Source organism: Gymnodraco acuticeps, unplaced genomic scaffold (assembly GCF_902827175.1).
Source record: "Gymnodraco acuticeps unplaced genomic scaffold, fGymAcu1.1, whole genome shotgun sequence".
NCBI lineage: Eukaryota > Metazoa > Chordata > Actinopteri > Perciformes > Bathydraconidae > Gymnodraco > Gymnodraco acuticeps.
In genome coordinates this window covers 2,094,722-2,238,900 of record NW_022992336.1, presented here as the reverse complement: position 1 = coordinate 2,238,900, position 144,179 = coordinate 2,094,722, and the positions used below count along the sequence as shown (strand labels likewise).

The following is a 144,179-nucleotide window of genomic DNA, read 5'->3' as shown; positions in this document are numbered from 1 at the left end:
GAAATAGCTGTGAGTTTATCGTAATATTTGCACCTATACCAGTCATGTTATTTCATCCAGTAGCCTAGTTAATCTTTCACCAGATAACCGTTGAAAATGGCTTTTATGATGTTCCGAGGGATTCGGCAGTTACCGCCAAGTAGGAAGAGGAGCGTACAGGAGACAACCGTTTAATTTCAGACTGTTATGTTGATGTGGGGAAATGGCAGTGCATACATTATTTGAGATACATTTCAAACTCTGACTTCATTTTAAGGACATGTCGGCCAGGGGTGTAGAGCTATTTGTTTAAGCATCGGATTGGCAAAACAGGAGAGTAAACCAGTCTGCCTTGATCTATGAATTCATGTCCGGACCGGGACTCTCACGGTATCTGCTGCCCGCAGCTGTTTTATAGAAGGAAAACCTCCTTCACTTCATGAAATGGCTGCAGCATCAGGAGGCAGCGGGACGTGTAACTCCGCCTCTGAGAAGTAAAGCACCAGCGGGTAAAGAGCTGTGCCTTTTTACGCACCGCCTTCGCTATGTTTACCTTCATCAGAACAGCTTAAGAGCAGTGGCGAGCCGTCAGGGCCCTCTAGGCCCTCTGTGAGGGCCTAAGATATTCTACAAAATAATATTTGAAAACATTAAAAAAAAAAACGTTTTTTTAAAAAATATATTATTTTTCATATCTTTTTTGTTGTTACATTTTTCATTAGTTTTACCAAAATAACTTGATTTAATTGTATTTAAAATAACATTTCCAAAGAAATAAATCCTTCGAATCTGCCTGTTCAGTTTCTGTTGGAATGTGAAGGGTTAAATGCCGTCTCTGCGAGTTATGTGAAGACGGGAGAGGCGAAGTCCCTCCCCTTCCGGGAGCCTCCACACACATACATTGAAGTCAATGGAGAGAGAAAGGTTATCTTTTGATCCCGTTTGAATTGTGCCACGAATGACACATATGATGTTTGTCAATTTAAAAGAACATTTTGCAAGTCAAAAAAATAAAAATGTGTCGTAAAACTGTGAAGTTACACATTTTTTTGTGTGAAACCGCTCAGTGAACTACAGGTCTCTGGTCTCGCACAATACGCGTCACCATCACAAAGACGGCCGTCACGTTAGCAAATGTCTTTCAGAATGAGGCGAAAAGTATAAAACGAGGTGAACATCACTACAAGTCTGGGCATGTTGAAAGCTGTACATACACGAAAGGGGAGTTAGTCGGTTCTGTAAGAGCAGCGGGACCGGCGTTACAAGGTTTCGGTGAGTAATATGAGTGCAATGTGTAACGTTAATGTCAGCTAGCTAACATTAGCTAACAAGGTACACTAACGTGTTTTGTTTTAGTAACTAGTTTTCTCCTTAAGAAATTCGTGGTCTCTGTGTATGCTGTGGATAACATTAGTGTTCACAAGAACAAGGTACACTCCCGTGTTTTGTTTTAGTTGCTCTTCAGATTGAAGTGGCCAGTTTTATATCGACTATACTCACTGTATGTGTGATCTCCTTTTTCTCGTTGTGTCATTTGAGTTTATTTGCTGTGTGTAGATTCAAGGATTTTGGTTATCTAGGCACAGCTGTGTGTGACTCCGTCTGGTACACTGGTATGTGTTTTCCTAATGTAGAGAGCATTAATTAATTAATAAACTACACACTGAGTCTAGATCCTGACCAAATCCTTTTTTATTGTTGATCAAATGTTTTTCAAAAATGTATTCATACACATTTAGAGAAATACAATGTACAATCACAACCAATACAATACAAATTACAAACAATACAGAAAAAACAAACAATAACAACAGACGAGAGGACAAAACTATGGAAAAATAAACCCTCCCACCCCCAGATCCGGACCATCCTTGTATTATTGCTCATTCAATCTATTATAGCATGCTAACAAATGGTACTTACTTTATTTGTACAGATCTGCATGGGAGACGATGGCGCGATGCAGAGCGCTGTCTGTGATTTTGTATGTGTGATGGGGTGTTATGCAGAGGGGAGGAAAACAGGACACAGCAGATTGGGATTGTGGTGGAGATGCTGAGCAGTTATTTAATTGTTGCATGTAATTATTATTATACTGCGTGTTTCTTAGTTATTCCATCTTTTGCTGTAACATGGATCTGTATGTAACTCTATATTTACTTGTTATCTACCACACTTCCTTCTACATCATACACCATCATTATACATGATGGTGTGTATATAGGATATATATATTTGTATACATATCTGTAAATTGTATAATTTTATTTAAATGTCTTTTTGATCTCTCTGTCTATAAACACAAACTGAGTAAGATTGACAATAAAGTTGACTTTGAAAAATATATATATTCTTTATGAAAATAGTTGACTGTTGTCAAATGAATTCAAATGAAACGTTGGACTGAACTACAACTACGCCTTTAAATCTCTATGGACTGTTTTTCAGTGGGATGGCAAGTTCCTATCTTTAAACATTTATTAGTTTTTTCTCAGAACAGATTTGATTTTCTGAAGTTAATTTAACTTTGGCGACCATGTAAGGTCATTATTAAAAGGTACAATCAATTTGTTTAGGGTTGACTAAAATAATGAAAAACATTTCATTTGGATAATTTACTGACCGAATAGGAAACTCAATGATGCTCTACTCACCTGTTCCCTTTTTATAAAGTGAAACAGTTGAAACGATAGATTTTAGTAAACTTAAAAACAACCTTCTCCAAAAGCTATCAAGGAATATACCGAATACTTGTTTTAGAACTTTATTACATATTTGTATATAAATAGTTTGAATGATCCATAATTTACAGAAGCTTGTGTTTACACTGACCTGTTACACATATATTAATGTCTTTGTAACTTCAGTAAACCACTACCTCACTAATTTCTTTCATTCATCACGGTTCAGTAAACTAAGTGATACATGAACCAGTTTAATCATTATAATAACGTAGGATTGCAACTCTTTGAAACTGTAGGTGGCTCTTAAAAGAGCCGTTGTGTTTGGGTGTGCTGGTCTCAGGTCAGTCTAAGCCCTCTCTCCGCGGATGCGGCGGGCCAGCTGGATGTCCTTGGGCATGATGGTGACCCTCTTTGCTTGGTTCATCTTACTGGGGGGCAGCTACATGGATGTCGGTGCAGTCCACAATCATTGCGCAGTTGAATGCAGAATGAATTTATTATTGACTCCGAATGAAGCACAACTTCATGTCATACAATACAATGACTTTATTTGTAATTGTGTACAAAAATATGAGCATTGATTAGCAAGCAGGACCTGCAGGAACAGAGAATGGTGATGGATGGAGCTGGGAAGAGAGAAGAATAAAGAAAACAGATCAACTTTATTATCGGATATTAAAAATTCAATTTCAAAACAAGTTGCCGCTCCTACAGTTTTCTAGTATGTAAAGATGATTTCACATGACCTATGCAAAATATCACACTCAATACATGTGTGTCTCTGGGGGGTGCATTGTGCCTTTGATGTATATAAATAATATACCATAACCAAATACTATTACGTACAGTGGAAATCAGGTTGCCAGAGCAGGTCAGTGTGCATGTTCCTCAACGTCTCAGCAGTTACAGGTGAGGTAAAGAAAATAAAAGAGAAAAAGGTCAGTAACAACACTTTAAAGTAACAACACTTTGAATAATTATCTCTTCTAACAATTTTCTCTCAATAAGCACACAACGACTGTCTTTCCAACAAACAGATTGTCATCACAATGAAACACGTCCAGAAGAATGTCATGCAAAGCTCCCTGCCTGCCTTCGACTCTCCCTGAACTGCTTCCTTCCCTGAGCGTCGGCGGCACGGGCAGGCTCCACGTTTTTCAGACTGTTGGCCGAGTTTCCAGACCTGTCGCTACCCACCTTCTCTGCGCTTACCACTAAGCATGGCGTGGAGCACCACGTCACTACCAAGGGGCCTCCTGTCTATGCCAGGGCCCGGCGGTTGAACCCTTCTAAGCTGGCTGTAGCGAGGGCGGAGTTCGCAACCATGGAGCGCCTGGGCATTGTCCGCCGCTCCGACAGTCCTTGGGCTTCCCCCCTGCACGTCGTCCCCAAACCGAACGGCGGGTTCCGCCCGTGCGGGGATTACCGCCGACTCAACGACGCCACTATGCCTGACCGCTATCCGGTGCCGCACATTCAGGACTTTTCGGCGCATCTGGCCGGTACGGGGGTGTTTTCCAAGGTGGACCGGGTGCCCATGCACCCTCTGGACATTCCCAAGACAGCAGTGATAACGCCTTTTGGACTTTTTGAGTTCCTGCGGATGCCTTTTGGACTCAAGAATGCTGCTCAGACGTTCCAGCGCCTGATGGATTCGGTACTGCGGGACCTGCCGTTTGTGTTTGTCTACCTCGACGACATACTCGTCGCCAGCGCTTCAGTGCAGGAGCACCTGTCCCACCTCCGAGCCCTTTTCACGCGGCTCAACGAACACGGATTAATCATCAATCCTGCAAAGTGCCAGTTCGGGGTGTCTGACATTGATTTCCTGGGGCACCGCGTCACCAAGGGCGGTGCGGCACCTCTGCCGGCGAAGGTGGAGGCTGTTGCGGCTTTTCCTCGCCCGCTCACAGCCCGGTCGCTCCGTGAGTTTCTGGGGATGGTGACCTTCTACCACCGTTTCATCGCCCGGGCCGCACACATCATGCGGCCGCTGTATGAAGCATTGAAGGGCAAGACCCCCGTCCAGGCGATCGACTGGACGGCAGAGGCGGACGTCGCTTTTGCTGAGGTCAAGACCGCGTTGGCTCAGGCGGCTTTGCTGGCACACCCATCATCTACGGCTCCCATCTACGGCTCCATCACCACGGACGCGTCGGACTACGCGGTCGGCGCGGTGAACGAGCAGTGGGTGGAGGGCGCTTGGCTGCCGCTCGCCTTTTTCAGCCGCCAGCTGACGCCCAGAGAACGCAGGTACAGCGCTTTTGACCGTGAGCTCCTGGGTCTTTATTTGGCCGTGCGGCACTTCCGTTTCATGCTGGAAGGCCGGGAGTTTACGGCGTTTGTCGACCACAAGCCACTCACTTTCGCCATGTCTAAAGTGGCGGAGCCTTGGTCGGCACGTCAGCAGCGGCAGCTTTCCTACATCTCTGAGTTCACCACAGACATTAAGCACGTGGCTGGCAAGTCGAACCTGTTTGCAGATTGCCTCTCCAGAGTCGTCATCGGAGCCGTCCAGTTGGGCCTGGACTATACTCGCATGGCGGCAGACCAGGTCACAGACCCCGGCGTCCAGCCTCTGAAGGTGGAGGGCGCGGGGCTGCGCTTGGAGGACGTGGTGTTCGGCGACGCAGGCGTTACCCTCCTGTGTGACGTCTCCACAGGCCTGTCGCGGCCAGTCGTTCCCGCCAGCTGGAGGCGCTCTGTGTTCGAGGTAGTGCACGGACTGTCACACCCCGGCGTTAAGCCTTTGGTGCGCTTGGTGGCAGCGAAGTTCATCTGGCATGGGCTGAAAAAGGACATGAGGACTTGTGCTGGTGAGTGCGTGGCTTGTCAGCGCGCTAAGGTGCACCACCACACGAAGGCCCCTTTGGAGCGTTTCCTGGTGCCTGAGAGGAGGTTTGACCACGTCAACATCGACCTGGTTGGTCCATTGCCCTCCTCTCAGGGCTTTTCCTACCTCCTCACCATAGTGGACAGGACGACCCGTTGGCCGGAGGCGGTCCCGCTCGTTTCGACGTCGGCCGCGGACGTTGCCCGGGCCTTCATTGCAACGTGGGTGTGTCGTTTTGGCACCCCGTCGGACATTTCCTCAGACAGGGGCTCTCAGTTCACGTCCGAACTCTGGAACGCCGTGGCAGGCGGTTTGGGGGTTAAGCTGCACAGGACTACCGCTTACCACCCTCAGGCTAACGGCCTCCATGGCCCACCATCATCTGTGTTACCCCGCGTACCACGGCGCCAGGCGGCGATCTGGGGCCACTAGGATGACTGACAGCTGCTCCTGCCTCACCCTATCCAGAAGGGGGGGGGGGGGTGGATAAGGTGCAGCGGTGGAAAGGCGTAAAGCAGCTTCCTTGGCCATGGTTCGTGTGCAAATGCGTCCACCCCCAAGGGCGGATTGTCCCACCGGGCCAGGGAGAACCACAGGGCACAGTGGCTGTTGCGCCGATTGGCGAACAGGTCCACCTCTGCTCTCCCGAACTGAGTCCAGAACTGCTTCACCACCTCCGGGTGAAGCCTCCACTCGTCTGGCAGGGGTCCGCCTCTTGACATGAGGTCGGCCCCCCCGGTCTCCCGTCCCGGGATGTGCAGGGCCCTTAGAGACAACACAATCTGTGAAACCCACAACCACAGGTTCTCTGCCGTGGTCAACAAGGCTATTGAGCGGACTCCGCCTTGCCTGTTGATGTACGCCACTGTGGTGCGGTTGTCGCTCCTCACTAGCACATGTTTGCCCTGTATTAAGGGTTTGAAGTGCTGTAGGACCAGCATCACTGCTTGCAGCTCCAGTAGGTTGCTGTGCCGAGCCTCTGTCAGAGGCCAGCAACCACCTAAAGCTCTCTCTAGGCACGTCCCCCCCCATCCTGTCACTGAAGCGTCTGTAAAGACTGTGATATAGGAGGTCACTTGCCCCAGTGGAGCTCCCCTCCGCAGATTCTCTGGGGACCCCCAGAATCGGAGGTTGCTCTCTACTGAGGGGGGGATGATCACCAGACGTCGTTTGTGTCTTGAGATCTAAACGAAGGCCGGTAAGCCACCCTCTGGTCCGAGTCCGAGTCCGAGTGGCACTACGGAGTGAGCAGCCGTCATGAGACCCAAAGTCTGCATGATGATCAAAGCTGTCACCGTCGCCCCCTGACACAGCCTGCAGACTGCCCGCAGCAGGGATGCCTGTCTGCTTTCTGTCAGGGTGGCACGTAGTCTGCCTGCATCGAGCATCACCCCCAGATATTCTACCTGCTGGTGAGGTATGGGGGAGCTCTTCTTCCAATTGAACGCAACTCTTTTTCAACCCAACTTGGTTAGGTGTATAGGATCAATTGGGCTGTGAAACATTGCCTGGCCATGACTATGAGGTCGCCCAGATAAAAGAACACCCTCATGTCATGGTCCCACAGCGGTTGCAGCGCCGTAGCATGCGTGGGGATAGGGAGTAGCCGAACGTCAGTCTGTTGTACTCGTAGGCTACCCCCTGGAAGGCAAAACGCAAATACTTTCTGTGTTTTGGAGCAATTTCGCCATGAAAGTAAGCGTTCTTCAGGTCGATGGTTGTGAACCAATCGCCTGGCTGCACCAGTCCCAGTAACTGTTTCATAGTTAACATATGGAACTTCTTGCATGCAATGTGCTGGTGCAGGCATTTGAAGATCCAGAATGGGCCTGCATTCTCCTGTGTTCTTGGGAACCAGGGAAGTACAGGGATTAGTTTCCCTTCTCTCTGACTTGAGAGTGCACATGCCAAGAGGAAACCTATCTCCTCCTGGGATGACAGATTTGCCTCTTTCATGACTCTGAACGGAGGAGGGATGCTGCAAAACTGGAGTGAATAACCCAGTCTCAGTGTCCTGTCCGTCCGCCCTGTTAATACACCACTGATTTTCCATTCCCCATAACATTGTGTTAGGGGATGTGCAATCAGCTGCGGAGCCACAGCTATGAGGCTGTGGTACTCTCTGGTGGCCCAGTCCGCCGTCAAACCCTCCATAAAAGGAAGTTTGACCCATGGGGAGCTAACACAGAAAGGGCCGTTTTTCTATAATGCAGTTTCCACTCAGAGAACAAAACGGCCGATTTTTCACTGAGGTCCCTGAACACACCACGGCACGCACAGGGAGAGCGCGTGCTCCGCCTTAATGCTGTTTTCTCCCAGAGAGAAAGAGGCATTAATCTGAACTTCTTTAATAATAATCCTTATATTTATTATAGCGCTTTATCAATGCTACTTTCAAAGCGCCTTTACAAATACACATTACAGATCATACATTCATGTAATGGTCATCTACTGTGGACAATACCCACAGGAGCAAATTCGGGTGAAGTGTCTTGCCCAAGGACTCAACGGCCTGACGCAGTGGGGCAGGAGTGGGTTTCGAACTGGAGTTCCCCAACGCCCCCTTGATCTGATGATCAAACGCACAGACCACTGCGCCACCCTGATATTGTCCATGAACGCACCGCGGCGCGCTCTCGGGTGGGGGGTGGGGGGGGGGGGGGGGGGGGGTCGTCATAATGCCGTCTCTTTGAAACGGACATTATGGGGGAATGTGGAGATAGATGACTCTGACTCTGGGATAAATGCACTCGTTTTCTACTGAATGCATTTTACACACACATATCACTCTAGAACTAGAGTTACACTACGTAACCCACTGTTCTTCTGCGGAGGTCCCTGAACGCACCGATCTCAACGAGACATTATTGGAAAATGTGGAATTGTGGAGAGAGATGACTCTTACTCTGGGATAAATGCCATAGTTTTTACTAAATGCATTTTTCACACACACACATCACTCTAGAACTAGGGTTACAATACGTAACCCACCGTTCATGCAACAGGGCCTCTTTTCGACTTCCTGTTGAAAGGAAACCTATCTCCTCCCAGGATGATAGATTTGACTCTCTATTGCCCCTGAAAGGAGGAGGGACGCTGTAAAGCTTGAGTGAGTAACCCAGTCTCAGTGTCCTGCCCCTCTACTCTGTCAGTACACAGCTTTTGTGGGGCTTCCATTCCCCACAAAACTGTGTTCAGGGGACATGCCAGCAGCTGTATTCTCTGGTGACCTACTCCGCTGCCAAACCTTTCCATAAGAAGGGAGTTTTGGCATGGGGGCTGACACAGAAAAGGGCCGATTTTCTACTGAGGTCCTTGTCCTAATGCCGTCTCTTTGAAACGGACATTATGGTGAAAAGTGGAAATGTGGAGAGAGATGACTCTTACTCTGGGATAAATGCAATCGTTTTCACTGAATGCGTTTCTCACACACACATCACTCTCTCTTGAACCCGCACAGTGTTTTGACAGCACTTCGGTTTATTCCACTCACGTGCACGCGCCCACCTGCTGGCTCCTATACTGGAGTTTACAGAGGAGGCGGGGAGTGTGGGACAGTGTTATTTCCTCTGGGGATGAGCCAGAAGCAGCCACGCTGCAACTACTCCTCACCCACGTAACCAAGGAGATCGATCCAAAGAGCCCTTCCGTAAACACGGGGGCTCCCGGCCCGGGAGATCAACAACATGGTCCTTTTGGAAAGTGCCATGCGGCGTGATCCCTCACCGGGATATCACACGGCAGACAACGGCGGCGGCCACGACCAAGCTACAAATAATCGCTCTGATCTGGTGAGGTGGGGGCATCTCCAGCAATAAGCGAGATGCCCAACACACCCGTGTTTATTTGCAGTCGCCTTGTCACGCGGTAGCGTCCCTGCCCAGCCTGCTGCCCGCTGGGAGCAGCTGCGCTCCGCCGCCATGGTCATCACCTAGGGCGGTGGACCTCCATGGACCGGACCCGGAAGTGCCCGACAACAGCAAACGGAGCCATCCGCCCCGCTGGAATAGCGACGTGAATGGCACCGCCTCGGCCATATCCTGGTCCCCCAAACACTCTAAGCAGAGGTGGTGGAGACCGGCACCCGCGATCAAACCAGGGCAGGTGCATGGCCGAGCTTCCAGTAATGGTGAGTCCATTTTTCCTTCTAATCTTCGTTCGTTTAACTCTTCGGTTGTCAGCTCGTCTGAAGAGAAAAAGGATAGTGGGCGGCGGGTGTAGCCGCCTTTATATACTGTGGGCCTGCGCGCGCATTCAGGTAGGCTCGCCCCGATTGGCCGGCTACGTTTACGAAAACTCAGTAGGTGAAAGCACGCACAGCATGATAGAGAGTAGTACCCAGAGTCCAGTAGAGGGCGGAGCCTGTGTGAAATATAACACAGCTCCAGCCAGATGTGCGACCACAGTGTCAGTCCCACGCTGTTTCAAGCTGAGCCAAAGTTTCCAATGAGGAGCTATTTTAGGAAGCAGTAGCAATCCCACAGGGGATAACAGGGATTTCCACTGTGACCTTCCAGGTGGGATTCAGGGAGTGAGGTCAAAGGGTCACCACCCACTGTCAGTGGGGCTCAGGGTCTGGAAACTTCTGGATCCCATGTGATGACTTGAACATCCTGAATTGTTAAAAGAGGATCCAGAGGAAGAGGCAACAGATGCAGATAGAAACTCTTTCAAGATGGGAATGTATTTCCAAAACAATTCAATCAATCAATCAATGTTTATTTATATAGCCCAATATCACAAATGTTACATTTGTCTCAGTGGACTTCACAGTTTGTACAGAATATCAGTATGACAATACGACACCCTCTGTCCTTAGACCCTCACATCGTACAAGGAAAAACTTCCGGAGAAAACCCACAGTTTAAAGGGAAAAATGGGAGAAACCTCAGGGAGAGCAACAGAGGAGGGATCCCTCTCCCAGGACGGACAGACGTGCAATAGATGCCGTGTGTAAATTGAAAAGAATACATTTGCAACATAGGTAGTCCAAATGTTTGGAAATGCATGTGTGTATAATAGGAAGATGAATCCACGAGGATATCCATCCAGGACCACAGCCACGATTCAAGATCCAGGGCTCGCGATGCAGGACACAGGACCGCAGGATCATCCATGACTCCGGATCCCAGCGTATATAGACACCAAAAAGAAAGACATTTGGGGAAGCTGGGTTAATTGGAACATGAGAGTACACAGGTATAGACAGAGAGAAGGAAGAAGTAAGATGTCCCCCGACAAACTAAGCCTATATCAGCAAAACTAGGGGCTGAATCTAATCAGCCCTAACTATAAGCTTTATCAAAAAGGAAGGTCTTAAGCGCACTCTTAAAAACAGATAGGGTGTCTTTATATAATTTTTTTTTTTTTAAATTAATTTTAAAAGTGAGTCCGTGGCCCGTGATGGCGGGTGTTATACATTAGATTGCATAATCGTTTTTCTTCATATTTTATGTATTTTTAATTGTTTGTTCAATACTAGAAAGGTAAAAGTCCCACAAATGAACTGTGATGGGATTTGTTTTCTCTCACCAGTGAAGGTAAATGTTGATTTTAAAGATGAGATTTGTTTGTTTGTGCAATGCACAAAGATCTCATGACCATTATTCTATTATGCATTTGTTCTCTAGTCGAAGCTCAGGTTTAACATTAATTATAACGGTGTTATAACGGTCTGTTTGCATTGACAAGATGTGCTATTCACGCGGCACACCTGATGGCGGGTGTTATAAAAGATATTCCATAATCGGTTTTCTCCATATTTTTAATGTATTTTTCATTGTTTGTTCAGTACTAAAAGGTCCAAGAAGTCCCACAATTGAATTTAATATTCATTTGACATGTTAACTATATCGTAAAGCGCTTCATGGGAGTAATTGTGGGATGATACATTTTCAAAGTATCACGATATGTATCGGTTGAGTATCGGTATCGTTCAGTGGTATCAGTATCGTAAAAAAGTCAACGATATGCATCCCTAGGGTCCCTTTTCCTAACTCTGGTTAGTACACGCAGTGGCGCCTCCAGAAATGTTTCATGGCCAAATGGGGCCACTGAAAATCTTGGGGTGGCCCACCAAAACCAATAATTTAATTGTTGTAAAAGTATAGACTTGATGAAAACAATGGCAAAGAGAATCACCTACTGATATACTTTGGTTTCTTATTTTACATTTTCTGATACTATTCATCTGAAGTGAATATAATACGGATAGTTAACATTTTACTTCAAACAACATTTAAAAGAACCTTGTTTTGTGTTATGTATACATGTGTTGGTGATTTATTGTTTTGTTTTTTATATATGCTAGTTGTTCTTTCCTTTTAAAAAGACAAATACATCCATCCATCCATCCATCTTCTCCCGCTTATCCGTGGTCGGGTCGCAGGGGTAGCAGTTCCAGCAGAGAGCCCCAAACTTTCTTTTCCCTGGCGACATCAACCAGCTCTGACTGGGGGATCCCAAGGCGCTCCCAGGCCAGCGAAGAGATATAATCCCTCCACCTGGTCCTAGGTCTACCCCTTGGTCTCTTCCCAGCTGGACGTGCCTGGAACACCTCCCTAGGGAGTCGCCCAGGTGGCATCCTAACTAGGTGCCCGAACCACCTCAACTGGCTCCTTTCGACGCGAAGGAGGAGCGGCTCAACTCCGAGTCCCTCCCTGATGACCGAACTTCTCACCTTATCCCTAAGGAAGACACCAGCCACCCTGCGGAGAAAACCCATCTCGGCCGCTTGTATCCGCGATCTCGTTCTTTCGGTCATGACCCATCCTTCATGACCATAGGTGAGGGTAGGAACGAAAATGGCCCGGTAGACAGAGAGCTTTGCCTTCTGGCTCAGCTCCCTTTTCGTCACAACGGTGCGGTAAAGCGACTGCAGTACCGCTCCCGCTGCTCCGATTCTCCGGCCCATCTCACGCTCCATTGTTCCCTCACTCGAGAACAAGACCCCGAGATACTTGAACTCCTTCACTTGGGGTAAGGACTCATTCCCTACTTGAAGTGGACAGTCCATCGGTTTCCTGCTGAGAACCATGGCCTCAGATTTGGAGGTGCTGATCCTCATCCCAGCCGCTTCACACTCGGTTGCGAACCGATCCAGTGAGTGCTGAAGGTCGCAGACCGATGAAGCCATTAGAACCACATCATCTGCAAAAAGCAGTGGTGCAATCCTTAGTCCACCGAACTGCAGACCCCCTCCCCCATGACTACGCCTCGAAATCCGATCCATGTATATTACAAACAGGATTGGTGACAAAGCGCAGCCCTGGCGGAGGCCAACCCTCACCGGAAATGGGTCCGACTTACTGCCGAGGACCCGGACACAGCTCTCGCTTTGGGAGTACAGAGATTGGATGGCCCTGAGTAGAGACCCCCTCACCCCATACTCCCGCAGCACCTCCCACAGTAACTCCCTGGGAACTCGGGTCATACGCCTTCTCCAAGTCTACAAAACACATGTAGACCGGATAAGCGTATTCCCAGGCCCCCTCCAGGATCCTTGCGAGAGTAAAAAGCTGATCCGTCGTTCCACGACCAGGACGGAATCTGCATTGTTCCTCCTCAATCTGAGGTTCGACAATCGGCCTGACCCTCCTTTCGAGTACCTTAGAGTAAACTTTCCCGGGGAGGCTGAGTAGTGTGATGCCTCTGTAATTGGCACACACCCTCTGATCCCCCTTTTTAAAAAGGGGGACCACCACCCCGGTCTGCCACTCCTTCAGTACTGTTTCCGACTTCCACGCAACGTTGATGAGACGTGTCAACCATGACAGTCCCTCAACACCCAGAGCCTTCAGCATTTCCGGGCGGATCTCATCCACCCCCGGGGCTTTGCCACTGTGGAGTTGTTTGACGACCTCAGTGACCTCCCCCCGGGAGATTGGTGTTGATCCCCCGTCATACTCCAGCTCTGCCTCTAACATAGAGGGTGGAGTTGTCGGGTTCAGGAGTTCCTCAAAGTGTTCCTTCCAACGCCCTAACACTCCATCAGTTGAGGTCAACAACGTCCCATCCTTACTGTACACAGCTTGGATGGTTCCCTGCTTCCCCCTCCTGAGGTGTCGGACAGTTTTCCAGAACAACTTTGGTGCCGCCCGAAAGTCCTTCTCCATGTCTTCTCCGAACTTCTCCCACACCCGCTGCTTTGCCTCGGCCACGGATGAGGCTGCTGCCCTTCGGGCCTGTCGGTACCTTGCAACTGCCTCAGGAGTCCCCCGGGATAACAAATCCCTGAAGGCCTCCTTCTTCAGTCGGACGGCTTCCCTGACCACCGGTGTCCACCAGGAGGTTCGAGGGTTACCGCCCCTTGAGGCACCTAGGACCTTGAGACCACAGCTCCCCGCCGCGGCTTCGGCAATAGAGGCTTTGAACACCGACCACTCTGGTTCAATGTCCCCAACCTCCACAGGAATGCCCGAAAAGCTCCGCCGGAGGTGTGAGTTGAAGGCCTCCTGAACTTGGGCCTCCTCCAGACGTTCCCAGTTCACCCGAACTACACGTTTGGGCTTACCAGGTCTATCCAGAGGCTTCCCCCGCCACTCGACCCAACTCACCACCAGATGGTGATCAGTTGACAACTCCGCCCCTCTCTTTACCCGAGTGTCCAAAACATACGGCCTCAGGTCCGATGATACGATAACGAAATCGATCATGGACCTTCTGCCTAGGGTGCTCTGGTACCACGTACACTTATGAGCATCCTTATGTTCGAACATGGTGTTTGTTATGGCCAATCCATGACTAGCACAGAAGTCCAGTAACAAACCACCACTCCGGTTCAGATCAGGGGGGCCGTTCCTCCCAATCACGCCCCTCCAAGTGTCTCCATCATTGCCCACATGTGCGTTGAAGTCTCCCAGCAAGATTAAAGAGTCCCCTTCAGGAGCCCCATACAGGACTCTTTCCAGGGTCTCCAAGAAGGCCGTATACTCTGAACTGCTGTTGGGTGCATAAGCACACACAACAGTCAGAGTTTTCCCCCCCATAACCCGCAGGCGTAGGGAGGCGACCCTCTCGTCCACTGGGGTAAACTCCAACAACGAAGCACCTAACCGGGGACTTGTGAGTATCCCCACACCCGCCCGGCGCCTCACACCTTGAGCAACTCCGGAGAAGAATAGAGTCCAACCCCTATCCAGAAGTAAGGTTCCAGAGCCGACGCTGTGCGTAGAGGTGAGCCCAACCAGATCCAACTGGTAACGCTCCACCTCCCGCACAAGCTCCGGCTCCTTCCCCCCCAGAGAGGTGACGTTCCAAGACAAATACAGCTTAATTTAAATAAGTTTCTTTATTGTAAAGCACAAAATGTTCAGCATGCTCAACACATACAATACACAACAGCAACACAAAATGTTCTTCAGTTATATTATGTCTCTAGGTTATAACTTGTTTTAGACTGAACAAAGCTGTTTGTGTCACACTGGGATCAAAGATGATTGACATGACTTTATTAAATCAAGTTTTAAAACATGACTATTTTATTTCAACAGGACCCAAAAACACAAGGGGTATAAAATGGTAACATACTGTGATTGAACACAACAACACCATCTATTATTGACCTTTATAGCAAACTCAAAACATTATAAATGATACAAAACACCACCTTTTAATATTAGACAGAAAATAGGTGACGAGACATATTTCTATTTTTTTTAGATTAGTCCACTGTGGTGAGAGTAATACATATAGCTTGTATTCCATTTGTTTTGAAAATGTATATTTATACTTTATAAACAAACTGGTTACCCTTTTTTAAAATTAGCTTACGGAACATTATGAAAACAAACTTGACTAATGGTCGGCTCATAACCTCAGAACACAGAAGAGGAACAACTGCATAGATTCTCGTTTCATTTTGAAGGATCTGCAGACCTAAAGTGTGTAGAAGACTTAAATGATTACAAAGGTCACAATCACATTAATAAAACTGTACTTAGGTTTTAGTTTAACTTTTACAAAACAGAGTTCCACATGTACTTTTTGTCAGTTTGATTTTTCGTTTTAAACAAAAGCCAAAAAACGGAAATACCAGCCTTTTTCCGTTTTTTATTTAAAACAAAAAAACGGGAAACCAAAGCCGTTTTTCCGTTGTTGTTGTCTGAATCAAAAACGGATTACAAGAAGACCTAATAAATAAAAACGGTCTGATTTTGGTTTTTGATAACAACTTCATTCAATGTTCCGTTTTGTATTGAAGAATGAAGAAAAGCAGTCCGCTGGACCGGAAGTTAAAGAACATATTTCAAAATAAAAGACACAAGGATATAATGGCAATGCTGTAAAAGACCCAGAAGTCTGACGATCCTTGGCCCCCATGCTGACGAGGATACGTTTATTTCTGCATTCACATGCAGATATGCGTTTATAGAGATTAATACAAGTATGCAAGCTCTGTGCATAACTTTATTCCTTGACTTCCGGTTTGTACTGTGTCGGCAAATCCAGTGTCAAGCTTGTCGCTGTGTGACAACCATTGAACAACGTCATGTTTGTTGCATACCTGCCAGATTTACCTGTGACAAATGTCAGCGATGTGAACAGAACTGTCACCCTACTTTCACCTGCACCCAGCAGCAAGCGGGAGAACAATATATCATACAGTCGACCCCTAAAACAGTTCACACAGTAATGGAACAGTTGTTAAGCATTATTTTGTCCAACTAGTCTCTACATTATGAATTTGATGTTTGTCTAAACTGCTAAGAAGCTGACAGCTGAGTTAGAACAGAAAGACATGCAGGACATAATCACTAGACACTCAAAAGAGGAATGTGTGTGTAAGGCTTACATGAACTTTGATTTAAACATTTGTAGAATACTAAGAGCTTTATTGAGTAGGTGTAACTGTATTAAGGGTTAAACTCATAACTTTATAACTTAATTGACTTAAAAGACAATAACACATCAGGAGGAAGCCAGTCTAGATTTCCTTTTGAGGGCCACCAGCTGCAGAGTTAACTAATTAAAGGGACGTTGCCCCACAGCTGTGAGAACTCAGCAATCAGGTGTCCATTTTAGGTAGCACTTTCCTGGAGCGTCAGACAGGCTAAGACTGGCAAAGACATTAGAGTCCTGTGGGAGTCACAAGGGAGGCAAAGAGGAGGCAAATCCTACTTTGATTGAGCTAAGTATCGCTGGTGTTTTATTTTATTTGGTTGTTTAGCCCCTCATGCTATAATCATGTGTATTTTCTCCATTCCTGTTCATGTCTCTTCTCGCAATTATCACTGGCCCCGTGTATCTCGTAATCGATATAACCGGCCTGCTCTCGTCTATCCCACATGCTCCACTGAGATCCAACATCTAGTATCAGGTGGCCCGTGGAATTGTCAGTCAGCTGTTCCTAAGGCTGACTTCATCTCTGGCTACGCCTCCCTGCAGTCTCTGGATTTCCTTGCTCTCACTGAGACCTGGATTACTCCATCCAACACATCCACCCCAGCAGCTCTCTCCACTGCATATTCCTTCTCCCATACACCCAGACCAACTGGCAGAGGAGGTGGCACTGGTCTCCTGCTCTCTCCCAAATGGAGCTTTTCCCTCTTCAAACTACCTAACTTCACTCCTTCCACCTTTGAATTCCATGCCGTCACAGTAACCCATCCTATACAGTTAACCATTGTTGTTCTCTACCGTCCACCAGGCGCCTTGGGGGACTTCTTGGAGGAATTAGATAATCTCCTCTCACACATCCCTGAAACTGGCCCTCCCGCTGTACTTCTCGGAGACTTCAACCTCCAGACAGGGAAGATAGACAAACTAACATCTCTGTTAACCGCCTTTGCTTTCTCACTGTCTCCGTCCCCACCGACTCATAAAGCTGGCAATGTCCTTGATCTCATATTCTCAAGGAACTGCGCTACTTCTAACCTCTCTGTAAACCCGCTCCACACATCCGATCACTTCTTCATTTCATTCTCTCTACCCCTTTCCAAACATAACAAACTAATCTCTTCTCATCCTGCACTTGTCCTCCGTAACCTTCGCTCCCTCTCCCCCTCTACCTTTGCCTCATCGGTGCTCTCAGCCCTCCCTTCCTCTGACTCGTTCCAACTCCTGCCTCCAAACTCTGCTGCAGAAACTCTCCTCTCTACTCTCTCATCCACTCTGGACTCTCTCTGTCCTCTCACATCTCGGCAGGCTCGTCAGTCCCCTCCTGCTCCCTGGCTAAATCATGCACTGCGTGCTAATAGAACCGTCCTTAGGGCAGCAGAGCGGAAACGGTGGAAATCCAAACACCGTGACGACCTCCTAACCTATCAGGCTCTCCTCTCCTCTTTCTCTGCTTCGATCTCTCAGGCAAAAAGCACTTTCTTTCAAGATAAGATCCAATCTTCCTATTCCAATCCTAAAAAACTATTTTCCATCTTCTCAAAAGGTTGATGATATTCGCTCTTCTTTTTCTGACTCACCTTTACTCACCGCTGGGTCACCACAGAGATGTTCACAAGTCTTTTTTTGCAAGTCCAAGTCAAGTCTCAAGTCTTTGATCACGAGTCCAAGTCAAGTTTCAAGTCTTTGTGGGGTGAGACTTGATCAAGTCTCAAGTCTTTGGTCACGAGTCCAAGTCAAGTCTCAAGTCTCTAAAAAATAAAAGTCTCATGTCTCTTCTGGTTGTAATAAGCCTTCTATTGTCTGCTGCTATCCAGTCTGTTAAGAATACTGCACAGCTATATCTAAGAAATTCAAAGCATTTACTGTATTATTATCACTCCTATATCTATTAGCATACAGTATCAGTACTGATTAGTTGTTTGTTATATGATCACTTTAAACAGGCTATTGCAATGCAATATGAGGACAAACATCACACTTTAGCTAAATGCAAACAACTTATAAGCAAAACACTTCAGAATCAGAAATCAGTATCACAAATACTTTATTAATCCCCCGCAGGGAAACTGTGTTAAAAGTACTTCAAAGTAAACATTTGTTCTGTGCCATTTTCAACTAAAAAACTATTGCTGCAATATTATCTGAAATATACTGAACTGGTGATATTAAAACATGACCTGTTCCAAAAGAGATATCTACCATTAACACCATTTACCAGCCAAATGCTGGTAAATCATGCAAGTGGCTGGTACTGTATGTTGCACGCACCAGCCAGAAATAACAATGGCAATCTATTGAGTGGCTGGTAAAATGTCAACATTCACTAGGCTAGCCATTTGGCCAGTGGACAAAAATGTTCAAATTTGACCTCTGCAACCGTATTGTTTAATTACACTGGGTCTCTAATTACATCTTTTAAGTCTACTATAAATAAACATATTCCTCTATCCTCTCACTCAAACCCAGTGTAATGGTAACCTGATAAACCTGTAACATTAACGTTACGTGGTCAACAATAAACCTGTAACCTGCCTATAAACCGACAGATGTATTTATGTATGTAACTATGTATTTTTCTACGTTTAACGTTAGCCAGTAGATGGTGGCAGCGGAACGTAATGATTAACGTTACCGACTTTTTTTATGTCATGTCAAGAGTTGGATGTCAACGCCACTCAACGCAAACAAGTGTGACAAGCAAACATTCACTCATCTTTTAAAATATTCAGTTACAAAGCTAGTAGCAAGCTAAGTTAACATTACATAGCTAATGCTGAGCTAAACATGTTTGCTAAGTTAACCGTCCATATGCGTTAATGTGACTGACCTCTCCGCGTGAGTTTTCAAGTGCCTGATGAAATTTGACGTTGTTGCACCAGCATCCTTGATTTTAATATTGCAGACTTTGCAGTGTGCGCTCCTTTTGTTGGTGCCGCCGGCGTTTTGTTCGAAGTTTTTATAGTTGAACCTAATTACAAGCGGTACAGCTGCAGGTGTGCCGCCGGTCGCCATGGTGTTACCATGATGTTAATGTTAAAGGTGGGGTAGGTAAGTTTGAGAAACGGCTCGAGATACACTTCTTGTTATATTCCATGGAATGCTCTTAACATCCCGATAGCCAGCCCGGCTAAAGTAACTGGATGGCCTACCTGCCTGTCAGCCTCCCATCGGGGCACAAACTTATCTCGTGCTCTCATTGGTCATGTGCGCGTTCGTGTGTGTTGGAGGAGGGGCTCTGTGAGGAAGTGGCAGATTTTCTCCGGTTGTGTATTTTCAAATTCTAGCGATCTCGAGCCGGTTTCTCAAACGTACCTACCCACCTTAATACGCCAAAAATAGAAAACACAATGATTGTTCACGAGTCCCAAAACACGAGTCCAAGTCGAGTCCGAAGTCTTTTGAGCAGGAGTCCAAGTCAAGTCTGAAGTCTCTGTGTGTGCGACTCGAGTCCGAGTCACAGACTCGAGTCCCCATCTCTGGGTCACCAGACCCTCCTTCCACCAACACACTAACCTCCTTTTCCCCTCTCTCTCCAAGTGAGGTTCTTACCCTCATTACCTCTGCCCGCCCTACCACCTGTCCTCTGGACCCTATCCCTTCAAACCTCCTTCAGACTATCGCTCCTGATATTCTACAGTTTCTCACCCATTTCATCAACACTTCTCTAACTTCTGGTCACTTTCCAACAGTCTCAAGGAGGCAAGAGTAAAACCCTCTCCTAAAGAAACCCACTCTCAACCCGTCTGATGTTATAAACTACAGACCTGTCTCTCTCCTCCCGTTCCTGTCTAAATCACTTGAACGCGCTGTCTTTAAACAACTCTCCTGTTATCTCAATCAGAACAACCTTCTGGATCCGCACCAGTCTGGTTTCAAGGCAGGTCACTCCACAGAAACTGCTCTCATTGCTGTCACGGAGGAACTGCACACTGCCAAAACTGCATCCCTCTCCTCTGTCATCATCCTGTTGGACCTGTCTGCTGCATTCGACACGGTGAATCATCAGATCCTCCTTCGCACTCTCCAAAAACTTGGAGTTTCAGGCTCTGCACTTTCCCTCCTCACCTCATACCTGAAAGACCGTACCTACAGGGTGACTTGGAGAGGGTCTGAGTCCGACCCTTGTCAATTAACTACAGGGGTCCCTCAGGGCTCTGTTCTTGGTCCCCTCCTCTTTTCCCTGTACACAAACTCGCTCGGATCAGTCATTAGCCCACATGGTTTTTCTTACCACTGCTACGCTGACGACACCCAATTAATTCTGTCCTTTCCCCGCTCAGAGACCCAGGTCGTCGCACGCATCTCTGCTTGTCTAGCTGACATCTCTCAGTGGATGTCTGCTCATCACCTCAAGCTCAACCTTGACAAGACTGAGCTGCTCTTCCTTCCGGGAAAAGATTGTCCCACTCTTGACCTAACAATCAACATCGGCACCTCAGTTGTTTCCCCGACTCAGACTGCAAGGAATCTGGGTGTGACCCTAGATAACAATCTGTCCTTCACTGCAAACATCGCTGCTACAACCCGTTGCTGCAGATACACGCTTTACAACATCAGGAAGATACATCCCCAGCTGACACAGGAAAGCGACTCAGGTTCTGGTCCAGGCTCTCGTCATCTCACGCCTAGACTACTGCAACTCCCTCCTGGCTGGTCTACCTGCATGTGCCATCCGACCTCTGCAGCTCATCCAGAATGCAGCGGCTCGTCTGGTCTTCAACCTTCCTAAATTTTCCCACACCACTCCGCTCCTCCGCTCCCTTCACTGGCTTCCGGTAACTGCTAGAATCCACTTCAAGACACTGGTACTTGCTTACCATGCTGCGAATGGATCTGGCCCTTCGTACATCCAGGACATGGTTAAACCGTACACCCCAGCGCGTGCACTACGCTCTGCATCAGCCAAACGACTCGCTGCACCCTCGCTGCGAGGGGGACCCAAGTTCCCATCGGCGAAAACACGTGGGTTTGCTGTCCTGGCTCCAGGATGGTGGAATGAGCTGCCCATTGACATCAGGACGGCAGATAGCTTGCACATCTTCCGGCGCAAACTGAAAACTCATCTCTTTCGACTCCACTTCGAGCGATAGAACTATTAACGAAGCACTTTTATACTAATAAAGGACTGACTTATCTAAAGCCAGTTGAGTAGCACTTGAAATGTTTGGCTCTATGAAACCTGATGTACTTATATGATTCTGTTTTCTTCAAGTTTGTATTTTGTTGGTCGAACGCACTTATTGTAAGTCGCTTTGGATAAAAGCGTCAGCTAAATGCAATGTAATGTAATGAACTGAATTGAAACACTGTCCATTAGTTGATTAATAAACAAGACATTCAAGTCAAAGTTTTAGGCATTTTCATTTGTAGCACGCTGTAAATATGGACTATGAATGAACACATGCAATGTGGAAACACACAAATAGGTTTATTCTCAATACTCATAACAGTATCAGACACAATGATTTTACTGAGAGTAAAGATGACATGAACATAGTTACTGTATGGTACTGAAGACAAAATACAGTATATTGCATTTACCTCTTCCTCTAACTCTCTCTCCAATATTGGCCTCCATTGTTGTGCACAACAAAGTGTTCAAGCTCAGGTTATAAGTGATATAATTTTAACATGTGCATTCTGGGTGCAGGGTTAGTAGGGCTAACCCATATCTGTTCAATAGATGAAAGGCAACTTGAGTTTAATAATTGTGCCAAAAGTACCAGTTTGTGTCTTGGTAATTGCACAAAGCTGTAATAGGCCACACATAATCACATTTTTCTAAAAACACAGCAGCAAAACCTATTTTATCCACCCAAAAATGAAGGCCCACCTGAAAAAAATTGCTATTTTTAGCATTAAATAATGTACACTTAAACTGATATAGCTTTTTTGGTGGAGAAAATGTTGCTTTTGCCCACGTCCTCAGCAGTACATGGCTCTGCTGTGCCGGGGCTCCTGTATGTTTCTCCACACGACTACTGTAGGTAGTACACTGATTATGGATATATACACCACATACTACCCCACTTCAAAAGACCAGAACTATCCAGTGTGTAGTTTTAGTATTTGAATTATAATGACATTATTCTCAGACTTGCCATAGTTCTTGGTTTGTACCACTGCTGCTCTGTACAGCTGAGTACTGGGGACCCACTGGGAGTCATGTGACTGGAGCAGGAGAGTAACACACGTCACACCTGCAGCCATGATGCTCCAGCTCAACGGGGGTCGAGTCTTTCAGCCCCACCTGTAAGAAGAGAAACTAAATAAATACGTATTCAGTTTGCTTTGTATTATTTATTTTAGGGTAACATTTTGATTTAATAACATTGTGCTATTTTAAGGAGTAAATAAGTCATATATTTTTTCCTAAATGTTTTCTATACTTACAACTTCTTATACATACTGATATGAATTGATTTACTTTTATACTATGAATGAAGAAAAATGACTCTTTAACAACAGAACAGGAACAAAACACAACTGTGACCTCTGTGCAGCACACACAGACCAGTCAGTCCATTTCTGGGGAGTAGCTACCTTGTGCTAGTTATATTAAAGTTGATGTTTTACTATTGGCTGTCTAACCTGTCTAAAATGAGCCGAATCCCCAGGAACATGTTGAACCAGACGGTAACTAAGACAGTAACAAATTGACATTACACACAGCAGTGATTAATAGTAGCCTACGCATTACACCAGCCCAGCGACATCAGCTAACGTTAGCTTAGCAAGCTAAACTAAGGCTTACTAGGATAGCCGCCAAAGTGTGTTTACAGACGAATTATACCTGAAGTCAAGCCAGCCTTTACTGTGCCCCGAGCCTGTTTTCCAGGTCTTCCAGCGTTTTTCTCGTTTTAATGCCATTGAACACACATTTTGATCAGAATAACAGCTAATCACCTCATACCTGAAAGACCGTACCTACAGGGTGACTTGGAGAGGGTCTGAGTCCGACCCTTGTCAATTAACTACGGGGGTCCCTCAGGGCTCTGTTCTTGGTCCCCTCCTCTTCTCCTTGTACACAAACTCGCTCGGATCAGTCATTAGCCCGCATGGTTTTTCTTACCACTGCTACGCTGACGACACCCAATTAATTCTGTCCTTTCCCCGCTCAGAGACCCAGGTCGTCGCACGCATCTCTGCTTGTCTAGCTGACATCTCTCAGTGGATGTCTGCTCACCACCTCAAGCTCAACCTTGACAAGACTGAGCTGCTCTTCCTCCCGGGAAAAGATTGTCCAACTCTTGACCTGACAATCAACATCGGCACCTCAGTTGTTTCCCCGACTCAGACTGCAAGGAATCTGGGTGTGACCCTAGATAACAACCTGTCCTTCACTGCAAACATCGCTGCTACAACCCGCTGCTGCAGATACACGCTTTACAACATCAGGAAGATACGTCCCCAGCTGACTCAGAAAGCGACTCAGGTTCTGGTCCAGGCTCTCGTCATCTCACGCCTAGACTACTGCAACTCCCTCCTGGCTGGTCTACCTGCATGTGCCATCCGACCTCTGCAGCTCATCCAGAATGCAGCGGCTCGTCTGGTTTTCAACCTTCCTAAATTCTCCCACACCACTCCGCTCCTCCGCTCCCTTCACTGGCTTCCGGTAACTGCTAGAATCCACTTCAAGACACTGGTACTTGCTTACCGTGCTGCGAATGGATCTGGCCCTTCCTACATCCAGGACATGGTTAAACCGTACACCCCAGCGCGTGCACTACGCTCTGCATCAGCCAAACGACTCGTTGCGCCCTCGCTGCGAGGAGGACCCAAGTTCCCATCGGCGAAAACACGTGGGTTTGCTATCCTGGCTCCAAGATGGTGGAATGAGCTCCCCATTGACATCAGGACGGCAGATAGCTTGCACATCTTCCGGCGCAAACTGAAAACTCATCTCTTTCGACTCCACTTCGAGCGTTAGAACGATTAACGAAGCACTTTTATACTAATAAAGGACTGGATTACCTAAAGCCAGTTGAGTAGCACTTGAAATGTTTGGCTCTATGAAACCTGATATACTTATATGATTCTGTTTTCTTCAAGGTTGTGTCTTCCTGGTCGAATGTACTTATTGTAAGTCGCTTTGGACAAAAGCGTCAGCTAAATGCAATGTAATGTAATGTAATGTAAAGGTAAGCATATTTTTTGCTACCTTTTGCTGCTTAACAGGAAACAAATGTATACGACTTACCTTCTAGAAGTCTGGTGGATTTTTGTCAACTCCAGTCCAGTCAGTAGAAAGAAACGTTTTGCTGCAACCTGCTGCTGTCTGTGCGAGTATCATAGTGCTGCACGCAAGTATCAGAGTGGTGCGCCGAGTATCAGAGTGTTACCATGGTGGGAGAGGGAGGGGCTGCAGTATGAGCGTTGGAAGCTCAAATCAAGCGACTCGCTGGCTGTGTATTTGTTGTTAAATATCAGATAAACTACTACGCATACCTGACTGGCGAGGCGGTGTGTGTGGTGGGGGGGCCAACAAAGATATCAGGGTGGCCCCCCCCTGCTGGCGCCACTGAGTACACGAGCTGTAGCATTTTGAATCAGCTGAAGCGACTTGACTGACTTCTTGTTATACCCTGATAATAAGGAGTTACAATAATCCAGCCTTGAAGTAACAAATGCATGGACTAGTTTCTCTGCATCGTTTTGAGGCAAGATATGCCTGATTTTTGCAATGTTATGTAGATGGAAGTAGGCGGTCCTTGAAATTGATATTATGTGGGCGTTAAAGGATAAATCTTGATCAAATATAACACCAAGATTCCTTACAGTCTCACTGGAGGCCAAATTAATGCCATCCATAGTTAGTATATCTTTAGATAATTTGTTTAGTAGATTCTTCGGGCCAAGTACAATAACTTCAGTTTTGGTCATGTTTAACATCAAAAAGTTTAAGGTCATCCACGTTTTTAAGTCCTTGAGGCAGTCTTGAATTTTATTTAGATGATTAATTTCATCAGGCTTGATTGATAAATATAGTTGAGTATCATCCGCATAACAATGAAAATTTACAGAATGATTCCTTATAATATTGCCTAACGGAAGCATATATAATGTGAACAAAATAGGTCAGAGCACTGAGCCCTGTGGAACTCCATGGCTAACTTTGGTTTGCGTGGAAGATTCATCGTTGACACGTACAAACTGAGAGCGTTCAGATAGATAGAACCTAAACCAGCCTAAAGCAGTTCCCTGTATGCCAACTAAGTGCTCTAGTCTTTGCAATAAGATATCATGGTTGATAGTATCAAATGCAGCACTGAGATTGAGCAAAACAAGAATAGAGACAAGTCCCTTGTCTGAGGCTATTAGAATGTCATTCGTGACTTTAACCAGAGCTGTCTCTGTGCTATGATGTGTTCTAAAGCCAGACTGAAAATCTTCAAATAAATCATTGTTTTTTAAGTAATCACACAACTGTTTTGTGACTGTTTTCTCAAGAATTTTTGAGAAAAATGGAAGATTAGAAATAGGTCTATAGTTGGCTAAAACCTCTGGATCGAGGTTGTGCTTTTTAAGAAGCGGTTTTATCACTGCTACTTTGAATGATTGTGGAACATAGCCTGATAATAAAGACATATTCGTAATATTTAATAAAGAAGTGCTAATTAATGGAAACACTTCCTTCAACAGCTTAGTTGGAATTGGGTCTAACATACACGTTGATGGTTTCGAAGAGAGAATCATTTAATTTAATTGTTCAAGGTTTATGGCTGAAAAGCATTCTAGTTTACTATCTAGTGTAATATTAGAACTTATGTTTCTGGGAGCTGTTGATAACACTATACTGGTCAAAGGCAAGAGGTCATTAATTTTGTTTCTAAGAGTAACAATTTTATCGTTAAAAAAGCACATCAAATCATTAATACTGAGTGCTATGGGAATAGAAGGCTCAATCGAGCTATGGCTTTCTGTCAGCCTGGCTACAGTGCTGAAAAAAATCTTGCATTATTCTTATTCTCATCTATTAATGAAGAGTAGTAGGCTGCTCTCGCTTTACGCAGTGCTTTCTTATATTCATTGAGAGTAATATGCCAAATTAAACGAGATTCTTCAAGTTTAGTGGAACGCCATATCCTTTCAAGTTGTCTCGACTTTTGCTTTATTTTGCGGGTTTCGGCATTATGCCATGGAGCTAATCTATCTTGTTTTATTTTCTTCTTTTTCAAAGGAGCAACAGAGTCTCATTTTATTCGCAGCGCATCTGTAGCACTATCAACAACATGATCAATTTGGGGTGGTGTACATTTTGTATAAGTTTCCTCCCTTACATGCAGACATGCTATCGAGTTAAGTATTGGTGGAATCTCTTCCTTAAATTTGGCTATAGCACTAACAGATAGGTTTCTTCTGCAGGAGCTTTGGACTAATGCTTTGTAGTCTAGTAACAGTACTTCAAAAGTTACTAAGAAATGGTCGGATAAAGCAGGATTATACGGTTCGACTAATAGTTGCTCAATTTCAATACCATAAGTCAGAACAAGGTCGAGAGTGTGATTATAGCAGTGGGTTGGTTTATTTACACTCTGACGAAAACCAACAGAATCTAATATAGAGTTAAATGCAACAGTAAGGCTATTTTTATCATCGTCAACATGAATATTGAAGTCACCTACGATAATTACTTTATCTGTTTTGTACCAAAGTTGATAAAAGCTCAGAGAATTCAGATAAGAATTCTGAATAAGGACATGGTGCACGGTACACTGTAACAAATAAGATTGGCTGCAAAGTTTTCCAGGTCGGATGCGTAAGACTAAAAACGAGACTTTCAAAGGAGGTATAATTTAATTTTGGTTTAGTATTGATAAGTAAACTTGAGTCAAAGATTGCAGCAACTCCACCTCCTCGGCCCACGCCTCGGGCAATATGAGTATTGATATGGCTGGGTGGAGTGGCCTCATTTATGCTGACATATTCTTCATGTCTCAACCAAGTTTCAGTGAGACAGCATATATCAATATTATAATCTGATATTAAATCATTTACCAATATTGCTTTAGATGCTAGAGATCTTATGTTTAAGAGACCACATTTAATATTCCTGTTTTGTTGCACTGTAGTAGTTGTTACATTTACTTTTATTAGGTTATAACTTATTATGTATGACACCTTTATTAGGTTTTACCTTAAATTGTCCTTGGGCAGACACACACACCGCTAATATTGGGTATTTTATTGGGTTCCTATGGATGACTGCCTAGGAGAGAGCGCAGAGAAGCGTGTAAGACTGCGACTCCACAATTGAATATAGGATATGTGAAAAGGGAAATCTATATTTGAATTGGTGATCTGTTTTGTTATCACCTCTATCATGTAGTTCATGTTTTAAGTTTGGTTTGTTTGTTTGAAAACTACCGGCCAAAATGTAATTCAACTTGTGTAAGGTTGAAGTATAGGCCGAGGAAGAACATATAACATTTGGAGCGTATCTGAATCCTTGGGCAAATACAGTCATTCTTTTTTTTTTACTTATTACTTGTTGTCTCTGTGTGCCTTCATAGTTTTAATTTTATAAGAGGGGGTAAACCTCCAGTGTTGATAAATGTAGAGCTGCCATATTGTTAGTGTTGGTTGACACGTACATTTTACTAACAAGAAACCCCAAATAACCATTTGGTACCATTTATAAACTAACAGTGTGTATTTTTAGCGCAATAATAAACAACAAAATCAAACAACATGAGACGCAAGTAGTGGGAGAAATCCCATTTCAACGTTTATACATAAATACTACATCCCAATTGATTTATTTATGTGAGTCCTATTCATTTATAATGCATGTTTCCCTGCTTTCTTCAATCGTACCCTTTTAAAATCTTAAGTAGTTATTTACCTTATCCAACCAATTTATTCTTATTATTTAAACACAAATCCCTATCTACTTCATTAGCCTAATTCATTGCATCCATGAAAGAATGGTTTATACTGTTGAATATAAAAAACATAATGAAAAAATAGATACAAAATATACACATTTATTGTCAAATGTTGAGTTTTTCATCATTATTATTCAGACATATACAGCAACAAGCAGTACGAAGCATAGTTCAAGTAGTAAAAAAACAATACCACGTTCCAATATATACAATTCATGTTTACATTGTTACTGATTAAAGCTGTGTATTTGATACACACTCAGTCAAACAAGCTATACAGCAAGTATTTACAAAACCTTTGACATAAAAAAAAACAGCTGTTGTTCATGTTCATACTTTTAACAAAAACTATTTTTAACCTAAATAACATACTTTTGCATTTACTGAGCATAGACCATAACCATTACATTTACCAATGGGGTAAGATTTCAGGCAAATGTTAAAAATGACACAAAGTCACTGCAGTGACCTCTCTTTCATAGGTTGAACCCTTGGTGTGGACTAAGTAAAAGCACACAGTCAAGTTATTTCAAAAATGTGTCCCATAGTTGAAAGATGGCAGTGCCGGTAAAAGGTAACAGCTTACTTTAAAATAATTTATTTTCTCCTCTTTCTTCCTTGTTTTTCGTATGTAAAAGTAATGGGATACCAGTAATTATACTATGGATATATTTTAGATTAAAGTGTCAAAGTGTCACTGTGGTTTCAGGCTCTTTGTCAAAAAAAGAAGTTTCCTGATTGGCCGACCTGACTCTCAGTCAAACAGTCAGGACACTCCCAACGTCTGCACTACCCTGTAACTGAACAACTTCATACTATCTTACCTCTCGAATAGAGGCTGTCTCCTCTAAGTAAGTAAGTGTGCCTAAAACTATTCAAATCCAACCGTAGTCTTTTGTCAATGGTTGGTAGTACTCCCCCTGATCTATGGAGAGCATAATTTCATCACAAGCTTTAAGTGCTTTGCTTTTAGCTTACAATAGTGAAGATAACACTTATGCTACACAACTAAATCCTTTCTCCAGGAACGGAGATCTTGAGCTCTCACCACAAAACAGGAAGTATGTTTATGACCATAATAAGCAGATACAATCTTAATTTCTGGATATTTCACAGAAAGTTTTGTTTTAACCTAAAATGTTAGAGTTAACACAACTCATGTTTTAAACAGAATATTGTTCAAGAGGGACATTTATGAGCGATAGCCGCTGTATCCCAGCTCTGTATGCTGCCACACAGCGTTGTCTCGGGGGCAGTGGCTGTGGCAGGCACAGGTCAGGACCACCATGACCGGTCTCCTGCTGGTTTTACGGTTGGCACACTGGAACTCCACCAGGGCGGTCTTGGTTCTGTGGGGGGTGCAGCAGCGGGCGTCTGTGCAGGTGCCACAGTAGCGAGGCTTGTAGGCCTGGACGCTGGTGCAGTTCTTATAGGAGAGGTGGACGGCTTTGTCGCTCCTCACCATCCTCTGACACTTACTGCCTCTCTGCATGGGGTAAAAGAAAGAGGTGAGTCCAAACAAAAAGCTTATGTCTCCTTCCACTGCTGTCTAATATAATATATAATATAAAGTCATGGCATGAAAAAACAAACCAAAAATACCTTTGGCGCAATAGGTGTCAGCTGGGTCTGGTCCTGCTGGTCGTCACATGGTCTGATCATACACAGCCGGCTCTGTTTCACCATCTCACACCGACTGTTCTTATTGGTGACCCTGGTGGACACCCCCATGCTGCAGGTTTGAGAGCAGGCCCCCCACTCTGTGGTCTGCTCAATGCAGTTCAGACTGGGGTCAAAACCGTCAAAGCTTACTGTGTCCTCCTGACGAAAGGCTGAGAAGCAAGAATAGGACATTCATGAAGTAGTTTGTATGGTTGAAAACTTTAAAGCAACCAGCAACAAATTCAAAAATATGAAACACTTAAAGATCCTTGATTGTATTCAACTGGTTGCAGGAGGATCACATTTCTGCTTCACATTCCAGACTTAAGCAACAACACTTTCTCTTTCCTCTGTGTTTCTGCCTCTTTTCTAAGCATTCACTTATTTTTCTCTTTCCTTCCTTGCTTAGTTCCTGCTCCCTTACCCTGATCAGGTCATAGAAATGTACATAACCTTTAAACCTTTTGTCTCACACTGCAGTGACACTAACGTCTAGAAAGGCATAGGGGACTGTATGGATCTATCTGTACATACGGTCTGTTTGCTCAGTCTCATCCCATCTCACGCTACAGTTTACTCACCGGCCATTGCGAAGCCTCCCAGGGCACTGGCTTCAACCTGGGGCTCGCACACCCACTTCTCGCAGCACTCTCCGGGCACCTGGACCCTGCGTGGCATTGGGCAGTCCGGCCCAGACAACATCACGTCCAAATTGCAGCGTGGCACACAGGCGATCTGCCCATCATGGCAAAAACACTGGTATTTACAGCTGGGGAAGAAGGTCTGGCCGTTCTGATAGACAGAACCATCCAAAACACAGACCTCTCCTTTATTAGCTGGAGGGAAGAGACACAATAGGCAAAAGTCAGTAACCACGTTTTTACTTACATTATGTAATGTGTAATGTGAGGGAATGTAATTGCTCACTCACCAGCACAGGTACCGGTTCTCTTGTGGACGTCTGTGCTGTAGTCACACTGCAGACCTTTGCGTGTGTCACAAGGATTCATGTCAGAGCAGAGCTGCCCTCTCTGACGGGCACACACCAGGCAGCAGACGCAGTCGTCCAGGATCAAAGGCACTCCGGGGGGGCACATGGGGGGCTCCTTAGGGCACTGGCACCTTCGAGGACACGTCTGGGACCAGACCAGTGTGAACACCTTGATAGGAAAGAAAATTAATTAGGGTTTTACATGTTGTTGAATGATGTTTTTTCTTGTCCAACCAAAATGACTTGCTCTTGACAATCGGGATTACATATTACATACACAAATGTGTTGCCATCCTATTTTTTGTTGGGATATTTGTTTTTTTACTCTTGTGAAAAAAAGGTGGCATTTGCAGAAAGGCACATAATGACTATAGTAAACTTTGATGTCAGTTGCTTTCTCAGTGACTAAGTTGAACTGTTGGTTAAAAAAGTTGCTAAAACAACCTTTTTCCAATTCATCACTCGAGAAAATTAAGGATATCATGATATAAGTGCACTCGATGGCAAAAAAAATAAATAAAGAAGTAACTTTGTCTTGATATCTTAAAGACATTTTTGTGTGAAAAATAATTCAGTCTACACAGAAAAAATAATTTGTTTAAAAAATATTTTCATTATTTTAAACCTCTTCACACCAAGAGTATCTTCTGATAGAATATAAAAACGCTATATATATACATATATAAAATCACTCAGTGAGTGCTGCAATGCCTACCTGTGCCGTAAAGAAGACAAAAAGAGCTTTCTCTGAGAGATTGGTCATCTTCTTGGTGAGTAGAGCAGGATCAAAAATATCTGCAGTCTAATAAGTATTAAGTTGTTTTAAGATTGAGTCCTTTGGTTCAGGGTTGAATCTTCCCTCCTCTCTGGCTGTGCTGTAGCAGAAGGTTGTGATCTCTTTGTCGTTCTGGCTCAGTCTTGGGAGAGGAGGGTCTTATATAGAGGAACTGTCCTGCTGGCACCATGACAACAAACAGGAAGGAATGTCGGAGAGATCACCCAGAGTGCTGGAGGGCGGCGAGACTCACATTTTATTGTGAGATCCTGTCAGAGAGGAAACACAACGAGGTTAATCAAATAATCTACAAACAAACGTAATATATACTTTACATGGTAGGCTTATTAAATGTTTACGTTATCATTGTAAATTAAGTATAAGTACATTTGTTAATCAGTAGATCTAATTTTCCTATGCGCACTTTACCATTTACGATTGAAGTAACCTTATTGGGGATTTCCTTTGCACTCCAGGATGTTCATTTAATAAGGTTTTGAGGCTCTCTTACTTTGGTCCCACTGACAGTGGGTGGTGACCTTTTGACCTCTCTTGCAGAACCCTACATAGGTCACAGTGGAAAACCATCTTATTCCCTGTACGATTGTTACGGCTTCCTAAAATAGCCACACAGTGGAAACTTTGGATCATCCGTAGCTTGGATCAGTGGGAGGGCTGACACTGCGCTCAACACATCTGGTCTGAGATGTTATGGTTTCTTCAGAGCAGAGGAACACGGCTGGACTTGGGGGTGAAGCTGAAACTACCTGTGTGTGTGTAAGATTTTACCCCAAGAGAGTTGGGGTGAGCTGTATAGTGAGTGTAGACATGCAACTGATGGTTATTTTCTTTTTTGATTAACTTGCCAATAACATTTTAGTAACATCTTATCTATAAAGTGTAAATGTGAAATAAAAATAGCTAAACATGAACAAATCACAAGGTGATATATTCGAATGTGTTTTCTTTCAGTACAAAAGAGAAAATAGGACATTTCCACATTTCAGAAGCTAAAAACAGCATTTTCTAGCATGTTTGCATGAGAAATTACTAATGATACATTGATTAAACTCAAACAAGGGGATTATTTTTGATTTATGATTATAAAAAGCTTTATTTTTCAATAGTTTCTGGATATTGTATGTTATATAAATATTCTAATAAAAAATACTGCTGTTTTTAGTTGAGAACTTTTTCCATCATGTTATGACCCAAAATCAATGCAGCATTTATTTACTGCACTAGACAAATAAGTCAAACATCTTTGGATTTAAGTGTTTCATATAAAACACTGTTTAAGGTTCCTGTGTTAACCTTATAGTTGTGTATAAGATTAGACTTCGGAGCATTATGAATGAATGGTCACATGTTTTTTTTTTACTACTAAGTACTGTACTCTTTAGATATTTATATTTCATGATGTGGGCAGTTGTATACTGTTTATGTCCACATTTTGGCACAAACCAAGTGATTTTCAAACAGTTTGCCAATAGAAGCTGAATAATATCACATTTTAAAAGAATAGTTCTGTATGCAGACTCCAACCTAGGTTTTTATTTTGTATTTGTTGTAAACATTTGCCAACAGCCTTAAATGTTTCCAATAAATACTACCTGGATAACATAACACTATCGACTTATTTACTGTATGACAGCTTGGCACAGTGTGGCAAAATGGGACATCCTCCAGGAATGACGTGGGAAGTCTGCATACGCACATTCATAGTATCTGTGAAATATTTCAACTGTTGAGAGGAACATATGGAAGTAAACAAGCAGGTGGAAAAAGATGGAGGAAAGTGAGGAAACCAGGCTGCTGGCCTCAAACTCAGAAAGATGGAGGAGGCAGATATAGAAAGATGAACAAACCGAAACGTTCCAGCTGGTGTTAATATCCCACTCGCAGTTTGTTTACTCACTAGATACCCTTCATCCTCCAGTGGTACGAAACGTTTCAGTACCACTTTAAATTGAGGATGGACACCGTCTTTGCTAAACAAAGACAGATCACACAGTAAAAGCTAGCTGTTGTCTGACTCTGCTGTAGGGCATCCAGATCTTTGCCAAGCGGGCAGGCCACACATTCAACGCCACCACTGAGAGCTCACCATGATCCGCTCAGTTTACACTGACAGTCCAACATCAGCAATGTTTTAGCAACACATCATACAGTAACATGTGGCCTACAGGCTGTGTGGTGCTTTATGACATCTTCTTTTGACACATAGGAATTTATTGAGAGAAAATAATTTTTAAAAAAGTTGACATGATGTGGTGCACATTTTCTTCTTCTGACATTATGTTGACAATATTCTGATCTTTTACACATATTTTGAGACAACAAATACATTTTGGGCCATTATTGATGAATTCAATACAGTGAAGAAAACTTGGTTAGTAATTTCCAGTTTATACCAGCACCGTGAGAATCCATTCATGATTCAATCCCTGCGAGTACAATAACACACAGGAGCAAATGAACTCAGATCAAGTGAAACATAGATGTGAAAGATTGATATTAATGATTTATTAAGTTATCATTTGAGATTTGTGCAGTGGTGTGATTCTAGCCATCTAGTGCTGAATGTGAAGAAGACTGAGGAGATGGTGTGGGGCCCAAAGGCAGTGGGTGACCTTAGCCCGGTGGTTATCCACAATGAACCCATAACTCAGGTCAGCTCCTATAAGTACCTTGGTGTCCATCTAGATAATACACTCAGCTGGAAGGCGCATGTTCAAGGTCTGTGCTCTAGACTTCAACAGCGATTGTACTTTCTGCGTCGACTCCGGGCTTTCGGAGTCGACCAGAAGTTCATGTTACTGTTTTATCATGCAGTGTTGGAGAGCATCATTAGGTATGGTATCACTGCTTGGTACGGTAACTTGACAGTGCAGTCAAAGTCACAGATCGCTCGCCTGGTACAGACGGCTATGAAAATTATGGGGGTTAAAAAACACCCATCTCTCCAAAACATATATGAGCAGTCCATTATCAGACAGGCAAACAAAATAGTGTCTGATCCCACCCACATACTCCACCCAGAATTCCAGCTCCTACCTTCTGGTAGAAGATTCAGGGTTCCCAAGAGCAGGCTGAATCGCTATAAGCACTCATTCCTACCAATGTCCGTTAAACTTCTTAACATTGACAGGAAGTGAAATGTAGTCGAAGTCAAATGTAATGAAATGTACTTTTTTTTAAATGTTGGCCATGAGGGTTGTGCAATAGGTCGCCATTGTCAGTATGTGCGTCTGCGTGTATTGTGTTTGTTCAAACGGTGTATGATTGATGATATGTGTATGTCTCTTAAATGTCCACTATGTTTGTATATTATGTACATGTATGCGGAACTGCTGGACGGAGCCCAGAACGAATTTCCTTACGGGGACAATAAAGTATATCGTATCGTATCGTATCGATTCAAAACAGCCAGGTACTCTTGGCCATCAAGCAACACTGTCTGAGATCTCTAGTGTAGTTTATCACTGAACTGATGACAATCCAATTGTATTCAAACAAAAGTTAGACTACTGAAGTCACTCAGCTTTGACATTCTGCAGTGCAAAACAGCAACATTCAGTACAGGAAAGCATCTGCGACAAGTCATATTTGCAACTAAACAGTTATGAAATATAGTGCAAATTTGGCAAAAAGGCTTAACTTCTATAGGAGATCTGGTTCTAAATTCTGACACATCCTCTGCACTGTGAATTCTGCAGAACCACATGTGAAGTGAATCAGTTTAAGCATCAGGAGTTGGAGTGTATTTGATCTGTGGGCTTTAAATGGAAACACAGACAAATAGCTTGAATAATTCCAGATGGCTATAATAACGTTTCCTTTATTCAAAATATTATCTTTTTGCAGATCATTACACATTGGCTTCTAGTCATTACTTAAAAACATATGATATCTACTGAAAGGAATTGTAATCACTGTTGATCTGACCCGGTTGTGCTAGACACAAAATGGAAATGTCACGTTAATGGGATATTCAACCAGTGAGACATTGCTGATGTTGGAGCTGCAAGGAGACAGTTTGTATTTCACTGGGAGTTTATTTCAGGCTGTGGTTGGGTTCAGAGAGAGTTTAGATATTTAGAAAAAAGGAGCTGGTCCTTCCTATTTCTCCCTGCTAGTCATCTCTTTACCTTAATTTCTATCATTCACATCATCATTTTACAATGCATTCTCCACATATTCAGTGATGAAATTGAGTGCTCCCCTTATTTTCAACTTGCAGTCAGGCAGTGGGTTTAACAGCTTGGGAGGCCACCGCAAATCTCTCACTCAGGGTTTATTTGCTGAATGCCACGATACATGAGCTGAGACAGACACCGGGACGGCAGATGTGTTTTGTGGTGGGTGGCAGTCGATTATGCAATATGGAAAATCTGCATTTTATGAGGATGTCAATGGCTTTATGCTCTGTTAGAACAGACAGATCTGATGGAAAGTGTGTGTCTAGAAGAGCAGGCTTTCTTTGGGAACTATTGGAGAATCATATATTAGTTTGTGGTGCTGTTGGATTGCATTTTTATCTCTGTTAAGATGGTTATTTTTGTACTTTATTTCAAATGTCTTGCTTTTTTATTTTCACTATGCATGAACAACTTATCTGTGCATATTTTGATCTATGTAGGAAGAACAGTACAGTTTTCGACACTTTAGCCATGAACTGTTTAAAAAAAGGAAAATAATGGTATACCCGTATTATAATATGGGTCATATTTTCTTATTGCAGATTCGTAAATGGGTTTCTTCATACAATTCAAAGGTGTTGCGTTAGACTTTTTTGAATGATATTACTCTATGATCATTATTAAAGCTCTCCTTTCTGTCTCCCAGTTACCTCAGATACAGATATTGTGCTGTATCGTCTGTGGAAACATTTAACAAAGTTAGAATAAGGGAAGTATTCTTCAAATACTTATTGGTACCAATGGTCTCAGGCTAAACTCCTCAGTTCCTCTTACCTTCTCTTACACCCTGTTGATCGCTCACAGCTTTTGTCACAGTTTGCAGCCATGGTGATGTTTGTTTGAACTTCTTCTCGGTTGAAGAAATGAACACATGGCTGCCACTTCGGGGAGAACTCTTACCAAAACAAACACAAATATTCAAATTTATGGCCACATGTTTATAGGTATTATTTTTAGCAGTGCATAGAGAACACCAAACACAGAACAAACCCAGGGAGGTCTGACTGGAGAGATGAAAAACAAATACTTTATCCTGGAAGGAGGATCAGATCGCAGCTTCATTTTGGACATTTGGTCTAATGTTTAAATAAAGATCAACGACAATCACTGGATTTGACTTGACCTAAATAAATATAAAAAATCTCATATTACTGTCATATTTAAGATTTGTAAGTGCTTCTTTCAAATAAAAGTAATGTTTATTTAAAATATTTGCCAGACCTCCATAGCCAATTTCTACATGTTGGCATGGAAATATCTTCCAGATGGTTTGCGTCGCTGGCCGTCGCAAGTTCAACCGCTGCTTCCTGGTGTGTGTGTGGAAATGGTTGTAAAACTAGAGTGTTTGTCAGTCAACCACATAGAAAGTCCAATTTGTAAAGAAAGTGACGCAGGTTAAGAGCCTTCAGGGCGTCACACTTAAAACACCACGTGTGTTACATTAAGCATTATTTACCCAACACCATTTTGGTCCCTTTTACTCAGTTCACATGTTGTGTTGAAGTGCAGTGTGACGTACATGCTCTTTATGATTGTGCAGATATTCCATTTCAAAGGAGTTGTTTATATCCTCGGCCCTAACTCTCACAAATTATTTCTCCTGTCTTGAGAAAGACTGAAATATTTTCCACTGCAAGCTTTCACTTTTCAGTTCTGAAATAAAAAATGTAATTACATCAAATCTGAATTACATACAAAATCATAATATATATTTTACATTTGTACTTTTTGCTGCAACAAAACATTTGAAAAAAGCAACATTTGCAATCTATTTATTTGTATTAAGCACACGTTTAAAAAAAGTTGAAAGCATATTTTTCCTGTGACCTTCTGTCGTAAAAGTCGATGAGGCGCTCGGCGAAAACCATGGCAACCAGTGAGCTGGCAGATCCATACATTGTGAATTATGTTTACAATTCAGCTTATGGTTCCCATGAACTGCATTTAGCACTGGCATTTTGGGAACAGGAATGTTAAGTTCACCTAGGAGAGGGACAGAAACTTAACCTTAAAGACCATCGGAGGGGAGACTTTTAATGGTTACAATTTACAACACCTTCCTTATTTGTTGTTTACTTAGTGAGAATACTCTGGAACAAGAGAAGAAAAGAGGAAGAGGAAAAACAAGCCGGGGAAAAAAGGGTATCAGCGTCCCTCTAAGATGCTACCTGGTGCCTGGCCTTTATACATTTAATAACATATTATTCGCAGATAAGCACATAAGCACATACAATATTCATGCTGCCAGCCACCTTTTCTTTAAACAGGTCTGAGTAAGGGCTGTGCCATGGTATCATACTCGCTTGCTGTTTAAAGATGACAAAACAGTTTAAGAACATGGACCAATTTGTGGAGGGCTTTCCGCCATCCTGTGAGTCAACAATAAAGGACAGTCAACACATTATTTTTAAGAAAAGGACACTCTTCTCAGGATGGAAGTTAACACACCTAGTGTGTAAACGTAAAAGCAGCATTATTGATTGATAAAAAGTACAAGCACAATAAGTTAACAACACTCTGTTTAACTTCCTGTTAATTCCAGAGTAGCCTACCAGTTCATTCATTCAACAATGCTTTTTTTAAGCAGCAAAAACGGGCATTTGATGCTACTGCATACATGTTCTAGATATTTACAGCAGTAGGGTAGACTACACATTCCTCAAATTGTGTTTTTTCACAATACCAATGTTCTTTATTATTCATGTGATTGAAATAAAACAAGGACTGCATCGATTCTTTTTGGCCACTAGAGGGCAGCATTGAGTAATGTGCACTTGTAATGATGCTCTCTGAAAGAGGGATGGTCTTTCTCTCTCTCTCTCTTTTTCTCCTTTTGATTAGCATGAACATTTCAAGCTAAAATGTTGCCAATGCACCAAATTCAATTGCATAGACCAAATCAGGCCGCAATGCAGACATGGTAACTTGTGCTTTTAAAGGTTGCACCTTTGATGTATTGATTTCCTTTACTCAACATGTCCTTTTGTTTGACCGTAGCTTCACCCTTAATTTGTCTTGATTTCGCATCAGGTGTGTCGTGTTCTTGGCTCTATTTAAAACAGATCACGGTCTAGAACTACAATGCCCGTGGAAGCTCTTGTTAATGTGACATCGACAGAACACCTTTTAGATAACTGCATGATAACTTGTTTAGGATGTCAGAGCAATGCTGTTTGACTGTGAGGTAACACTTTATTTAAGGCCACATCACTTTCAAACAAATGAAACAACAAGCTTAGATATTTTAAGTTAACAACCAGAAAGATATAACAACAGATTCAAGTAAACGCTAACAACATCTGTAAGTAAACAGTCTAAAGCGCTGAAAGGCCAAACATCTGCCTAATTCAACAAGAAATATAATAAAGAAATAGGACAATCATAGAAAACTGCCCACTTCTTTCCACTTTATCCACTTAGAAAATATTATTATAAGTATTGTTTTGCCAATGAAATTAAAAAATAAGTTATTGATTCTGCATTCAATAGCGTGCTACTTTGATGCTGGGAATGATCAGATAGTGGTCCACTCTTAATGAGGCCTGTGGAAGGTGGAGTAAAGCTTTCAGCCCAAATGGGGAGCTGTTTGTTTTTCAGCAGCTGTGTAGCCGCCGCTCTGCCCACACAAATACACACACAATCATAAGCCCTTCACTGTAAAGCACCATACACACACGCAAACACTTATGCAAGTGTATTTATTCATGCAGTGTATACTATCTAAAGTCTCTTATTGTTTGTCGTTTAATGTTTGTAGTTGTTCCTCTCTGTTTAATGAACACACAGACACACGCACAGATGGAGACAATATCAAACCACACACTCCAGCATTTTGGGACTCCAAGGACAATCAGGCGGTCTGAGGCTGGGTAAAGCTTTTAGGTCTGCACCATTAGCTCCCTTTTAGTGGCCGGGAGGGATCCATCTACTTAACCACGCTGCTTTTCATACTAAGACTTAACAAAGACTCGCCCTGTAGGCTGTTGTATCTCACAGGAGAAGTGTCACAGTGACCAGAGTAACAGTGTGACAGGGGGGGATGAAACGGTTCTGTTAGTTAACCTGTTCAGCTGTTTGGATTGACACACAGAATATCACATTTTCATGACCAGAAGCTTTGTTTGTCTTTTTCAGATGATTCAGTATGGTTCTTTTATCTAATGTTATACTTAATAATGAATTCATCTTAAAAACAACACTATTCATCAATTTCGGGTACTTGTTAATGTCTTCAAATATTTCCTGCAGTAATGTGCTATTTTATTTTGAAATGATTCTATTAAGTGTGCATAAAGAATGAGAAAGCTGGGGAACATAATTAATCCCTTGCATTCAGGCGACACATCCGTACAAGGTGATGACAATGCTTGAATGAATGCTTTTTATAAAAACCTTCACAAGTCAATAGCTATATGACGCTTGTAGAGTTGTAACACGTTATCAACACATGCAGACATAACAAGGCTTATTTCTAAATGTTTTAATGATACAACCTATGGATACAACTCAGATTTGTGATTCAATGATCATTTTAGGAATAACTCAACTACTTTATTTCATCTCAGATGAAAATGTTACATCCCTCAGAAAAAGTAAATAAGTAAAGTGATACATGTAATCCTTGTTGAAACAGACAAACCAACATGGTCAGCTTATGACATTGTTTTATTTCTTCTTCAGCGCAATCAATTAAAATCACAACCACATACTATATTTCAGCCTTCTGTGTCAGAGAAACATGCAAATGTCAAAACATCAGTAATTGCTAAAGAACTGCAGCACCACCCAACTGATTATTATAGCACATCTCACAGGACAGACAGTCAATTGGGAAAAAATAACAATTACATCTCATACCTTTCATTTTGGCCTGCAACATGCACAAAAAGCTGTTATTTAAAATCTTAGAAGATTTGCAGTAATTTAATTTATTTTTCATCACACAGTATCAAATCGTTTTTTGAACATAGTCAGATCAAATAACTCCTCTTTATGAATTCTGACCTTAAATAACCCAGTAATTAGACTGATACAAACAACACATTCTGCCATTAGCTATACAGAGTCAGTGTTTCATGATACAGCTCTCTAACTGAGTTTATGTTTGACTCCCAGACACAAAGCCAGCTCATTCATCTGGATCTTTCCGTCCTTGTTGACGTCACAGTGACGGAGCAGGACGCCTCGCAGCTTGTCCAGCTCAGGACCGGTGAGATTGGGCTGGAGTGGACAGAAGAGAGAGGAAGTGAGAGTGGAAAGGCTTTATACTTTTAGCAAACAATCTGCACTATGCCAGAGTGGATTCACATACTGTGTGCAATTTAGAGTTGTTATAAATAGAGCAGTTTTTGGCAGGAAACCGAAAAAAGACTAAGGTTTGACTCCAAATCTCTATGTGTGTAGAAAAGGGAACATTATCAGCAATTTGGGATACTTACATAGATATACAAGTATACATTACAACACATTTAATCGTAATGTCAGAAAACATCTTTGCAGAAACTGCAACACAGTGTCCTACCCTGACCAGGCCCATCATGTCTTTGACAAAGCCGTCCACCTCGGCACCTTCCAGCGCTCCTGTCTTACTCTGACCAGGAAAGAAAGAAAAGAGAAAAGACAGAAATTGAGGATTACTTCATCTAATTCACATCATGACATTATTCAGTCGGTCATTACTGTTCCTTTGCTGGCCGTAGGCCTACTCATTGGGTTTATTTGTGGGGCTGGAACACTTTCCTAGCTATATACATGTAAGAATCCTGGAGCGTTTGCATGCTTATCAGCTGCTCACATTACATTTATTCAAATAAACACAATCTGTAGAGAAAAAATGAATGATTGTAATCCTCCTCCTAACTGCAGTTGTGCACCACTTTTGCTTGAAAGAAGAGATGATGAGAAGTGATAAAAGTTAAATGGATTTGTATTAATGCTGTGGTTTTTACACAAAATGCCAACATTGACCCATTCACACGCATCGGGGCTGTGATGCGAGGCGCCTGCTTATCATCCCAACTAATGGGCATTCATACACTCTCAGGAAGTGCCTTCGGAAACCATTTGAGGTTATGTATCTATCACGCAGAGACTTCAGGGGAGGAGCCAGCTGTCTACTTTGATACCACAGCCTCTCCCCATGCGACCAAATATTAAATCTGTAATTTTCTGACCATTTTAAACCTCTTTTTGCAAAGCTTGAAAAAAGGGCCACTTGCTGTGCTGTTAAGTGCTTCGATAAATGCAGGTGTAAAACATAATTGACATGTGCTGAAAGTGACCATAGGACACTTCAAAGGTTTTCCAGAAATTAAAATAACGTGCAGGCAGAATAAATAGGTTTCACATAAGTCCTTCATACATGCACTACTGTTCTGTGAATGAATCTGAAAAGTTAAGTCGACCTCCCGGAGAGTGACTTGACAACATAATGAGTGCTTTATTCTATTATGTTTCATTATAGAGGAAAGGGAGCTACGTGGATTCACTGATGCCGTAACAAGTCTTCTTCTGCTCACATTATGCATATTTGAGAGTGCCAATTGGGGATGGAAAATGTTTCCTCAACATAGAATTTCCTTCCGGCTGTTTGAAGACCTTGCCCACATGCTCACATACTGCAGGAGAAACGTATGAAAGGGCAGTCATCATCTGTGTCCCACCAGTGTTTTCGTGTACTTACAACATCATAATGTTCAAAGATCTTCGTAAAGTCTCTCTTTCTCTCCTCTTTCCCGCAGGCCTTAGGAATAGAATAGAGGACTTGTGAGATTTGGAGAAATCAGATTATAATAACAGAACAAAATGTTTGAAATTGTCACAACATGATTAACTTGTGTTTTAATCTGATAAATAGTTCTGTCAAATTGTGATGCTTGATAATGACACTAAACTTGGAACTAAGACGATACTTATTCAATACTAATGAGATTAAAAATACGTATTCAATGGATTCCTAATAACTTAATTTTGATTTCATACCTATCGAGGGCAATTTACTGATTCAAGGTTTTAATTATTGGAACACATTTTAAAAGTACAAGGCTATTTATTATGATTTTACTTCTACTCCATTTGAACGTTCCTTCAGTAACACAACCTTTTTCTAAGTCATTGTGTTCTCTTAGTTTTCAGTTGGAGTGTGCTCTTTGACTGCTCTGTATGAAATGATGAGTCAACACATTTGCCCTTAATTTCAGTATAATGTGACAAATATAAAGAATACACTTACTTCCATTTGGAACTGGAGCAGGAAATTATCCTCTAAAGCCAAGATCCTAAATGAGGAAGAAAAACATCAAAGAAAACCATATAATCTTTTGAGGTGAAATTGTCAAAACAGTAATTTTTTATATTGTTAACATTTAGCAAAAATAATTTCACGCTATCTGACAGTAGTGTCATGCAACAAATATTCTATTATACAGTATTTGACAGACATCTTAACATTGGAGGGACTTTTTACTGTAAATCTTCTCCCTGCTGGCTGAAAAGTACCTGGCCAAGTCGTTCAAATCCAAAGAGCCATCCTTGTTTTTGTCAAAGATTTTCATCTGCAAGAGAAAAAAAAATGTAGTCCTACTGAGAAACATGACACAAATCTTCACTTATTATGTGATTTAACACTGAGGGAAGACCAACATCTTTTTATAAGTGTTTTAAAGTCTGGAACTGTGTTACTACCATTGTGTCCGTGTACTCCTCCAATTTATCAGATGACACTTCCTTTTGATGATTTTGAAAGAGATCTTTCAGGAAAGCCTGAAAACAAAAGATAATGGACAAACATCTCAGTGCAGGGGCGGCGCCAGGGGGGAGCTAGGGGGTGCTGAAGCACCCCCCAGGATTGCCAAAGCACCCCCTAAGCACCCCCAAGAAATATGTTTTTAATTATTATTATTATTTTTATTAAATTAAATTAGAAATATTATTGATTACATCAATGCATATGTGAAACAAACACATTTTTTTACCAAAAACATAAAGCCAACACAGGTGATATGATTAGGCCAATGGCCAGCACCCATTCGATTTTTGACCTACCCATAGGTTAAATTACTTTGTGACACTTGGGTGACTTCCTGTTAGCTAGAGCGCCAAATGATTTGCTAACAGCAAAGTGAAAAATTGATAGTTTTTTAGTCCTTAAACGTCCACGTGTGGACACTCAATCTAAACCAACTGAAAGCGAGAGGGATTCTGCACATAATAGGCCTCGTGAGTACAAGTAGCTTACTTCTGGGTCTCTGTGTTTCATTCAAGCCCTGCTCTCTCTCTCTGTGTGTGTGTGTGTGTGTGTGTGTGTGTGTGTGTGTGTGTGTGTGTGTGTGTGTGTGTGTGTGTGTGTGTGTGTCACGAGCCACTTTGTGTGCGTGCGTGCGCGAGCGAGCGAGAGAGCTCGCCTCGCGCACCAGTGGGTATCTACCGGAGATCGTTGTGGTTAGCATCTGGTGCTAGCTAGCCAAGCTAACGGATATAAGGAGCTTTTTCAACAACAAGGTGGAGGGAGAACTCTCTCCTGTCAGACGGAGAGTCTCAGGTAACCTCAGCTCAGAGATGGGGTCGTTACTAAAAAAAAGTAATATATTACACTACTTCGTTACTCTCTAGATAAAGTAACTCGTTACTTTACTCGCAGGGCCGGCCCGCCCCTACAGGCAGATCACGCAGACTGCGGCGCACCTACAGTGTAAGCGCGCCACAGTTGTGCCTCTGCGAGACTCCACTTGCACCCTCAATTACTATTGCATTAAGGAAGACATAACACAAGTCTTTCTTTTTATATGCTCTAAAATAGGCTACCAGCCACACAACAAGCTAACAGTCTGTGAAACGTAAAGACACTAATTAATGAAACCAGTTCAAGACGCATTATTCTTATCATTCTTTATGAGCGCATAACGGTAAGGTATCTAATTACTTATTTATTTAGTATTCCATAACTTAGTAACAGAGATGGTCAAACTAAAGTGGTAGAGACATGGCAGAATTCCTACAATGAAGCGGGACATTGAACTGTTCACCCGTGAGAGGGCGATCAACAAAAGAGAGCGAGCGGCCCCGTTGAGGGAGTTTACAGATGAAAAGACTCAGCCATGTTTATGCAGCACTGCACGTGGAGATGTGGTCTCGCAAATCGCGCAGATTACATAGGCCTACATGTATATAAACCGATATAAACCTGCGGCGGACACCCCTCTAGTCTGTCAGTGAGTGTGATTATTTTATAAAAGTAACGAAGTAACGCGTGTCGGGGCAATGCTAGTAACTGTAGTGTGGTTACTGAATTATAAAAGTAACGCGTTACACTACTCCGTTACCGACATAAGTAATATTATTACAGTGCCGCGTTACTTTGTAACGCGTTACACCCAACTCTGCCTCAGCTCAGGTGAAGTAAAGGACTCTCTCAGTGTTTAGATAGTTAACTTTAGTCTAGTTATCTCAGTGGGTCTCAAACGGTTTGTTTTAAAAGGGGAGTGATTTGTAAAATATCTATAAAGAAAAAGTAAAACCTGTTGACAGTTCTGTTTCGTATGGGTGTTGAGAGATGTATCCATAGATCTCTTAATGTTGCTCTCAAAGTGCACCAGACCAAAAAATCTTCCCGGGGGAGCATGCCCCCGGACCCCCCTAGAGGAGGTGAGGACCCTCCTAGAGGAGGTGAGGTCCGCTCACCACTTGTAAAAATAGCACTTTACCCCTGCCTATATGCCGTGAGCTGATTATCGAGCCTTCATTGTAACAGTCGCGGGTGCACTGTGTGTGTGTGTGTGTGTGTGTGTGTGTGTGTGTGTGTGTGTGTGTGTGTGTGTGTGTGTGTGTGTGGGGGGGGAGTGTTGCAGTAGAACATTCAACTGTAGCGCTGGTGCATTAATGGGAAACCCTAAATGTTTGAGCACCCTCTATGAAACGTCAAGCTACCCCACAGCACCCCCTAGAGAAAATCTCTGACGCCGCCACTGTCTCAGTGTATGAACAGGAAGTAGTTTCTAAGGGCTGCAGTCATTCTCTGCCAATGTGGTCACTAAAGTCGGTTCCTCATGCAGAAACAAACACGAGTAAGGGTTCTGCTTTTTGTTTGGCAATTTTACCTTGAGCTCCCGAGCTGATATGTAGCCGCTGCAGTCAACATCGTACTTTCTCCATATCTACAGTAGGCAGGAAAGGGAAATGAACAAATGCTTGCATTACATGTACAGTGGTGATAAATGGATATAAACTAGATATAAACTAGTCATCAATGATAGTTGTGTTATTTTAGTTCTTTCTATTGAGATACTAGCAAAAAAACGTTTTGTGCGATTGCTGACTAGAAAGCATTAAAGCTGAAACACGATCACACGTAGTTTTGTACACAAGAGTCTTCCAGTAAAAACAATAATCCGTCAATGACAAGCAAAAAGGGTGAGTTGCAGTCACTTCATTTATGTCTTGGGATCACTGGCATCAGGATACCTCTCCAGGTTTTGTGGTTTTAATGCTCCTGTATAATTCTCACTGGTCCTAAAGTTTTTCATTGACACAATGTAGTCCACATATTCCTAATAGTTACAAATATTGTTGGATGTGGCTCAACGCTTGATGTATTATCAGTATCACATCTAGAATGATGTTTGGTATAGTCTTTGAAACGTACCTTCATGAAGTCAACGCTATTATCCATAGCAGCTTCTCTGCGGAAAATTAACAGGAAGTTCTCATCTTCAGGGAGGATCATATTGGCCAACTGAAAAACAAGGAAGAGGTCAGAGCAGAGATCAGTGGTTGGACAATGCAATTCTGTCTAGCTCTCAATCTGGAAAAGTTATGTCCACTTTAGTCACAAGTGTACAGCAGTCACAGAAACTCTAGAACAGTTCAGGCTTATCCACACTGGTCTTATAACTTGATCAGATCAGGGGTCAGTTTTTATTAATGGATCCAATGAAACTATTTTACATTGTCTGTGTCAATACAGTTTGGGGGTTATCCTGAAAAGCTAAAGACACTGCCCAGAATACAGGAATATACTGTACTTTTTATTTACATTATCTTTATCGTATGAAGATGGTAGCCTCTTGATCTCTACAAACTAAACCACTGCAGGGCTAAATACGAAGAAGGACATGTAAGAATAAAAGATTTAGTGTCATTTGGATGTCCAACGCTACAGCAGCTCCTCCTGGCTCCGCTCCAGTTCATGATGCTCCTCTCTTGTCTGTCCTTTTTTAATAGTATCAGCATTCCATTAGCTGATTAAACTGGCCCCCATCTCCAATCTATATCACAGGCTGATACTGCGGCAATTTGCCTCATAGCGCAATGCACCAACATTGATGTTAACTTGATAGGAGCCAGTGTTCAATTAAATGTGTTAAAAAGAGAGCATGGTTAACAAATTAGGGGAGAAAAAGTTGGAAGGATATTTAGTTAGGCGAGTAGCTACTAAGAGGTTTGACCACACGGTTCCTGCATCAGTCAGATTGAATCACACATATATGGAAGATATATTTTCCGGCTTTCTCGAGTAAAAGCAAATGCACTTTGGTCTGTGGGTTAATGCATTACTGTAAGTGATTGGTCTAATGAATGTGTACATTCACTTTTTTAAAAGAGTAAAAGACAATGCATTGCTATTATGCCAAGAGCTGCACCAATTACTCAGAATTGAGTCTGAGGGAGCATTGTCATGAAAAAAGGGCCTTTTATTTCTGGGAAACAGCCGCAGCATGTTAAATTGTCCATCAAGTTGGAATTCATTAAATAAACTGCCAAATGAAAAAGACATTTGAGAATCAACAAAAATGATTACAAGCAGTAGTCCTATTTGAGTGTTCAAAAGGATCCATAGGTTGTTTCTTTTAATTATTTTACCTATTCAGATAAGATTACAGAAGTGCATTAATTACTATATAAATTCAGAAGATTGTTTGGTATTAAATCATCTGTGAACCTCTGCATACAATCATATTTAAAACGGTCTTCTCACTACAGGGTGGCTTATCAAGACTATCATCAATCCCCGGAAATACGTTTTCCCATCCTCAGCAATATGGTACCAGCTGCATCATTGTTATGGATACATTAGATCAACAGAAGATGAAGAGGAGATGGAAACAGGGAGGGGGAGTAGAGAAAGAGAAAGGGGTAAGTGAAATAGATGAGTTAGAGAAAGAAGGGGCAGAGGAGAGGAAGATACATGTAGAATAAAGAGGAAGTTAGCGTGAGATGGTTTTCAGTGTGCAGAGAGAAACCGAGAGATGTTGACCGTAAGCATAAAGGAGAACAAGTAAAAACACGAGTTAGCAATTTGAGATGAATAAATAGTATCATACCTCCTGAATCTGTAGTTTCCCATCAGCAGTGACATCATAGGCGGACATAAACCTTTGCTTCAGCTTCTGGACCATTTCTTCAGTCACTTTCTCCTGTGGACACACAATAGGTTTGGATGACACATCGATTTTTGCCCTAGGTCCACAATTCAACTGGACAGAGACATGATGATGATACAGTACATGATGGGGCAACGTGCTATAGTAAACACAGTTAATTGTACTAAAAAAGACTTGTTCCATAACATTGATTCCCTTTAGCCACATGTTTGAACTCTTGGAAAATAACAATATTAATGGTTAACAGTTAACTTGATGAGTCAGTTATTTTAAGCCATGTCACCATGGATACTATTTTAAACACTCATTCTTTTTTCTCTCATGTACTGCTTACTCAAGGCTTACTCTCTGTAAAGCACTCATGTAGCTCACTCAGTCTTTAAAGTGATAACTACAGATACATTAAATGAAAAAGCAAGAGTAGTTTGTTGCATGCTAATCTGGGTTAAGAATCACATTTCCTTTTCCTGTCAAGACCAGGCTCTCTGTTTTTCAACCACAGCTCAGAAAAGAAAGCACGAAGCAACTCAAGGCAAGATATTTTTCAGCCTTTGTAGTTACTTTGAAACATTTTTTAGAAGCTAATTGTCTAGTCTCTTTGGAAACCATCCATCACCGATCTGTAACTATAGAAACCTGTTGATCTGGGGTGCTGAAGTGTGAATCATGGATTCGTGCAGGGCAGAGCACACAGTCTGCAGACAGCCAGGTGCCAGATCCCTGCTCATTACAGAGACACCACTTTATCTTCAGCATCAGCTTTCTATCAGACTGCACCAGTAATCTCCTGTTGCTAAGCAGAAGTTTGAAAAGCACATATTAATATTTGACTTAATGCACACGATCAACGCAAGGTGCACTGCATAACAAACCCATGTGTTCAGGTTTATATTACAGAGTATCTCATGCAAATTCATCAAATTGCATTTGAGCAAATCATTTAAACTGTGGTAATACAAGAAGGTAAAATCTGCATAAATACAGAATATTTTGCCCCAGAGGAAGTTCAAAAAACATAATGATATAAAGGAACCATTTGGTAAATATCCCCCAATGGAGGAATAGAGTATAATAGAATGACTGCAGAATTACAAATACACAGCAGTACTTATCCTGGGGGCATTTATGATGGAGAGCAAACATTAGAGAGACATGTGGTCCGTGGTCTGTTTGTTTTAGTAAAACCCCATTAGTGTCCGAGGGAGTCCAATCACAAGCAAACACACACTGGAACATGGACTAATAGCTGTAGGGATATTTGGTTTCTATTATATCCGGTTGGGGACTTTTCCTTTGACAGTAGCCAGAGCTCTTTAATTGTGTTTTTCCTGACATCGTTACAGTCTGTCCAGATAACTGCATGAGCTTCAGCTGCCCGCACAGATCAGTGTGGCAGAGTCTGGGTGCAAAGTCAAATGCATTTCCAAGGAACTAATTTAAGATGTAATCTTGGCAAATGGTGTCTTATATTAAATGTTTAACCAAAACATAAGCAATTGGATTACCCTTTTATGCAGATCATTAGATTTAATTGCAACTTGAAAAACAATTGTTGAGTACTAGTAGATCAGGCACATGAACAAATAGGAAGATTAGCTAAGAAATAAAGCAACTGTATGTCTTAATTCTCCTTCTCAAGTACAGACATTATTCTGAATACTCAAACCAACATCCATGCATAATTCAAATGTAATTATATCACCTTTCTCACTTGGTTTGAACTAAGTGTAGAAAGAGTAAGTTGCTTTGACCCTATCGAGTTGCTGCCTTGTGATTGGGTGATGAGATATTGTTACGGTGAGTGAAGCAAGCAGGACCCAAATGCAGATAACGCTGAAAAAAGCCTTTATTTCAAGGATAAAATAAAAATAACTTGGACAAAACAGAACTCTCACCGGTGAACTCATTCACAAACAAAAGACGAACCAACACTGAACAGAGGAAGGGAAAAGACTACATACAGGGAGGGGTAATCACAAGACGAGAAACAGCTGGGCGGGGGAGGAGAAACACAAGGGCAACAGGTGAACACAATCAGACAATTAGACACACCAGGAAAACTAACGACAGGGGAAAGACACAGGAAGAAGGACCAGACAATATACAAGGAAGAAAACACCCAAAACAAGACATACAAAACGTGACATAACACAATAATCGTAACAGATATTTGCGTTATTAAGCTTTTGAACAGGTGTAGCTAATAAAGTGACTGGTGAGTAGATATATTGACACAGTAAAGTAGCATTTTCAAATACAAATTATATTGCGGTGCGTGTTGCATGCACAGTGCATGCAACACGCACCGCAATATAATTTGAGTGCATGATGCACTCTATTAAATGGCTGTCGTCACAATTCATGGATTAATTCATCCAAAGTGGTGAGTATTGACACAGTAAAGTAGCATTTTCAAATACAAATGATATTGCGGTGCGTGTTGCACTAAATGGCTGACGTCACAATTTATGGATTAATTCATCCAAAGTAGTCTCACCTGTGGACTCAGTTTCTTCATCATGTGACGGAAGAAGTCATCAAGCTCTTTGTCCTCAATGTAGCCATTATCTGTCAAATAAAAAACATTTGAAAGATCAAGTGAAGAGAGTCTGATTTCCCCCCCAAAAAAATCCCAAATTTCCCAATCAATAAAGTACTATCTTATCTTAAAAATACTGAGTAAAAACCATAGGTAAAAACGTATGAATTCACTTCGCCACCCGATCACTACACAATTATTTCCATATTCTAAGACTTGTTGCTCAATGTTCAGATTTGAGACATATACATTTATACTTTTTTCAAACAATTACATAGGGTTGTGCTCTCTTCAAATATAGTGCCAGAGGACATAGTTATTTTGCAATGTCAACATGCATTTTAACCACAAGAACTTCAATTACATCCCACAACTAGAACTCAAAGTAGTCATCACAGAGAAGGGTTGTCTGTCTAGTAACAGCAGAAGATGCATTTTAAAGTACTGTGCTATCTGTAGATGAAGAAAATGGATCAAAAAGTATGAACAGTTTAAATATCCTCACCATCTGCATCAAAGTGTTGCCAGATTTCCAGGAAACCAGCTGCATCCAGGTTATCAAAAGCAGTGTCCATGTTGATAAGAAAAGGCAAAGTAAGCTGTCAACTGAGGAGTGAGGTGACAAGTTGTGTTGCACTGCTTGGATGCTTGGCTGACATATGCTCTTTCTGACTTGTGAAAACCACACCTTCTCTGGGTGAGTGACAGAGAGAGAGAGGGTATACCGTAGGATTGTATTTGCCATCTGGTGGCTGTATTATTACACTGCAAAGCATCTTCAACAAATGTCATAAAAAGAGAATGCAGATTAAAAAGCTTGTAAAATTATTTTATTCAATATTATTTGCATGAAGAAATGTCCAACACCAGCAGAATGACTTAATGAAACATTGATCCGTAACAAAATGGAACAAATAACATATCCAGACTGATAAATAGCAAACATGTCATTTGCATTTTATTTTTCCAGCTCAAGGAAAACAGTCATTGTTTTGCATCATTTATTTTTTGAATCATAAAGAAAGAAACATTAAATTGATTACATGTCATAACAAATTAATACGTACACATAATTAATTTCTACATTTATCAACACAATGTACATGTGAAAGGAAAAACAAAGGATCAAGACATACATGGCCACTGTGTTTATTCCAAATAAGTTACAAACAAACCCCTAGTATAATAGTGTACTTAGTAGCAAAACAACATAGGATTTGCCGTGTTCACATAGGCGTGTGAATGCATCACAGTGTGTATATTACACATACGTATACACACTCCTACATGTATGAAAGCACATATATACAAACAGTACAACTCACATCATGCAGTCATACACACATATACTCAGGAGTCTGGACTCAATGTTACTTTTCACTTTCTCCACTCCATGCACCAACAGAAATGAAACTGATTCTCATTTTTCTGATTTGAATCTTTCACAAAACTTGACAGAAACACAGCCAGCTGCTTCTGAAATCCCAAACAGAGAGAAGAGGGTGTCCATGTTATTTTAGTACATACTGCAAAGTAGTTTTATTTTCTTCCCTGTGTCCTGGAACATCTTTCAAATTAAAATAGATTTTTGAGACAGACTTAAATGGAAGCAGTTGTTGACATCAGACACTATAATAACTATTTACAACAGTAACAGTGTTATTTCCCGATCCATGATGAGTGACAAAGAAACAGAATGTTATCATAATAAACCTACAAAAAAGACATCGATAGACACCATAGGTAAAGGTGCACCAGTAAGACCTTTGGCCCTGACTTTATTTAGACTCAAAATACAAGTTGTGCCCCTTTCACACTGCAAATGAAAAGCGATGTCAGGTGCACGTTCAGTATTAATGCTGGAGCACAGTTTGCCACACAACAACTAGATAGTCAAAAGTAAAGGTAATTCCAGTGTTTCATCCAAGTTGGATTCAAATATGTGATACAGGGGTATAATGCTGCATTCACATCATAATGGCAAAGTTGATTTGGTAAAAGTTTAAACATACTCTGCATTGGTAAAATAGCACTATAGCAATTTAATTGACAAGAGGAATCCACGTTTGTTAGTTTTTAAAGTATAATAGCAGAAAAAATCCAAGATTCTTATTTATAATTACGACTTGAATAATTCTGATATTTTTTGGGTAATGAAGGTAACTAAAAAAAGACATGTAAACAGCATGTTATAAAACAAATGTGAATGAATGTCCGTCCTAACCTGCGTATCCAACATTATTATAACTGCATTACTTTCATTTAAAGGTTACAATCCAATGCTAAGAGTCTAAACTGTACATTGATGTATACGTTGCCACACATCTCAGTTACCATTTTTTAAAGCTTTTCTCAATTAATGATAAGATGAATTCTTTGCACATATGGTTATTTTGGGGATCTGTTTGTTGACTACCTAGCAGTGTGAAAAGGGCATTTCTTGCACTTAAAAGACAAAGATGAGAGGAGTCTGCCTGAGACTTGTTGCTGAGGAACAAAGCAAATATGAACTGAATTGAAATCCCTGGATGTCAGGTTGGCAGTGTTTGAAGGCTGGAGTTCCCTCAGTGTCGCGCTTTTACACAAAGATCACACAAAATAGCTTCTGAAATGGAAAGCAAATGTCAGTGTTTTTTTGTGTTCCTCTTTTTGAATAAGATCTTTGCTTTCATTGGACCATCAGCACACCAGGGGAATGTAATGTACGTGTGAGGAATCAATCCGTCTTTTAAGAGCAATTCAGAGTCTCTATGACTGTGACAAACACTGGCACACCTCACTTTAAAAGTCTCATGTGAGTGTACCAGCAAACAATTAAGCTATTCGGTTTTGTTTACTTGACAAAAAACCCCACTACAGACATGTTTATGCTGGAACTCTGTATTGCACTTTAATGACAGGCGTCTACTAGACACACTTTCTTCCTTAACACAGAGAACAGTGTTAGTTAACAGTGCTGGAGCCGTATTGGTTGGTTTTTAGTGAAGTTAAAGTGTACTACAGTCCTCTCAAAGCAACACTTCATATGGTCACTCCAACTCTCCTACACAGAGACAGTATCCTTCAGGGAAGAGAACGGTGAGTCTCCTCTTAGTGACATGTAGATTAGCTGTTAGGCAAGCTACATCAAGTGTATATGTTGATTGATGATGGGCCGAGATTCTCAGCTGAACCTGTACTATCCTGGAAAATAAATGTCAAAGAATTGCATAATGGATTCAGTCACCTCTGAAGTCCGGAGAGAAGTAACTTGCACATACTGAAAAAAATAACATGTAGAAAAATCTATACAAATGCCATTGGGGCCTGGTCTGGTTGTATGTTGGAGTTCAAGTAGAGAACAGTGATCCTGGTGATGTTGTTACATGTGTCTGGTCCCTGGGAGACAAGCTAAAACAACAACATGTTTCATTATTAGTCAAAGACCATGAGTGTTTTCAATAAACACTTTCAATGTCTGTCTTTTGCACATAAAGTCTGCTGGTTCCTGAAGCATCTATTTTTTTCTTAGTGGTTTACAAAGGTTTTAGTATTTATTGGTTGTATATGCTCGGTCCCCCTAGGAAACATTTCTTAATATCCTGAAAACGTTACTTTCTGAAACATGAGATTTTATCTGAAAGCAAAGATAAGGAAGCTCTTAGGAGAATTAGCACAGTTTGGTTTAATAGGTGACATGTGATGGAACATTACCCCCAAGTGTTAATAATAATTGTTTTATCATAATTACCAAACTTTTTATTTGAAACTGTGTATTACCTGATATATTTCAGTAGGTCTTCCTGAAAACCAAACTAGATTTGTAATATAAATGAAAACATATCTTTAAGATTCCCACTTAGTTGCTTTTTAAAGGAAAACATGTCAGTCTTGTCAACGGATTTCTGTAGTTTTTTGTCTTACTTATATTAAAATAAAGTCTTTATCTGCCTCCTCCCCAGAGTCTGATGACTTATTGCCCGCTGCCTTGTCCTTGTCTTGTTTTGGACATTGGTCCTTCGTCTTGAAGGAGCCGTGATCCTCAGAGTTGACACGGAGACGGCCAGGTCGCTGAAGGGAGTCTGACACCGAGCCTTTCCTCACTGAAAGCAAGAGAAAGGTCAAGATGAACATGACAGACAGACTATCGACAATTTTCGAGCAAGAGAAAGGAAGGGGGAGAAGTGAAGAAGAGAGGGAATCTGGAAATTATGGATTATTTTTAGATAAAGCTTTTTTTAGTTACTGCTGCAGTCAGCTAATTTGCCATAGCTAGCCTAAAAGTCAGTTGAAACATAAAGTGAAGCAGGAAGGGATTTAAAGCACCTCAATCACACCTGCTTTTTAACATTGACCCAAATAGCAGACCCAGAGGGCTGAAAAGCAACCGAGACAAGACACATGCAGCCTACTCACTGTGTGTATAAATGGACATTGTTAAAACGGCCCCCTCCAGCTTTTAAGACTCTCTGGATTTATAACAATTTCAAAAGAAATTCTAATTTGGCGAAGAGTGGGAATTATGGCCATACACATGAATTAGATGTGTTTACCTCTGACAGGCCCCAGAGGGCGTCACTGATAACAAACACAGGAAGGAAGAAAGAGCAGAGAGAAGAAAGTCTAACCAAAGAGAGGATGTATATAAGAACATCAGAGGGAAGGGAGCAAAGACAGACAGATAAACATCCCCAAGCTGCCAGGCTTCTGTTACATAATAGATACAACTGCTGTCAGACCCTGACAGTGACATCAAGCATCCTCCTGTCTATCTAGGAACAATCTGCTCTGGGCAAAAGACAGTTTTCCAGTCAAAAAGAGAAAAGTATGTTTGTAAGAAGATGACATCTAGATGTTTTATCTATTATTAATTGCAATGCAGTTGAAATCTTTATTTTTTTCATTAACACCACTGCATGAATGGGCTACCTGGAGATAGTCAAAGATTTTGTGACCCACCATCCTGAGTGGTTTTGTTAGCAGAGCCTGCTGACTGCAGACCGGTCTGGCCTTCTTTCTCGTTCTCTGACACTGTCTTCTTCAGCGTGGAAGGAAGAACTGAGACCTTAGGAGACCCAGGCCCACTGCTTGGAAGATCTGAAATATCATCTGTAAGGAAAATTATAACAAAAAAATATTATCAATTTGTCATTCATCCATCCACATATTCTTGCAGGAAGATAAAAAAAGAATCACGATAGCAAAAATCCCCTCGGTGCGGCATTAGCTCAATGTCGTACCGATGCTCCTGCTGGTGCTGCTGGTCCTGGGCTTCTGTAGGATGGTGGGCCGGGCAGCCAGAGCAGGCTTTGCTCCCTGGGGGACCGGAGGTTTGGGACTGAATGGCCCCCCAGGGGAACTGGAGGAAGACGTAGCCTTGAGACGAGGGGCCCGGTCTGGCTTGTTCTCTGCACGGGGAGAGGTCTTCTCTGGAGAACCAGTCGGGGAATCAGGTTTATTATTAGAGCCACTGGAAGACCTGCTTTCTGAATTGGTTGGCTGGGGCTTGGCTACTGACACAAAAAACAACAACAAAGAAATAAGTCAATACAAAAATGATGTATAGATGGATTATTATGTTCTGTAAGAAACCAAACAGAAACACTTGAACAGCGCACTTCATTATCAAACTAGTGTTCCTGAATTTGAACAGATGCCTCAGAAAGAAGCATTCAAATAATTGAATTGGAACGGCTGTAGGTCCTCGTTAATTATTATTATTTAAAAAAATCTTTATTCCTTGTTTATCTCAACAGATGAAACAGCTTACCTGTAGCATTGCTTTCCGGCCTGTCAGGGCTGGAAGACTGGAGGAGACAAGACAACATATATAAATACTTTATGCATTAAGTCAGAACAGTAAAAACCATTATTATACTATTATTTTGTATTCAAAACGTATAACTTGATTTCATGAGATGAATCCTAGTAAGCACAAATATTGTAAAACATATTTAGACCAATCTCTTATTAAAAATACATTGGTTGCATTCAATGTCTACAATATTTGTAAGTTTAGTGCTTTGATTTGTAGCAGAGATACTAAATGTACAGGTAACACTGAAAAGCAACATCCAAACACAAGGGGGCGCCTTTGTGCCAGAAACGCTCAGGATATAACACACACACACACACACACACACACACACACACACACACACACACACACACACACACACACACACACACACACACACACACACACACACACACACACACACACACACACACACACACACACACACACACACACACACACACACACACACACACACACAACACACACACACACACACACACACACACACACACACACACACACACCTGGAAGCCAGCCAGCAACAAGCAGATGGCAGCTTTAGTGCCATTGATACAAGGTCAGAAAAAAACCCTAATGCTGCAAACACCATAACCCTCTTAGTGCACGCTCACACACACAGGGAACTTACACTGTAGTAACACAACACTCTTACAGATGCTAAAAGAAACTCGTATTTCAACGACAGACTCACAAATAGTACACAAAACATACAGTCATGGCCCTTACTAAACTCTGTGCATGTGTGTTATCTTACTTATTCCCCCCTTACTCTATTATTACCTCTCTTTAAAAGAAGGATGTGGGCATTTTAAATAGGTGACATTTTCCCATCACATTTATGTCCTGCTTTGCATATTAGCCTTCTTTCTCGTCTTTAATCTGTCCATGCCTCCATCTCTTCCACTCTGCACTTCCCTCATTTCACCTTGTCTTGTGGAAGAAAATCCTGGTTGTTTGTGTTTTAATGTCAACATGTTGACAGGCACAATGACTAGCCTGAAGATAAACACATGTCTCAGCATCTGTGCCTGTGTGTGTGTGTGGAGGTTTCCTTTTTGTGTGTTCTCCCAGCTGGAATCCACATTGAGTTTTGAATAGACAAGTCAAGGCTGAACACCTACAGCACTTTATTCCTTAAACCAAATCACATGTAATATCTCTCGATAGCTCAATGTCAAATCACTATCATAAAAGCTTAATCCTTATTTTTGTAGGGTTTCGGGGGAAGATTCACCATTCATATTCGTTTGACATTTTCAGAAATAGCCATAATCATCCATTTTTTTTATAGATATTATAACTTGATTCCACGGTCCTAACATTATTAATTCAAATGCTCAACGTTTTACTGTGATCTTTTGTATTATTATTTAAATATTTTATTCTATTTTGTCTTTATTTTTACCTTGTGTGAATCCTGCTTTTAACTCTGACCCCGTTGCTGCTATAAACGCCTGAATTTCCCCAAGGGGATAAATAAAGTTCCATCTTATCTTATCTTATTCCAACCTTACATTTTTCATGAATTTCTAAAAAGTTGACTATCATTTATTTTGTCATCTGCTGTTTGTGATGTTTAGAAACAACAGCCAAGCGCACTGTGTAACTGTTCCCTGATGCAGCAGACTCACACCACCTCACCTTGTAGGCTCTCCTCTCCTGCTTGGCCTTCATCTCTGCCAGGAGGCCACTGCCCATCATCTGCAGCGCCGGGTACCTCCGGCCCCCCTGAGGACTCCACCTGCCGTCTAAACACTCCCAGGGCTCGTCCATAGAGTCGGGCGTCCTCAGCTCCTCGGAGCGGTCGGAGCTGCTGCTGTAGTCTGTGGGCTGCGAGCGGCTGGAGGCGTCTCTGCAGGAAGACAGGAGTCAGTAGAGAATCAGACTTGTCCATTGAGACTAACTTAGTCAGTGGGGGATATTTGTTCTATACCTGGACCTTGGCTCAAGCGCAGGGCTCTTCAGTGCCACCTTCGGAGAGGACGGCTCCTCAGGGATAGTGGCTGGTGCCGAGGCTGAGGATGTCCCCGGGACTGCAGGGGTGGCCTGGTTTTTCTCTGACTTGTCTGATTTGTCAGATTTATCTGCTTTGTCAGATTTAGTGGAACGTTTGATAAGGTTGAGGAATCCACCTTTCTTCTTCTTCTCTCCATCTTGAGATTCTGAACCCTTGGAACGTCTGAGAGGAGACAGAACGAGACAAAATACTTCAGAGATGAGCACCATCATTTAAATGTCTTTAATGAAAAACTAGATTCACTACATATGGAAAACAATCAAGTCGCAGTTTACTCTTACTGTAAGTCTGTCCTAATGTGGTATATGTTATAATTAGAATATTCATTAATTTGGGTAAAAATTCAAATGAGTCCATCCTAGAGTCAGAGGAAAACTTTTGGAAAGAACAGATGGAAAACTTAAAAATACAGGTAAAGCATAAGCCTTACTTGGAATCCATCCTGGTGACTTTTGTAGAGAAGAACTCGTCGACACCCTCGTCCACCCTTCCCATGAGGCCATTCTGCTCCCCATCCTGAGATGGAGCGCTGTTGATTTGCTGAAAGAGGACATTGAAGACAATTATTCCATGTATGGACCATCTGAAACACAACATCTACTGTTTCCATGAGTATTTGGTGTTTAGTCCACGAATGTTTTGTTCTTCCTGTTACATTCTTTCCTGAAAGTAAATAAAATGTAACCTATTTCGGGGCTATTTATGTCTTAAAAGATGAACATATCAATGCAAAGAGGCAGAGCTTTACTCACGGGTATTTTGCTGGAATGCTTTTTCTTGTTCCGGCGGGGTCGTAGTTTGGTGAAGTGCTGCAGCTTTTTCTCCTCCTCAGACGGCAGCTCCACCATCCCTCCTGGCAGTCGGTGCTCCAGTTTGGGAAACATCTGAGATGGAGTTGTTGGAGTTTTAGAACTCTCCTCCACAAGGACAGGGACGTCCTCCAGGGCTCTGTCCAGGTCAAACTCCATCTCTGTGGGTTGGACGGTCATTAGGAGGTTTGTAAGAAGACATACATTAAATGTTAGTCACCAGGTCAAGTGGCAACAATATTGAGGTATGTCGTATAACATTTAAAATAAAAACAAACAAAACCAATGGAATGCTTACCAAAGGCACGAGACACCGGCCGAAGCATTCTGCTGTGGATGCTCTTCCTCTTGGTTTTAGGAGTCATCTGAAAGAGGTTAATAATATTTAACACAGATCTGTTAACAAAATATCAAAGCTAGCTATCTAGCTAGATTGTGTCCAGAGTTTATTTGTTTACTATACTTGATTATATAGAGTGCCAATTTGCACTAATATCAAACTTAATCCTAATAATTAATTATGAATAAACTCTGGACGGCATTATCTATTTTAATTGGTACATCTTATTATATTTATATACAACTTATTAAACTTTCACACACTGGTAGCATGTTAACAAAGTAGCACATGTTGTATATTATATTGTACTGTGATCCATATTTACAAGCTGGTGATGACAGGCATAGTGCATCAGTGGAGAGAAGCAATGTAGCCGAATGCATTAAGACAAATAAGCATTTTTCCAACATCAGTACTCGCCAATGTAAATTAATTTACAGAGTGAGGGAGTGAAGAAACATGGGTCCTTCTATACTAATGTTGTCGTTTTTTTAGCTTATCATAATTAAAATATATTGTACCATGAGACTGTCTGTGCTGTAGATAAAGCTACAGCACAGACAGCTGAAGAGCAGGCAAGCACAGTGATGAGAGACAGAAAAGAGAAAGAGCAGTAAGATGAAAAGAAAGTGGATTGAAAGGAGAGTGTAGAGCGGCAGTCCAGAGTTACTTACAGTGGTGCAGCACAAAATCTCCATGGAGCAAAGATGGAAAGAGAAGGAAGAACAGAGGAAAAGAAGAGCAGAGAAAGACAACACACAGTAAAGCCTGGTGAAGACAAAAACGAAAGAGATAGCTGGGGTACCGGCTCATTTAAAACAGGAGAAAGTAGAGATAGATAGGACAGGGAGGGATATAAGATGAAGAGAGGGGTAAAACTAGAGAAACAGACAGGACCAGAGACTAAAAGAACATGCAGCTTCCTGTTCAATGCAGCCTGTATTTAAACTCATACTACAAAATATCTACATTAAAATGAGGAAGAAAACAGAAGCAACCATTCCTCTTCTAAAGATACAGGAAATGTTCACAAAGGTTGAATAAACTTGAATAAACAGTGGTAGGTGAAGTTAATCTTAATTTCTTTCAAATATTTCACTCAGTGTCCTCCCTTCTTTCCTTCTTTCTAGTCCCGGAGAGTATACGTTACTACTACACGTACTGTATACATGTTAATGACAAGTTCTTTCCAATTTTCATTCTTCTATCACATAATGAAATCTGACAAGTATTTTGGAAATATGCTTTCATAGAGTACAAATGATATAACCTAAACAGCCAATTATTAAAGCAAACGTTGACTTGAGGAGGTTCTTTAAATGAATACCAAAATCCCTTCTCAATTGTCTTTAGCAAATTTTGATTTTCCTGAAGGACTTTTTTTAAGTAGATATTAAGCCAGGTGTAATTGCTTCTTTCATTCCTCTCATACAACTAAATGTGCGTTCAGGGCGCTTGGAAATACATATTTTTTGTAAATCAAGTTCCTTGAAAAACAATTGATAAATAATAAACACTGGACGGTTAAACACACATTTCCGCCCAATCCTACCATGCAGGTCTCCAGATCCTCCAGCCTCTCGCCCTCCAGAATCTCGGTCGATGCCCGTTTAGGAATCTTCTCCTCTGGGACGTCAAGATCAACAGACCCCTGCTGCATCAAAGGGCGACCTCGCCGCACCAGGTGGTCCGCCTGGGAGGAGAAAAGTGGAAGAAACAGGGAGAAGAAAGACCGAGAGAAGCAAACGTAGGATGAGTAACGTAGGGAGTTTCAGAGAGATTCAAACTTAATGAACATCAACAAAACTAAAATTGGAAAAGGTTAAATAAGTGTGGATGCAGCTGACAATTTGTAACAGCGAATATATTTTCAAATGAACAGTTATTGTTAATAATTCAATGAGCCATTTGAAAGCATTGTTGACTTTAATCTTACCAGAGTGAGTTGGGAAGTGGAAAGAGCTTCCAAAATCTCATCAACAATGCGATCAGACAGGAAGGACGCTAGACTCAGCTTCACCTCACTGACACAAAAAGAGAAGGAGAGTGATGGTGAGGTACTGCAGCAAACCACCTGTGAAATCCAGGTTTACATGTTCTCAATACTATTCAACACACCTGATCTTGTTGATGATATCCACGCCAGACTGCTCCAGGAGGGTTTTGGTGACAAAGCTTTTGGGTACGACCATCTTGGCTGAGCTGGCCTGCATTAGCTCTGGACGAAGAGTACTCCTCTTCATCACATGGGGACACAGAGACTCTGCTGCATCCACCATAGACTCCAACAGAGTCTGGAGGGCACAAAGATAACAGATTAATGTAGGTAAACGTGTGTATGATGTGTGTATGATGTGGGGTTTGATTTAAGTCAACTCCTGGCTGACAGATTGAGGAAATATCTCTATTTTATACCAGCAAGTAACTTATAACAAATTGTCACTTATGGAAACAGCCTTGGCTTTCTAGTTTAGATTTTATTTATATTTATTTATTTTATCTGAACATAGATTTAACCATTTTATTATTAAATCACTAAGTAACTAACATTTGTATATTAACTGATTTTATTTTTGGTGCATTGTGTAGCACTAGTAACTTAGATTTGTTTTAAAGTACTTTTTAAATCAAATGAGTTATTATTATAAACAATTACATAAAGTGATTTGAAGTCATTTCCTTTGCTTTAATGGCTGTATTCACTGCCTGTAGGTGGTGCATTTCTTTAGTTTTCCTTGTATTGATTACAAACAGACACTGTTAACCACAACTACTGTACATGATAGACTTTGAATTGTTTTCATTGTTAGAATGATATCCAAGGTACTGAGTCAAAAATAAAGTCACATTCAACAATTTTTACTTAAATCATTTTGTTGTGGCTACCTGCAGCTGTTGGTCCATGACACTGGTCACCTCCCCAGCCATAGACTCCAGTTTCTCCTGGATGGGTCCGGCTGAGGAGCTGTTCACCTCCTCTCTAGCAGCTGATCCTAGGTGGTACAGGTTAGGGAGCAGCTGAGGGTAACAGAGAGGACAACGAAGGAATTCAAAGGAATGTAGAAAAGCTAAGCATGTAGATAAAATAATTGAATTCACATGAATCAGCAAAGCCTATGTAAATGATGCATCTTCTCACCGTTTTAGAGTTCCTGGCATCTTTGATAAGGTTCTCGGCTGTCCTAACGTCCTCCAATATGACGTCTGTCTCAGAGTTTCTCAGAGAGTTCAGATGGTCCTGCACCTTCACACAGATTCTGTCAATCATCTGAAACAAAAGAAAGTTTGTTTTTGAAAGGCTTAAACATGTTCAATTAATGAATAACTACTTACTGTTAGGATACCATGTTAGTTCCTAATGAATAAACAAATTACCATAAAGTTCAATGAAACATATCTTCGTCCCCAAAAGAAAAAATCTCTTAATACCTCCTCTCTTAATACTAGACCAAATATACTATTGATCTTGTGCATAAAAAGTAAAAGTTCAGTTATTAATGTCCTATTTACAGTTTTTGTTACAGTCAGACCTACTAATTCAATAATCACCTGTTGTGTGGTGGTGGTCACGATGCCCTGCTGCAGCCGATAGGCCTGTTCCTGCAGGTACTTTCTGGTTTCATGGTTCCTGTACAGATAACTCTCAATCTGGGGGGGAAACACAACGCCACTGTCATGAATATACATCAAAGTGAAAATGATAAACAGTAACAGTTTTTCCCTAAAGCTGTTGCATAGAGACTTTAAAAGTCCTGTTCACAGGACAGCTGGGGAAACCAATGAGAAATGTAAACACACCTTTAGCAAGGCATCCTCTGTTTTCTCAGGGCTGGCCTTCAGAGCCTGCGAGGCATCGTTGATGGGGATGGGCATGAAACGAATTGTGAAGTTCCTGATGGACACACAGCCAGGGGAGAGGACATTATTATTCCACAGTTGGTTCACATTGAAGAGGAAGTGAAAGAAGCAAAGATTAGAGTAGGAACATTTAAATCACAATTTGTGGTTTTAATATTACTGACTGTAGAACAATAGTTAACCTACAGTACTGTAGTGAAATGCATCCACTTGTGGTATTTTAGAACACAATCATTTATAATTGAAGTAGTCAATATCTGAATACCTAATTCATTACTAGGATAACTTGCTGTCATTAAGGTTATTGAACCATGACATATACAGTAATTATATGCCAGGGTTCATTACCATTTTTAACAATAGTGTTCTTGTATGTGTGTGTGCAAGTGTGCATGCATGTGTGTACACGTGTGTATGTATGTATGTGTCTGTGTGTGGTAGCATTGCTTGGGGCCCAGCATTTCAGCTTCCGTCACATTGGTCTATTATAGAGCAATGAACTGGCACCATTAGCGAGGTTACTGATCTTGAAATAGAGGTCACTGCACATTATTAATATTCATATCATGATGAAAAGTAAAGCAGAAGGCACAGAGAGATGAAAATGATGGCATTTGAAGGCAAAGGAAAGGCAAGAGGCTGAGTCAAATGTTGATTTATTTTGACCTTAAACACACACTGATTCATCTTTACTCAGATATTCCTGGCTTCATGGCAAACAAGCACACAACGACGCACTACGCCAGGAAACATAGTTCTAAAGCAGGTTTGACTTCTATATGAACCCGACGGCTCTTTTCCCTCGACTCTTATAGTCAGATCTGGTGTGAACATGGCCTACAAATTACTCTCTCCAACACCTTAAACAATATTCCTTTGATTTGAAAACCGCATAATTACTGTTCTCTTGTTTTTTACCTTCCTCAGCAGCTCATCACATTCCCTGTATGTCCTTCTATTGTTTGTCTCCTTCCTGTCATCATCTCTCCTCTTCCTGTCTAAACACACCTCAAGGTTTCCTCCTGCTCAACCTAAAGCCAAATGACAACTGAGGTGCAACAACACATCCAATCCCTCAGCAGCTTTCATGTAGCACTCCAGTGTATGTGCTGTTAGATTAAAGGTATAAAAGTGCACTGTAGCCTTCACATGTTGTCAACAGACAGTGTTTATCATACTGGTATACATGTATACAGTTTACACAGATTCAGAAGGAGCTACTTACTTCTCCAGAGCGGCTGCTACATCCTGAAGCCCCTGAGGACTGGTGTTGTTCCTGTCCCAGATCACAGTCCTGCACAGACAAACACACGCTGTGACACAAGCAAAGAAGGAGCTAATCATTTCAGAGAGAAACCAACAACCACTGACAACGTAAAGGCAATAGGACAGTGTGAAAGTGCAGTCTCATGTTATGTCTTCTATTGTTTCCTATTCAGGTAATTATTCAAACATTAATGAACCATAAAAAAGCATAGATGGGTTTTAGCGGACACAGGGTAAAATATATGGCAAAATATATGTATATAACTGCACTGTTGTCCATTATCATTTTTATGTATGACGTTGTGGTTATATTGGAGTAAGCACTCATGCGGAAAGGCATTTATGTCATTTTTATTAGTTCACACTTAGTTTAACCTCTATTATTTAGTATTTAAAGACAATATAGTTTATTTAAGAAATGATTTGTCACCATTTGTTGTTTTAAGTAGACATAAGTGTTTTAAAATGCATTAAAGTCAATAACTTGGTGGTTAACCAAACGTGGATGCTGTTGTCTCAACAGTTCAGTGCAGTTGTAATTATATAAAATATATCTTAATAGAAACACATATATAATGTTGCATGATAAACAATAAAAAATGTGCATATATCTGGTAACAATAATATTATAGTGTGTTTTAAATGTCTATATAAATAAGGTTTGATTGAATGATGAAGTGTTAACGCTTAAAATGGGATGGTTTCAAAGTAAAGTGTTCCCATTTTATTTTTGTCAAGGTTAAATTATTATAAGTGGTGTCATGAATTCTCAGTCTAAAACATGTATTCAAAATCTAGAACCGCAGAAGAGCTAGTAAAAGATCAACTCTATTTGTTATACTTCTAATTGAAAATCATGTAATATAGCCTTTGACCCCTGAACATGTCCTCACCTGAGTTTGGAGTTGATCTGTAGCGCCTTGGCCAACATCTTGGCTCCCATGTCCCCCATGGCGTTCCCGCCGATGTCTAACCTGGTGAGAGAGGAGTTGCTGCCGAGGGCGTTCAGAACGATGGTCAGATCACTCTTCAGCCTCGAGTCCGCTAGAGACAGAGAGGTGAGGGGCTGGGGAGGGGAGGTGGGGTTGGGAGAGGAGAAGAAGAAACGGTGTTGAGTTTGTGACAGTTTTAGGAAAGCAAGACTGCAGTGTATCTTCACCTTACGGTTCAACGAGTTAGAGTTGTTGCAAATATATCAGTAATTATAAAACTCTGTTCCTAGAGTAGCTGGTGACTTAAAAGGGCAAACTCCAATGAAACATTTATCAGTTGATCAAGTGGACTTGCGTGAGACTTTGTTAAAATGTCAGACGCATTATCATTCAAAACAGGGCACTCCACAGGGCAAAATGAAAAATTCAGCTCTGGATCAAGTGGATTCTTTTGTGATGTGAGAGTGATGTGAGGGCTTACAAATGTCCAACTGCGCCCGTCTGTTCACCAGATTTGAGCTGCTTTATGATGCATGCCATTTACACAGCTGGAGACTCCTGGGGGCCATCTTCACAGAACATGCAGAGGCTGAAAGAAGCTACTCACTGCTTGATTTAAGAGAACCTACTAAAGATTCAGGGCTGCGCCAGGCCTAGATTTAGGGTCCAATTTTTATTCCAAGAGTAATGCACAAGGACTTTTAGCACCTAAAGATTGTAAGCTGAGGACTCCAACGTCACTAGGACCTGATCATCACCCCAACTCATCGACAAGTAAAACTTTTTATTTTTCAATTGACCTTTCAAGAATTAACCTCAATACATTTGTAATGTACCAGTTCAGCGGAAAAGGGCTCTGTCAGTGTTGCATTATAACATATTATTATTATAATTCATGCATCAACATGTACTGTAAACTGCCATTTATGCTGTAGATGGATGTGGTGTATTAACTGTCTGGTGGTTTAACTTATTGTCTAACAAAACATTATATTTCAAAGGCTCATTATACATTTTCAAATGTTCTATCTGAAAAGTAACTTGTAACCATGGCGGTTTAATAATGTATCATAGTAAGTAAGTTAGAAAAAGTACAAGTCTGTATAAAGTCATTTTTGAGAACTTCAGTGACTATATGGTTGGATGAAAAATGGTGATCTTAAAAAATAATTGCATTAACAAAATCCAGTGAGAAGAAAACATGGCCATAGTTCATATAAATCTAGAGAGGCAAAAGAATAAGTTGATCTTTAATGCAGCATTTATAGGCAGATTGTTTTGGCGAGCAATGCGTGTATGGAGGATCAGCAATAACATGGTTATTAAGGCAGACATTACTGTTTTATGTCTTGTCTAAAGATGCAGAGAGAATTATTTACGGCTTGAATGTGGTCCTGTGGGGCTCCGAGCAGACATTAAACATGCTAATTTAAATAGGTACAAGTTTATGGAGCACTCGCTGCGGTCGCTTATTCTTTCTCCAGTGATGTAGAGTAGAAACAACATATTTATCACCGTGTTTCTGCAAAGTTTCTAACTGCTTAACGAGAATACAAAATAAAAACAGGGGCAAACTAACAATGCCCTACTGTAACACAGAAAACAGGTACACCAATATAATTTGGTAGCAGTATATATAAAGAAAGGAGTATACAATGGCAACATCTGTATGTTGTTCTGCATAAAAAAGTAATTAAAATGGCTGAAGCTAATTACTTTCAGCAGCTCGGATTCTCAGCTTTTATTATAGACTACAATTATGAAATCATTACCCTGGCTGTGCATGCACAACTTTTTATTAAACCTAGTAAATGAGAAAATGTATCCCAAGAGCTGCAAATAAAAGCTGGCCTTACACCAGAGACAAATTAATCGCTTTAATGATTGGCTGTACAATGATGGACTGCTGTTAATATTCGGATGAAACTAATTTATTCTGCAGTGTTTATGCAGCAATAAAACAGTCTGTGTCTTGTCTACAATCCTTTGGTAGATGAGAGAGAAAGATGGGGCTCTTACTGAAACTCTAAAATAATCATAATTATTGTTTTCACACATTAGACATTAAGATTGGGCAGTTTTTCTTCTCAATGTGTCGTTAAATTGTTGCAGATTTTTTTCACTAGTTAAACACACCCTTCTACTTCTATCCAAAACGTGTAGAGCGGCAGGATGACGCAAGCACGCACATTAACACACAACAAATGCACAATTTATTTCCCTTGTCTATAGTATCCATGCACCATACTGTAACTTATTTGATCAATAATACCTTTTTTGGAGCTTTTTGTAAGCAACTACATTCATGCCACACTACCTTCCATTTCTTATTTATTCCTTTCTATCCACCCCTAATGAACATCCTTAGACCCTCTACCTCCAACATCAGTTTTTGGGCCTTTTTCAGTAAGCATCCATTACATTTTACCCTCCTCTGCTGCTCTTGTATGCCATCTGCACAGCCAGATAACCAGCTCATAAAAATATGCTTATCTTATAGTTCACATAATGACACCCACATACACTACAGGCACTGAGAGATCAATCCAGCACAGAGCAGCTCAATAGGAACATTAATCTAACACATCAGCCACTGTGGGAGACAAAATATTTGACAGCTCCCATGATGGAGAAAGATACAATGAGTGAGATGGATTTAGGGACAGAAAGTCAGAAAAGATAGCCAAAAGCTGGAGAAGATCCCTTTATTTCACTACAGGTTTTCTGAACAAAGGAAGAAAAAGTACAGCTTATCGGGAATTTTGGAATACATAAAGAAAATCTATTTTTGGACATTGATGGACACAGGGAGGACAAATTAAAGGATGAAGGGAGTGTTGACGCTAAGCTTTTAACTCTGGGTAGTTTTGGATTCTGAATTTAGACGGTGATCAGCATACTGTAATATGCAAGATAATGAAAAGTTATTGTATATTCAAGTTTAAATAATAGGGTCAAAATAATGAGAGATGCTTCTATAACTCGCTCTTCTTTGGTGGTTTTGGTGAAAAACCACATGGTTAAGGTTAAATGTGATACTTTATTGATCACAGTAGGGTGATTATATTAACACCACCCTGCGATGGAGGGGTCAGAGGTCAGTTGTAGAGCAGCTGGTGGAGATTCAGTGAATTGCTTCAGCTGGATGCTGCCTGAAACATAATTTGACACTGAGGCATCTGTTCGGACACCGTTTATCTTCAGTCCCAGACAAAAGCCAGACAGAGAAGGAAATTAAAAACACTCACCGACTCCTCTTCCTGAATCATGTGGACCAGGCTGTCCAGCACTGGACCAAGGTTTCTAAGAAATAGAGGAAAATAGACAGCGTGGACATGATAATTGGACTAAAGTGCACAGATTTTCTATATTTAATCTACATAATAAACATTTTCGAGATTATTTTGTGCAACATCTTGGAATAAAGCATACTCTCTGGTCCTCTTCACCATGTTATTTAACTAAGTGGACAACCATCCTCAGTAAGGATATATTCAGTGCACAGTACAGTAGGAGGGAACTTGTCCTGTATTCTTACTTGGACTTGATGTTGGTAAAGTTCTTCCCTAGAGACAGGTGTCTGATTGATCTGTTTTTAGCCAGCCACACCAGCAGAGTGGCCAAGTCCGAGTCCAGGCCTGGAGGTAGAGAAACAGGTTTAAAAGTAAGAAGGTCAACATTTAGTTAGTATGAGGTTAGGGTATAAAAGTTAACTTATTATATTGTACAATAAATAAAATACCATCATACCATTGTCAGAGATGTCTAGACTAGAGATGTTTGGGATCTCTGCAATACAACCTTCAAGGATCTGAGAACCTCCCGACCGCAACTGGGAAGACAGGAGGGAGAATTCTGAACAGTTTTACACACATCAAGTATGTTTGATACATTGGTAGAGTGTGCTTTTAGAGATGTGTCTGTTGTCTGTGTTTGTTTTTAGTGTCAGGATGGAACCCTTGTCTTTTTCTCTGCAAACAGAATCTACCTACGGGTACAAATAAATAACCTGAACCTGAACCTTTAAAACGAAAATGTGTGCGCCAGACTCAACATGCATTTAGTTTCTCAAACACCACTTAGAATAGAAACAGGCAGGAGGGACTTATGAAGAGGGTTTGGTGGTTAGATGACTAACATGCTGATGGTAAAAGACACAATAAATAAAAATATACATCATCCAGAATGAGATGGCCAAGCTTACATAAGCATTAGGGGAAAGAGAGCAGTGTGTCAGAGCCATGCCAACATTTACCAGCAACAAACCACACAGATGCTTAATGATCATCACCAATGACACACACATTTGCACAAACACACTCAACAGGAGTCACATTCACGGTGCTTATTTAGCATGCAGTCAGCCCACTCAGCCCAGATGTTATGCTGCTGCCACCAAACGCCTCATTAAGACCTCGAAAAAGGATGGAACGCATCATTTCCCCCGCATCTTCAGTTTGTGAAGATTTCTATGGGAATCTGGAATTGGATTTCCTGTGTAATTTGTATTCATGCGTTATCTTTAGCAATCCCATTGAATCGTCAGCAAGCTGCCTTTTTTGTTTCGAGCAGAGGAGGAGATGAAGGTGAGGTGCTGGTGTGTGAGACATGCATGTGTGTGTAAGAGTTTTGATGAAATAATTAGGGACAGAAACTAAAACCCTCCCTCCTGCAGGCCCCTTCTCATCTCTCCCCCACCACCCCCGCCTGCTGTCTGCCAAGTGTTCCATTACAGAGCCTTTTAACTGTGTCACCGTTCTGTCAAATGGTATTGGAGTGGCTCCTAAAAAGCTGATTTCATTCAATGAGTGTTAGCTTCAAACTATTAAAAGAAATACACACTTCAAACTTTAGCTGACAAAGGCAATTACACAAATGCTGCCAATACTATTAAAGTAAACGAATGAACAAAAACAATCAAGAATATTAACAATTGCCCCTTTGAAATCCACTGGCTGCAGTCTTTTGATCACTCAGGCTCACTGTATTTTACAGCAGTACAGTTTGGCTATGTTACCCAGTAATTGCATCACTGTGTGCATTAAATGTTACAACAGCTGTGGGATCTGCTGTAGGTCTACTCTATTCTGCACCGGATCTAACAAACCCCCTGATATGTCTCGGTGATAAATGTAAAACACGCTTATCCTTAATGAGAGGCTTGAAATTCACAGCTGTCATGAGCGAATGATCCCTCACAAGCAAGGTACACATTATAAGATATCTTGGCTTTAAATAAAATGATTTATGAGGGAAAATTACTGCACAATGTGTCTCTGTCAGTCTTACCTCACAGCAGCTGAGGTCTAGAGTCACTTCCTTTAGGTTCAGATTACTGGCCAGGCCAAGTAGGAGAGCTCTAAAATAAAAAAAATGTAGTTAAAAAATATTATAAAAAGATAGTAGATGTATCATTTTGACATTTGAGAAAAGGTCATTGAGTAACTAAATGTTACATAAAAGCATTAATATAGGCTTCCATGGTTGCTTTTTCACTGTCAATACCTGAAGTCCAAAACAAGATAATACAAGTTGTATCAAAACCCATTAAACTTTCATGTATTGCAGATAAAGCTGCAGGTGCTGTTCTCTGATATAGGCAGACAAGACAAGTTTATTTTTACCGTAACTGAAAGTTTAAAAATGCAAAGCTTTACATATGGATATAGGTAATAAAAGACAAGGAGGAACAACATGAACAGTCACAGAGAATCTGGGGCAGGAGCTCCTCAGACACATTAAATGTGAATGAATTGTTCTCTCACTTGAGGGCCTCTGGCGGCAGCTTGGTTCCTGACACGTTGATGGAGTTCAGACACACAGCGCTGCTGAAGAAATGCTTAAATGACGGTGGAACCTCTTTGCCTTTCCTACAGAAAGAAAAAGAAAGCAAGAATCAAAATAATGCAGATACAGTCATTTCTTAAAATACAAGATAATGCTATTCAGAAAGCTCTCTTGATCCAACAGTAGAAAAGGCACAAATGATAACCTGAAATTCGGGCATTGAGCTTAAAGTACTCTTGCCATATAGTAAAAACCTCAGACCCATTGTAGTTTTTATCTATTGTCTAAAAAACGGTTTAAACTCCACAAAATAAGGTCTTTAGAGGGTATAACTCAATCCCCCCTCCCATTCTCTCCTCCCCTCTACCCTTGATGAAGTCCTCAATTCCCTAGAGGCACACTGGTAACAGAGAGATAATGATGGGAAGAAAACCCCACCCACCACCCATCTGTCACACACACACACACACACACACACACACACACACACACACACACACACACACACACACACACACACACACACACACACACACACACACACACACACACACACACACACACACACACACACACACACACACACACACACACACACACACACACACACACACACACACACACACACACACACACACACACACACACACACACACACACACACACACACACACACACACACACACACACACACACACACATCAGGGGACATTACATTGACTTTCATGCATTTCCTGGAGACTTATCCTAACCTTAACCATAACCAACACATGCCTAACCCTAACCCTTACCCTAACCAAGTCTTCACCCTAAAATTAATGATTCCCCTCATGGGGACCTCCTCTTGTCTGTAATGGCACGTTGTCACCAGCAGGTGTCACACCATCATTCACACCAAATGTTTAACTAAAAGGAACTACTTTTACAATACTCCCTGTAATTTTTGAGAAATCTTGAGTATTTTTGAGAAATCTTGCAAACTGCAATCTTGATCAACAAACATTGTAAGCTACAAGCAACAAGTAATGACTCTCCTTTCCTCTTTGTCAGGTAACTGATACCGGCAAGATGGTTCTTACCTGTGAGGAAAGACGCTCTTTGAAACATTAAGAACAGAGAGGTGTTGGACCGAGCCTCGCAGCAGAGCCGAGCAAACCTGGAAAACACACAGAATATGTCACCATAACATATGAGCTGCACAAACTGTCCCAAGTGTTGTGCTATATATGAAAAGGGAAGAAATAATCAATTTGATTTGAACGTCGCAACTCCAAACCTGACATCTCCTGCAATTTGTTTTCATGTGTGAGAAAAAACTAAAACATCTGTCTCGCGATAATCTGCGTGTGTAAATGGTTTTATATCTGGCAGTACGTGAGAAACACAGAATAGGATTCAGGAGCTAATCAATATGTGCAGTGACAGTGTGACAGCTGGCTACATCTCAAACTCATCAATATGCTGCATTTGGCTCCCAGACCCACATCAATACATCACATACGGTATGCAGATCACTTCACAAGCAGCAAACGGCAACACAGATTGAGGGGGTGTATACAATTGGATTACATTCCCTGCAACACAGATATTATTGTCTGGCACTTCGTCTTACAATACAGCATCAAGAGGGACAACTCTAATTGCATGTTTATTTACATAAAGCAATTGGAGGTCCTCTTTAAAATAAATGTTTTATCCATTATTTACATGACTTTACCCAGTATCTTTTGATATGCAGGAATTGATTTCAGTGTGACTCACCTGGTCCAATAAGCAGTCAGTGTTGGAAAGATCAAGTGTTGCCAGGCTGTTGGGTTGGCCAAGGAAGTGGTAGAAATGCTAAATGTAGAGCAAAACATTACACACATTGTTACAAAGGAGACACCGAGGCCACTTTTCAGGAGAATATGTTAGCAGAAGTGTGTCTGACAATCTGATTTGCCTTCTACACTGTATGCAGCTTTCGTGGAATTCAATAAAAAGGCATTTTATTTTCTCTTTTATTCTCTTACTGTTTGAGTGTATTCTATAACTTTTCTGCCGTGATATATATTTTTTGAATTTGGTCTGTTTATAACCCTGTTTTTGTACCTGACTATTTATTGGCAATACACAGTAACTCGCTGTAGCCTCGCTGTCATCTGTTGCCTGAGACTATTGTTAAATTTATTTTATTGTATAGGCTAGTAGAGGCTACATTTCAAGTCCTTGTGCTAAGCTTGGCTAACCCCCAAGCTTCTTATTTACAGACAGTAGAGAGGTATTTAGTTGTCTTTCTTAGCAACTCTGCAACAATCACTGTTCTTTTAAAACATCTTGAAGTTTAAATGGCAGACTTTTACATGTAAATTATGTATAAACCCTCCCCTGCACCGAATTTCGGCGCAAATGTTGTTTTTTCTTTGAAATCCACGTTTTTTTTTAACATTCACTTACTGTGATATGTGTGATTGTGTCTGTTAGACTGGATTCAGATGAGCCGCTGCTCTTCTACAGTGACATGCTAACTGATTTATAACTGCTTGAAAAGGACTCGACACAACTGCAACTTTGTCCTGCTTCAATCAATTAAGCGTTATTGCTACTAGCAGTAAAATGGATTAGAAACCGTGTGTATGTTTGTACCTGCATGTCGTCTCCTCGGAGGACGTTTCCTGAGAGGTCCAGATGGACCAGGCTGCTGGGGATGGACGGGTTGGCGCTCAGTGACTGGCAAAGGCTGTTCACCCCTACACACACCACCCACCACCCACCCACACCACACACACACACACACACACACACACACACACACACACACACACACACACACACACACACACACACACACACACACACACACACACACACACACACACACACACACACACACACACACACACACACACACACACACACACACACACACACACACACACACACACACACACACACACACACACACACACACACACACACACACACACCACACACACACACACACACACACACACACACACACCACTACACACACACACACACACACACACACACACACACACACACCACACACACACACACACACACACCCACACACACACACACACACACACACACAACACACACACACACACACACACACACACACACACACACCCACACAACACACACACACACACAATTTGATGTTTTGACAGCACATTGAAGGAAATAGCAGAGGAAATGAGCAGTGGGTGAAGACAGGAAAGAAAAGGATCAGAATGTAGAGTGAATACATGGAAAGTGAAAAGAGTATGCAATGTTCTCATGGTTGTGTAAATGTTAAGCCTAAATCAGTGTCACGCTATGTTGAGGGTCATATTTGTATATGCCACAAGGAAATGTATCCAAATAAACTCTTTAATATTTAACATTTATCTGACATCAATCTCATAAAGTGCTGCTATCATCCAAATGATTAGGATATGTTTAAGAGACAGACAATCTGTGTGAATGCATGGATTTCAATTGAATAGTGTGCGTAATATCGACAATCTGGGCGTACAACTGCTGACTCGCATTACGTTTGTCACATGGCTGACACACTGAACTAGCAGTAAATCATTGCATGACTGTCAAGTGACTGACATGACAAGGGTAGACAGCTTAATGAAAAAGGAAAAAGGAGAGAAATAACAGATGATAAAGAGACAAAATATTCAACAAATTGTAGTTATATTTAACTGGTCAATGATGGTCCTGCTTCAGCAAACCGACATTATTTAGATCTTCTCTTTTTGCTCTGAGCATTGAAGGCTTTTACAGTTTGGATTAGGGATGGTGCCTTTAACTAGACGAGCAGGGCTCAGTTTAAGCAGCGCAGCACACTCACAAACCCTACGCTGTGAAATATGATAGCTCTTTATCGATTTCCTGAGAGCAGAGCATGTTTACAGAGGGTCCCTAAAGATGGAACCTTTCACATTTACTTCGGATGAGAACCAAAACCTGCAAGTGATTGCAGACAATCAATCAAAAAAATGTACAAGAACGACTACGAGTGCCCCACATTTTTTTTTACAGAAGAACAATCAACCCATTTAAAGCATTTCATCAAAGGCCATTACTGAAGAAGGATTTTTCCATCATGGCGAGATGTTCGGACTTAATTGATTGAAGGAAAGTGGTCTAGTAAGCAGCATTTATGCAAATGAAAACATGCAACACTCACACATTACAAATACATCCTTTCATCTTGCTCCCTCTCACTCAGTGTTAATAGGGCACTAATTAGGTGCTAATAGCATCCCTGCACTAGGTGTGATCAGATTAGTGAAAGATGTGAATTGCATCGGATCATAGGGGAGCAGTCAACTAAAGCCAGCTGATTACAATGCAATATTTATACATGTTTTTTTGGTATGTTCAATTAATCCAAACAAGACCATTTTAAAATCATCCAGCTATCTAAAGAACTGAATAAAAAACACCTACCTTTGGGTGATAGTGAGGTTTTGGAGAAGTTTAAATGCTTGAGCCCCATACGAAGTTTGGCAAACTGAGCACCCAGGGAGGAGATACCTACAGGAAGAGAGAGGAAACAGATTATAGTTATAGTGGCTTGTGATCCGACAAAAAGGTACACCTTCTTTAAAAACACACGTTTAAATGTCTAAGAAGGTAAAATGACTAAAATGATATAGTAGGTTGGGTTTTTTTGTTGGCTAAGAACACATTCAACAAATTATTATGCTAAATGTAACATGATAACAAATAAGACAGAGATTGGTAACTCTCAATCTGTGGTTGACTGAATATTTGGTGGAATATATGTTTAATTCATGTGTCCTCGATTGACTGAGAAATCTTAGGAAAAAGAGGATGAAATATTAAACCTGTTGCACTCAATGCAATGTCACAAATCAACCTTAAATGTCATACTCTGTATTATGTTGTATAATGTTGCATTCTTAAGCTAAATCTGACTCTGCTTTATGCATTAAATATTTCTCTTTGGCGCGTTACCCTTCTCTACATTTAGAACAGAGCAGTTTCTAACACAGTACAGTGGATAGTATAATAGATGAGTACATTATACTGCATTAGAGCAGATAGCCTACCTCTGTCCTCCAGTGGGTTGTTGGCAAGATTAATGGTGGTGAGTCCTGAGCTGGGGTTGTGGGCCAGGGCAGCTGCTAGCTTCTGGGCAAAATCACTGCAGAGCGGGAAAGAGCATGTCCATTAGGTGTTTATGACCTATTTATTTATAAATGATTATTATTATGTTATATATAATTTATTTATCAAACGTTTGACGGCATAAATATCCCTCTCTTGCCATGGAAGATGTGAATATGGAAGTTATTTGAACTGACACAGGAGGAAAAGCACTTACTGAACTTACTTACTGCTACTTTGCTAAGTTTAACATTTCAAATCTTGTAAATTAGTATTGTATTTTGTCATACTTGAGAGAGCTCTGCCATTACTTTTCTACATTATGAGTTAACTGACCTTGTGTATAATTAGAGGATTTAATAGTTTTTATAATCTCACGTTTTGAGTCCTGCATTGTCCAGAACCAACTCTTCCAGCCGACTGGAACGAGTCACTACCCGAAGAATCTGCTCACACACATCTGCAGACTGAAGACACACACACACAAAACGAAATAAATGTTGTGCATATACTTTACTCTAGCTTTTGTGATAATGCTCGATACAAATGAAAAGTAAGGGTGAAATGAAAGGTAGGACATATAATGTTACATATAATGAGTCTCACACTGAGCAATAAAGTATATCTTAGCTCAAGGATCTGTTAATCAGAAGCATACCAAATGAACTAATTAACCAAACCAGCTTCTAGGCTTATGAAGCAGTTTTATCTAGAACAGCAAAGCCTGGATGGACAATGTCAAGGTGAGAGAAAACACAGAAATGTACTTTTGGGAACCATAATTCCCGCAAGTGTTGTTGTGCAGAATGCTGTGAAACTACTCCGAAAAGCTTTTTATTTATGCTAATTAAAGAAACAGCATACGAGTGGATCCTGTCTCTTTTGCTTACAGACCGTTTATGCGTGACAAGGAGGACACTGTGGACTTTAGACACTGTAGAGGGAGAAAAGTTGTTTCGCAGGACAGAGAGTCGAGGGAGCAAAGGCACTCATATTTAGACGAAATGAAAAATTCAACAGTTTGCGCCACACCTAAATGTTCACTGACCCAGTTCACTGTGCGCTGTGTCATACTCAAACTTAAAGACAAATACTGTGTGCCTTTCTGCAGTATCTCTATTTATTGACGTTACTTATCTTCACTGATTACCAACACAAACATTAAAAGGTCCCATGGCATGGCCATTTCTACTAGAATAGATTTACATTGTTCAATGTTCCTAAATCACATTGGTTTCTCATACAGCATCTCTGTATAGTATGTGTATAGTCTCTGTCCTACACGCCTTGTTGGAGCTTGTACCCCCCCCCCCCTCCCTATGAGCCCAGTGTGCTCTGATTGGTCAGCTCGCCCACTCTGTTCTGATGAGTCCACCACCGTTACAGCGGAACATAAGTGATTATGTGTTACAATGGCGTTAGCACCCAGAAAATGACACCAGTAATGACAAACAGATGAGAATGCTGCGTGTGGTCTGGGTGCCGTGTTGGCGGGACGTTGCGGGCTCGCTGCTCCGCCCTTTGAGGCTCGAGGAGCGGACAGTGTGAGCTTTTTTTATTACTGGTGTCGTTTCCTGGTTGCTGCGTGGGGTCTGCGAGACAGCGAGACACCGCGGACCTCAGCCTGAGCACACGCACCCACAGCCAGGCTGAGTGAGTGTGTGTGTGTGCGGAAATCCGCGGAGCCGCGGCTGAGAAAAGATAAGGCTGAGTGAGTGAGTGAGTGAGTGTGTGTGTGTATGTGTGTGTGTGTGTGTGTGTGTGTGTGTGTGTGTGTGTGTGTGTGTGTGTGTGTGTGTGTGTGTGTGTGTGTGTGTGTGTGTGTGTGTGTGTGTGTGCTCAGGCTGAGTTCCACTGTGTCTCGCTGTCTCGCAGACCCCACGCATAGTGACGTATAGTTACGTCACTATACTCGTTATGTCACTGTACTCAGGAAGAAAAAAATGGAAAAATAAAAATCTCCAACGAGGCGTTCTGGGGCAGCATGGACAGGTCTTTTCTGTGTTAGAGTTTTACTCGCTACAGGGTGTACTTTGAGAGTTTGTGACTTTGCAGACCGTTTACATGCAGAAAAAGCTACATAACACACAAGGGGACGGGTAATAACCAGAAAAGCATGTCATGGGACCTTTAAGCAAGATGGAAATAGAACTGTACTGGACCCTTGTCTGGTTGTGACTCTTTGTAATTGACATTCATGCTATAGGGGCAGCCAGGCGCCTCAGTGTGGCCAAAACACTGGACACATTGTCTTACACTGTTATCTACAGTGAGGGGGAGAGAAAACGAGAGAGGGGATGGAGAGAAAAAGAAAGAGAGAGATGGAAGAAAGGGACTGTTGTTCACATGTTTATTCTGTGAAACTGTGAGTATTACAGAAGTGGAATAAGAATAATGGAGGGCAGCGAGGGATGACACATAACACAGAAAAAGGACATATGAGGGTAGTATGGGATGAAATGAAGAAAAAGAGGGGAGAGAGCTGTCAGTTGAGCAGTAGCAGAGGGAGATAGGCAGCATACAAAGGAGGCTGTATTTTCACAACAAAACAGTTGTGGATGGCACAGTGACAGCATGTGCACACAACATTTTCCAGCCATTAAATAAGAGCCGTATCATGCAGTGCTTCTGACCCTACGTCCTGCTGAAATACACCACACGCGTTCACACATGAACATGCTCACACGCTGTGCGATCATGAGGTAATCAGGAGGAGAGTCCTTTCATCACTGCCCTCCTCTCCTCTTCTTCACCTCCTCTCTCACTTTCAGCTCAGCATCTTAATTAGACCACAAGACAAACAGCCTGATTGAACTGAGGATGAGCAGCATAATCCCTCGCTGTGTGTGTGACAGTGTTTGTGAGGACATGTTTGAGATTGTTTATCTACTTGATTTAGATGGTTGGACTGTATTTTACGCTCAAGGCTTCTGCGCTTAATGTTTCATATCTCTTCCTCACTCACTTTCTATTTTATTTTTCATCCTGATTTTGATCCATATACTTTTATTTTAGATACTCCCGAGTGCTCACAGTCAAAAATAGACAATATTTCAGGCTCAGTGTTGCCCTTGAGTTGAACTTTACCATGCCAGTGGATTTAGCAGGAACACCCAGTGATTTACTGCTAGAGATGACGTACTTTTTTCCAAGCTGGAGATGTGTTGTTCCTCTTCAGTCCATTTCCAGGTCTGGCTTCTCTCTAGAACTGATCTCTCTTTCCTGATACTTGCTGACTCACATCCTTATTCACCTTGCACCTCACCCATTCACCCTGTCCACTGGCCTTTATGTATCTGTCTCACTGATCTGTTTCCATTGGCACAGGATCAAAGACAACTCACGCTCCAGAGCACATCATTGCATCCCTGGATTCATTGTTATCACTGTATTAACATGCATACATAAAACAAGGGGAACATAGAACAAAGTTTCCAAAGAAACCAAAGACATTTTTTGTTTTGCATCAAACAGTAACCAAATAAGAAGACAAAAGCTGTCCCTTTGAATGACAAAAAAAACATAACCAATGTCCAAAACAGAACAAGTGGTATCTATGGCTGGATACACTACTTTGCATAAACCTGCACTGACACCTTCCAAACACAAAAACCTTAGGGTCCATTATAATACACAGTAATCTGGGATAGAAAGGGCACACGTTGGCACATGTGCCTGTGTGAGTATTTGAGCATAAATATGCACATGGCACGGTAGGAGGCAGGATTTAAAATTCAATACAAAAGGAATTGTCTGTTACGGAGAAGTGAGATAATTGTTTGGACTGAGGAAGCTGCGTGTGTTAATTGCTGAGACTGATGGAAGCGTCGAGACGGAGGGTTGGTAATGGAGTGCTGCAGGGGGGCAACAGCCTGAGACATCGAGTCCCTTTGTCTCGTTAGGATTAGGACATTGGACTGATCCTCAGTCAACAGACAGGAGGGAACAAAGGGAAAATATTCTGTATAGGCAGATACTCTCAGGCTGCAGCCACACGAGGACAAAAACGGTCGTTTGCGTTACTGTTTAGTGTCATATAGACCATTCGGCCACACGAGGACGACGGCATACGGCACTAAACGACTGAGGAAACGATAACGGGTCCCAAGGTGGATAGAACGGCATACGCAACGCTCTGGGAGGTCAAACAGCTCCGTGTGTGCGCCCTATACGATCATTTTCTGATAATGATTGCGCAATAGCCCCGCCTCTCCCCACCTCCGCGTACCCCGCGCCATTGCTGATGTGTTTCGCCACCAACAACAACAACAATGGCGGATCGCAGAGTTGCTATCGTGCTCCGGACGCTACTGACCATGCTACAGTTCTTTGTGCAACATCTACAGCAGACTTGCACATCCGGGGGGGATCTTACTCGCTGCTTTTGTGGATATGTACTGCAGCTTCAGCGATCATTTTCTGATAATGATTGCGCAATAGCCCCGCCTCTCCCCACCTCTGCTGCTCACCCCCGCGTCAAAGTAAACTGCACACTGAATTCAGATTATTTATCTTTCTCTCGATATGGACATAAACGCGAGTGAAGTCTAATCTGACAGGACGGAGACACCTCTCAAACTACCTAAACTAGTTATAAATATGTTTATTTTTACTGTCGGCCGGGTCACTCATTACTGGATCAGCTGCTGCATGAAACAGACACTGACGCTGTCCGAAGAGAGGGTGGAAAAAGAGAGGCTCCGTGTATTTGTATTATTATATTATATAGAGTCGTTATTCATTTGTTTTAAAGCTCAATAAATAACAAAGAAGACATTTGACCGGCACTTTTATAATTTTGTCGGAAGATTTCAACTTTAATTCACGTTGACTGGCGAAAAACTCTGCCCGGTTCCCTCGGCCCCCACCGCGGAGAATAAACAGAAGGGCAACCATGACAACCATGCTTCTTCGCTGCTTTTGTGGAGGAAGTTACAGTGCCACGTACAGGCTCCTGCATATGTACTGCAGCTTCTCCAGCGGTTGGAGCTAAACGGAGCGGTCTCGTGTGGACAGACACTATCCGGATAACTATTGCGTGTGGACGGAAGCTTGTTTGCGATTGCGTTTGCGTTAATCCTATGCGTTTAGCCGTTTTCGTCCTCGTGTGGCCGGGGTCTCAGATACAGAGTCAGGTACAAGGTTGAGTGAGAGACATGAAGTGTAGTAAACAGACAGTGTCGATATATTTTAAAAATTATAATGATAAAATACAATATTTGTTCTATATTTATTATATTTATATAGTATAATAATGATATAGAAAAAGTAGGGATATGTAATAAACAATAAGCAATAGCAACATATATAAAGCTTTTCCAAAAACTTGTAACAGGATCCATCCTTCAACCAATTCTCTTCAAAACTAGATTTATAAATGTTGACCTTTAGTTTCATGCCAGTTTATAACTACTATGACACAGTTATAACAATGTTAACTTATTTTGATCTTTCTTTGAGTATATATCTCCAATACTTTGGTTTAATAAATACAAGCTAAACTAATTTCCATCCCATCAGCCTCAGCTGTACTATCTTTTTAGTGCTTGTTAACACATGTTATCGTTCTATTAGGCTCAACTATAATGACGAGAATGGTTGGCACCGAGCAATACAGAAAGATAAGCAGTGAAAACATGAGCATGTACAGTAAGCATGGTCATTGTTAGCTCGTTAGCATGCAGCTCAGTTCAGCCTCACAGAGCTGCTAGCATGTCTGAAGAGTCTTGTTTAAACAGTGATTCTCCACATATTGCTCAAATAAGCTGGTGTTAGCCTTAGTTTATCACTTGAGACATTATGATAGATGGACAGATACTGACAAAGCTTTGTCAAAGCCCTCATCCTACTTTTTATGTCATGAGGAAAAATGCAACAGTAGGCATTAGTGCAGTAGGAGCATTCAAATAACGATAACCAGAGAGGAGTAGCATGAAGCCCCAATCATGGAGTTTGTTGTGTAACACAACAAACATGACAGAGGATCCGCAATTGCCTGGCCCTTAATGGCTAGCTTTCGCAAGACTATAATAACTAGGCTACGTTTTGTAGCACAGATATGATTAGTGAGCAAACCTGAGAAGGATTTTAACAAAAAGGGGTACTAACCAGTTTGTAATCCTTGGTGGAGAGCTTAGTAAACCACTGGTTAAACTCCAGGACTGCTATTATAGCGACCAGATCCCTGGGGAGGAGCATACAGGAACGAAAGAAAAGGTCATAGCTTCAACTTAAAATTGTTCTTCATTCGTAGCTGCTGACTTCAGTACATTTATATATTAAAAGTAAATCATGTGACACTTGCAATACCTTTCTTAGCTTTTCGTTGTATGTTTATACCAACAACATTCTTTGTTTCTGTGCCAACACTCACCGGTTCTCCAGATGGCTGAAGTCCTGCAGGTTAAGTTCCCTGGTGTCTTGTGTCAAATAGATGGTGTCCACATCCTGGGAAGCAATCAGTTAACCAGAGTGTTAACAAACATGTCTGCTAAATGTATTTCAATATACATTTATACTGTATATGACACAGAGCAGTAGAAACATAACAAAAGACTCAACCTGACTATATTTATTTCATTTTGGACAAGAAGGAGCAAGAGCATGAGAAAGACCTTGGGAAATAAAAAGATATGAAGGAAACTGGTACTTTATTCATATACAGTTGTCTTTCATATTTATATATAGTCTTTTATCTTCATCAAAGAGCTTTATGCAGTTTCTTTCAGCTATGTGCAGCTATTCTCCAGCCTTGAAACACAGTTGAACCAGGATCTGCTGTGCCACTGCACAAAATAATGCAAATGATACTGACCCACTGTACTTCTTCTTTGTACGGCAGCCCCAACCAGTCACATACACATCTGTACATCTGAGAAAACCCACCTAGAGAAAAGGATACACAACATTTACGACAGAAACATTTGGATGAGAATGTCCATATTGCCAAAGACCTGTTTTCAAGAGCTTATGGTGCAAACGGCATGCAATTTGAAACTTCAATTTATTTCAACACAAAGGACAATTGCGTTAATAAACTATGTAAAACTACAACACTGTTGATGTAAACTCATTGTAAACTGACTGTACCATCACAACTCACACACATTACATGTTACTAAAGCATTGCCATAAGGAAGCACACAGTAAAACACACAGACCACAGGGTCCGGGCTCGGCCGGCTTGTTGTTCTCCCACAGAGTCTGCAGAGAGGTCAGCCTGTCCGGAGGCTCCATGGTGAGCTTCTTCATAACTTTACTGAGAAGAGAAGAGAGATTAAACAGAATTTAGCCATCCCATTTCTACATTTCAACAAATGTTAATGCTGGTGAAATGTTCAAAAGCTCTTAATCCCTTTAAAAGCAGCTTGAGGCTACTTTCTCACAGTCTTACTCGTAACAGGCATTTTGAAAGCAAACGTGCTGAATACTCCAATACTAAATTTGATTTAACTAGACCACACAATTAATGTCAAATAAAATCGTATCAAATATGACGCTCCAAAATACAAACATCAGCCTCATGCTAAAGTCAAACACCTTCTTCTGTTCGCAAGACCAGGTTTAAAAGTGTATGGTTTTACATCTGTGACCATTTCTGCATTTATATTCATGCTTCCTGTTCACAAGATAACTTATTAAATAAAGTTCACATCCACATAACACTAGATGCATGACTTTTTGGACATGTATGCACTGAGACTGAACCACAGCAACATTTAGAGTGAAATGTTTCCGTCTGTTGCACCAGGTTTAACTCCAGGAGCGTTTTTTGTTTTTAGGAAATATTTAGAAAAGCCACAAAGTATAACATGCAAAACCTAAAAGTACGAGTGCACAAACTCACACGAATCTCTAACCATGACTGGTGCATTGAAATACATTCAGAATAAAAACAGCTAAACTGTTATGCAGTACATGTTAACTCACCTAGGTGGAAGGCCGGGACATATCCTGAGCAGACAGTTTCCTATGTGAGCGACCACCTCATTGACCTCCTCTGTAGACAGCAGCTTCAGAGAGAAGGAGCCACGCTCGTACTCTATGAAAAGCTAAAAGGAGACATCATTAATTAGTGATGCACAGAGGCATGCATGGTTTCACCCGAACCTGCTTCAACCACAGTTATACTTATTTAGATCAAAAAAGGGTTAGTCATCCTTCTTTCTTTACTATGTTCCATCCACTGGCTTTGAAAAATAAATCTACCACTTTTTTGTCCATCTACTCCACTGATCCTACCCACTAATAATATCATTCATAAGAAATAAACCATCTCCATCTATCCACTCAACCAAAATGTACATCCCACATCTTTGTCCTAAGTTAACGTAAAGATTTAATGACATTTACCAAGACTGCATAACCACATCAGCGCTCTCTCAATTATGCAAATGCTGATGTAAGGCGATACATGCCTCCTCTATAGGCCACAATTAACATAATCCTTGCTGATGCTTATTCAACATGGGAGACCATCAGTCAAGATATTAAAAGGACTGACATCTCTCCAGAAGAGCGGGAGAGAGGTTCAGCTGCAGGGGCGGTAAGTGACGGATTATCATATTTTGTAGGTAGATCCTGCTGACTGACAGCTGGCCGGCACTGGTTAAAAATTCAAATGCAAGATCTTCCCAGATGGGAAACATCTTTTGAGGATACAGTCTGTCTCTTACATTAATCAGTTTTATTGATTATTCTAGCATATTTTGCTTTCCATTATTTTAGTGTAGTTCACTGTCTGTCCACTACAGTTCAGTTCAAATCCAGGCTGAAGACTTTTCTTTTTGTCACTGCTTTTAATTGAACTATTCATATCTTAGACTGCACTGTAACTTTTATCCATGTATTTTTTTCTTTTAATGTTTCTTATATTAGCTTTTCTTTTTAATGACTGATTTTAAATGCCATTTTCTTAATGTTTTTAATTTTTTGTAAAGCACTTTGAATTGCCTTGTGTTGAAAAGTGCTATATAAATAAACTTGCCTTGCCTTACAGTTATTTGTACCAGCGTTGCTCTTAAAATGTAGAAGTTTGGTACCTAAATCCACTAACATCCCTCCTGCTCAGGTTTCACTTAGCAAGACACTAAAGTATCTCACATTGGATATTATATATATTGTTATTTGGTGCACTCAGTATCATGGACAATGTTTTGGTGGTCATATTGTGTACCTGTGTAGGCTTGTTACAAGCAATCCCCTGGACCTCCAGGTAATTAAAGCAGTGTTCCACCTACAAAAAAGCACAGAAATCACCATTAGAAAGCTTGCACACTGTCAGATATACAGTAGGCATGACCTGGTAACATCCTAAGCTAAAGGAATAATGCAATATTCAATGATTATCTGAGTTACTGTTTATTACAGAACATAAGGTATGTTACCACACTGTCTCCGACCTACTTTGAACAAAAGGCAGCTTTTAACAACATTCACGATAAAACATTTATTTAAAACTGCAAATATATGTTTACATTCAGAAAATGTAAAACAGTAGTTGAATTAGCAGAAATTGAATGAATGTGCAAGTGTGGCATCCATGTGAATGTGTGAGACCATTCAGTATGTATACTTCATCTTTGAGAGTAATCGTGCCTAATAATAACATCAGCCAAGTGAAGTTGACTGTCTGTCTGGGGAATGCTGTCTGTAAATATGTCTGTTCTATAATGAGACGATATGGATGCAGTTGTTTCTTCTTGCTCCTGTGCAGACTACTTCATCACTGACTCAAACATTTACATTTTATTTCAGGGCAGCAATAGAAATATTGTTAGATAGAAATTCAAACTAAGGTTCGGTAATAAGATAGTCACCTAATTGTTGAAATAAATCAGTGTTCAACCCGTTATTTTCTCTCAGCAAGCTGAATTAATAAAAAATGCAGCCACTCTGGGATACACTGTTCATTTGCTAAGCATTTGTTCTTAATTGATGGCAGATAAATACGGAGAGGACACACCTTGAGCATTCTCTTTTCTCTTCAGCTTGCCTTCCGAATTGTTTGAATCTACAAGCAGTTGATTTCAGCTTTGATACGAAATGAAAAAAAAAAAAAAAAAAAAAGCAGCTGTCTGCCTTTCCATCCCTAAAAAGGAGAGGAACAGATCTCCTTTAATGAGAGTGGGTGAATTTGTGAATACAAATGCCTCCCACTGTATACGGAGCAGACAGTTCCCTACACTCCCTCTCCATCTCTCTCTCCTATTCTCAAACACAGACGTGGTGCCGTGCCGGAGGGCAGGCCAGCGAGCGAGGCCAGACTATTCCAGGTGGGCTCAGTGTTCCTGAGGCTTGGCTGGGAGATGAGAGGGGGGAGAGGATACAGACTGTATGCCTACTGTCTGAATACAGTATGCAGTGTGTGTTTATTTTACAGCACTGCTTGTGGTTCCTATCTCATGCTCAGTCTACAAGCTAGAAAATACTCCATATGCGAACATGCACACACATAAGCATTAATTTGTATTTAGTTACTTACTCGTGTGGAAATGAGTCTATTAGACTAAAACACAGTTCAAAAGAAATCCAAGCTCGTTCAGATAAAACCAAAAAAAAGACATTTAGAATTTAGCAAAGCAAAGGGCCAAAAGAAAACGATGGATTGATTCAAAAATGTTTTAGTGATGTTTAAAGCAGACTATGTTTCTTTATCTGAGAGACCATAGCTTACAGTATGGTGGCTAATGTTAGCAAGCTAAGAGAAGGTCAAATGCTTGGAGCTCTTTCAAGAATATCTATGTGCCACACTATTTGGGCAAATTGTTCACACATTGTGTAATATGCTAGTAAATGATGCTGTAAATGTGTTCTAGGTCACATTGGGATGTTTTTTGTGTTACATTTTTACAGTAGAGTTAAAAAATGGCATTGCAGAACTTTTTTATTTATTTCTGACATGCAGGATAGTACTGATTATAATAGTTAATAATCTATCAAAAGTGTATTACCTATGTTTCATAACCTACTAACCCAGGTATAATGGGAAAGTCAAGTTAACAGACCTTGCATGTCTATTCAATGTGCAGACACCAGGTACAGTATACAAGCTGGCACAGTAGTACATTCACAAGTTCAGGACTCTACTATTATATACTGTATAATATAACTATTTTGCTCTGTTTTAGAATACACAGGGTCAATCAGTTCACTTTACAGAGCAAGGGCTGGTATGATATTCCACTGAATTGAGCGCCAGATAATCATAAGTGAGCACTGATGAATATGAAATCCAGCCAATGGCTAGACTTCACGCTGGGAGGTGTAGGGAGGAACCAAATGTTAGTGATTGCATTGTTCACTCAGTCGTTTACAGTCCGTCTGTCATTTTATCACAACCTCTTCACTTTAGTTTTTTCTGTATTTTCATGGAAAACACAAGTTAAGTATGTTCATGCATGATTTTTCATGTACAGGAATTTAACTGTAGATGTTGGGATTTATAAACATTAACCAGGACGTGAGATTTGTCAGGTTTTATGGGATGGTCTGCATTATGTTATCAATTGCTATGTAATGTTGTCTGCGTTGTCCAGCCTGATCTTTTGTTTTAAAAACTCACAAATGTCTGAGATAAAGCAGAGAGAGATAAAGACGGGGTATACAGGTATGTGGAAAATACAGCAACAAGAGGCTACAGAAAAAAAGAGTCAGGGGAGAGAGAGAGAGAGCATGTGGGCATGTCTGGGAGGAGGCACTGACAGACTGTAAGGCCCTGCAGCCTCTCAAGGGGAGCCAACCATCAATTGGAGGTGCACAAAGGAAACCTTGGGGAGAAGTGAATGAGAGGGCTATAGGGGGAATTTCTACTACTAAGAAAGTTACACAGAAAAGTGTTAAACTAAGGGTTTACTGCCACTGCAATGTATTTACTGGCCTTGAGCTTAGAAGATTAAACTGTTTTTGCTTGACTGTCTCAAATTGTAATGATTGTGTGCATTGCTTGAATTTCACTTAACAGAATGTATGTGGTTTGTCTTGTGTGTCATGTTTTGCATTTTGTTTATGTATGTCTGTAAGTTGTTGCTATTGTCGGGACCCTCTTGAAAACGAGATGGTGCATCTCAAGGGGTTTATCCCAATGAATAAATGTCTATATATAAGAGCAGTACTGACGAAATCCACTCCAACTGATTGCAGGGTTTCCCACACATAGACTATACTTGGGCGGGCCGCCCAGGTATATTAACGGCCGCCCAAGTATATTTCGCGACCCATTTAGTTTTATTTTTTTTTTTTTATAAAACATTTTTTTAATATTTTTTTTTTGTATTCGTTCGTGACCACGACGCCATCTGCGATCAATTAACTTGTAGACAATGATCCCTCGCTCCCTTGCTCTGATCTCGCCTCCTTCTGGCCTGTTAAGTAAACTGCCTCACACAGGGTGACTGGCTGTCCACATGATGTGGCCTGCCGACATGGCCACTGTCATACAGACCATAAATCAAAGCCCTTGATTGGTCTCTGTGTGTCATTCAAGCTTCAAGGGATAACCTCAGCTCAGGTGAGGTAAAGGACTCTCTGAGTGTTTAGATAGTTAACTTAGTCTAAGTTCTCAGTGGGTCTCAAACGGTGTGGTCACCATTTATGTAAACACATATTTCCATTTGAGAGGGTAGTGATTGGTCTAATGGATAGTGAGGTGGGCTGAAGATCGGAAGGCTGTGAGTTCAAATCCCGCCAGGAACACCACCACTAGTGTGCCCTTGAGTAAGGCACTTAGCCCTTAGTTACTCCAGGGAGAATGTCCCTGTAATCGGTCATTATAAGTCGCTTTGGATAAAAGCGAAATGAAATTAATGTGATTAGTAAAATATGCATGAATAAATAAATAAAAAGTTAACTAGGTGAAAAAAGGTAAGATACACTTTTAAAACTTGTTGAGAGAAAACTAGTCTTTGCTGCTGCCTCAAAGAGGAGCAGGGGGGAGAGGAGGGAGAGGGGGGAGAGGAGGGAGACAGGAGAGGCTGATTCAGGAGCACAGACACACTCGCAACTATAAATGAACCAAAACTAAATTAATAAACAAGTTTCAGTGTTTTTTTCATATTGGATATGGTAGGTTATTGGTTATGGCCTTGATTTTATGATTATTGAAATGTATACAGTTCTGTTAAATATAGGTGTTTCCATAGATCTAGTCTCTTTATTTTCCCCTCAAAATGCACCAGATTGATGCATTTAACTCCAAAATAAAAAATAAAATCTTACCGGGGGGGCATGCCCCTGGACCCCCCTAGAGGATTTGAGGTCGACCCCCACTAAAAATCACATGGATAGGTTCCTAAATACATTAATAAATACATTTATTTTTTTAAATAGTAACCCATTTCCATATGTTCATGTGTGGGTAGTAGATTTAAACTATAGGGCTATCATTATGGGCCCTGCCTGTACCTGTACCTGTTCGCTCTGCCATCGCGTGAAGGGTCTGCTAACAAGCGACCAACAGAAAGGTTAATGTTGTTGCACGTCACCTCAACCCCCCCCCCGCTACCACCACCCCCCAAAGTATATTTCAGATCTGTGGGAAACACTGGCAGTTAATGGACCAGCACCAGAGGCATTCCCATACACACAGGCGTTGGAGCTGTTCTTCATGAAATCCCAGAAGGATGAAGTGCTCTGACAAACAGTGCCATCTTTGCGCAAAATTATTATACCGCAATGAAAAGTCAATACATAATGTTGTTAAAACTTTTCTTTTTTTTTCGCGCACCCCCCCCCCCCCCTTGCCACCACCTGCCCAAGTATATTTAATATCTGTGGGAAACACTGGATTGTTCTCGTGTGTGTTTAGACGCAACTCTGGGATTCCAGACAGAGCATAAACTCAAATGGTTAAAAGCATCAACAGCCATTATAATCTAAGCTGAGATTCAACAAAACTGATTTAGCAGTAAACTAGTAAACTGAATATACAGAGGATGTATACAGTCAATAGCTCGTGTGTTGGAACAATGAGCAGAGGCTAATCTTCATTTACAGTTGACTTATCTCCACTGTAATATAGATTTTACATTACAAAAATCAATACCAAGGAGAAATACTATACCAGTCAGCTTTTTTTATCAATCAATCAATCAATGTTTATTTATATAGCCCAAAATCACAAATGTTACATTTGTCTCAGTGGACTTTACAGTTTGTACAAAATATCAGTATGACAATACGACACCCTCTGTCCTTAGAAGGATGTTATGTATGTTGTTGTGTGCTGCAAGACACTCACACAACATTTGCAATACTGGTAATGGGAAGATCTGAAAAATAACATGTTTTTTTTATTAAAACCTTTACATTTTGGAATTTTGTTGCAGAAAACAAGCCATTTTAAACATTATATTTGTAATGGTCTTTTAAACACAGATAAAGATGAATTAATAATGTAAATAATCTATTAAAGTGGATTTAAGACAGTGTAGGTTATCCCTGCTGACCTTTGGCACAGTGATGAGAGGGGGAAGGAAACCAGATAGATAAAAGGGGAAAAACACAGAGCGAGAGACAGGGATGAAGAGAAGAGGAAGTAATTTGGTTTGTTGGAAAAGCAGCAGAAAATGAGAGGGAGAAAGCTTGACGAATGGCTTAAAGAAAGAAGGAGAGCAGAGGTGATCTGATGTTGTAATCTCATCTGGCTAAGCAGAGCCAGGGAAGAAAGGGGTAGAGATTTTACGTTTTTTTTCTGAACAGAGGAATTCTGCTTTTATTGTGGAACAACAACTCAGAGACAGACATACTGTAGCTACTTCATGCCTCATCACCTTAAGTGAATATATTCAACCTTAAAAAGGGCCTCTTGCTTCTACCAAATTAAATTCACACGATGCACCTTCAAAATGTTCCATAACAAAATGCTGCAGCAAGATAAAAGTACAACAAAGAAGTAAATACAATTAGAGACAGACTTCTCGAACAGTACTGAAGAAGCGAGGAGCGTTGTTGAGCAGGTGTGTAATCCCTTCAACGCACAGATAGAAAACAGATGCAGAGGCAGCTAAATCAACAGATCCTGAACCTGCAGCTCATAACACTGGAAACATCTGATGTCAGGTGAAATGGGGTCAGCTTGAATATTCTTTATGGCCTCTTCTACCCAGAGTAATACCATAAATCAGTTTTCAAGCTACTAATCAATCACCTAAACTGCATCGTATTGACTAGAAGACAAACAGCTTTTTGAAGGGAAGTTGTTAAGTATTTCCTGGACCTGTTACAAGAGATGATGTGATGTTATCACGTGGCTTTGGAAAAATACTGTGAAATACTACTCTTTCCTACCAGGAGGACTGGTTTGCAGTCTGTTTTCATATACAGTCCCAGCGCAGTTTCCTTTTGTGAATGTGTGCTTTTGGTTTTTGTGTAAAATGATGTCGACATGATGTATGTGACATTTTATAGCTGCACTGCTGCACATTCAAATGAATGAGAGGTTTTACATTGTTACATAATTAAGATATATATATAATATACTTATTTATATAAATAGTTATCAACGCAATAAACCGTATTTAATTGTGTCTTAATTTACATTATTTGATTTCATATTCTGTTCTTGTACATATCATATTCTATTGTATGTATGTATATAGACTTTTTGCACTACTTTTTATTTTGTATTTTATTATATACGTTGGATTGTTGGAGGAGCTCAGGTCATAAGATTTCCATTGCCATTTCTAGACTGTAGCCTTGTGCATATGACAATAAAACCTTTGAATCTTGAATATTGAAAAATAATTGTGATATTTTGGAAATCTTTCAAATAACTACTAAGCACATTTTGAGGGCAAATTGTTTTGTGTATAATAAACTTTCAAGTCCCTTTTTATATCCACTTTAGTGTTGTCACGATACCAACATTTTGGTTTCGATACCAAGTCAAGAATTGCGATTCCGATTATTTTTCGATACTTTTCTTAAAAAAAGGGAAACAGTCTTAAATGTAATTATTGTGCTTTATTTCACACCAGAACCATAATAAACTTTTAAACAATGAGAACAATAAATAAAATAAATTACAATAATTCGTATTAAATCAAATTAATACATTTCTTACAGACAGGCCTCGTGGTGTCCGTAGGCTTGCCCTCACTGTCAGAGATATAGCTCAAATACGTCCACATTTAGCTTCTGGCGTCTTTTTTGTCAACAAGCCGAGGCGCAGCGGCAGTTGCACTCCCACTTGCAGCCATGTTTCTCGCTTTCTCACATGCTCTGGCAGCTAGCGCGTGCACGAGAGAGGGGAGGGACTTAGAGCGTGCTTGAGAGGGGAGGGACTGCAGGCACGGCTGCAGAGCAGGGAGTGGAAGCAGAGCGCTGAACACTCTTATTAAAACAGCGCTTTCTCATCGGAGTACTTTTCCCCGTCATTCTTAAAGTACCGATACTAATGAAACGGAGGAATCGTAACGTTTTTAACGGCAGGGTATCGCGGTACCTTTCAAGTATCGATACACCGTGCAACACTAATCCACTTATCTAGTTTGAGAAGACGTTGAAAAAGAGTTTGATAAACTATTCAAATTATGTAGTTGACCTAAAAGTGAAGACATATTTTAAAGATATTTACTCATCTGACATCATGCAGTATTTTGATTTGGAATTAATTTATTGTTGCTGCTCTTACCTTTGCTGGAATGCGTGCTGTCAAGAGGTAGGCTCGGTGGGATGCAAGGGCCTGACAAGAGAGGGAGAACAGAGAGAATAATGAGTATGTAGCTGTAAACACTCTGACCAACACGCATAGGGAAATGACAAAGAGCGCAGAGCTAGCCTGTTGACTCATCCAGAAAAAAGGCGTGTGACTGCAACACATTTCAGTCAGTATGGAAAGACACAAAATACATGACAATGAAAATAAATTATGTTCTCTAAAAAAAACGTATAAACAGACAGTGACATTTACAGAAGTGCCTGCTCTAAAGGAAGCCATGTTGCCATTGTTTTCATTGAACCACTCCAAATGAGTTGGCAATTACAGGTCAGTATGTGTGATCTTATTTGTGTCTTTCTGTCTGCTGAGCAACCTGTGAACCGGCTGCCACTGTTACATTAATTAGAACACATGGTGAGGACTTAGCTGAAGAGGCATTACTGGAATGCATAATCTTGACCTTCCTATCCAGACGAGCAGCCTTAAAGGGCCTTACATCTGGTTCACTGAGAATGCCATTAAATGTGATACTGTTAGAGATGATAGATGTGGTAACACTAGTCTCTGGTAGTCAGTATATTAGAAAACATTGTTGCAAATCTATCTTATCGTTACGTATACAGTCTACGATAGAAATATGTGGTAAAGATTTGCGCCCTACACAATGTGCCATTACACTGGACTTTCAAAAATGTTAACACTATCATCTACCCTCTTGACCAAAAACATCCCGGTTGTTAAAAAAGGAATGGGACACTATCATCACAGCTAAAACCTCAATACTCTCGTAGCAAGTCATGTCTTTTATCATTTATTTCACTCTGCACTGACAGCATACTGGAATTAAACTGTATGTCATATGCTAAATGTCACCACTGTACGGCCCTCATGATAATCTACTTACACCTGTTGGTTTTGTGTAAAAGTCTCAAAGGAAGTGAAAATGTCAGGGGATGAAAGAGGGAACATAACAAGGATGAAAGGAAGAAAGAAGAAAAGCTGGTTTAGAGGGGATACAACATACAAAAAGAGGTGTGTAAGGGCAAGGAAGGGAGTAAAGCAGGGGTGTCAAATTCAAGGCCCGTGGGCCAAATCCGGCCCGCGACTTAATTCAATGTGGCCCGCAAGAGCATGCAAAGAATATAATAAGTTTATTATACGGTTACACGCCACTTTACAGGAGCACGTTGCCCATAAACTACATGTCCCACAATGCATCTTGTTTTGTGACATGCGCACTGAAGAGACTTGCAATTATTTGCCCTGGACTTCTGCTTTCAGACGTAGTTAATGATGAAGTTATTACCCTATCCGATAATAATCCAATGCACAGGAAGTTATGTATTATAATACATTATTTTATATATATTAAATATATATATGTATATTTATAAAGTCTTAAAGTCACAACCGGCCCTTTGAGTGCAACCATAATGCTGATGTGGCCCGCGATGAAATTGAGTTTGACACCCCTGGAGTAAAGGAATAAAATAGTCTGAGAGCACACCATAAGAAACAAGTTCAAGTAAAACAAAGTCCAGGATGAAGGGCAACAAGGAAAGGGAAAATAACTGAAGAGAGAAAACAGGATTAAGGAAAGTCTTGAAACTGTCACAATCTTTTTGAAAATGCAAAGAAAATAGAAAGGATGACAGTGTGTCCCAGCCCTCTGCGGCTCAGCTCCACAGGCAGGGTTGTGAGGTTTGATGTGATGGAGGCAGGCCTGTGTGCCCAAAGATAACCTCTCCTGAAGAGCACCAGTCTCCACTGCTACCATCAACTCTCACCATGTCTCATTTCTGTGCAGCAGCTCTAGTTAAAATACTCTGCATGCAGATATACTGGTTATGGAATTGTTTCAGTTAAAAAAAGATGGATTACTATTAGATAATCTTAAATTAAGGTCTTATTTTTATATAGGTTTGGCCATCAGTGTTCACAACATTGGATTCCCTGATCATTTAGAAAAGGGTTATTTTTAACCTATACCAGAGAAAATGTCAGAATGTCACAATCTTTGGTGCAAAGATAACAAATAAAAAATAAAAGTTGGAATGGCCCTAAACTGTATCATCATCTGACTCCCTATTACTTGCCCTGTTGGACCTCATTATCAATGTCACTTCAGCAATCACTTTGGTGCAATCAAAGTTATGGTACTCAAAATAAGTTCCAAAATGTAATTATATTATACTGTAGTATTGTCAACAAAGCAACAGTCTTCAGTCTCTCAGACGTTGTGGGAATAAAGAGTTTGGCTGCCTAGACATCAAAGATAGGGAACAGACATCCGTGACACAAAAAAACCCTTCTATCTTCCGTAGACAGGAGGCCTGGTTGTGTGTGTCGGACAGCAGAAAGTCATAGTTTTATTTATTAATAATACATTAAAAAAGCACCAGGTTTTATCAAAGGACTTCTGAACATCAGAGGGGTTACCCGGAGTGAAATAGCTGCAGTCACAACAATGACCAAGAACCGCTGACTGTACCAACTGACCACTGAGGCTTCATCTTTACTGTCCAGTCTAGAGAGTGTGGTAAATAATTTCATACTTAGTCAACTATTGCATTAAAGGACATGTTTATGACTTCCTTACAAATTGAATTCAGTGCACTTAATGGCTTGTTCAACCTGTATTAATACTGATTCATGTTGGGTTTCCTTCAGTTTTTCACCCTCCCCCTGTATATGCATGGCTGCCCCTCTGCACTTTGCCAGGACTCTCTCCATCTGCTCTTTCAAATGGACACAGCCATATCACCCTCCTGTTTCATGTCAGAGTGGAGTTCACATTTCACAAACTCGTGAAATATAATGTTGAGTTTCTTAATTGAGCTTTACTAAAGCTGTCTGTTATGTTGTTAACTGGAGCTGTGCATTCACCTTGTGTTGTATAAGACTTTTGAAATATTTTTCTTAATGTTGATATCGTCCCATAAGGGAAGGGTGTTTTTCTCTCTCTCTCTGCTGTGACTTAAGTTGACTTAAAGCCTTGAGCCATCCCATCAGCAACTGATTTCTCAGCGACCATCATCCCGCCTTCAGTTCCACTCAGCCAACCAGATGGCAGCAGCATTGGAGCATGTCCACAAGACCAGAGAGCATCTGCTGTCACGCTCTCTCTCTCTCTCTGACTCTGACTCTGACTCTGACTCTGACTCTGACACACACACACACACACACACACACACACACACACACACACACACACACACACACACACACACACACACACACACACACACACACACACACACACACACACACACACACACACACACACACACACACACACACACACACACACACACACACACACACACCACACACACACACACACACACACACACACACACACACACACACACACACACACACACACACACACACACACACACACACACACACACACCACACACACACACACACACACACACACACACACACACACACACACACACACACACACACACACACACACACACACACACACACACACACACACACACACACACACACACACACACACACACACACACACACACACACACACACACACAGTATTACCATTCCCAGATTATCTTTTTTCCTGTCAAATTGTCAACCCCACATACCCCCCCTCCAACACACATGTGCACACTCACACACTTTGAGTTACTATGGTAACAGCTAGCCCATACTTCACACACACATTTGTGAATACATATTCACACATACACACAGTGCTAGACCCTCACACATGAAAGAAGCTCGCTGCAGAGCCAAGTCTTGCTTGAGAATGTCAATGAGTTTTTACCCCGTAAACCAGATTCACGCTGGCCTACAGTTAAGCTTCCTCCCTGTAGGAAGCAAAACAGAGCAGTGTTTCATCTCATTCAGCTGTGGCAGCATTGCAGGAAATCTACCCCCACCAGAAAAATGCTTTTATTCATCCATCATGTCTTGGGGTGTATTCACACTATTACACCACAATTTGTTTCGGTGAGAGCAATATCATTCAAAACCCTGACGGTACCAAAAAACATTATAAAAAAATTCTACCTAAAGGGTTAAGCGGTTTAGTGATCCATCACAAAATAATACACACTCATACTGGTTTAATTCAAGTTTTCACATTTACTGGTTCTAGTTTCATAAATGGAATTATTTGCTAATCTTGGACTGTGGACTTAACAAAACAAACAATTGTTGGCAAAATGATCTTTGGCTCTGGGAAACTGTGAGGGTAATTTCCAATCATATCTTGACATTTAAAAATAAACAAAGCAGTGAAAAAAAACCCCAGACACAATTACATTCCTCCCTACACCGCTGCTGACACAGACTCTTTATTGCATAGCTAATGCCAGTAGATCCTGCATGCGCATTTGTGTCTGTGCGCAACATTAATGAGTCATGATGTGCTGGCTGCAAACCGAAACTGTCTACACAGCAGAGCAGGATGAGAGTATTTTTAGGAACATGCAAAAAAAAAAGAGAGAGAAAGAGAGAGAGGGAGATCGGGCATTGAGGACAGCATGTGGGAGACGGAGCGTGAGAGAGTGAGAGAAGCAGAGGCGGATGAAGGGCAAAGAGTGAAATTACTTAATAGATTCTAAGTGCTGTTATGCTGATAAGGAGCCCAGATTTAAATCCAATCAGAGAAGCAGATATTTAATGAAGGGAAGTGTTTAAAAGCCGTTTCATCTCGGTTTAAACCAATGCTGCTAGGATGACCCCATCTTAGCATTTGAGAAATCAATCAGCTGCTCACCATGCATTCATTCATCTTCTCCTGCACTTCTTTCCTCTTCCCTCCCATTATCTCTTAATGTCCTCATCCTTCTTTAGCCACATCCTTTCTTGCGGGATTATAAACAATCACCTTAAAACATACTTACACTATATTATATAACAGGTTATAAATGGTAAAAAGGGCCATGATGTGCATTTGTTGTTGTCTACAATGTGAGACTTTATGCTGTGGAATGTATGACTATTGGATAATCAAACCATCTCTGCACAGTAAAATCCATTCTGTGAAAGAAATGAAAGCATCAGCGACTGCAGCATGAAGAAGTGAATACTGTAAAAGAGACTCACACAACATTACAGATTGTAAAGGTAACATGAAATGGTTTTCTCTCTTATTTCTCTTTCCATACTACATTTGTGTTACTCTTCCCTTGTTTACACAATACATGAATATGCATAGGCTTGTGTGGTGCGTGGGTGAATGAATTCAATAGAGGAGGCTGGTGTGTATCTTGAGACATGGAGCAGAAAAAAAAAAAACACACCATCCTGCTTTTATCTATGATAATCAGGGATGGTGTAACTCAGTGTAAGAGAGGAGCAAGACTCTCCTGGCTGTTTTTCAACAGGCTAACATACTGTACAGCAGCAAGTATACAAGGCAGACATACAGTAGAGTATCATTAGCAAGGTAGACCTCTTTACAAGTCCATGCATTTGAGGTGAGATTTATCCTCATCAGGCTTTCTTTCAAACTGTATTTATTTATTGGTGTTGCAAGAGTAACAACTTCAAGATTGAGGAAAACTGTTTGGTTTTGCAAATGCACATCTTGTAAACCACCATAACACCATTAAAGACATAAAGGGTGCTTCAAAGAGCTTTATTTTTTTAAATGGGACCTTCCATTCATTCTTTTTTGTCATGTTGTTTTTCGACAATGGCTTCTTGAAATTCAACATTGGGCTGCTGTAGGTGATGTTGTTCTCTCTCTATAAGGTTTTGTTTTGGTCTCTATTTTGAAAAGTAATTTATGCCTGTCTGGTTTCTCGTCAGTTTCAGGATCCATTTCCAATTTGGTCCAACATGTTGGATGCGTAAAGACCTCTAATGTAGAGACAGTTCTTGAAAAGCCATGTATTTACAGTATATATTAAAGGTATTGTATAAAATAGTACCATATAAGTTAGTGTTTTTTCTATAAAGTCTAACATGAATAACATGTTGCATTCAGTTTTAAATAACATCTAGCAGTCTCCCAACTGTACCCTACATATGGCCATCGAATCTGTTGAATCATCCTGAGAAGGACCCTGAGCACAATTCAAAACTTTAATCCTCTTAGCCGCAGAGGAAGCATTCTCTTCTATTTTCCTGCAATATGCCTGCAGTGGGAATTAGCTCCAAAGCCAAAGAGATAATCTTAGATGATAGAGGGGCACAACTGAGAATGAACCACAATCATGCGACACAGGAGAGATCCTGGTGGGATTTCCTCTGAGGCCAACTCAATCAGGTTCAAGAAAAAAAAATCATTTGTTTTACAATACATTGATTCTCCTGCTGCCAAGACTATCTGCTGGCAGTGCAGCTTAGGTCTGGTCCTGTAATGTCTGCAGACTCTCACTGCGCCAAAACCACAGTATAATGCGAGTAAGTAATACTCTTTTTTTACTACAGCATGGTTCAGAGATGGAACAGCTAACATGATGTACTGTCTGGTCTTAGGATATGATAGTCTGAACCCCTCCATATCACACTACTAACCTGACACAACATCCACCAGATAGTGTGGTGGTCTGTCTACAGTCTCCTTAAGGCCAGACAACACACAAATACTTTTTCAATGGTTTATAGGATTTTATGAGAAAAAAGAACAAAGAAATTGGCAGTTATTGCTATGGCACCACAATAGATTCATTATTCAAAAAATGTCCAGGAACAAGACCCCCAACAGCCAAGCTGTTTTTCATTTTCTCATGATACATTCCTCTTTTTTTCAAATAATGAATATCCCATTTTGAAGCAAATCATTCTCAGCAGTGCAAATCCTCCCCACAGCGCGCCAGCAGCCATGGAGAGATTTAAGAGACATCAATTCTCTTTTATCACTGCCCTGCTCATCATTTTGTGTTTTACTGCTGAGGAGATGAGCATGGCAGGGAACAAAGGGGGCTGACAGTGGTACTTCCTGAACACATCTGATTGGCCAGCCTCATCAGACCACAGCTGCAGCAAGCTGAGGCATGAATACATGTGTGGTCTCTGATTATGTTACATTTCATGCTGTACTTTTAATTTATTTGTCATTATTGCTACAGTTCCTTGTCTTGTTTTCAGTCAGAATCAAAGTGTGAGTGAATATGCACAATGTGTTGAATAATAAACGAGACATATGTATGGCAAACCGTTACAGCAATAAAATGTGCCTTCGGTTGTGGCAGGGAAAACAAAATCCTTTTTACTGAATTGGGTCAAATCAATAACCGTTATTCATAGCATGTAACTGTATGCATTATCTCTGCATGCTGCCTGTGTATCAATGCCTCACTAACAACCCCCAAATGTGACTCACTGTGAGGCTGACCAAGCATTCAAAGGGCCGGGCAGAGGGATTAAATGATTGTGCTTTCAAATTCGGATTACAGTCGAGTTTGGCAGGACTCCCTCTAACACTGGATGGATATCAGATTTTTTTGAAACTGGACCTGGTGGGATTGATAGGGGCGTGTACCCAGAACTGAGTCAGCCTGCAGGGCGTCCTAAAAGAACCCTGTGTGTGTATTTAGGTTACAGAGATAAGGACAAAATCGTGTGTGTGTGTGTGTGTGTGTTAGGGCTGCACGATTTTGGGGGAAAAAAATCCAATTGCAATTTTTCTGACAAATATTGCGATTGCGATTCGCGATATTTGTTTTTAAGCGACCCAACGGAAGTTTATTGTAAAATGCGGCCATATCTCCGGAAGGTCGCATCAACATGCTCTAGCACCCCGCAGCCCGAGCTACGAGTGAAAGAACAAAACTTACATGAAACTTCCGTTGGGTTGCTTTAAAGTCAAGCTTCAGTTTAAAGTGGACCTATCATGCTATATTGGAAAAATATATTGTAGGACCATACCTATACAAAACATGTCTGTGAAGTTTTTTGCTTAAAATCCCAAACAGATCACCCATTGTTGTCATGCCTCATACTGCTCATACCCCTCTTTTGCAGCCCTGTTAGAGAAACGTGGATTTTGGGTCCTTAGCTTAAAAAAAAAAAAAAGAGGAGGCGGAGCCTGATGATGCCTGAGGAGGCCTGATCAGAATTCTACCGGAGATAAAGTTAAATTCTGCTGTGATAAAACGCCATCCTGTTCTAAACCACATCAAAGATTATTTCTGAAACAGTATGGAGCTCAAATGCTTTTTCTCTTGCGGGTTTACCACAAGGTTCCTTGTGAGTTCCTTTTTTTATCTCCTGCTTTTTAAACACATGTGCTCTCCAGTACAGGTTAGCTCTGAGTGTTAGCGAGGCTTGCTAATGTAAACAAAGACGAGATTACGTCCCAAAACACCTCAGGCATTGTTTCTGATAGCAACTTTCTGTGGGTCCGCTGCCGATTTCACGTCATATCGGCAGCAAATCTGTATCCGCTTGTTGTACACCCGTTTTTAAAAGATTTGGGTACGGAGGAAAAGGGAGAGGGTTTTATTTTTCTGATGCTGCGTGAGTTCCCCGACGCACCGGGGACACATATTTATGTATAAAAGACATCAGTGCATTTTGCATGATAGGTCCCCTTTAAGATTCACCCTGTAATAAATGTAAAACATGTGATGGAGCCTTACTAACCTGACTCAGATGGTTTGTTTCACCAAACCATCTAGGAAAGCTCCATTGGAAGCCATTTGGAAAGGGCAGGCACTTTCAAAAATACTTGACAGGTGATTGGATCAATCTGTCTATCACCTTCTATCATGGGCCACTTCTGATTGGTTAACAATGGCTGGTACATGTGGAGCACAGCACTTCTGATTGGTGTGGATGACTGACACACAAGAAGAATAACAAATAAAAATAAAAAAATAAAAAATCGCAGGCTTTGCGATTTCATAATAAAAAATAAGCCCTAGTGTGTGCGTGTGTATGTAAGTATGCGATGGAGAGCCAAGGTTTCTGGGTAAAAAGGATATTGCTGCAGACCACAGGGATGAAAAGCCATAAACAGAAAGGAGCAGAGGTTATTATTTTTACAAGTCAAAGAAAAATACAAGTGGAAACCCTCCTCAATGTGAAGTGCTTTGTCAGGGAGGGAGACGTACACAGGTATGACAGAGAGAAAGAAAGAAGAAAGGCATGACAGAGACAAAGGCAGAGCAGGGAGAGGGAGTGGGGGGGGGGTTCGTTTGCGGCTGGTGTTGGCATTACCCGTGGTTTCCCTCTGGAGTGGGTAGATAACATCAGCCGGCACTAATAACGCACACACAAACACACGCAGTGCTGAACACTGATTTTGATGATAAAAACACAATTAGTGTGGTTTAGATCTTGAATGGTAATTCCTCAAAAGCAATACAAGGTCCTCTCTTGATTAGATTTATACAATTAAGTAAAAGTGATCAAATACACATGAAGAGGATTTAAACGTAACACTGGGTTAAAAAGGAAAACAGAGAAACCTTTTATTGGATGCATTATGCTTGACAGGAAAAACAAGATTTATCCCAAATCAAGCACAGAAGGGGACATATCTATGACAACAACTAAAGCTACTTGAATTAAGATTATAACATGAATAAATAAATGCTTTAATAACTTCTGAGGTTATGATTAAAACAATAAGAGGAGAACACACTGCTTGTGTGTTCAAAACAATGTGTTATATTTCATTGAGTCAGGGTCAGAAACATCAATACCCAGTTCAACATATTGCTGGTCTGTCAAAATCCACACCCATGATGAGGACACACACTGACACACATGATTGCGCACAAAGTACAGAACACACTGACCTGTAAAAGGTGTATTTTCCTTACAAAAGGTCTGTTATATATACAGTGGGGCAAAAAAGTATATAGTCAGCCACCAATTGTGCAAGTTCTCCCACTTGAAAAGATGAGAGGCCTGTAATTTTCATCCTAGGTACACTTCAACTATGAGAGACAAAATGAGAATCAAGAAAATCACATTGTTCATCCCTCACATTATTTGCTAATTATGGTGGAAAATAAGTATTTGGTCAATAACAAAAGTTAATCTCAATACTTTGTTATATACCCTTTGTTGGCAATGACAGAGGTCAAACGTTTTCTGTAAGTCTTCACAAGGTTTTCACACACTGTTGCTGGTATTTTGGCCCATTCCTCCATGCAGATCTCCTCTAGAGCAGTGATGTTTTGGGGCTGTCGCTGGGCAACACAGACTTTCAACTCCCTCCAAAGATTTTCTATGGGGTTGAGATCTGGAGACTGGCTAGGCCACTCCAGGACCTTGAAATGCTTCTTACGAAGCCACTCCTTCGTTGCCCGGGCGGTGTGTTTGGGATCATTGTCATGCTGAAAGACCCAGCCACGTTTCATCTTCAATGCCCTTGCTGATGGAAGGAGGTTGTCACTCAAAATCTCACGATACATGGCCCCATTCGTTCTTTCCTTTACACGGATCAGTCGTCCTGGTCCCTTTGCAGAAAAACAGCCCCAAAGCATGATGTTTCCACCCCCATGTTTCACAGTAGGTATGGTGTTCTTTGGATGCAACTCAGCATTCTTTCTCCTCCAAACACGTCTAGTTGAGTTTTTACCAAAAAGTTCTATTTTGCTTTCATCTGACCATAAGACATTCTCCCAATCCTCTTCTGGATCATCTAAATGCTCTCTAGCAAACTTCAGACGGGCCTGGACATGTACTGGCTTAAGCAGGGGGACACATCTGGCACTGCAGGATTTGAGTCCCTGGCGGCGTAGTGTGTTACTGATGGTAGCCTTTGTTACTTTGGTCCCAGCTCTCTGCAGGTCATTGACTAGGTCCCCCCGTGTGGTTCTGGGATTTTTGCTCACCGTTCTTGTGATCATTTTGACCCCACGGGGTGAGATCTTGCGTGGAGCCCCAGATCGAGGGAGATTATCAGTGGTCTTGTATGTCTTCCATTTTCTAATAATTGCTCCCACAGTTGATTTCTTCACACCAAGCTGCTTACCTATTGCAGATTCAGTCTTCCCAGCCTGGTGCAGGTCTACAATTTTGTTTCTGGTGTCCTTTGACAGCTCTTTGGTCTTGGCCATAGTGGAGTTTGGAGTGTGACTGTTTGCCATTAATACAGTTAACGAGTGGAGGACAGAGGAGGCTCTTAAAGAAGAAGTTACAGGTCTGTGAGAGCCAGACATCTTGTTTGTTTGTAGGTGACCAAATACTTATTTTACCGAGGAATTTACTAATTCATTCATTAAAAATCCTACAATGTGATTTCCTGGATTATTTCCCCCCATTCTGTCTCTCATAGTTGAAGTGTACCTAGGATGAAAATTACAGGCCTCTCTCATCTTTTTAAGTGGGAGAACTTGCACAATTGGTGGCTGACTAAATACTTTTTTGCCCCACTGTATATAGGATTTGAACCCACTAATAACCCACTGAATACTGTATGTATGACAACAATTAAACAAAAACAATAACAATAATAAGAAAAAACATCAAATAGAACAATGAAGGAAAGGGTATAATGTTAGCAGTTTGCAGAAGGCAACGATAAAAACAGTATCGCAACATCAACCACAAGGACACCATTAAAACTAACCATGCGGCAAAGGCATAAGAGAGAGGTGGTAGAGAGGTCAGTGCAGTTGTTCTGATAAAAAATAGCTGCATGAGTGCTGGCAAATGCCTATGACTAGGCCCAACTCGGCCCTTGAAGGCAGAGCCAAACTGTCCGACATCATACACATACTTCCTTTCTACTCTGATCTGCATTGATCTGTATTAATCTGGTTTAATTCTTAAAATTAAAGCCTCTCTGGAAAAGATTAACTATGCATGTAGTCTTATTTATTTTTGTATCACTCAGGGGTCAGTGTTTGGACAGAAAACATCACATTGATTAGGCCCGATTGTTTTTGTGGCCATTTACTATGACAAAGTGCACAAATGTCATTGTAATCCGATCAATGCTGGCTGTTGTCTGCGACCTACAAACTCCATTTAATTACATCCAACAAGAGCAGACTGACACTGCACCAAAGAGGCCATTACACAATAAACACCCAACAGCCACTTTTCCTTCAGTCTGACCAAACACGAGATACGGGACCAGCCCTACCACTTCAGCATGTTCACATGGTGCAAACATTTGCAGATTTAGAACAAAACTCAAGCTTACACATTATTCGTTGTCATGAAAATAAGAAGTGGTCAAAAAGAGCTCTATGAAGTCACCAAAACCCATGTGCCATATTTGATCCTGCATTTTTACAGACATATAAGTCAGTATAAGATTATAACAATTAAACCTATCGAGCCAAAGACCTGAGGCTGGGTCAATTATATTACTGAGACTGTCTGAGTGACAATGACCCTGACCTTTGAGATAATGAAGATGAATGAATGTGGGCGGGGCTAGCATGGAGCCAGGCTATGTGGCTGGTTAATATCTCTCCAGGGAGGCTTTTTTAGCACATTGTGGACTGGAAACATGCTAAGCCTTACTATAAAAAGAACTGCCATTCAGGTCAGTGGATACCATAACAACACAGAATAAAAGAGATAGATACAAAGACTCTAAACATGTTCAACCTTAGCCCCCATATGGTTTCCTTCTCTATAACTGCAGGGAGGTTATGCTGCTACATGGTCTGATGCTTTGCAGTTAAGAGCTGAAAGGCAGTCCTAGGAAGTACAGTCTTTGTCCACTGCACAAGACAACACACAAAAACACACTGGCAACACACTCCACACAAAATCCCTCCTAATTAACCAACTCATTCAGCTGAGCCCTTTTCAGAAACCAAAGCACTCAGAAAGAGGCTGAAATAACTGTGTGATAGTGAATATGCTGAGCATGCTAAAATTAGACTCCCTGACTCCCCTGTAAACTAGCATCTGCATTCAGCCTACACAGTAAGGCAGCCATGGATGGATTGGTCACAGTATGATACAGCAAATCAGACTCAAGATGAGAGGCATTGCTTTTAAGTGTTTTTAGGTTCTTCAATCCTGTTTAAATGCATGAAAATAGAGCACGTTGCTTTGTTTAAGCAGAAGTAAAGATGTGAATCTAATGAGGTAATTTCATACTGAGGGTAGTAAATGTTTAAATATATCACATTTTTGGTTTGTCTAAGGCAGGAAACAAGTCACCCTTGATATCTCACAGCTGGATTTAACTATACTTGACACTGTCGCCTGTAAACATGGAGGTGGATACAATCCTCACCAGGCCAACTGTGATCTCTCTCTGTTGGCGTGTGTATGTTTCCCCTCCCACGCTGAGGGTTAGGGGGGCTGGAAGCTCTAAATAAATTGTGCAAAGGCGTTATTGCAGTTAAAAGGAAAAGAGTGATCCAAAAATGACATCTAAAAGCACTGCAAATAAATTACTAGTATTAAGGATTTAGTCTTCAGAAGTTATTTTTAGTTGGATTTTAAATTAATTAGATGATTAATTTTACAGCTATTTTTATCCTTCATTAATTGTTGAGGTTATTTTTTATTTAAACATGAAATGATGTGAGCTTCTCAAATGCTAGCATTTGTTGATAGTATGTATTTTATATTATTACTTATTTAATATGTTTGACTGTCCCCTCACTGGGTACACTTTCTTCAATTATTTAGATGTTGAGAAAAAAACAGATAATAATTGTGTCACGATGCATCCTTTTTTTTTGAGTATGATGAACTATTTTTGTCTTCTGGTGGTTTCAAATGTCTAGTCCATTTTTCACAACACAAATCATTAAAGACCACACTATAGAGGAGCATACTTATTCCCTCAGCAGGAATGGTGACCCGTTTGACACATTCATTCTGCTTGGTCGGTTCTGAAAGTTGCCCCTATTATGTTAATAATCACTACAGCATTGCATGTTAGAAAACAGAGAACCTCAAAGCAAATTAACTAATTAATAGACAGAGCTTTTATGCTACAAACAATTATAAAAGTTCAAACTCTGGCTGAACCTTGAATAAAAAGGACAAAGAACAGCATTTCTGTGTTCACTCATCCAAAGGGTCAGACAGATATAATGTTTCACAACCTCAAAAATGAGAGCAAAACTAAAAATGCGAATGATGTCAGACTCTGCTCTGACCACACCACACATCCCAAAATACAAACACCCACAATTGGGGAAAAGTTAGGGATAGAGATTTACCATGTCACCAGACACTTAAAAGCCCCACAACAGAGAAACACAATGATGTTTGCTCCTGACAGAATGAAGACAATAATGTGTTCAACTCTTCGTTAAAAGGGGTGAAATAGACTCTCACAGTATACTATAAAAATACTGACAATGCGTTCAATTCGTCTTTAAAAACAAGTGAATGTCCTGCAGCAGGATAGATAAACAACATATCAGATCCATGCTTAAAGATTGTATCTGTGACAGACTTACTGTTGCAAACACAAGAGTCACATGGTATAACAATGAACAGCACTCAACCCCCTGTATACTTACTGTAAGTCTAAGGATTGTTGTTCCTTTTAATACTACGTAATATTACACTATTATGGAGGAATATCACACTAACTATCATATTAATAGAAATACTAAATAATCTCCATCTTTAAAAATTGCTTCCCAGCACTTCACTCTTAGATCATTATTCTGTGTTCCTTGGAAAATATGTAGAGACCAACCAACCAGGCTTCACAATAAATGAGTTTAAGTGTTTCAGAGCTTTCAAAGCTATTTTTTTAAACTTTTCTGTAAATAAAGTAGCAACTCTATGAAAGAACTTCAACAGCCAACAGCAAAGACTAAATAACAAAGTCTGTTATCAAAGGGAATATAAAATGTGGAGAATACTTGCTCAGGAAGAGCTTTTATCACCGCCATCAAAAGATACCAGTGCAGGCTCCCATGAGAGGACATTACAGGTGATCCTCAGGGAGCACAGAACTGGGTCGCTTCCATTTTCTCACTGGCCCTAATGACAGACCTCAGGGTTAATGAAAAGCAGGGAATGGTGGCGGGAAAGAAAATGGTAGGCTTTGGTCTGTTCTCAGATATAAGCACGGGTTCTTAAACATTTTCCACCTTGGAGGAATAACAATACATTTAGTCTCCCTGAGGAGACCAGAATTAGCAAGACACATTAGTGTTGCTAACAAACATAAAAGGCTGCAATGAACCTGCAATGTAATACAATTAGTAAGGCTTCCTTTCATTTGCTCAAAACACTGTTTCACTTTATAATGGCCAAACTGTCTGTTGTTTTACTATAAGCAGAGTCATCTTAGCACAAGGTGAAACTTTGAGGAATGTGACAGGGAAAAATAGAGACAGGTTAGTACATTTACAGTTTTAAAAAAGCCCTATTGCAGACAATTTTATATATACCCATTACAGATTTAATTTTACAAATTGTGTGATGTGATGTTGAAAAATGTGTGGTGAAGACATTCAAGGTCAAAATCCAAACAAACCGAGGAAGAGAAGTGAAAATAAGTATAGTGCGTGCAAAAAGATAAACTTAATGGGGTTAGAAGGTGAAACTTAACTTCTTGAGGACAAAGAAAGAAACATTTAGAGAGCTACTATGAGACTGACACACAATATTTCCCCAGTTAGTTAGCTACAAGCTGTTTCTTTGTAAATAAATGACTTATTATCGGACCATGTTTTAGCTTCGAAGTTGAAAATGGCTAAGTCCATCATTGTTTGTGACACAAGACATCTTTGTGTAAAATATTATGTAGTGTTATAATGTGACGCACAGTCAGGTTCTCTATCACCAATGGTACAAGTAAACAATTGTTATAGGGAATGTGTTATGCAGACAAAATGTGTAAACGCTGACATCCTCGAGTCAAATATTGGCTCTACCTTTTTCATGACATTAAAAAGCCAAGCGCAAACTAGATTAAAATCTGTGCAACTCTCGATCATTAAGATCATTGTGTTGGTGTGTAGCAGCTTTGTGCTGGGTTAGTGTCCCTCCCACATACAAAGCAAACAATGAGAGGCAATAAAGCAAATCACCATTAGAGACAGTCTCTGGCTAGGACAACAAACACACACCCATACATTTTCTTTTATTCACAACAGGAGATCATGAGGAAGTTTGACACCACTCCAACCCAACAATGTTGTGGTTTTTAAATGAGAGCCAAGGATCTGTGAATGAGCTGCACTGCTACATGACGAATGGCAGGACATCAGAGAGCACTAAATCTATGGGTCTGAAAAAAAGTCAAGCTGCTTGCCTTATGAAATTTAGATTTATTATTGGAAATCCTATTTGCCTGTAAAAACTTTAATTGTGGTACTATGTTAAAATCGTTTTTCCAAAATGTTTGCCGTGTCACTGATGAGTTTGTAGCACAACTCAACTGCCCTGTACAGAACGTCTCCTTACTCATTTCCCTCTCTACTTCCTCGGGGTGTGTTTGATGGACTGATGTTATTATCTCTACCACCTTCATCCCTCCGTCTTCAAAGGCGGAAGATGACTGTATCTATCAGGCTTTAATGTGCTTAAGAGACGCCTCGGGCACTGTAGTGCTCCACTCCCCGTCTGAGCGAAGCTCCGCAGGAAAAAGGGGACAGCCTTGTGTGTACAGAGATGAAATAACCATATTCCTCCCATCATTGTCGATGTTTACACTGAACATAGATGCCCTGAATTGTCTGAAATAAATCTAACTCTGTACTGTATGTGGATGCAGTAAGCTGACAAGGGAAGTTCAATAAATGTCAATGAAAACATCAAATCTGGACTGTAAATCACAATGTGAGGTATGTGCTCATTTGGATTGATTTATACTGGGAAATACCATGTAACACTGGAAAAGGCATGTGAATGTGTTACTGTGTGAATGTGATCAGGGCTTCCCCGAAATAAAGAGAACTGCTTATAATAAACTTCCCCCTGAATAAATAAAGTTTAAAAAAGGCATTTTCAAGTTCATGCCATGTTTGATGTCTCTCTGAAACACTTCCTGTAATATCGGTCTTTTGAAGTCTTTTTTTTTCGCAGAAAAACAACAGTGGTTTATTTGTTCAGTCCGCTCAAGCAGAGCGTTATTACAAACTCACCGAGTCATTCTCATGCCCTGCGTCTGGATGAAATACCAGAACCACTCCACTGGAATTCCTCGATTCCCCGTACTGACTCCCACTGCTTTGCATTGTTTTGTGTGCATGTGTGTGTCTGCTGTATGCGCACACCACTATAGCCTCTGTTTCCAGCTCCCACATGATGACATTGTTGTCATAGCCACGTCAAGAGAGCGAGCCGCAGACGAGCAAACCGAGCACTTGACTGGATTCAATTCTAAGTAATATGCAGTTGTTGTGCTGCCTTGTGTTGGCAGATCACAAAAGAACAAATAAGTTATAACACATGTTAATTGTAAAAACATTGTTTTAACAAACAACAAAACACATCCATTCTTGTGCAACACTTTAGGATTAGCTTACAACGAAGAAGACTACAAATCAATATGGTCAACTCTCAAAGTTGGTAAAGGGTAACTTAACTTGTTATTTTAATTGTGGCCCTTTTTGCCATGTTTGAAAGATCCCAAAAGTTAGTCTCAATACAGTAGCTAATCTAGGGGGCATCTTTCTCATGATTTTAAAATTGTATTTAGGGAGAAGTTGTATGTAAAAATCAAGTTTGTAGTATTATATAAACGCTTTAGGAGGCTCATGATACTTCCCCTTGTAGGATGTTATCCCGGAGTCTCATTTTACATACACATAGTCATATTGACGTTAATAAAATGTAAAGAAAATAAGGCAATATTCCTCTTAGTCAAGATTGTGTAACACTATACTGGAGTAAATTTGATTGTGTTGAATATTATAAGTGGATAATATTATACAAGAACAAATTGAACTTCAAATGAGTGTTTCTCTCCATGTTCATGATGTGATGTAACATTGTAACACTGATGGCTTTAGATTCTTACATATACTGACAAGTGTGATTTTCTTCTTTTCATAGAAACCCACTTTCTCCTGCTGCTTCCCACTTTAGCCTGCTCACAGAATATTTAGCAGAGTACAAGAGAGGTGAAGGTTAAGCTCATCTTCTAAGTTATCTTGCACGGGGTGTGGACACAAGTGTGGCTGATAACACACAATATCAAATCCTAAAGCAGACATGTTGGCTGTGCAGGTCTATTCCCAAAGCTATTCAAAGTTTCTTCACCATCATTTCTATTTCTACTCCACACAGAGCTGTATAACTAAAAGCTTCTCAGTCCACTGAGAGCTGTATAACTAAACGGCTTCTGCGATTTCCACCCACAGCCACACATATTTAACGTGGTGTGTGCATTGACTCACAGCAACTGAAAGCTTTGTGATTCAACCATCAAACGTTATGGACTTTGCTCGAATACTGATTTACCGAAGAAACTCTTCTGTCTTAACTATCAGCCCTTCATCCGGTTCAAGCCCCGAAAGAGTCAATATGCATTTTTAATGATCTACCAGGTTCTTAATTATTTATCCTTCAGTGAATTTGCTGCCCGCTGACCATTAATGGTCTGAGCTTCTATTTCCACCTGACCAATAGATGACATTGAGGCTGATGGAGAAACAGAGGTGTGACTGATAAATGAAATACCTCAATGTATACCTTAGATGTTGATTTAGAGCGACTTTTCATTGATGTTGACAAATATTTAAAGGGAGGTGCCCATGGAGAGACATGAGGCAGATACTATGTGAAGTAAAACAGACAGGTAAGTGTGCATTTTAAAATCCAAATTGCCTGATTTCTTGTAAAGTAACCAGGTTTTTAGATTCAGTGTCACTTACATTACAAGGGATATCCTTATCTCTGATATCTGTAGAAAAATATTTTCTTTTTCTTTTTTAAACGCAAATCTTTAGAAATGTTGAGAGAATCAGTACAGTACGTCCTGAGAAGTTTTCTTTCCCATCAAAGAACTCCATTGAGAGTTGTCTGTGCATCCTTAGTTCCTTTTAAACAGGGATGACTGACAATAGCTAGTTCAGCATTGTTTTAATGGGGGCAATTTGATTAAAAACTAAATAAATATAGGCCAAACAAACAGGGGCACAACTTAGTTTACATTTGAGTCTAAATTCATCAAACTGCTATAGATCATTAGTCGTTCAGATCGTATGGCAACACTTTCTTGTACAATTTGCAACGGAGGCTTAATATATTGGCCCACATACAGAAAGCGCCACAGAGGAAATAACCCAAATACTAGGAGGCATGTTGGCAATCACTCACAAAACCTTCTTATAAATGAAAAAATATGAAACAGGAAAAAAAGCTCACTGATGATGATGCTGGTTCCGAGAATGTGAAGAAAAGATAACAATGCTTTTTGAAAACCTTCTATAACAACATAAAAACAATGCCCAGTCCTCAGACTAAATGAAAACGGAGCTTATAGAGTGTTTATTCTTTTTCTCACTATCTCTCTAACTTAAAAATTGTATGAAATTAAACTCAAAATCAAAGTATAGCTGAGTGATGCTTAATGTGACTGAAATAATGATCTCCTTTCAAGTGCTCAATAAAAAAGAGAGAGATGAAAAGAGCAAGGTTTTGATGTTCTTAAATGCAATCTGTACATTCCAAGAGCAGGAACATGGGGAGAAATAGACAGACACAGATGTCCCCTTAATGAAGAAGAAGCTTGAAAGCAGCAGCAGTTGACTCACCAAGACTCTGTTCTCCGTCTTGTCTCCTTTGATCTCCAGTTTGACTCTCCTCCTCAGTGACAGCTTCACCTTCCTCCCCACTGCATCCCTCACACTCTCTACACAGGGAAGACGAGAGAGCAGATAACGTAATGAGAGACTCACATTTGGAAATACTTGCATACCTGTGCATTGAATTAGAAGTAAAAGAAAAAAACTGCGAAGAGGTTTATCTAAAAAAAAAAATGTATTTGCCTTTGTTAGCTCCTAAAAAGTACGTTTACAACCCTAACTCTAACTGGTTTATTGATCAGAACTGGGTCAGACACCTCTCCATACTTCTCACTCCTCTGCCACACAGGGGCTGGTTTAGTCTGTGAACATGTGTCTGAGAGGGATTCTGTGTGTGTGCGTCTGTGCTGGCTTCCTCGCCTACAGGCTTCCACAAACCATCATCTGATCAAAGTGAAACTAATAATAAGGCAAAGCGCAAATCTGCCATCCTTTCTAAACAATCTCCATGGAAAATGTCCTGCTTAAGCATTTCCTAAAATACAGTCTTACTGCAGACACCTAATGAAATGAAATGCTTTAATGAGACCAGATAGTTTTCAAACCAGGAAAAAAAAAACTCCAGACTCTCATATATCATTTTTAAAAATTAATTCCATGTTCTGCTCATATATTACAACGGTGACAGGAGTGGGCATTTACTAGCCGGCTGTCTGGTGGTTTGCATAAGACAGTTAAGGCATGTAAATGTGGTCACACTGGCATGAATTTCAGTAGGGACTCGTGTGGAAGGTGGGGAAATGGAAGACCTATGACCTTGTAAAAAACTCAAACAAACAATTTACAAGCCCATAAAATCAGTCTCTCATTTATTGACCCACAGCTAACCCAAAATTGTTCATTGATGTGATGAGATCACAAATCAGATTTGTGGTGTTCATCTCTAGAGAGTTGCAATTGGAAAACCTTTTGGAGATGTTTAGGATATAAACAACAGTGTTAGACTATGGTAGTGAAAACAATACAGGATAAAAAACAGAAGAAACAATTGTTCATAATGTAACAACATTTCTATTGTTAGTGATTTATTATTTATGCGAATAAATCATAAACTTATTTTAGGATCTTTCATTTAATGCCGTCTAAAAACTGCTTAATTGTGAGCAGATTCAATAACATACACCTCACCAAATTGTCCATGAGCTGTGCTTTGCTATGCTTCGTCCCCTTCTTAAATTCAACTTCCTTTTCCTCAAAGGTCTGTCCCACAAACAGATGACACAGTAACCCTGTTTTGACACAGCAGGACAGCCCTAGCTGCTAGAACTTCAACTGAACACCTGAAGGCATCGCTTTGCCTGATCACTCAAGGGTAACAGGTTTACCAGACATCATTCAAACATATTTGAAGGTTGTTTCTCCCTTTGTCTTCTGCTTTCATAAGTGTTTGAATGCATGTCAGTAAAATATTGTCTCGGCATTAGGGGTGTAACGGTACACGTACCCGTACCGAAATTATTCGGTACGGGCCCTTCGGTTCGGTACAGGTGTGTACCGAAGTGTACCGAACGAATATAACGTTGAACGTAAAAAATTGAGAACGTGAACAACTTCTTGGAAGTAATCTCAGGTGCTGCGTCGCAGCATTCAGAGTAATTTGCTCACATTGGGTTCAACGCGTCATAGAGCGAGCAAGTCATTTAATTGGATGAGAGGCATACTATGAGAGCTGGTCAGAGGGATGCGTTCTCTGTAGTCAGTAATTTGAGGAACTGTCGAAATGGCGAACGCAGATAAAGTTGAGCTCGAAAATCCTCCAGCATCATTGAAGTCTCCGGTTTGGGAACATTTTGGTTTTGCAGTTACGAACAAGGATGACGGACAAAGACAGGTGGACCGAACCAAAGCTGTTTGTCGGCATTGTTCAACTAACATTGGTTACGCGGCTGGCAATACATCACACTCATTTGAAAAGGCATCACCCGAACGTGACTATCACCGGTACCAAAAGAAAAAAGACTGAAGTGCAAACCCAACTCCCGCTAGCATGTAAGCCTCCACCACTCGCAACAAGTTCAGACCGAGCCAAAGCTATTACAAACGCCAAATATCCTTATGTTGCCATGTTAGCAAAGCGCTACCTGGCTGTATCTGCTACCTCTGTCCCTAGAGAGGGTTTTCTCCACAGCAGGAGACATTGTTAGTGCCAGCAGATCTGCCCTTTCGGCAAGCAATGTGGACAAGTTCATTTTTCTTTAAAACAACATGAAAATACAATGACAAGCAAGTCATAATGTCAAGCTGGCTGCTTAGGAACTAGTACAGTACAGTTCAAATACAGATTATTTCAGTTCATCGAAATGCTGCACCTTAATGTTTATTTTATTATATGTTGTATTTATTTGAGTGAATACATTATTCACAGTTTAATAATAATAATAAATATATATATATATATATGTTTTGTTTTGTGAAAAAAAATTATGCTGTACCGAAAACGTACCGAACCGAACCGTGACCAAAAAACCGAGGTACGTACCGAACCGAAATGTTTGTGAACCGTTACACCCCTACTCGGCATACAAACACAGTTTCTGAAGGTTAGATCCTCTAAATGTTCTGTAACTCAGTCTATGGTGTTTATTTCTGCAGCATCACTCTGAAATGCGTTGCAGATACTGGATGCCAACAGTGATTTTGAATGCTGCTGAATCACCGGCACCAGCATATGTTTCAAACAATGGCTGGTTACATACTCATCCAGACAACCCCACATGGTATGCGATACATGACCATGACATACTGAATTCCTAAGTGGGCTGTTAAGTGTGCAGTGTTAGGAAAATTGGTGAAGCTAGAATCAGGAAAAGTCTTGAACTTTCTCACTCTATGTTGAGTGGATGTCGGAAATCTGTGTTTCTAGTCCTGGATAAAGTGAGAAAAAACAAAGAATGTTTCCCCATCTATACAGGAATTCAGTATGTCAGCAGACTAACCATATTATATAAAACTGAAGCATTGTTATTTATGGGAAAGGTGAATAAAATGATGAATCAGACATGTGGAATGTTTCCATCGATAATGTTTACTGGATAAAATGATATTAAGCTACATAACCGTCAAAAATGTATGTTAAATCCTAAGCAAAAGGACACGATGTTGTCCTCCAGCTTCTGTAAGATAACTATTGTAGGTGCTGAAAAAACAGACTGGATGACAAAAAAAACATGATAGTTGGGTGAGAGTACAGGGATACAAAACGTATAAATAATCAAATGCATGTATCACCAACTGAATAGATGACATAGCATTTTCCACCAAGCCTTATCTACATTCTGCACTATGTATTTCTCTTTAAGAAATATATGGAGCCAGATGAACATTGTATGCTTGTGAGAGAGGGAGAAAAAAAGCTTGTGCTTGTCCAACATTGCACTGAGGTGTCAACAACTGAACTACTTGCCAAACAAAGAGACCCTGAGCTTGAGCCAAACAGTCAGCAGGATTCTAAAAGGTAAGTCCACAATCAGAACAAATAAAGCATAAGAAACCTGGCAGACTTTAGCCAAGAGGACAGACCACTAAGGCTAAAGTATTTGAGAGTGGACCAAGGTTACTGTGGAAATAAACGTGCAACTTATGTGGTAAAACCAGCTGGCCACTCACATATAAACTATTTAGCTTTTCTTCCAAATATAGGCTCCACACTGCATCAACAGTACATCCACCTCGATCAACAACAGCTCAGCTGCATGTTTACACAGCTTCAAGCTATACTGCAGCCAAACATAATGGATTAGTGTATAAAGTAAGATTTTGACTCTTTATGAAATGCTTTTTTAATCACAACGTATATTTTGGCAAGATACTTAACGTTAAAATATAGCGTTGCTATTGTGTCTCAGCCACAGTAAGTCTCTGGCTGTTCTGTATGAATGGGATATATTATATTGCATCAGTTCAGTAAGGACAGTACAGGAGTACACATGCACACTGTGAGTCAGGAATATGAGAAAGGCAGTATCAGGGATTGTTGCAGCCTGGACACATGGCTACTACAAATGATCAATTCTTACCCAGAAGCTCTTTGGGGACCTCTGACACTTCCTCGCTCATTTTGCTGAAGATAATAATCCCAAAACAACGAAGAGCGTTCAGTCAACACATGGAGAATACTCCAATTCTGAGGAAACAAGGAGCGAGAGACAGAAGTGTCAGGTGCTGCCCGCCGGTGCAGTTCTCCCGGTTACATGCTCCTCTCGTCTCGCGGTGTCCGGACAATGTAATCGCGTTTATCCCGGCGCATGTCCTCTCGGTTTAAACAGGGTTCACGGGTTGTATGTTGGAGAAAGAGTCAGTCCGCTAAGGTCCCTTTAAAATCATGTTGAAACCAGGCACATTGTGCGCTTCAGGCAGATGAAAAGAGCAGCGCTCGCGCACATCCTCTGTGGCCGTGGCCCTAACGTAAAGCGGTCGGTAATACAACAGCCGAGCAGTCAATAGTGGGAACCGGGGCCCCTCCCCACGCGGTGATGCGACAGCCAGGGAGCCGATGCGATGCCGGGGCGGTGTGGCGTGGCACGAGGGGGCGGTGGTGGTGGTGTCAGCCAGATATTAATGAGACGTCTACAATGGTTTTGCCCAAACTGCGAACCAGGGACCTCTAGCGGTCCTTGGTGTAGTCTCGTGGGGACCTAATCCCATGCTGCAGCACAGGAGGTAGCTGTACATAACCAGTAGGCTACTATTCCCAGTGGATTATATAGCCATAGTATGGGATAGTAATACAGGTTTAAAGCTAATTTATAATAATGTCACTTTGAAATCAGACTAGGAGTAAAATGCACTCCAAATCCATGTAGCGATATTATGGGTAATTTAAAGTGTTTTTGCAGAGATCTCTTTTAATGAACATAGCCTATTATTGTCATTATTATTTCAACAAAAAATCAGATTTATAATACTGTAGGCCTACTTGTTTGGGCATTGCAGTGTCTATTTTGATCCTGAAACACGGAAAGGTAACATGCGTATATAAAAGAATGAAAATATATCGCGCTTCACCATGTCTCATATTGTTTCAGACATTTCATTGTATGCAAACGTTTTATTTGACAATGACCAGAGTTAAAGAAAGAGGAGGTCGACACCTTGTGGTCATTCAGTTCAAATACAGCCAGGCTCAGATTAGGCGACAACATACCGTACACTTTATTTAGCTTTTACACATAACAGTTTGATATCACATAATTTTTAGAGAACGTATTATACATGTCTAATATAACATTAATTTAAGATAAAGTTACATTTCGTATCAAAAATAAGTTATTATGTAACGCTTGAATTTCACAATATGTTTCCATATTTTACACATCTCTCAATTTTGGACATGTATTCACCTTTTCCTCCTTATAAATCTGAAGCTAACAGTCTGACCTACATTTAAACATAAACAAAAAAAACAGATAAACATCACTAGTTCAGTGCAGTAATCTTAATGAAAAAAAACTTGTTTTCAAATTAGGCAAAAGGCCAAATAAAATTAAGAGGTATGTTGTGCACGTGTGTTGTATGCACCATATACTGTCAGTCTACATCTAAACATCTATAAATGGTGAAGTACAGTTTGGGCTCTGCTGTTTCATCTTATCTACTACCATCTCTAGTTTTTCTTTCATGTGGCAGAGATTTGAAGCCTTCAGCATAAGTGGCAATGTTTTCAGCTGCTCCTCTGGAGCCTGAGCCAGCCACGTTAGGATTAGATCCATGAGAGGTCCTCTCTCTTTGGGTAGAGTCGTGCCGCTGAGATGCACCCCCTCTTCTGATTTATGAATGTAGCTGTTGGAGGGAGATGATGGTTTCGAATTATAGGGAATAGTGGAAAGGAAGTGAAACAAGGAAAATGTACAGAGGAGCAGTGTGTGGGTTGACTAGGCTCACCTGGCAATAAATAACGTCATTTTTGCCACGCGCATCCTCTGCCTGCTGAAGAATCCTGAGACGAATGTCCTGAGTGTCTCACCTGAGAAAGAATGTCTGAGTTTAAAATCCAATTTCTTTATCGTTTGCATACACAAAAAGACAAATAATCTTGAAGAATTTTAATTATTTTAAATAATGTTATATTTCACTGCTGTGCTGAGTACATACTTCCATTTGAAAGATATTCGCAGGACCCACACAATGTGTCGTGGTTATTTGAGCCGGGAAGGAGTGCAATCTGTCCGCTTGCGCATTCCTGGTGTTTTACGCACGACTCCAGCGCAGAAGATGATTTGGAGAAGTAGCCATCGGAACACTTTTCACAAACAGTGTCTATTTGTGACGTACCTACAGATAACAAGAATGCATTTTGGCTCAAAACAATGTTGAGATTTACGATTAAATCATGTTTGGGTGGGTGTATGTTAGCTTTCAGCATAAAATCATATTGAAAGCCAATCGTTACAAAGTAAAATAAGAAATTATCGTTTCTCTGTTACATACCCTGAGTTTTAACACCGTTTCCGGGCCCGCACTTTGAGTGTGTCCAACAGAACTCATTGGTCATGTAGAAGCCCTGTTTGCACCGACAGACCCTGTTGGTGGTCGCAGTGCACTCCGTCTCCACCTCCTGGTTCTCCATGCAGTAGTTGTTGCAGTAAAGACATCGGGGCAGGTAGTTCCATAACTCGGTAAAGTGGCGGCTTCTGCACGGTGCGCACACGGTGGGCGTGGTGGGGGTGCAGTACGCAGTCATGTGCGTGCCGGGTGGGCACTTGTCACAGATGAGGGTTTCTCTGGTGGATGGGTCTCGGTGGTTAAAAGTGGGGGGAACGGATTCCACCACCGCGACACCTTGGAGGACCCCAGAGAGCAGGAAGAGCGCAGGTAAAAGGAGCTGAGGAGAGGATCGTGATTGGTTAGTTACTGTATATGCAGGCTTTTTCTGATACTGTTTTTTATTAATAATTAAACACCAGTGTCTTTACTAGCCTACAGTTTATTTCAATTAGCCTCTTTATTATGTACAACTATGCCATTCATCTTTACCTTTTTCTAGAAGACAGAACACATTACACCAGAGACATTCAAATAATGGTATAATGTGACACGATTTTTTGTTTTTACATATTTCTTACAGCTTCATCAACCTCATCAGTAATAGTCTGATATATATTTGCAATTTTGTTTAGTTTTACTCACTTAATTGACTTATTTCACTTCGAATTCCTTAATTGGAAAGGAATCAGTGTCTGTGATTTAAATTGTATTGGAATGTACGCAGATCTTTCTAACTTTATTTCATTATTGCACTGCAGCAGACAACATTTGACAGCAGCAGCATTTGTCAAACAATTCTTTATATCATAAAATAAGTTGATTATATAGGATTTAATTCTCCTATTTCTCGTAAGGAATCCTGTTCATAACCCTTAAGAGTACTGACTTGTTAGGTCACTAACTGTTAAAAACACTTTTGATAAATATACATTAGGACTTGTGCTAAAGGCTCCTGATCAGAGTGATCACTTTTTTGTCCATTTTCCATTTTTACAAATTTCAAGAGACATTTCCAAATAAAAAGCCACACACATTTCTCAATTCACTCCAATAGGATATTAAATTACTTTCTGATTATCCAGTATTTTGTTAGTTCACCTGAGAATTTGTATGAAACCTTAAAAAATAGTGGTCATAATCTCGACTGCTACATCTAATAATTATACTTTTTTCTATATTACTTTCATCCCACATACACCAAAGTATAATCCTTAATCTCTGTTTTTGCTAGATTTGATCATTTTACACTACAGAATACTCACCATGTTGATGATGTGCAGGTCGCTGCTTCTGTAGAAGAGGACCAGTGCCATTTATACAGTCCTCCTATAGGACATTTATGTGTGGGCGTGTGTTTTGCAGACAATGAGTTATAACATCTCTTTTGGAAAGGTCAAACTACTTCCGTCATGTAAATTGAATTATGGACACGGCAGTGGCTTTAGGAAGTATTCATTTAGGGTTTTGGGTAATTGGCCAACATGTAACTTTTTCTTTGAATCCATTACAGGCTGTTCCTGGTTCTGTTGTATGTGACAAAAGACTGATATCACTCTTCATAACCAGGAATTAGAAATTACTGGAAATCCTCACCCAGATGTCTCGCTGGCCTTAGTGTCTATAGTCAGTCAATATAATTACAGGATATCTAAATTACAATCAAACAATAATAAGTTACATATTGGGATACCAGCAATACAAATTCAAAAGTAAACCTGTTATGATATACCACATGTATAATCTACAGTCATTTCCAAAGTCTTTTATAAATGGAATGGTGTATCTTAAAATTTCATTTTTTTTGTGCAGTAATTGAGCTATATATCTATATTTATATAAATATGATATTTATATAGATATGATATATTGTTTTAAAATATGATAAAGGTGATATTGTTTTAACATATAGCTCATATGTGAAAACAATGTCTTAACATAATATATCTAAAAACTTGACAAGCAACTTGAGGGGAGAGCAACCCGAAAAGACGTCATTCTAAAATGTCCTTGTGACGTCATCAGGTAATATTTGAGTTAAACCTAAAATGTGTTTTTTGATGATCCAAGCTGGTTGTTGAATGTGTTATAATGTGGCAATAACCTTTATTCTTCTCTCTTTGTAAAATGTCCCCTTTGAATGAGTCACTGTACGTGTAGAGTAAGAAATGTGCAGTGCAATTTAGCAAATCAAAATAGATTACTTTTATGTGATGAGTCAAAAGTGTGTCCGTGACTCAGTTCTCACCCTATTTCCACAGAATATGAGAACACGCTACAACCATGACATGTTTGTAATGAATATTACACTGCAGGCAGGTTATTGGCCAAATTGAGTAGAAGAAAAGCACATCACACTTCCATCGAACTCTATTCAGAAAATATGTTTCCTTGGAATGTGTTTCTAAGCCAGAGTTCAATACTGATGATCCGAGATATGAGGTTTCCAGCACTTCCACCAGTATCCTGATAGCATATTGGCTTTGAAATGTTATCTTTATTTAGCCATAGAGACAATTGTGTGTGTGTGTGTGTGTGTGTGTGTGTGTGTGTGTGTGTGTGTGTGTGTGTGTGTGTGTGTGTGTGTGTGTGTGTGTGTACTTATTTTATCTAAGAAAAATAGACCTACCACTGATGAAATAATTTGACATGCTAAAGCTTCCATATGTACATTTGTATAATTATGTTTAAATAAATATATAGAAACTTTTTGGGCAGGCCAAGTGCTACACAGAGGATTTAAGACTTAACTCACCTAAAAATGAAGCTTTGGTTGTATTGTCAATCTGCTCTTTATGGTTCAAATTAAGGTCCTGCATCTGTCCAGGCAGAAAGCCAATCTTAAATTGGAATGATTTGTCAGGCACTCAGTGATCAAGGCCACTCCCAGGATCAATTCAGTTGCTAATTTATGAAGAAAAAAGGCTTTCTACAAAGTGATTTTATTCAAATCATTTGACATTAGTGTTCACAAGTTACACAAGCTTAAAATGGTCAGGCATATATACAATAAAGGTCATAATAATATAAAAGTGATAAAAACAATATATAAAAAAAATATCACTTCAAGAACTTGCAGCATTCGGAATCCAGTATTTCTGATAAGTAATAAAACAAGCCTTTACATATTCAGAAAGTAAAATCATTATTATTATTTTAAATATAAAACAATTGCACTCCTTTGTACATTCATATAGCTGACAGTTAAAAAAAAATCAGATGAGCTCTACTTGCCAGCAGTCCAGAACAAGCCAACAAACAAAGGACTGTAAAAAATGCACGTATTTCATTATGAAACCAAATCCTTCCTCTCAATCTGCGAGAAAGCAACAATAATAAAAACACAACACCTGCCAGCCTGTCTTCCATAAAATATTGTGCTATTTACAACATAAATAGTTTTTCATTTTTCACAGACTCCGGTCAAAAGTTTCCAGGACATTTATTTATTTATTTCGGCCTGCCTGAAGTACACAAATGTGTTTATTTTTTCTTTTAGGATTATTAAATTCATAACTGTGGACAGATACTCTGGACTGAGGGTGAAACTAAAGGAATCCATTGATACCTCATATAATGAAATCAACCTTATTCTGGCAGAGGGTTTGTCTAGGAAATCATGCAGGCAAAGAAGAATGTACCTCCCGTCTTGCCCTTGTGTTACAGTTTGGCACTATGTGCATAGTTTGATAATATCTTAAAGCCCTGATTGTACCATGTTACCCATGTCTGTTACTCTTTCACATACACGTACCCCTCTGCTCACTAAGTGTTTGTCCTTTTCTGTGTGTTCTGTATCTGACAATGCTTGAGTGTTTGTGTATGCTATAGATGGCACATATTCCTGTGTGTACCTCCCAGATGATTATTCATTTAATGGTTTATGAGCCTTAAAACAGGACTCATCGTGAAGCATACTAACAAACATCTTCTCATACATCTTGTGCGTGGAGGTGGTTCCTATGATGCGGCTAAACTTCTTCAGGCCTTTCAGCAGATGGCGTGGGGCCCCGTTGTTGCGCAGCACCCTCAGACTGTGAGACAGACCTTTGGCAAGATCCAGGTCATAGTTTGCCATCTTCCAGAGGTGAAGCAGCTGCAGGATGTACTGCTGGGGCAGACAAGTGGAAACTACGGCCCGGACATCCTCCAGCTTAACTTTGACCCCTGGCAGGCTGTCGGTGACCTTCAGGAGGTCCACTAGGGTTAGGTTTTTTAGGCTGTTGCAGCGGGAGACTTTCTTCTCACAGAGGTTGACACCTGAAGTGACATGTTAAAAACATTACAACACTAATCCAGGACTTAAAGGTCCCCTATTATACAGTTTTTCATCAATATATTATAGGTCTCAGATATAAACAAAACATGTCTCTGAAATGTTTGGCTCGGAATACCAAACAGATCACCCATCGCAGCATCCCATAAACCCCTCTGTTTCAGCCCTGTTTCAAAAGTGCTGATTCTGTGTCTGTTACTTTAGATGAAAATAAGGAGCCACTCCCCACGCCCCTCTGCGAGATATTTGGTTAAAATAAACACAATAGGCACTTTCCACCAAAAAGGATCTGGAACTAGTCCCTAGTTCGCACGAATCTTTTCACCTCCAGATAGTCCCTGCTAGAGAGGTAGTACTTTCCTGAGGAGGAAATGGTTCGTGGGTGTGTCGGCCACACTAACAATTTCTGATTGGCTGGGCGAATTGCAAAACATGCCCCCTAAAACTCACAAAGGTTTTGTAAAGAAGAAGAAGAAGAAGAAGAAGAAGAAGAAGAAGAAGAAGAAGAAGAAGAAGAAGAAGAAGAAGAAGAAGAAGAAAGAAAGACAGAAGAAAGAAGAAGAAGAAGAAAGTAAGAAGAAGAAGAGAAGAAAGAAGAAGAAGAAGAAGAAGAAGAAGAAGAAGAAGAAGAAGAAGAAGAAGAAGAAGAAGAAGAAGAAGAAGAAGAAGAAGAAGAAGAAGAAGAAGAAGAAGAAGAAGAAGAAGAAGAAGAAGAAGAAGAAGAAGAAGAAGAAGTGAATTCAGCGTTTTAATTGCCTAATCCTCCCTCAGGAATTTATTCCGGTGAGAACGCGATCTACTAGGACAGTTCGAGGGACTAAAGAGTTCGGGGGGAACAAGTACCGGGGACAAGTACCGGCTAAGTACTTAATGGTGCTCTAGGAGGAGATTCAGATGATAAAGTGGGGGGTGTTACCTTGGTTGGTTATCGGCCAATGGTCACACAAGCCAACAAAACGTTATGACATCATAAAGTGGCCAAAATCTGATCAGCTCATTTTCAGACAGGTTTTTATATAAATGGATCAGGAGAAGAGTGAATATTTTTTCCTGAAACTTTCAGAATCTCTTAACACAGAGGGGACACATGTTTCTGTATAAAAGACATGAAAAAGTGGATTTTGCATAATAGGTGACCTCTAAATAAGGACTGGCTGAATCAAGAAGTGCACTTTTTTGTACCTTGAATGATGCCATACATCTTGTCATGGTCTTTGTTCTGCTCCCTCCACAGGCGCAGCAGCTGGAGGACCTGCTGCTGGGGGGAGCAGGCCTTCTTCACCTTCTCCAGGCTCTTACGGTCCACCCTCCGCCCGGGGAGACTCTCCAACAGCCGCTCCACCGGCACCGAGGACAGTCGTAGGGAAGAGAGGGACTGGAACACTGCCTCCTCACAAAGGTTCACATCTGGCAAGGGAAAGAAGTTGGCTTAAAACAGTATCCCAATAATGAGTTTTAGCAGTGGTCATATTATCCCAATAACAAAGTCAGTACATTTGTATAATTCACAGACGTTTCAATTGTGGGGCACAGGTTGTGTTTGGAATATATTTGGATTACATGGTTTGTTTGCTGCAGTGCCATTTGCCTATTAAGGTCATTACACACCAGGCCGATTTTCTGCGTCGATAGATGTCGATAGATGTCGGGCCGTCGATGAGCGTTGTGTCGCCCTACTCAGATTGGTCTTGGTCAATTTGTGTCTTTTCGGCCGTGTTCTTTGGTGTCAGTTTGGTGTGTAAGGAGCTTTACACGTCTGGATTTGTTTGTACGTGTTTGTGTGTTGGGTTGTAATTCAACCACAGCAGAGGAAATGATTTGGTCTCTTTCTATTGAAATCACATAACCACTATTAACTTTAGTTTGTGTTTCAACATAGCAACGATGTTTGCATATTGAACTGAAACAGTGAGGCGAGCTGTGCGAAAATGTGCTGCTCTTTACTGCTGAGTCACACTCCACTACACAATCACCTTCACTATTCGTCATTACGTTCCCTACATTTTTGCAAGCCATGGGCCCCTGGGCTGTCCTTGTAGGGATTTTTTTGTTTTGCAGACAGAAGGATTTCCGTAATACACAAAACAGTCATAGAGGGAAATGAAGTGAAACTGTTGACGTGAGATTACAACTTTCACACGATTATAGGCATTTCTGTGTTTGTGTGTGTAAAATTAAAAGAAACATTTAGGAAAACCGATGTCGTTGTAGTATGGTTGAGTTTAATGTGAAGAGGATATTAGGCTTGTTTCTCTGATGTCTGGATAATTGGAGTGTGGCTTGTTCTATTATTGACATTGATGTCCTCGTGGTTTCTCCAAATCACGTAGCTACTTTGGTAATCCCAACTGCTTTCAATTTCCTTATTCTTTGTAAAGAATCCTGCTTTACTCTTCCAGGATCTGCTGCAGACAATCAGTGGTTGTGTAATCCACATGAAGGCAATTTGTGAATGAATGTTTTAGGAGAGCATCACCCTGCTTTAGGGACAACAGCTTTTTTGAGTTTCCTACCAAGAGTGGTGTGCATGAGTGTGTCAGGGTGTGTGTGTGTGTGTGTGTGTGTGTGTGTGTGTGTGTGTGTGTGTGTGTGTGTGTGTGTGTGTGTGTGTGTGTGTTTGCCAGGGACTGTGGTTTTTCTGGGCTGTGGGAATTCAATGTCATATTTGAGGCTTCTCCTCTTAAATTAATTGTCAGCATCTGTCATAGTTAGAGCCTGAGTAACAAAGACTTACCATCTCGTTGTGTGTCTCTGTGCTTGACTCAGTTTCCTCTGTTATTGTAGGGTGAGGATGTGACAGTTAACAAAGTAATTGATCCATCGTGGGTGATTATGACAGTAGGGGCATAAACATCCCATCCAACCCCTTTGCTTTGGATTTTCTCACTTGTGTTGGTTTTCAGGCACGCAAGAATTTGTAAAAGAATGGAATCTTGACAACGGACCTGACCGAGGAAATCCCCTGCCTTCAGGAATGAAAACGACCACATGTCTGAAATAATTCAGCTCTGGCTGATTTTAGGTTGTTGACAATTGAGGTTTGCTCAGAAACATCTTTGTGTGTGTGTGTGTGTGTGTGTGTGTGTGTGTGTGTGTGTGTGTGTGTGTGTGTGTGTGTGTGTGTGTGTGTGTGTGTGTGTGTGTGTGTGTGTGTGTGTGTGTGTTGTGTGTGTGTGTGTGTGTGTGTGTGTGTGTGCTGTGTAAACACTTCTCTGATTCCTACCCGCAATAGTCCTGAAACCTCCATATGAATCTTATTAACGATTAAAACCGGCTGGAGAATTTTCTTACCAGTTTGGCACAAAGAATGTTGCTGAGAGCACTCCGGAGAAGCCGTTTTGTTTGTACAGAGGCTGTTCGAAGTAGACGTGCCCCATCTCAGTGTTTTTAAGCCCAAACCGGAGCAGTTTTTGTGGGGCTGACATGACTCGGTAGAGGAGTCCCTGATTGAGAAATGACCCGCGGGACAACGTTCACACGTGGTGTCACTCACCGGTGTACCTGGAAGAGATAAACACAGGATCATGTCTTAATTTCATGAATGAAACACCTCTGTGAAGTGTGTGTATCACATTTTGAACCGTGAGAAGTAAGCAGCCCGTTCGATGTTTCTTATCTTTATAATCAAACATCTTCATTAGCACATCTCGCCCTTTTCTGTGTGTGAACATGATCTGTTGCAAATACTAGCTGACATCGAGGTGATGTGATTCCAAGAACTATGACCACAACGACATGAGAGCACATCAGGGTGGAAGATGACACATTTGTGATGTTGGGTATGACTCACACAGAACCCCCAGAGTTTCTATATCTTATATCTGTTATCAAATGGGAAATACGTAACCGCAGAGTTTGATTTGTCAGCAGATTTTTCAGACTAACATCTGCCAAAAAGGCTATTAAGGTCAACTTCTCATTGAAAATAACCTTAAAAATGTACTTATTTAAAATCATATTTTATTGACTTGAAGATGACGAAACACTTGTATTTTCTAATAATATCTGAATTTATAAAATTATTTATTTTTGTTTATTTTTAAATGTTTTATTCACTGAAATGTTAACCTTATGATGTAATGTTAAATACATTATCCCCAATTGATCACATTTTAAATATTTGTACCCATTTACTGACATTTTACCAAATGTCAACTAGTTTTAACCACAGATAATGACACTGCAGTAAACCAATAGACCTTGTGGTTTGTGACATGCAGCACACACGAGGACATGACCATGTTGTGGAACTAGGTATTTCTCACATCCTTATTTTTTTCAATCACTAAAGCGTAGAATAGAAAATGTGTGGGAGGAGGCTTGACCTTTGAGGAGTTTCCCCTCCATCGTTGCACAGTTTCACAAACTAGCACTAAACCATGAAACCACTAACTGATATGCATACAGTAAACGTGCAAATGTTTCCTGTACCTGTGATGTACAGCGCACAAGAATGAGCCAGCCTAACTGTAATGAGGTTGCACATACTGGCATGAATCTTAGTTTTTTTCTCAGAATTTCCTCTGTAAATGCAGAATCAGCATGTTAGCACTTAACCCACGTAAGATATATCTTTAGATGTTATCTGAAGCAGAGGTGACAGCTCTGTGTATTAATTCAATAAATTGTCTCGTGAACCAATGCAAATATAAAAAATGTATGACAGAGTAGACTTAGAAATAACCGTTTGAGAAATGTAAGATTATTACCTCTATGGCCCTAGTTCCTATCTTACTTTTAGATATATTTTTAATAGTCTCTTATCCGTCTATCAGTCTTAATTTTTAGCAAGAAAATATTTGGTTGAATGCTGTACAAAAATCTTTAGACTTTTAGATCATGATTATCATGAAATAATTGCTGGTTGCAGACCTTTTATAATTGTACATGTTATTGGTATTGTATATCATGTTCTACTGTGCCTTTCTAAGATGACACCAAAATAATTTCCAAAAACACGGACAAAATAGTTTCCAAATACACAGCTGCGACCTTAAATCTTGCGTTCAGAGAGAGAGAAAACAATTGCAACAATAAACAGACAATTCAGGAAATCGAGCAACGGAGTCATAAAAGTAATGTCAACCAATGGGTTTCTGACATCCTGTGGTTTAAAGGTCTAAAACCACAACTGAAGACATTACATAATAAGTCCTTCAGCTTCATGGGGAATCCCCTGAAATGCTGTCTCATGTCTGCAGAGTGTCATTAGACATTAGGGTCCGATGTTATATCCATTTTTTACAGTAGGAATGTACGGAAAATGTTTTTTCATATTCAGTATGGTGCCAACGCTTACAGGGGTCGCATAATGACCAGAAACCATGGAAAAGGTTGTTTCATCTATGCAGCCGCTAAAATCCACTCTCAGGTCTGAGATGAAGTCATGAGAAGCGCAGTGCCAGTTTGTGCTGCGGTTTCAGTAGAAATATCAAATTCTGTTCACGGGAATCTTGAAATTTAGCATCAACCGCTCTTTAAGTTTCCCACAAGCACTACTGACGTACCAAGGAGAGAATCTGTGAGGAATATCAGGTCAGATATCCGCCATGATAATTACATCCTTGGGTGCATCTGGCACAAAGATTAGCCAAGACTGCATCTGGTGCTGTATTGGCAACAAATGACCAAGAGACAGTCTTTGTCTCTGGAGATTCTGTCTAGTCAAATTTATGTCATTCTTTAGAGGAAGAAAATCATTTTATATACATTACAGTGAACTGATTTTCATTGTCTTTTTATTGGGATTCAAACAATAGCAGTCTGAGCTAAAGACAAAATCAATATCCCTGCAAAATACTTAAATAAATCTTTATCCTCTGCACTATATCTGAGTCTGTGCCAGACAATCTGCAGTGAATAAAAAAAAGGAAGCACAACTTCAGGAATGAAAGGTTGTGCCGTTTAACCGAGACATTATAAACTGATCCCTGTATTTTAAGTTTCCTCTTTAAATAAGCTGTTAAAGTGCTCTATCATGCATGAAGAGGAACAAGTGAAGAATACTTTTGGCATTGTCGTGTGATACTCTACTGCAAATAGGAACTCAAAAATAAATGGCAACTGAGCCCTACAGCACATGAAGGAGGCATATCGTGCTTTTTTTAAGCTTCAAACTTGTATTTTGGGTTATTACTAGAACATGTTGACATGCTTTGACTTTTAAAAAAAACACATCATTTTTTCTAACAACGTCTGTCTCAGTATACATATATTCACCCTTTGTCAAAAACACTTAATTGTAACGCCTGCCTCTTTGACACGCCCTCCCAGAAATAGTAAGTAGTTAGATCAGAATTAAAAGTAGAACATATTGCGTTATGAGTAAGTACAGTCATATAATAAAATCATTATTTTTATACATGGCACAAAGAGGAAAAAGGATAAACGTTGATCTTTTAAAAGATGCAGTCAGCCCCCATGGAGTGCTGTGACAGCATGTGTCTATGAATAATATGGATATGCATCACATGGTGATACCGTGACAGGAATTGGAGCCTAAATGGAATGAAATTATGCTGGAAATAAGTGCTGTATTTGAAAGTAATTAAGTTCACGGAAAATATGTAATCATTTTCCAAAGTATAACCACATCAGGGTGACTTTTTCATTTCCATTGCGCTATTTTCTTCAGTAATATTTGAGTCTTTATTCTCAAAGGCCATACACATTTTTAACTTCTCCCTCATCACTCTAATCATCATAGTTTCTTCATTTATAATAATTTTAATTCAAGTGACAAGCCAAAGCTGTTTGCAATGAATATCAAAAGATAAAACTTAGAAATAGTTTAGGACAGGATTATGATGCATCAGTGATGCGACAATTGAACTGTGAAGTTTCAGCCAACACTGCCCAAACTCAGAGTTGGTCAGGTGTGGAAGTGCAAGATAGACGTGCATGAATGTTTTTTTACAATCACACAAACACACAATTTCTCTTGATAGAAAAACAAACTGTAGCATTTATATGGCATGTAAATGCATACTACATGTCTCTGTAGAAGACAGAGAAATAAGAAAACATAAAAAACCAGACTAATGGCCATGTCCTTTTTGTGTTTTATACTGTATGTTTAACTATTACAGACAGCTTTAAACCAAACTCTGTGTCTCTGTGACAAACAAAGAGTGGTTCTAGGAAATGTCCGAGACAGTTCAAAAGTAGAAGTTGTTTCTAGGAAAAGAGACGTCTGCATCTGGAACAGATCAGATTCACAGAATCAAAGAAAGATGAAGAGATAGAAAGAGAAGAGCTTTCAGTGACACAAGGGAGACAACATCGTAATGTGAATATGCTGTTCTGTAACTGATGTGAGTCTGCTTTGTTATTTTGTTTCCTTACTGAGGAAGCATATCTGGAATTTAACTGATTTGAGTGAGACTCAGGGAGAGTATTGCATAAGATGAGAAGATTAAAGAAAATATAAATATATAGTAATGGGTATCTACTCAAAATACAGAGACAATTACACACTGCACGGTATAACAATAACAACAGAAAAACTGCATATATAACAGATACACTATGACCCTGTGAGTACAATTATAACAATGAGGCAATAGGACCCTGTCCGTGCTTCTTCTTAGGATGTGTGCTTACTGAATTTCAATATGGACAGTATGGATGCCTACTTATAACCAGAAATCTCAAATTTGAATCTTATTTATATGACCTAGTAGGCAGGAAACCCACAACATAACATATTTAATATCTTCTTTAAAAACAATCTTAAACTTACCTAAAGCTGTCACTCCGTATCCGGGTGGACAAGAGCTGTGTGTAATGCAGAACTCCACCACAAGGTGGAAACCTGGAGCACACTCACAAAGCTGGTCGTGGGTGCTGTTGCACTGCTGCTTCACAAGCTGTCGCTCCTTGCACACCTGAACACAACACAGTCACACACACATTGAAACATTGCTGCTGCATGCACACAGTGACATACAATAAAGGCTGCTTGACATGCACATATATGATCAGAGAGCATACGTGAGTAAATAAAGTGCCATAAGAAAGTATACTGTATAGAACAGGAATATAAATTGGGGAATATGTTAAAATAGATATGACATAATTCAGAGTGGCAAAGAGGAACACATCTAAACTGCGGGGGAAGATCCCAATACCACAATGAGCACATTTAAACTTTCATTTTTAGAAATAACAACTAAAGTGGAAACACCAGTTTCCGAAAATAACAGATGCTTTGCCAAAATGTAAACAAACCGTAAAGTTATGCAACTAATGAAAAGGCATTGGACAACCACAGAGGAGTAGATAAAAACTTTAAAAGCAGATTGAACTTTAGTGGAATTCCTGTCTGTGATGTGAATGAAGATGTGTTTGATTGTATGTATGAAGTTGACACACACAAAAGAGATCAAAATGAACCTTCGGTTAACCTTTTGGCCTCATACGTACCGAGGTGCAGTATTGGCAGGTATCCCCCCAGTGCCAGTTTTCAGCAAAATGCCTCTCAGGACAGACCTGGCACTCTGTGGGTGTGTCGGTGGTGCAGTGTCGCTTCACAGCGGTGCCAGGAGGGCACTGGTCGCACAGCAGGAGGTCAGAGGTCACAGGGTCGAGGTACTGGTACTTCGGCAGTATGTCCTGCTGCTGAAAGGCCCAGGAGAAAGATGCTGTGAAAAGCTGCAAAATAAAGAAAGAAGTGTGTTGAATACAGAGTCCACAGCAGTGACAACATCTCTAAAGAAACGCATCTCGTGCACAGCTCCTCTTTGGAATAATGTCCAAATATTATTACATTTTGCAGCACTCGCCAAACCAAAGCTTCCAGTAAGAAAGAGTTGAAAGAAAGGTCAGAGCTGTAAAGTTAAAGCTCCTGGTGGACACACAGTCCTAAAGTGATTTCCTCTGCTTTATAGAGAGACGTTCAGGGAGAGGAGGAGAGAAATCTGTGTCCGTTTCGTGGATCACTGCACAGAGGCAACAACAGTACATTTTTAATCTTTGCATGTTTCTTGGAAGAAATGCAAAGCATTATTGCTATTTGTTCAATTACACATCATATTGTATTTTATTCCTTTCATTGCTTCTTGAATCTTAAAAGTTAACCGACGCTTTTAAATAAATGCAGATCTTTTAGTCATGCCAGTGTTTTGCACATATTAAATTCATGGATTTGTATGACAGAGGGTTAGAGGATGAGCAGCTTTGTGTTCTCTGACCGAAGCAGCCGTCTCCTATCCTGTCAGCAGCCGCTCAGGGAGATAGCATGTGAAGTAATTCAACAGTGATTTACTGCAGTTTAATACTACCCTGGAGGAAGGGCAAAACACGGCACACCCATGTAACCCCCACCCCAATCCCATTGATATGGACGCTCTGTTAAGTGGTTGGCTGTTAGTGAGGCTTCTGAAACACACATGTAGCGTGTGACTCAAAAACAAGCCCATGTATCATCGTTTGACCATGATCTGTAGAGATTTGGCCTAAAATCCCAGATATCAGTTGGTGAGCGTGTTTGACATGCAGCCATGCAGCCGGTGGAGGCCACATGCAGACCAGATGTCACACATCTGGGTCATTCTACCCTCAAGTCCCTCAGCCATTGGCTATGTGGACTTTCCCGTTGGACCGGATACATCCTCACTTCTTGGACAAACTAACAATGGATTGTCCTTGCTTTGATTTTGTGTGTGTGTGTGTGTGTGTGTGTGTGTGTGTGTGTGTGTGTGTGTGTGTGTGTGTGTGTGTGTGTGTGTGTGTGTGTGTGTGTGTGTGTGTGTGTGTGTGTGTGTGTGTGTGTGTGTGTGTGTGTGTATGCGTGTATTCTTGTATGTGGTTTTTCGCTTTCCACCATGTTTGTTAGTGCATCTTCCAAAAATGAATGAATTTATGCTACAAACAACTACAAAACATTCATGCATGTGGGTACAGATGCAGGAATGTGTGTTGCTGCATGTCTTTGTGTGCATGGTTGTCAGTGTTCAAGTCCAATCTTCGTCTTCCTTAGTGTTGGTCTGTGTTCTCTGCGGTCTCCTCTCCTGGCTGCTGTTCACAAAGAGGACTGTTGGAGGTTACTGGGCTTTCCCCATTCACCACCAGAATAAGAATCACTCACCCCTCTGCTACACAGTTTACCCGATACACACCATTGATCTCCTTTCCCGCGTGACTGTTTTTGTACTGATCACATTCACCTTAAAATTTTGCAATCACAAGACACAATATACTATGAGTATGCGTGTGTGAAACATAACATGAAACAGAGAGAAAGAATGATATTTTTTGGAAATATGTGTGCATATGTCTCTTACTAACTATTATATTACAACTAAATTGGTATGTGTTGTGTTCACTTTTAATAATTGAATAAACGGTATATGTGTGGTTTTAAGCCTTATTTATTTTTAAGGCGTTCTGAACCTAAAATGATGAACTACACAGAAAAGAAAACATGCAGGTCCTTCTATGTCTGCTGGCTTTTGCAACGGAGGTAATTGAAAATGATAGTAAAAATAGATGAATGGGTTTTACACACCATAATAGAAACCTAGGCTTCATACAGCCTGGCGAGCGCAGAGGTTTTCCCGGCAAAGCGGATCGACCTCTTAGCAGAACATTTGGTGGATGGCTTTCATCCACAGTGACTCGCTTAGCAGTACCAAAGCTGTTTTTTTGTAGCATGGGTGGCCTCAGCGGGAATGAAACCCATAATCACAGTCTTGCTCTTCAAATTAAGAAGTGTATATACACACTATTAAGCCGTGAGACCACATCCAATCAATTTAGAAACATCAGGAGGGTGGAGCCAGGGACCGACAGAGGGTCACCTGGGTTTTTTACAAATCTGGCTACGGTTACACTCGTCCCAGTGAATTTAATCTCGGGCTCGAGGATGAGTTTACTGGCAGGACTGAAATCATGGGAGCCGATGAGCCTGAGCACATGTGGAAGTGGTCAGGTTCATATTGTTTTTCATATCCTTCATACAGCACAGTAGTTTGGATTGACTCCAGCCATAATATACAGTGCAGAGCAAAGCAATTGAGAGCAAGAGTAAATAAAAGTAATGTAAAACAGCACATGCTCAGAGATGTAACTTTATGAAATCACATCTTTGACCGTCGGTAAAAAATCCCTTTGAAAGAAATAAAAGCATAATTTAGTTCAACAGTTTAATGGCCATCATAATACCTTTGCTGCCTGTTATTTATTCTTTTATCTTATTCAATTTAAAAGCTGGCATGAAAACAAAGCCATTTATAATTAATTTCAACCACATCTTTAAGCTACTCAACATACAATGTTTTAGTTTTCAACTTATGACACACTCAGGCAGAACCACACTGTGTCAAAGCAGCCAGTACAGTAGCTTTCCGCTACCGAAAAACTGTCAACTTTTTAAGAAATAACTTATTGGTAAGATGTCCTGTGGTGAGCGTGAATTAATCGATTAGCAGTTAAAAATACATATTGAACTTTTGACCCTTCTTGTCTCCTTAGAAGTTGCCATCTGACAACATCACGCACAACCGTTGGAAACCCAAATTACACAGCAGCTAGCGGCCACTGACAGCCATAATTATACTGTTAGCATCATCAGAGTGAGGCATATACATGAACAGCTGTTGGTAAAGGATGGATGAAGGTATGAAGGTATTAATAATGTTTCCTAAGAAAGCTTCCCTTGACCAAGGCAGGGCAGCTGCTATGTAAATGTGTAAAAAAGGGTTAAAATGGCTTCATCTGATACATTTTTGTAAACTGAAAACTATGCCTGTAAATATCTTTTGAAGTGAGCTGGGAGAAAACCTTGAGTTTATGTAGAGCAAAGATAATCTCTTTAAATCCTTAACAGAGAACATGTAGTTCTTAACCGATGTTATCTTCTTGAAAGAATCAAAAACAAGTCCAGCCTGTGAAGTGTGGTGATACATAAGATCATCCCATCAGAGAAACACCAGAGAGACATCAGAGAGACATCGGAGAGACATCATAGAGACATCAGAGAGACATCGGAGAGACATCAGAGAGACATCGGAGAGACATCAGAGAGACATCAGAGAGACATCAGAGACTCGGAGAAAACAAATCCAGGGTGATGTTTAGTGGACTAAGTCATTCACAGTGCGTTTATCTTTCACTTCGTTAGCACACATGTCTTAGAATTAATGACATAATTTCTGAAAATGACTTTTTGCTAGACCAGGTTTATAGGACTTATGAGAGTTTTAGTTTTTCTATAAACTCTGTCTTTTCAAAAATGATATCCATAGACAAGTATAATGATGACAAAGTGCTTTGGTAAAGTAGGCTGAACTGCACTTTGAGCGCTGCCTGATAGATGGTCTAGAGCGGACTAAAGAGTTCAGACACCTGACGGAAATAGTCTTTTAAAATGAACACACATGCTTTCCATATGAGGTTAAAGTGATAAGCATCCACAGATGTTGGGCGGGTAATGGTCTTATTGACCAGATAAAATATTTTTCATAAGAGGAATTTCCCGGAAGATACAGTAAAAACTGCGGAAAGATACATGTATGTGTTATATGAGGGACACAATTTGGTTTGCTTTGATATGATACAAATGGAAATAAAAAATAAAAATGTTGATGAAGTTACTTGTTTGTCCCCTCAATAAATGCAAAAATGGAAAAAAGGTAAACCAATAAAACATCTGTAGGCATACAAAAATGTAACACCGTAACATGCAGTCTTCAAATGATCCCAGTACAACTTCCAACAGACTTCAGGCTACAGAAGTTACAATGAGAGTAGAGCACATTGAAAGGTAGAGAGGGAGTAGAATCAGAGTTTGGGTAGCCCAAGGTCAGTTTAAATTCATGGCATGAGGAGAAGAGCCATGGCACAAAGGGACCAAACCACACTACACCAGCTTATCCACCAGGCACATGGCTTCAGTTAACTGTAGAACGCAGGTGGTCTGAGGGGGGATTCCAGCTCTTAGATGTGTGTGTGTGTGTGTGTGTGTGTGTGTGTGTGTGTGTGTGTGTGTGTGTGTGTGTGTGTGTGTGTGTGTGTGTGTGTGTGTGTGTGTGTGTGTGTGTGTGTGTGTGTGTGTGTGTGTGTGTGTGTGTGTCCTGTGAATATGGAATCTGTCTTTTTCACTTATATAGGGACAGAGAGGGACTTGCTACCATTCTGCATCACTGAGATTTGTATAATTAAATTACATTATTAATAATAATAATATTGCCTGCTAGGCTCACTTTATTTACTCATTTTATCATCTCAAACTTAAAGTGTGTCTTTTGAATTTGCTGATCTAGGGAACATGGGTTTTATCAAATGTTTAGCACATATTGGTCAAATAATTAGATACTGTATGATCAATTAATTAAACCTAGCTAGTTTGCTTTTGTAATATATACCAAGCAATACTATTTGCACTTATAACATTCATGTCATGAGCAAAAACAATTACTCAATTCATCAATTAACAATTATCATTTTGAATGGTTTTAGAAAAAGAAAAGAGAAACAATCAAAATAAATGTATTTGACCAAACTAATGATTGATTATTCAACAAAATAATCTGCCCAAATGTTGAACAGGGAAGGAGGACAGATCATTTGTTTATCTTTAATCAGTCGATTAATTCAGATGTATCACTCATTTGAAACAAATGCATTAAAATCACATTTGCTTCAGTACTTATATTCTGCTGTATACTTCTACTCCATATAAATAGGAAAATGTTGCACTTTACTCTTCTACATTTTATATTTAGTAGTAATGTTACAGATTTAGATTATACATTAAGAAAAATATGAGCTTATAAAATAGTTGCTAAAGACGAACAGTCATTAACAACACATTTGGTTTGTATCCTTCTTAAAATCCTTATCAAACATATCTAGTGTGAGATTCACTTTCAATACAGACTTTTACATCAGATCAGCCTGGCGGTTTTTGATACGATGTATACAGTTGTAAGATAAAACAAAGAGAGAGACCAGCATGAGATTGAGACAATAACAGCTGTATCTCTTTTGCCTATTCCGTTTCTGCTCTTTGTCTCAGACAATTGTTCAGTCACTCACACAAGATCAATGAGTTCATAACAAGAATACACCCACACACACACAAACACACACTTCTGCTATCACTACTACTGTTGATGGAAAAGGGGAAGTAAGACGTGAGCAACTTCCAGAGGTAATCGTTGTTTCTGAATAAACGTTTGTGCTTGTTTGTTTAAAACATGTTGATCCTGTACCTTCACACACGCTCTGTATGTCTCCCTCCCCCCTATCCCCCTACTTCCTCACCCTTTTTCTTCAGTGTTTGTCTAGAAAGAAGTTGCGTCGGTTTGGCCCGAGTGACCTCTTAAGCTCCTCTGTCTGCGTGTGAACCTGCGGCTAAATTTAGGGAAGTTCATGCAGCTAATGCCAACGGCCTAAACTGAGAGTGGAGGCGTAAAGATAAAGGGAGCACAGATGAAAGACACTGATCGAGGGAGATAATAGGGAGTGGCTGGATGGAAAGTTTTCATGCAGGTTAGCTGGCTGTCTGATTGGCTAGCTGGCTAAACCTCACTTCTCCCGCACTGAATTTTGAAACTTGTGTCCACACAAAATAAAACAAAAAAGACTCACAACATAGCGGTGTCCAATTTCCATCCAAAGTTTGTTCCACTGACATCATCCCGAGCAAACACAAAGTATGTTTTTTCAGCAGACAGAACGCAAACCACACGAGTCAGAAGTATGCAGGGGAACAGGAAGAGCACACAGGTGAATTTACTGACGGACCTCTAGGGCAAAACAAAGTTTGCAACACACAATTGCAGAGTGTCCCTAGAATTTCTTACAGATGAAATTAAACTGGCTGTTTGTCAAGTGGAAGAAAGGTGCAGGGCATCCAGAGGGGTGCAGATTGATTCATTGGCTGGATGCTGATGGTAAGAATGAGCAGTCTGCACACGTCTGACTCATGAGTTGGCTAAATCAATGCTTGCACGGCTGGCCAAATGACGGACTGACTGACTAGCTGAATGATGGAGGAACACTATGTCAGAAATTGTTCACACTAAATATTTGCCTATTTAAGGTAAATGGTGGAGTACAGACAGTGCCGTGGACGCAACACTCAGTGTGGACGATATCACTTTAAATGATGGCAAACACGCACCTTCCTTTGTATGTCACCTATTTTACAAACAACTAAGTGACACATCTTACAAACCAAATTAAATAATTGACTGACCTTTCACATCACAATATAGGATCCCTCTTTCACACACACGCACACACACACAAACGGCAGATAGTGGGTCCAGTGTTTTGTAGCTACAGTGATCTCTTTCTGCCCAGATACACATCTATTCATGCACATATGCAAAACTTGCAAAGTCCCCAACACAGCACTGCATGCAAAACACACCAAGGGAAATAATGACTCCCACCCTGCTGGCATACATCCCCTGAGAAGGATAGAACAAATGATTGTAATGTCAATGTCAGAGAAAGCAGCACCTGCTGGAAACATGCTGCAGGCCTCTATTGGGTGTTGAATTTCATTCATTTTCAAATGTGCAAAAGACTAAGCAATGAAATGTGACCTAAAGTAAACGTTCACGCATTGGTTGATATTGTATATCTTTTTTGTCTACTTTGTGGGTATTTATTTTGGGAATAAAAGTGGGGGGGAAATATGAGTTCAATAAATCATCAAAAGCAAACAACTTCCAAGTCTATTTAAAAAAAAATTGAATAATCTACTTTTATTCAAGTTCTCATCATCATACAGTCCTCAGAGACTTACTTGAAATACTTACATCAGGTTAAATGATTTCATTAACGGCATACTGTTATAATAAATTACAAAAAAACGCCTCAGAAAACATGGAAAACTAGAATCAACGTCTCAACACAGTCCCAACATAAGCTGTATAAACTCATATTGCAGAGCTGCTATATGGGGCTGCATTGTATTTTCAGTCATGTGTTACTTGATCCATACCATGCACATCATAAATACGTTTGTTTAGTTCCTTCAGACAGTAAACCATTTACCTAATAAAAATGTCATGCAAGTATTCTTAACACCTTTTTTCACGGGCATTACAATGCGTCACACAAATATGCCCTTTTAAAATGTGACTACAAGTAGGTAGCACTGTTGACTATAGGAAAACACATCTGAATAGGAACTATGAACTCTCACGTGGGATCAGGTCTACAATCAAAAGCAGTGATTCTTTCAAACAAGACCGATTATGATCCATTGACAACAAAATGTCAAAGCCAGAAAAAAATACATCATTTCAGGGACACCGTATAACTAAATATTCAACCTGTGATACATTTAACAACATCACATTGCCAGCACAGACGCATGCTGTACAGATGGGCACTGTTCGGGAATGGGAATAAAGCGAATGCCCATTCCCACTCTATGACATATCTGAAACCGCGTGTAGCGCAATACTAATCCAAGTCTCGCAAAACAATAAAAACGAAATCATTCCATCAGGAAGAAGCGTCCCTTTTCTCCAGCGGACCATACACTCGTGTTTACTCACCACTATCAGTTTCATGGCCGGGTTGGATTTCGCTATCCGTGCACTCATCTCCACTGTGTAAAAGTGAACTGCGGTATGATGGGGTCTCCATCACAGATCTGTATTTATACAGTAGGCGAGGGAGCGAGGGAGAGGGAGAGAGAGAGACGGAGAGGAGAGAGAGGGAGAGAGTGCCCACCCACCTTGTTATCCAGTGAGTGCACAAACCTCTCTCTGTCTCTCCCCTCAATCCTAAAAATAAATTGTTGCATCCTCAAGTGTTGCGTTGCAATTACGTAAAGAAAGGCAATAATGTCGTAAGCAACTATGAAGGAAACAAAGCAGTCTAAAAAGAAATATCCAATGAACATCAAAAGATGGGAATTTAAAATAAGAGTAAAAAGCAAAGCAAATATCCCCTTAACAACTTAGACTAATTGTGTCAAATTGTAGAGGAATACTGTAAAGTAGCAAACAAAGTCACTTATTTCCAGGGAAGGGAATATATCACCTATTGCTATACAAAAGTGTTTATTTGGTGGGAATGTGAGTTTTACATTTTTAGATAAAAAGAAAGCCTATAATGTATCGGTTTGACATTTTTCGTATGATGGTAATATAATACAGCGATGAGGTAACATTTGAAAGCAACTATTTCCATATGCCTATATACAAATTATAAAGCATGACGAAGTGGTTTGTTATGTGTTTGACAAGCAGTCTGTAACAAACCCACACTTGCAAAGTTTGCCAGCATGTACATTCAATGATTGATAGGGGTTTATTTGGACCAGTCAAAATTATTTTGTTAGGCGGGTTATGCTTATTTGAACATTTGGAAATGGTGTCTCAGTAAATTCTGACATCACGGTGTATGTGCTGAGGAGAAGAAATTTGAGGCACAAGAATCAAAGATGAAAATAATTATTTTACTCTATTTTGTTTAATTGTTACCTATCCCATAACTAATTTCCACTAACAATTGTTCTTAAACCTTTACTTATTCATGTAAATGTAAATTCATGTACATTTCACGGAGAGCCATGTTTTCTTTTTGGAGGTCCTGATCATACTTACAGTGATAAACATTATCCTGCAGTCCTGGGATTAAACCAGCAACCTGTTAAAGCACAATTGACTGCTAAGCTGTATTGTGATATTTGTGTGTAACTTAGTATATGGTTAAATAAACTGTATGAAAACCAGATTAAACTGCATTCAGTATATAAATAATTACAAATGTTTTTATTAAAATAAAGCATGACTCAAGGTCCACTTACTAGCCAATTATACACACGGCATCTATTGCACGTCTGTCCGTCCTGGGAGAGGGATCCCTCCTCTGTTGCTCTCCCTGAGGTTTCTCCCATGTTCCCCTTTAAACTGTGGGTTTTCTCCGGAAGTTTTTCCTTGTACGATGTGAGGGTCTAAGGACAGAGGGTGTCTTATTGTCATACTGATATTCTGTACAAACTGTGAAGTCCACTGAGACAAATGTAACATTTGTGATATTGGGCTATATAAATAAACATTGATTGATTGATTGATTGATTGATTGATTGATTGATTATACTGTCTAATAAAACTACCCAATTACAAGCGCCATGTTCCTCTAGTTTCCTTGGGTCCCGAATAAAGAAACACATAGCTAACTCCATCTGTTGATGACCATTAAATGTAGTTGAAAGAGCTAGGAAGTGGATCTTTATTTTCTCGCAGATCAAACATGTTATACCTTTCCGAGATATCAGTCTTCCAAAGCTACAAAATTGTGCGTCCTGCATCAAATGTTGTTGAACAATAAATAATTGTTCAATCTGTTACCCTATACTTCTATAATTGTGAGATATTCATTGACATGATGCAGTCCCTAGCCCCTAACCTTAACCATCACAACTAAATGCCTAACCATAACCCTAACCTCTAACCTCTAACCCAAACATTAAAACCAAGTATGAACCTTCAAATTGTTTTTTGAAGGTCTCTATAAAAGGTCAGGAAAAAGTGAGGACCAAACGAGGTCCTCACTTTCAAAACATTTTGTCCATTAAACATAAATTGGTTCTCACAAAATTAAATATCTACCAATGAAGTTAATCCAGACATTCACCAGTGATAGTTCCAGTTTAAAACTTAAAATGTAGTTTATCTTACTCTAATGTTGTCTGTTTCATATCTTAAATAAAGTGTTCTAAAAACCTTTATGGATCACAGTAGTCAAATACAAGGTTTCAAAGTAAGAGAAACTCCCACAGTGAGGTTAAAATACATCATGGGTACTGGACAACTCACATAGTAAACCCAAAAAGGGCACTCCCACACTGATCTTAACATATGATACTGATACAAGACCTCTGATGTCAGAGGTCCTAGAAACAACGTTGTCTTTTTCTAGCCGCTCACTCTCCACCCCCATGAAGAGGCATGACAAAATGTCACAGCCAGCTGACGTAGAAGCACAAGTTCTCAAATGGATCAGAGAAAATACACACTCACCCACCTACGAGTTTCCTAGGCATGTGAGAGAGGTCTTAGTGGTGAGGTCACAGCTCACCACAGGAGGACACATACACATACACATACTGTATACACATACAAAGGCAGAAAAATAGACATATCTTTCAGTATTGAGGTCAAGATACACCACAACAATGATGGAGCGGAAGCTAGACATCTATACTCTCAAACACACACTCATGACGAGCCTGACGTCTCAGCTGGCAGTCTGAAGCGCATGAGCAGGGAAACGTGGGTGTTAGGAGGTGAACCATACACACATTTAAATAAAAATACATCTATTTGCTGACTCACCGTATGCCCATTAATGGGGCTGGTGTAGGCCTGTCAGCAACAATTATAGGATATTTTTGATTTATTTGAGGCTAAGCATTGTCTCCTCAACCGTAGCCGGTGTGTGGCGTATTTGTTTTTAATTATGTTCCTGAAGCATGAATAATACATTAAATGAACCGCCGTATGGGACAATAGCGTTTCATCTGTCTGTCTGGTCAATGTGGATCAAAAAGGGATTTAAATTAAACTGCAAAGATGATGAGATTAGTTCATTGTGGTGCTTTTTACATCTTGTTTGCATACTACAGGCAGATATTGGATCCATCTCCACCATAGCCTAATATTGTTGAGATCCATGGTAACTCCTGTGTTCATATGTGTATATTTGTCTGGTTGCATAGTAGCGTGTGTGTGGTTATGTCTATATTAACCAGTAGTCTACCTTATACATAGAGGTCCCGCACATTTCCATAACAGATTTCATAAACAAATGAACAAAAAAGGGAACTCATAACTGTTGTTGTGTCAATGGTGACATGTAAAGGAGACAGTGACCTTTACCTATCTACATGACTTTGACTAGTGTATGCAAATCAAGCTTATTTGTAGGCAAACTTCGGAGAGAGAAAGAGATAGCAGATAAGAAAAACAGGATCCAATCATTCTGTTGACAGGCCCACAAAGAACCCAGAATTAAAAGCAGATATAATATCAGATATTAAAAATGATTGTATTAAGGAAGCAACTATAAAGTACAAATATTAACCCAAACTGTATCTGGATGATGTGGCAAAGACTATGAGGGTCCTCATTGAACTGTGCATATTCTACATGCCTGTGGTATTCACTTTTACAGGCCAGTTAATGGTCACTGTAACTGCTACCCCTGAACATTTTAAATAAAATGTCTTCCTTTTCACATTTCTGTACTGTTCAAAATACTTGAGGGATAATATGTGCTGCTAATAGGTTATGTATACTCTCTGTCTGTGGATTCAGGAACATTTGAGGATAGAGGATGTCATAAGTTACACATATTTTAGAGCACTCAAAGATAAATGTATGGTTGTGGGCTTCATAATTGAAATGTTCTTATCTTGTTTTTTGTTTGTTT

The 144,179-nt window shown here is 40.6% G+C and overlaps 5 protein-coding genes across 8 annotated transcripts; all 5 read right to left on the bottom strand.

Annotated features, from left to right (window-relative positions):
- Positions 1-28,308: 28,308 nt before the first annotated feature.
- LOC117541454 (CCN family member 3-like) lies at positions 28,309-31,780 on the bottom strand. The gene is made up of 5 exons (XM_034208617.1): positions 31,592-31,780; positions 30,817-31,045; positions 30,467-30,721; positions 29,826-30,055; positions 28,309-29,709 (listed from the first exon to the last, which is right to left on the bottom strand). The coding sequence occupies exons 1-5, from the start codon at positions 31,637-31,639 to the stop codon at positions 29,416-29,418; spliced, it is 1,056 nt and encodes a 351-aa protein (XP_034064508.1). The 5' UTR covers positions 31,640-31,780; the 3' UTR covers positions 28,309-29,415.
- An 8,719-nt stretch (positions 31,781-40,499) lies between these two features.
- On the bottom strand, positions 40,500-51,485 carry scgn (secretagogin, EF-hand calcium binding protein). The gene is made up of 11 exons (XM_034208580.1): positions 51,275-51,485; positions 50,728-50,798; positions 48,171-48,263; positions 46,493-46,582; positions 45,948-46,004; positions 43,537-43,614; positions 43,351-43,406; positions 43,085-43,130; positions 42,536-42,595; positions 41,375-41,443; positions 40,500-41,073 (listed from the first exon to the last, which is right to left on the bottom strand). Exons 1-11 carry the CDS (start codon positions 51,342-51,344, stop codon positions 40,942-40,944), a joined length of 822 nt encoding a protein of 273 aa, XP_034064471.1. The 5' UTR covers positions 51,345-51,485; the 3' UTR covers positions 40,500-40,941.
- Positions 51,486-51,581: 96 nt separating this feature from the next.
- On the bottom strand, positions 51,582-117,537 carry LOC117541452 (F-actin-uncapping protein LRRC16A-like). 4 transcript variants are annotated; one of them, XM_034208612.1, is made up of 40 exons: positions 117,034-117,537; positions 112,967-113,064; positions 93,348-93,398; positions 85,890-85,949; positions 84,644-84,765; positions 83,875-83,972; positions 83,529-83,599; positions 83,088-83,161; positions 82,823-82,898; positions 77,093-77,181; positions 76,657-76,751; positions 76,031-76,117; positions 74,204-74,307; positions 73,340-73,417; positions 72,658-72,734; positions 71,557-71,661; positions 71,081-71,150; positions 69,542-69,623; positions 69,330-69,429; positions 69,040-69,094; positions 65,753-65,925; positions 64,819-64,887; positions 63,534-63,627; positions 63,285-63,383; positions 62,875-63,003; positions 62,622-62,753; positions 61,854-62,029; positions 61,672-61,759; positions 61,288-61,428; positions 60,410-60,427; positions 59,694-59,760; positions 59,339-59,556; positions 59,017-59,126; positions 58,503-58,748; positions 58,211-58,421; positions 56,519-56,555; positions 55,989-56,261; positions 55,708-55,857; positions 54,673-54,851; positions 51,582-52,245 (listed from the first exon to the last, which is right to left on the bottom strand). In XM_034208612.1, the coding sequence occupies exons 1-39, from the start codon at positions 117,071-117,073 to the stop codon at positions 54,673-54,675; spliced, it is 4,242 nt and encodes a 1,413-aa protein (XP_034064503.1). In that variant the 5' UTR covers positions 117,074-117,537; the 3' UTR covers positions 51,582-52,245. The 4 variants fall into 4 exon arrangements, with proteins under 4 accessions (XP_034064503.1, XP_034064504.1, XP_034064505.1 ...); XM_034208613.1 differs by having other exon boundaries at positions 51,582-54,851; positions 55,989-56,258; XM_034208614.1 differs by having other exon boundaries at positions 51,582-54,851; positions 58,509-58,748.
- Positions 117,538-118,139: 602 nt separating this feature from the next.
- LOC117541464 (tumor necrosis factor receptor superfamily member 6B-like) lies at positions 118,140-120,813 on the bottom strand. Its single transcript, XM_034208625.1, has 5 exons — positions 120,763-120,813; positions 119,444-119,837; positions 119,108-119,287; positions 118,898-118,979; positions 118,140-118,795 (listed from the first exon to the last, which is right to left on the bottom strand). The coding sequence occupies exons 1-5, from the start codon at positions 120,811-120,813 to the stop codon at positions 118,555-118,557; spliced, it is 948 nt and encodes a 315-aa protein (XP_034064516.1). The 3' UTR covers positions 118,140-118,554.
- A 1,654-nt stretch (positions 120,814-122,467) lies between these two features.
- Positions 122,468-140,444, bottom strand: LOC117541443 (tumor necrosis factor receptor superfamily member 11B-like). Its single transcript, XM_034208588.1, has 6 exons — positions 140,294-140,444; positions 132,198-132,425; positions 131,515-131,659; positions 127,065-127,274; positions 124,956-125,180; positions 122,468-123,757 (listed from the first exon to the last, which is right to left on the bottom strand). Exons 1-6 carry the CDS (start codon positions 140,339-140,341, stop codon positions 123,363-123,365), a joined length of 1,251 nt encoding a protein of 416 aa, XP_034064479.1. The 5' UTR covers positions 140,342-140,444; the 3' UTR covers positions 122,468-123,362.
- Positions 140,445-144,179: the final 3,735 nt, after the last annotated feature.

Coding starts and splice junctions, on each gene's coding strand:
- LOC117541454 (XM_034208617.1), bottom strand. CDS start 31,639: ATGACCAATCTCTCAGAGAAAGCTCTTTTTGTCTTCTTTACGGCACAG. Junction 30,722..30,816: donor GAGAACCGGTACCTGTGCTG/GTGAGTGAGCAA, acceptor TCTTCCCTCCAG/CTAATAAAGGAGAGGTCTGT. Junction 29,710..29,825: donor TGACACCTATTGCGCCAAAG/GTATTTTTGGTT, acceptor TACCCCATGCAG/AGAGGCAGTAAGTGTCAGAG.
- scgn (XM_034208580.1), bottom strand. CDS start 51,344: ATGGACACTGCTTTTGATAACCTGGATGCAGCTGGTTTCCTGGAAATC. Junction 48,264..50,727: donor TGAAGAAACTGAGTCCACAG/GTGAGACTACTT, acceptor GTGTGTCCACAG/GAGAAAGTGACTGAAGAAAT. Junction 41,074..41,374: donor ACATGATGGGCCTGGTCAGG/GTAGGACACTGT, acceptor TGTCCACTCCAG/CCCAATCTCACCGGTCCTGA.
- LOC117541452 (XM_034208612.1), bottom strand. CDS start 117,073: ATGAGCGAGGAAGTGTCAGAGGTCCCCAAAGAGCTTCTGG. Junction 65,926..69,039: donor TGATTCAGGAAGAGGAGTCG/GTGAGTGTTTTT, acceptor TCCCCTCCCCAG/CCCCTCACCTCTCTGTCTCT. Junction 58,422..58,502: donor GCGCTTGAGCCAAGGTCCAG/GTATAGAACAAA, acceptor GTCTTCCTGCAG/AGACGCCTCCAGCCGCTCGC.
- LOC117541464 (XM_034208625.1), bottom strand. CDS start 120,813: ATGGCACTGGTCCTCTTCTACAGAAGCAGCGACCTGCACATCATCAAC. Junction 119,288..119,443: donor AAACGGTGTTAAAACTCAGG/GTATGTAACAGA, acceptor TGTTATCTGTAG/GTACGTCACAAATAGACACT. Junction 118,980..119,107: donor CGAATATCTTTCAAATGGAA/GTATGTACTCAG, acceptor ATTCTTTCTCAG/GTGAGACACTCAGGACATTC.
- LOC117541443 (XM_034208588.1), bottom strand. CDS start 140,341: ATGAGTGCACGGATAGCGAAATCCAACCCGGCCATGAAACTGATAGTG. Junction 132,426..140,293: donor CGGCCATGAAACTGATAGTG/GTGAGTAAACAC, acceptor TTTATTTTGCAG/CTTTTCACAGCATCTTTCTC. Junction 125,181..127,064: donor ACATTCTTTGTGCCAAACTG/GTAAGAAAATTC, acceptor TTCCCTTGCCAG/ATGTGAACCTTTGTGAGGAG.